At 40.2% G+C, this 144,179-nt stretch overlaps 1 protein-coding gene across 1 annotated transcript; it reads right to left on the reverse strand.

The window, feature by feature from the left end:
- Positions 1 to 25,939: 25,939 nt before the first annotated feature.
- On the reverse strand, positions 25,940 to 111,026 carry SPTLC3 (serine palmitoyltransferase long chain base subunit 3). Its single transcript, XM_059828586.1, has 12 exons — positions 110,913 to 111,026; positions 79,789 to 79,980; positions 78,025 to 78,179; positions 76,929 to 77,077; positions 64,625 to 64,749; positions 62,317 to 62,410; positions 52,218 to 52,323; positions 44,658 to 44,877; positions 42,502 to 42,628; positions 29,557 to 29,692; positions 28,452 to 28,581; positions 25,940 to 26,053 (listed from the first exon to the last, which is right to left on the reverse strand). The coding sequence occupies exons 1-12, from the start codon at positions 111,024 to 111,026 to the stop codon at positions 25,940 to 25,942; spliced, it is 1,662 nt and encodes a 553-aa protein (XP_059684569.1).
- Between the last annotated feature and the right edge of the window lie 33,153 nt (positions 111,027 to 144,179).

Here is a 144,179-nt window from a genome sequence, read left to right on the forward strand (position 1 = left end):
CGTCTGGCGGGAGCTAAGAGCAGAGCGAGGAGGTGGCCCTGGCTCAGCTGATGGGTGAAAAAGTTGTAAATCACCGTAACGGGTTGTGTGACTGAGGCTTGACTGGTCTGATCACTTCTGACAAGTCTTGTTCTATGTTCAGCAGCGTAGCAGATGAGCAGCCTTTCTGATAGTTCAAAAAATAAAGAAATAGAGATAAACAGAGCAATTCACACCTTCCACACCTATGGTTTTCAACCCTTCACTTCCCCAGGGAAAATATCACATTACTGGCTTGCAATTAGCTTTTTTTCAAGACTACTTTGGTGACTCTGGAGATCAGGAACTTAATTAAAAAAAAAAAAAAGGATCAGAAAGGCAGCTGAGTGGCTGAAGGACAGCTCTGCAGCAGGGAAGGGAAAGGAGGATTTCAGAGCAAATGGTGTAATGGTGGGTGAGATGAAGGGCTGACTGCCTCCTAAAAAAAGAGTTTAGCTGCCTCCATTGCAGGGAGGCTTTCATTTCCACAGAGAAGGTAAAGAAAATATAGCTCATTTCTTGATGGCTTCAGGTGATAAGTGTTACCTGGCTTCACTGGGGCATGGCCCGTGCAAGGCAGCTCAAACCCCTGCTAGTGCCTTGCTGCCCTGGCACGGGTGAGGATCTCCCCAGTCTAGTTACGCCTCCTGGTTAGGGGCTTCAGGGGGTTTATTTTATTGTTTTTGCTAAATCAGTTCCTCTACTTGATAGCTGATGCTCTGGATTTCCTAATATCTTTGTGTGGTGCTTTGTCAAGTTAAAATTATGCCACGTGAATGAAACATTTGTTTTTTAAAACCTGCATATTCTAATGCCTGGAATACTAGAGTGTTGAATTTACACTGAGGTTTCTCAGCTCAGTTTTGAGGCAGTGCTTTAGGAGCTAAATAGTATTAGTGATAAATGGCCTCTTCTTTTGCATAAGAGAATCTCCAGCGAATGTTTCCAGATAAATACTCCACACCATGTACTGAAGCAAGTGGAAAAATGCCACAGTCCTGTCGTTACAGAGGGACTTTGTCCAACAAAGGTGGCAGAAACGTGGAGAGCGAGGGCAGGTTTTTTCCCTGCCATTCACCTCTTTCTCTGAGGCCCATTGGTACCCCAAATCTGAGCCTGATGACAAGTGCTGCATTCCCTGCAGAGATGTCCGAATGATCTGTAACAGTCTTTTAAAACGTGTATGTTTGCTGATGTGCAGGAAAAAAGCTCTTATGGGAAGTAAATCTCTCTTCTGTAGGGATTGTGACAACATACTCAGTGAAGGCGTATCTGTTACGCAGCCATTTGGGAGGCTGTAAGGAAACAGCGGGAATAGGCTCATAGTTACTACTGTAGGTGAAGAAATCATTTAAACTAGCACGTGTCCCTTCTCTTAATGTGGTTTTTTTTTTTTTTATTAAGTTGTTGAGGTCTCAAATTCATTTGTGCTGGACTAAGGATGGTCAGTTGGATTAGATGTTCCTTCCAGCAGTATTGAAGTGCAGGCTGGTTTTTGTGCCCTCCCTTAGCGCAGCTTTTAATCTAGTGGTGCCCATGTTTGTGATACCCTGGCACCTACAGTGATAATCGTAAGAGCAAATAGTGATAGAGTCCCTGAGGAACGTCCCAGGCAGTAGTGGACAGGAATCATTTGAAATGTGCCTTTAAAGGAGGATGATATTACATCAAATAAAGGAGAAAGAAAACAGAGAATCTGGAGCCTCTCATCTAAAGTATTTAATTCTAAGAAAAAGGTTCTTTGCTACCCAAATTCAAGCATGCCGTCTGGCAAACAAATGTGCACATCGCTGGTGCTCTCAAGCGCAATTTGGATAGCAACAGCTTCACCTGCTGTCCACAGCGGGATGGTAAAAGTCTCAGCAGATCTGGATGAGATGGTCAGAGCACAGAGCCGAGCTGGAGAAAGGCGCTCGGAGAGCCTCTGCAGCAGACCTGACGCCTGGTGCGGGCCAGTGAAGATGGGGGAAAAGACACGAATGTCCCTCCTGGTCCTGCCAGAGGCAGAAGTTTTGGAGAAATTGCCCTGGTGTGCTGGAGACACAGGGCTGGGCTGGCTGGAGGCTCCCCTTCACACCGCTACAGCGGGTTTGCGGCAGTGCTCAGCACTTGCGAGGGAGGGAGAACAGTTTGAACGTGCAACACTCCGGTACACACGACGGAGGGAATCACTAAAGATCAAAGTACGTGTTTATTCAAGGCAGCTGACCAGTCTGTAGGAGATTTTCGCTCCTCCAGTACCCTGAAGACAACAGCAAGTGTGAAACAAAACGGCATGGAAAAAGCCATACCTGGAGCTCCACCTTGCTGCCTGGGACAGTTATTTGCTGCTAATCAGCAACTGAGATTTTTCTTCTCTGTTTATCACTAACATCCCAGTGCAGTGAGAATAGTCTTCAGGAGGTGTGCAACCCTACGCAAATCCTCGTGGGAGGCTTTAGAAAGACTGGTACAAAAAAGGGACAAGCACCACTGAATAACGGCACAGCCCCATCTGATCCAGCTCAGACGTTATCTTTCCATTGCGCTGGCTATAAGCATCGTTCGCTTTATGCAGTTATATCACGTAACAGTTTATACACTTCCAGTGCATTTTTTTATACATAATGTCATTCTCCTAAAACGCGGGATGTGTGGGCTTATTGTTGCTATTGAAGCTGCTGCTGGTGGTCTTTTTCTGGATAGTCCACCGGTCTGATGGAATGGCAGGGCATTCGGGCCAGCCTCTTGCAGTTTTAGTTCCAGAGTCGCCTCTTCACAAGGATAAAAACCCTGAAGCTGTTTCTAGCACTAGATCCACAAAGCAGGTGGTTGGTAAGATTATTGGCTCAAGAAAATAGAAAATTTGTGGCTGGGCCCACTATAAAAGGAAATTCTTTTAAATGATTTACAAATACATGAGCTTCAGTGCAGGCAGGATCAGTCCCTTGTGTATGAAGAGTCTTTTTACTGTATATGGAGACACTAGAGAGATCGTTTTTAAACAAGAAATAACTTGAAACAGAATGAGAAATGGCGGGGGGGGGGGGGGGGGAGGCAAATTAACCCTTTTTTGACTTCTGGCACTTAACCTCAAGTAGCTTTTTAGTAGAACCCTGGGGGAGTTCGTCTGTAAAATACTACAATTTACAAGTGGTTTAACTACAACATGTTGCTTTTCAACCACAGACAGACAGGAAAAGATCCAATTGACACCTGCTTCAGGCAACAAATGGGACACAAAAGATGCAACTCATTTCAAAGGGTCTATTTGTTTGTCTCTTGTCATGGATTAAACCAGGGGGCCAGTATTTCAGGATGGCTTCTGCTCCCATTCCAGTCATTGGAAAAGAAGTCTGTTTGTGTGAATAATGCAGAACCGGCCCTTGGCGAGGAAAGGAGTTGGTTGTTGCTGAAGTTTTACTGACAATTCTGTAGTAAGCGAGGATATAGTACTTCTGAAATGCTCGATTTGCCAGCCAGATGTTTGAAATATGAATATTCACACTTGCAGAACTTTAAACAGACCGATGAAAGTTTACTGAAAAACAATTGGGAATACAAGAATTTTTTTAAGAATGCAAAGTACCACAGTGCTTTTTAAAAATAGGGTTTCATTTATTTGATTCAAGTCTAACTCAATTTAGAAAATTCTTCCTGTCTAAAGCAATTTCTGTGTGTGTAAAAACAGAGAAAAATTGCTGAAATTATGCTTTTTAGAAATTCAAACCAAACGAAAAAAAAAAATACTACCTCATTGCCAGTAGTTTCATTAAAGGACGTAAGGAGATGCTGAAACAACCACTCCAAATCATCAATATGCTTAAACAACCCCCCTGCACACAAACTGTTACAGGGCTCCCCGAAACACGTGCGGGCCTAACAAACTCTTTGCACTTTCTGTTTTGGGCCCAGCAGCCGTGGTCCCCGGCTGCGGGTGAGGCCGGGAGCAGCTCGGCTGCAACCCAGCTCTGCCTGCCCAAAGGAAAAGAAAAAAAAAAAGCTCGACATGAACATTTTGGCAGCTCTCTTTGTTTCAAAGAGAACAGAACTTTGTCTACTGCTCGCTGTCCTTTGATTTTTCATGGATGTGGTGGTGGATGGGGTTTCCAAATCCCTGTCCCTGCCAAACAGCAAGCCAGATTTTGTCCTCAGATACCTGCCTCTAATCCCCTGGAGTTGCACAGAGTTTGGTCCGCACATAAGCTTTAGCCTGGGTATTTGATCCCTGGGGGGGCTGTGGTAGTTAGAGCCTGGACTGTTATCCGCTGTTCTGCTCTTATGATTAATCTCACAATTACTTTTTTTTACTTTAAAGCCTTCAAACTATGTGAGTATATTAAATTAGTGGGATATTTTTTAAACTGGCGTTTCTAACGCTGACATATGTAGAGGAAATAATGAAGTCAAAGAGGCTCCAAAGCAGAAGACAAACCCCAGTAGCTGCAGATGTTAACTCCCAGCCCCTTAGCTCTGAGCCCTTGCAGCCAGCAGCGCTGGCCAGCCTGCCTTGAAGACGCCCAAAACCTGTGTTTGGGAGTCTCGTCCAGGGTGGCATTTGCCACTACAGAGGACCCACAGTTTGGAGGCCACTACCATCAGATGAGGCTGCAGGAACAAGGCTGCGCAGACAGCCTATGAGCAGCCAAAACCCACAATATATTGTGTGTAGCTGAGCATCAGTTCCAACGCACACACGTAAAGAAGGTGACGGTGCGCAGGGGAGCGCTAACTCCGAATTTCCTGCTTTTTGTAAGGAGTTCCGCGCCCCCTCCAACAATGTTAAAATTCCATTAACAAATAATTTTGTGTTAAATGCTAGTTTTTAGCATGCATTTACTGAAATGCTTTAAATCTGATTTCCGCCCTTTTAACTCCCGGTGGTTCCTCGAGGCTAAAGGACACAGGGTTTTGGTATCAGTGTCACGCTTCGAATTTGAAACTGGGATACTTAAATACTGTGGTGCAACTGCCCCCTCTCTGCAGGTAGAGACGATGCAAACATAAAGTGTGTTCCAATCTGCAGGAATAAGCTATATCAGTATAAAGCCCCTCTTGCTGTTAACCTTACCTTCATCAGGGCTTTCATTAATTTAACAGTTTCAATTAAAAAAAATCATACTCCCTAACTGAAACAGATAGAAAAACCTATGTGTAAAATGGGTATGGGATATAAAAGGGCTGGAAGGCGTGGTCGTTCCTGGCTAATAATACAATTTGAGGTATTAGATCTTAAATAGATCAATTGGATGTGTGTGGAACTAAAAGCTGCCGATTGTTGGTGTGTTAGCTGACAAAAATGTTAGCAATGATTAAGGGTGCTGAGCCTGAACCCCCCCAGGAATCCCAAACAAACTTATATGATTGCCTGATAAACTAATTTAAACTGGACAGCATTTACCATCTGGGGGGAAAATGAATGTGTAAATGGTTAAATTGCCCTGTTTTGTCTCCTTCTTGTGATCATCAAGGCTGCAATATCTTTTCAAATGAGTTAAGTATGGCAGCTTTAATTCTTCCTCTAGAAAACACATGGCAATCCTCTTGGAAGCACTTAGGCGACAAACAGTTCTGGTTCACGTAGTGCAGTGGTTATATCTATAATGGCATCTACTTATTGTAGACATCAGTACCAAGTAAAATAGTTGATATGATCGTTAAAGAAATAGAGGACTTGCAAGCATAACATGAAAAGAGATATGATACCTCTCCGGTCCACTAGCATTCAACTGCTTCAGCAAAATAACAGGCAAAGCTTACACGGCCTTGCAGAAAGACTCTTCCTAGAGATTATTAAATGAACTGAACAATCATGGTTGAAAGGGCAAAATTCCACCACTGACTGGAAATGATTTAAACAGTAAAAATTTTAAAAAAGTAGAATAACACACACATATATATGTGCATGTGCATATATCTATATATAAACTGAGAAGTGATGTGCTAAATTTGGCAGGTAACACAAAACTGATAAAGCTAAGCAAAGCTGAAGGAAAATAGGAACAAACTCTATTCCAAATAGACAATGCAACAATGAAGAAAGTCAGAGTAAAAAAATGTAGCAGAAATGATGGTGCAAAAATACTCCTGTGCATTGCTTGATGCTAAGGGAACCCTACTAACCTGGGTGCCAGTGTGGACGATTGACAGCTGCTTGGGGAGAAGTGCTCAGAAGAAAAAGCTGTGAAGGATGGGGAAAAAATAATGCTGAAAATACTCTCTTGCTGTCATTTCAGTTAGTGTTTTAAGTGATAAATCTGTATCAAAACTAGAAACGAGTAGGTGAAAAATTCCACATGGCAACAAGGGTCAAGGGAACTTTCCCATGTGAGATGGGACCTAGAAGGACCAAAAGGAAGGAAGGGAGCAGACATACCAGTGGACAGAATAATGTCTGGTTGTAATGGCAGCTGGTTTACACAAAGGGAAATGACCTCTTCCGTACTATTGGACAGAGAGAATGCAGCCTCATTAAATGACATGACTTCTGAAAGCTAAAAGGAATACATTTTTTAATAAATAATGCCTAGCACTGTAGAAATGAGTAGTGGGTTTCAGACAGAAAAGTGTTGAAGCCAGAAGAATAAAGAATTTCTCCACAAATCTGAGCATTTTTATGAGACCAAAATATCTTCTGCCGATAGCATAACATCTGCAAAATGAGGGGTCTTCCATCCAGTTTTTAATGTGGACTGCTGCATTTTTTTCAGTAGCCATATAGATCCCTGCGCAGTTCCTGAGCCTGCTGACAATACATTTGCTTTTCTTAGCAGCCTGTTGCTGCCCCACAGGTTCATAAGCTAGAGGCTGAAAACCTCCTTTCTAAAGGGTTTCAACCCTTGGAGCGCAGGACACAGTCAAGACCAATTAAAAAAAAACAACTAGTGATGGGAATGGAAAGATTCTCCACTGGACTAGGGCAAGGAGAAAACATCCCTTTCATCCAGGGATTGCGTAATTATCTATTACGGGCTACAGACTTGGCTTTAAAATGGGTGACAAAACTCATATTGAATTAAACGGAAGAAGGATTTGACCCATGAGAGTTCAGACATTTTGAAGCATCTGATCTGCCAATCACTGACAAAAAGAACCTTGGAAAAACAGTTCAGTACTTAGACAATATACTTGCAATGTCTGATAAGCCTCTCTCTCCAAAAAAACCCCCACAAACCAAACAAGAAACCTGGGCTGATTCTGCCTGATTCCACGGTGTACATGTGCATTTATGAGAGAAAGTAAGTTTGCCTGTTGCTCAACTCAAAGTCCAGGCCATACAGAGAAAATAAATTCTGTGTGTAATTTGGGGGTTTCCTTAGGCTCAGGAATGTGTGTGTATATATATATTATTAAATATAAGTAGAGTGTAGGAAATCCAGAAATAATCAGCTCTCAAAAGACTGGTCCAGGCTATCACTACAAATAAAGAAACTAGGCTATGAAACCAGTTGTAGTCTGTGTTAGGCTGGCAAAGTGGATTTTAAATTAAGTTTTAGCTGGAATGAGTTTCTAAAGTTATTTTTAGCCTCAACCATGTGAGAAGCACATGGCTCCATAAATACATTCCCCTCAAGAATAAGTTAACGGGGGTGGGGTGTGTGGAAGGAAACAACCTAAACAATTCATTTAAAGTTAATAACCGAGTTAAGAATTTTATAGCTTTGTTTTTGAAACATTTGTCATTAAAGTGTGATTCACTTTTGCAATAACATGCATGCATATACCAACCACGGGACAGTAGGCTGATGGGAGGATTCAAATGGGCCCCTATTAGCCTATAGCATCCCCGGGTCCCCCCTGGAGCTGAGTGAGAGGCGAATTACTCACGAGAGCATTTTGGTGCAGCTGTGGTAGGCTCTGGCTCTGAAACGTCCCACAAAGGAAGCAGTCTTTTCCTCTGCTGATTCAGAGGGGGCTTTGGGAGAGTCAGCCCGTGCGAAACCCTCCAGGAATCATTTTGGAAAACTGTGCACAAGAAAAAAAGTAAAGAAAAGAACAGTGATGCAATAACACTCGTACATTTTCACCAAATATAAAGGGAGGGACCCACTGAATGCACTAAACATGTTTGGCCTTCCAGTGGAAGAGGGATCTGAGAAAGGACTTGTGCGACAGAAATCTAGTCTGTTTTCCCAGCTACATCAGCAGATCTTACAAAAAGGCAATAGTTCCTCTACAAACCTCCTCTCTCCTCTGGGTGAAGATGACAAAAGGCTTGTGCAATTAAACAGTATCGTTATGTCCTCAGCCTGCAAGCATTTCAGTTAGGAGATGCTCCTTGGCTTTAGGAAAAAAAACCAAGAGAGATAAATGGGGCTACGGGGCTTGTTCATTCCCTGACCCAAGAGGTCACAGGCCAGTCGCTTGGGTGCTGGGGCTCCCTGGGTCTGCCAGTTGATGAGCAAATTCAACCCTGATAGGAGAGCAGACACACAGGACTTTGCTGCTTCTGCAAGACGGAGGCATTTTGGGCATTTTGTTAAGCCGACATAGGCACCAAATTGCTGTTGCGATGGTGAATTTGGCTCCCAGTCTGGAGGGGACCCTCTGAGGGGTCTCCAGGACCATCCGTGGCCAACAGGGCCATGGAGCGAGGGCAGCTGGCCCTCCATGCTGATAAAGGGCCCAGAGGACTTAGCTGGCCCTTCCAGTTTGGGAGCATTATTATTTATTTTCGCTGTGCTGGATGGGAGGTGTAAAGGATATTCCCTCATTTTATATGACCGCTTTGTTACACTGGATTTCCTCTAGTAGATGATGCACGTAAAGGTTAAAATAAATGCAGTCGCTACGCAACCCAGAAAAGGGACTGGCTGAAATGGCAATGAATTATATTTTTTGGCATGCTGGAATCTGGGTTTCACCTCCCCACTGTATATGTCCATGTGTGTATCTCTGAGTACGGACTTGATTTTCTTAAACTCTACAGAGAAGTTTATCTTTGGTTACTTCTACTGTAGACTACTGGCTTTGCCTCTTTTCAACCTACAGATCAAAGACATTATGTAAAAACAGTGCAATTATGACTAAAATAAACACTTTAAACTCTGTTACTGTGATTTCATCCAGATTTTTTTTCTAGGTTTGTACTAGCACTCATGTGACTCAATCAGCATTGGTAGCAATAAAATACACATGATAATCCCCTGCTGATCCATCATTTGTACCCAGAAGACTTAAGCAGTGCAGCTTGTATTTTATTTCCTTTTTGTAGCCTCTGTCAAAAGTACATGCCCTTATGAAATGTACATGTGATACTTAGAAATCAAAAGAACAGCTAATTAATTACATCCCACCTCCTCATATGGAAAATGGATCTAAACTAGCATCTAAAACACAATGTGTTTGCTTTAAATAGCCAAACGCGGAGGGACCAGAGAGATCTGTGGGGAATTTTTGGCACCATATGAAGATTCTTTCAGCCCTCGAATCCCCCACCCTTGAATTCTGTGGTGGGTTAGTAAGGAAAGGATATAAAATTGTGGAATTTTTTTTAAAGGCTTTTCTCTTTGTTTTCTATTCTCCTTGGCTGCGCTCTTATATTTTAATACCGTATAATAGTAAGGAACAAGGAGGGTCATTCAAAAATATTTTTTAATCTTTATTAAAACCAGAACTGCCTTTTGCTGCCGCTGGACCACATTTACCTACAAAGTCCTATAATGGCTGAAAGGACTGCAACCATAGCTTCTACTTAGGGGTTTTGAGGGGTGCCCACACAAGTCTGAACGGCTGCTGGCAGTGGAGAATACTGGTCTCTCGCTAAGTTTTTACATGGTGCTGACCACTTCAGTATCAAGGCATTTCCCAGGGGTCCAAAATTAGATACCAACACTGCTCGTTTGCAGTGAACAAAAAAGATGCTTTGCTTAGGCCTTTTTCCACTTAGCCCCTCTTTCATTAAGGCATATTTAACTTTAATTCACCATGATGGGACAGTAAGATGAATGTGAGGGTTTTGGTGATGAGGAGGGGATTGCTCATGCATTAATAGCTATGAAGTGCCACAACAGCAAGAGATGGAGTGAATTCTTGGTCTCAGCTGTGATGTGCTTTAGTTCTCCTGCTTCCGAAAGTACACGTACATTTGAGCTTTTTATATGGCCATATACATACTTGAGCTTTCAGACTTAATTTTACGGTGTGCACCAGAAAAAGGAACTCTAAAGACCCGAAGGAGGTTTCTGGAAGGAATAAGAAGGGTATAGGGGATAGGAAGGTTTAGAACAGAAGGTTTAATAATTCAGAAGCATTAAGGCTGGCCCAGCCCATTCCAGTACGGGGGGATGAAGTGCCTATATTTGCTTTTCCTTCCTTCCGCATGCTATACAATCCCAGCACCTATTGCCATTTGCACAAATCAACAATAAAGCCTCAAATCACTGGAATTCAGGGATTTCTTCCACCTGCGGCAATTCCTATTTCTTGCCCAGTTTGTAAAGGATGTTAAGTCGTGTTCCTCCCCAGCTCCCATGCCATGGGCCAGATCTCAAACTTCTATATAAAAGAAGTGAAACTCACTGCTAATACTTATGGAGACTAATCAGATAATGCAAGTGCCTGCTTACTCACACAGGCACAGCTACTGGGAATTGAATTGCTGACATGATCTCATATACTATGTGGAATGTAACACGGAACTATTAGGAACACTAGTATGAAATAGCAGTCATACTTAAAAACAAGCAAACAAGAATTAAACAAACATAAATGTTAGAAACAAGTAATTTTAAAAGAAAGAGAATTTAAATTTGTTTACACACAAAAAGAAAAGCAATATAAAAAGAGTGGCAATTTAGCTAGTATAATGCATGAAGACATCTGCCTTCTCCATTATTATCTTTGATCTTGAAAAAAAAATCAGTCTCAGACAATTAGAAGAAAAAAATCATTAAAAAGAGTAAAATGCCATGTTAAAAAATCACATGAAATGTTCTCATTAGAGTGTTCACATCCTACCTCACACTCTTCGATTTAGTTACAATTGAAATTTTTTTTTTCCTCATAAGGAATGGGGGAAAGACAACTTCAGTAAATCCTGGGTGCCTACCAAAATAAATGGATCAACAGCATCTCATCCTGAATTATCTTGGTAAAAACATCCAGCAGAAATTACAGCAACATCACAGATATGCAGACCAAGTATCTTAGACCAGTCAAAGTATCTATTATTGCTTGTTTTTATCTTTCTCTAAAGGGAAGCTATGTTTGACCTCTAAGGAAGGTCAACAACTTAATTATTGTACTCAAGACAAAGCTACTCTGTGCACAGGAAATGAAAGCTAAAGAGAAGCACTTTGAAAAGAAAGACATTTTACTCTCTTAAATAAATGAGACCTGCAAAATTCAATATTGTTTTCATCCTGACCAAGTCTTCTGGCTGGATGCTAAGCGATGTTCATCGGGTAAAGACAGGAAATCCAGGAGCCTTCCTGCCTTTGCAACACAAGAGTTGTAGCAGGGCAAAGCAGCTTGGAAGACAGTAAAAGAAAAAAAGTCTGTACAGGGAGGGCTCTCACAGCCGTACTTTGTTAGAAAGCCAAATCCACTTGCTTGAGAAAACCAGCACCTTGAGACATTTTGACTAAAAAAACCCGACACTGGGTAGAAGAGGATAGCTCAGATCTTCTAGAAAGTTGCAATTTGAAGAACAAGGAAGAGGCAAGAGCAGCTAGGCTTTGCGACATGCCACCTTCTGAGAGATCACCTAACATTACAGTTTGTCCAAAAAGTCCAAAACAGAAAAAAGAAAAAAAGCTGCTTTGCCAGCTTGTACTTCGGTTTTTACTTCACTGCCATACATAGGAGCTATGAGAGATTTGATTAATCCCTGAGGTCCTTTCAGTAAAAATGCTGTGCTGTTATCTGGGTTTGAGCTAACTAGTGTTAATCAGGCCAGAGGAAGGACAGGCTTGTTGCTCATGGAAAGCAAGGAAAGGGTGCAGCAGGAATGTGGAGCATTACAGTTACAGAGGGAATCCAGCTTCACCAAAAAGTGCAGAAAAGGGATGCTATTCACCGGTATTGGAAAGGCATGAAACTTTAACTCGGGTGGTCTGGCAAAGGGTGTAAATCACCAGCCACAGGCCTTTCCCAGAGAGGAAAAAATGCCACTTCCAGTGAATAACGCAAAGACTGCAGCCCTGCTCTGAGGGAGGGAGTGACCACTTTACCATCAATCAGACGGATGTACAGATTACATGAGCTTGCAGCGTTCCTAGTCAGATGAACATGGGCAAGTGTGTACGTGTGTGCTACCTCTTTCGAGAGCTTAACAATACATTTTTCCAATATTTGTACCAAGGTTTGTGCCCACAGGTCGGAAGTTAGCACCTCCATAGAAATAGCCTGATTGTTACCAGTGCAGAGTGTTGCAACTTCTCCTATTGTTAACGAGAACCACCAGCAAAGTGCACTGTAACGGCCAGGCTGCTTCTGCTGTGCCCTCTGCTTATGGACTGAAGACCAAAACTCCCACCACCCATCATCGTAGCGTGGCCTATTCCCACCCTGCGGCACAGCCAAGAAGCTCCGCTCACCATCACCACTAGTTCTCTCTCTCCCCGCTCCATCCTAATCAGGCTTGGAAATACCTCCCCGGTGTTTTATGGAGGAGGGTGGGAAGTCCAAGAGGGTAAGGAAACCCCTTCTGGCCTTCTGGTTCCATACCTGTGGTATATCCCCACCTGTAGGTCTGGCTGATGCTCATTTTCGGCAGATTATGTGCTCAGTGATGACTCAACAGGATGATGTCTTCCAAGAGCACCCCAGTGGTTTACAGCTCATGTTGCATTTTCAGACGTCAGACAGAACTCAGGAGCCTGTATTAAAAATAATGCAAATGGCAAATCAGTAAGGTAGGGAACCTATGGAAAAATCAATAGCAGTCATGCAATGAGAAGCTATCTTAATCCCCACTCACAAGGAAAATTACTTTATTTCACACAGATAACCTTAATCCTGGCGTTTCTTACCATCTGAATACCTGACAAATTCTTTTTTATGTAAAATGAAGAACAATCTGAACTGCTTAATCTTGAAGCTTCTATGAGCTCCAAGAATGCAGAGTGATCTTTCCAGTCCAACATCACCATTTATCCAACAGATCTTTAGTGGTGTTTTGAACTCTCTGATTTCCACAGGACCTTGTTTCTTCACTTACAATTGGCAGAGCTGCCCTAAAACTGGACCCCTTGTCAGGTAATTGGTGTGATAACTGGCAATGTTCACAATTGCAGGATATTCACTGCAGATGATAAGGCATTTCAGAGGGAGAAGAACCAACTAAGTTTCAAGTTCAAAATCAGGTACTTTCTGCCTTTCTCCAACTATTGGGAATATGGGGAAAAATTGTCCCAAGCAGGCAAACTTTCACCGAAGTCTGCACAGTGGCTGAGAACTAAATGGTCTGGCTAACGAGAGCGACAGATTATATAGATTTAGCACAAACAGATTTTAGAATGGTTGGGATTGGATTTAATCTGTCTGCATGTACGTATTGACAAAGCCCACAGCCTGTATCTGGGCCAAAGCTTTCACAGTCACTGCTTCCAGGATGTAAACTGTCATTTGTAGTCTTTGTTCTCAAATGTGTGACCTTGCATTTCGCTGTTTTAAAACACATGTTCAGAAGAGTCTAGTTTACCAAGTGTTGCAGTTTGCCTCGCAGACTTGACCCGTCTTGTTTATTTACCACTATGGTGTATCTGCAACTTTTCCAGCAGCTAATTTATTTATTTTTTCTTTCAAATCTTTGATAACAATAATGAATAACCTGGGGGCAAGAACAAATCATTGCAGGACCTTGATAAAAATACCCTTCAGATCCTTAACTCTGGAGGAAAAAGGGTACTTAAACATTGATATCGAATTAGGAGAAATCCAGCAAATGAGACCTCTCTGGTGAATGATCTGCCTTTAAGAGACTCACCACAGATTTCCAGAAAACATACAGTAGATTCAGCTGCTTTCCCTCATTCTTATGGGGGAAAAAAAAAAAAAAAGACATAGCTAGAGTTAGAGATCCCTCTCATCTTTTTTGTTAGGGTACATCATATCTGTTTGCTTAGGATATTATTTTCCTTTCATCAGGAAGTATGGTTTTCACAGATACATGGTTTACATGGGCACAGGGTCAATCTCTGTGCATTTTCTTCCAGCCCCTACTCACAACAGAAAGAAAATTGCATAATAACAGAATAGCTTTCACCACTACTTCTAGGGCTGATCCAATATCAGCATTTCTCTTTCAAGAATAACTCCCACTCTCAACACCACAGAGGTAGGACTGGTCTTCATTCTTCACTAAACATCCAGAGAGCCAGATCCCCTGCTGGAGCACATTAGGGTAGTGGCCAATGAGCTCAGATAGAAAGAACTCATTCTGCACCATGGTTTCTTTCGGTTTTTGTGGACTCTGAAGGTTGGTTTCCCCAGATGAAGCCTGAAATGCACCTGCAGAGACAGATTCCTAAGCTTGAAAGGCAGTACCAGCTCCACATCTTTCATTTTCACACCTATTTCTTTAAACATTTATTCGGGAGGTTGAAGTTTTAAACTATTTGATGCTTTTTTGTAAATCAAGAGCACTCCTGTTTGGTGACTATTCCATGGCAATATAAAATTGACCAAAAGGTTTGGTCAACAAGTGTATGTGAGGAGAGCCAGTGGTTTAGGGAGAAATGGAAAGCTCCAGCTGTAGACTTTGTGCCTTAAAGTTTGCTATAAATAAATTTGTGCCCTGTAAAGTTCCTTCTACTCCTTATATGGCATTTCAGGACATGTCCTATATCCACTTAAGCTTTTTCATTGATGTTCCTCAAATCTGTAATGGAAAGATTGCGCTGAACACTGACACAATAGTTCAACCAGACCTCCCCGGTTCTTGATGTTTCTGCAAAGACTTCACCCGAGACAAATTTGGGAGCACTAGCTGTGATACACAGCAAGTGCAATCCACCAATTGCCAGGCAGAGATAGCGCTTTCCCTCAGGTGTGTTATTCAGATCAGGAGTAGAAACCACCTGTAATAACTGCCTGGTTCAGCTAATTTTACTGTAATCACATCCCACGCCTTCTCTGGCTTAACTGGGTGCAAGCTGTCAGCAGAAATATGCTGGCTTCCTCTTGCAGTATTAATTCTGCAAGCCTAACGGATATTATTTCAAAAAAATGGAAACCTGTCTTTTGTCTCCATTAATAACAAAGGGTGGAATTCAATGTTATCTTGATGCATTTGTTGCCAGAAGAGTTTCCTTCTAAAGTATAAAAAGCCACTGAAAACCAATGTGTTTAATTGATAAAGCACTGATATTAGAGAATTTTAAAAGCCTTTGCCATGCTGCTTCTCGTGTGGAGCAAGTGGCTAACTCTGTCCATACACACACGGGCAAATGCCTCAATTTCTGTCCGTAGCTTGTGTCTTGGGCTGCAGCAAACAAGCACTGCAATTTATACCAGACACTGGAGAATATGAGTATTTTCTTTACTACTCAGCTCCAGGAAAGGATAATTACTATAAGCAAAACCAGATGAAAATCTGAGAATATTTTATGATCCACTTTCATTAAAAAAAATCTCTATTAGCCTTAGAACAATGGGGCCAAATTCACACTTGGGGTAACATCACTGACATCAGTAGAATACTACAATTAATTTGGCCCATGGGATCTACTTGAAAATATAACATACTGTCACAAGGATGACAGCCAAATTCTGTGGAGAAAATCTTTCTATACCGACTAATTTGGCTTAAAAAAGACAGCACAGCTGTACAAGCAGTAATCCAGTGGGCTGGATCTTCAAGTGCAACTCTGCTTACATCTGCACAATAAAGCTCGGTTATAACTACCTGAGAATCTGGCCCAGTGCCTTTTCCAGACCATAAGGGAGATCACAGTATAAATATTATTCGGCACCAGAATGATGCTTATGTGACATTCAGAAAAACAAAGAGAAAGATACCGGAGGTGGAATTTAAGAGCAACCAGGTAGCCAAAGATCTAAATGAAATGCTGATATCCCTTGCTAATCCTTTCTTACCCTGTCTCCTCTCTCTCCCACCAAGCAGCCTTCTGAACCATATTAAGCTGCAGGGAGAATCAACAAGAAAAGCAGAAGGCTCTTTTGCTGTTTCTGTCGTCATTTATTTATTTTTAAACAGAAAATTCTTGTCCGTTTCAGTGATGATGTTTTAATGAATCCATCAATCACTGCAAACTCCAAACTAGAATCCTACATAAGAGAGACCTATTTGTAATACGTGACCTAAGCCCATACCTAACGAAATTAGTTCTCAGGGAGACAATGCAGGTCTTTCATTGCTGTCTCCATGGAATCGTAGATGATTAAGCTGGACAGGGCCTCGTGGGTCCTCAAATCCAATCCCCTACACCTAGCATCACTTTATCCCTGCGTTGTTCTCTTGAGTGTGTTATCTAATCCTTTGCTGACTGATTGCGACCCACCTTACAACTTCTCTTCCACGGGCAAGTTTTCATTGTGTGTTGCCTAAGCAAGATCTTGATCACCCTTATAGGTCTTCAGTTCTCCTGTATCAATGATTTTTAGGGTGTTTGGAACCATGCTATCTCCTCTTCCCTTAATTATTTTAAGTCTTTCTAACATTGCCTTTTGCTTTTCTTGATTCCTTGCTCATTTGCTCTGTACATCTCAGTGATGCAGGTTCTATTTCAAGGGCAGCCCAGCCAATGCTGCATCACACCTCTGCCACCATGTTGAGCTCCTCAGGGCACATTCATAGCCAAATCTTTGACTTTTTTCACCACTGCCATATGCAGTAAATCCCCCAACTTCACTACACCATGACTCAATTCTTTGCTTCCCTTTTTATGGCTAACAGACCCATTACGATTTGCTTTAATTACCTTTGCACCATTTCTCTCAGGTTGACCTTTCACAGTTTTCACTTTATGCCTCTGCTTTCTTACTACAGCACTGCTTTTCTTTGCTACTTGGCCTGTACCTATGGGATCTGAGCTTACTTCTTATACCCAGATTGAGAGGATTACTTCACCAGTTGCGTGGAGAGCATTCTCCCTACCAACTTCTCTTCCCCAGGACTCCCCCCAGTGATGCCACTGAGATGCAAATCCCGAAGATGATTTTTAAAATCAGATTTGACTTAGAGAAGATCCTGACTCCACGTTCAAAACTTCTGAGCTCTCCACTCTTCACTGACTGTTATTTTGGCTGCTGGTGATTTAAACTTATGTAGATGACTTAAATGCATTCAGTGTGCTACATCCATGGGCAAATCCATGGACAAATATCCCTTCTGGCTTCAGAAGCATCAAAGAAAGCAGTTGCTGCTCCCTCGTGGTCATCAGCATCATCCCTGTTCTGAAAGTTACCATCGCCTAAACTTTGCTTCTATTTACAGTCTTCTATCTACTGTCTGTCTACAGAGACGCTTTTATCTATGCTCTTGGTTAAGGCAAAGCGAACCAAAGTAATGAAGACTTACTACTGAAACGGCTTAAACCAAACCATGTCTGCAGCCATGTCTCAAACCATGTCTGCAGTGATGACTCGACAAGGCTCAGATCGGGAGATTGTTACAAACAGCAGTTTCTAAAGCAACTGGGCAATCCTGAACTCAATGATTTCCCCCTATCCTTTTCCACTTTCTTTTTTACCACTTGGTAAAGTGTTTTCACTGACTACATCTCCTGTCAGTACTGTCTGGCATGACTATGAAGCTGTTTTAAAACTTAGGTGGCCCCTTGATTTTCAAAGAACAGAAAGAGACCAGAACACTTATATTGTATACAATACAGAAATCAAAGCTTAGATGTTATCACACAGCTGACCTCCTTCTGTGCTCACCATGGATGGCATCACACAGTAAATCTGCAATTATAAAGTGAATGGCAATTTCAAAACCTTTAGAAAAAAAAATCTTCTTATATTGGGACCAGCACAGAAAGAGTACTTTGCTGCCAGTGTGCCTTTCTTCTTTTGAGGCCCATTGTCCCTTACTATATTTGCTACCAAGATATTTCTTTTCCCATCTGTTAAAACCCAGCATGAAAATCAGACAAGGCTCTTGTGCCTGTTTCTCCCTATTTTACACTTGAAATCTGGCTTTACTCACTGTTGCCGGTTTTAGTCCAGGAAGGCTAGTATCACTAGTGGCCAAATGGAGACCACCCTCAGAGAAGAATCTGCTTTAGCTGTTTGCCTCTCAGTGATCAAACATGCCCAAATTTCCTTCACAGAGCTAGTTCTGAGGAAATACATCACTTTTTATTACCTTATAATTTTCCATTGGGACTAGAAAAGTTCTGTGGAAAAACTACTGGAGCATCTGTATCTTAAAGCATTGTTCTCTGTGTTGGGAGTTGTTCTTGATCTGCTTCTACAGTATCACTTGTCCTGAACAGAAGACAATCCTTGTTTCCATCATCTTTCCTTATTTTCTTTGCCCCTCGTTCACATCTCACATTCCTAGTCATGGAAGAACAAGGCATCTCTGCTTTTTGGCTCCATAGTGTTCCTCCCTTGTTCTAAACAATCAAGGGCCCTATCTGCTGTCGTGGACACCCATGTCATACTGGTGTGGTGGGGTCTCCTCTTCTCTCCTGCTTGTCTGAAAATCAGTCTGTCTTTTCTTTCCCTCCTCATTCTCCCCTGTGGAGTCTCAATGCTGGCTGTCTCCACTGTCTTGTCATTTTGTCTTTGGGGGGTAGTTTCCCTCCCTTTCTTCTTTGCCTCTGAATTGTTTTCCTTCTCCAGTTGAACAAATTTGTTGCTCAGCTTCATCTCTTCTGCACTAGCTAATTTCATCTTCTCTCTTGCACTTGGGTAGGCTTCTCCCATGGGTATCCCTTCCCACCCTTCTGTTCTCCAAGCCTTCTTCAGAAGGTGTTGTGCTCTAGTGTTTCTTCTGCTGTCTCCTCAGGATATTCCTCAATCACATCTTCGAACTCCTGTTTGAATTTTGAGCTACCTCTGCCTGCCTCTTTAGCGCTTGCATTGTCTCCTCCATGACTGTGATCAAATTATGTTTCATACTCATGTACCTTCCATCATGTGCCACACTGCACTGATGTGCAACTGGGAGCTTCTGCAACCATCCATCATCTTTGTGAACCCTTTCCTCTTTTGTCCATTTCAAATTATTCTTCAAAAAAGCCTAACAGAGTTAGGTACCAAAATTCCACTGACACTTACTAGGTGCTAGGTGCATTGGTTTATAATACATGTTAGAGAAACAGGAGACTATCACAAGCTGTTAAGCAATAAAAATCCCTGCAACATGATCCGTTGTGGTTGGGCATTTTATTGAAATCCTGGATAGTCATTTGCAAAAAAGCTGACATACAGGGTTTGGATTTAATCTTCACATTTCCACTCAAACTGTGGCATTGTTTGAACACAACAGCTTTGGGATCCTGGCAAAAGAGTAAAACTGTCCAAGCTGTTCCACTCTGGTTTGAATTATCTCTCTTTTTATTTATTTATTTTTAGCTTTGAAGTCTGTGTACTTTAAGAATCAATGAACATCATATTAACAAGCAGACATTAATTACATTTTAACAAACTGGAAAGGCTTGGCTACAAATCTTTGAAAAGATAAATGCACATTTTAAAAAGCTTCCTAATCCAGCTGGCATCATTGTAGTAAGACACTGACAAAGCCTGCACAGAATGGAAATGTTAAAAGAATCTGTTTTCCAGAAATTTTTTCTATGATTTATAATTAGTCTTCATCATTGTACTGTCTTGTACACTAGGTCTGGTAAACAGAGTACTCGTGACTTTTACAGGATTAATGGAGAAGTTCTGAGATCTAGAAATTAAAAGATCACTCAGATAATAACAACACGTAGCTCTTTTGTAGCTCTTCTCATCAGTTCAACTTAGTGTTTTACAAATAAATCAGGATCACTATCACAGTTTTACAGAGGGATGTAAATGAGGCAAGGAACGCTAATGTGTCTCATCTGCAGTTACTTAGCAGAGCAGAGACAGATCAGGACTGGGTCTCTTGCATCCAATTTAGAGCTCTGGTCCATAGGTTAGAGTGGTTTGCTGAGCAATTTTTTAACATATGGGTATTGGAGTGTGCAGTGGAAATCAGAGAATTTGTATCAGGATGTTCTGCACACCGGGAAAAGCCAAAAGTGTAAATAGGTGGTCCAGGAACTATGAAAAATATCATGCCTCTTCTGACCACTCTGGCTGAGAGTAGCTGCATCCTTGGTGTTAGGATTTTTTGAAAAGCATCTCCCACATGAAAGTAGGATCCCCAGCAATGTGCAAAACAGTTTCTGTACAGTGCAGAGAGCCAAGTCGTCACGAGGTTTGTGTGGTCACAACAAGGGGAGAGTAGGACACACAGAGGATACTTGTGTCAGAGCAAGCTCCAGAAAACACATGGGGGAAGCTATGCTTTTGAAATGTCCCCACTGATTTCATCACTTCTGTGCTATTGCAGAACAGCTGCTGGAGAGGTCAACAGATGAGGAACGCGCTTCAGACAAGAGGCTATCTGCAGCACAGCAAAAGCCAGCCCATGCCATTTACTCACTGCAGTGCCATGGACAATATAGGGTCATACTGGACCCCAGTAGGCTTAGCTGTCCACTTTATGCTGTGCTCTGAACTGGTAAGATAGACCTGCTGCTTGTTGTGCTGTGAATGGAAACAGAGCTACCAAAGATAAGGGCAACAAACATGATGGTACTTCATACTTCACGGAATGAGAGATCAGTCCTATGCTCCAGGAACTGGAGGATACATACACCTCAGCCCATTCACGGGATGCTAGAGTCAGCTCATGTTCATAGCAAGTTCTTTGACACAATTTCAATGAGGGTGATAAAAAAGCAAGTTTCATCCATCACATCTGGCACCATTGCTCCATGTCACATATCAAAACTTCTGTCTGTTACTGCAAGTACTTGACTTACTTGTAAGAATTGATTTTCTAGACTTCCTACAGTGTCCTGCTTTCATGGGTACATCTTCTGGTTGAGCTGATTTGCCAGAAAGAAACTCATCTGCTGGAGTGACCTACAGGCCATGTCCTTCCGTATCTGCAAAGAAGAGAATAGACTGTCATGCCTGTCCTGGAGCCACATCAGTTACACCTGGCAGAGCAGCACAGGCAGTTGTCACCATACTACAGCCACTCCCAGCGGTGGCATCCCAGCAGTGATGCCCGACGAGGGCATCACAATCATCAGTGATGCTGTGCACAACCGTGTACAGAATGATCTCTCAACAATTTTCAGCATCAGCACTGTTCTCTGTAGATGGTGGCTCAAGCATTTCTGCAAACGTGGTTACCCCTGCAGCACAAGCTGTTGAACTCAGGTATACTGATAACAACTAATACTTGTTGGTCTTGGCACAGCATCTGGCAGAAGTGACTCTCTAAAAAGGACCTGTGAAATGTAATAGAGTACCAAGTATCAGGGACATCTGCTATGGCACCCTATCTACCCTGCCTTCTCTTCATAAACAAACTGGAGTAACACATGGGGTGCAGGATCTCTCTTTGCCTGCTTCGCAGTCACTGTTTTGAGATTAAAGACCAAGTTTTCCACCTAGCTGGTTAAAAAGATTTAACAACTCCTGTTACACCTGCACAAAAAAATTCTTTGCACACAACTGGACCTAGTCTAAGTCTCCAGGTCCACCACATCTCTCCAGATCCTGTGCCTCTACATTACCCTTTTCATTTGATTAGCATGTGGTACAAACAGATTTATCACTGCTCCTTTATGTCACTTGTCAGTGACATACTACATGTGTGGAAAGAAACACACTCACCTCTTAGGTAACTGCTGAGCAACCAGTCTGATTCAGACCCCAGACTCCTGTTCTGATGGTGCTGAATTATTATTTTGCGTGGTCACTTGGGGGGTGGTTTTGGGAGTGTCCTGACAGCTCTGAAGTGCTGTCTCACTAATGGATAGAGGGAGATTCTCATTATCTTGTGACTGCTCTGCAGTCAGCACAAACGCCACTGGATGTGTGAGTAAATGAGGGAAACACCCAGATACTTCTTCTGAAGGCATCTGGAGGCTCGAATGTTCAGCTACCAATATTGGAATGACATCTGCCATTTCTCAGCTGGTGGTGTGGTTTCTTTAAAACTTGATCCTGATCTGTGTTTTAATTTGAAGAACAATTAAACTTTATGCACAAATAAAAAGTAGATCATCTATTAGAGAATCTCTATAGGATTTCTAAGCAGATTTCTAAGCAGAAAGTACATAAACACATTTAGTGTAGATTGCTTTTCTTAGATCATTATTTTGTTCCCTGTCTCAGCAGGACAGGGAAATATGCGATGCACCTTCAACCAAAGACATTTGGGGAAAAAATGAAAAAAAGAAAATTGAAATCCTACCTTAAATAAATCCACTCCCATATCTTGGTCACCTGTGAAGAGCAGCGGCTGTGAAATAGTCCAGAGATATCAGCGTTCAAACCCCTCTGAAACAAACGCAGGCAGCTCACCTCACACTGACAGGTTGCTCTCATGGTTGCACTAGTTTTAAACCAACAGTATTGACTTCAAAGCAAGGTTTAACCTGATCTACACTTGCATCAGTGATAGATCAAGCCCATTCTTGGTTCAGCAGTTCAGATTTGGTTCAGCTTAGAAACTTAGCACCATCAGTAGGAAACTTTTATTTGAAAAGGAAAGATTAAAGTCTGCCGGAGCTGATGAGGATACCAGGAAAAGCAGGCAGAGTGAGGCAATGCCTAAAAAGCCAACTGTTACAGTTCAAGTCCTCTGCAGCTGCCAGTGTGCTTTCCCCTAGACCCAGAGGACAGAAACCAGCAAAACAGAGAGAACAATGTAAAGAGGCAGAAGTGGATGGGGGAACCACCTTGACAAGTTAGATAAGCTCAGGAAATGAAAGCTTTCTAAAAGATGAGGTGGGATAAAGGTACAGAAAAGGGCAAACAACTCAGATACTCTGTCAAACAGACAGCTCTTGAGTCTTCCCATAGCACGAAGGTCAATCAAGATTTTACGTGAGATAACAAGATACTGGAATTGCAGCTTGCCAACAAAAAGTTAGCGTATTCATACTTACATTTCCACTGGATTAGAATATGACAACTTGAGCCTTGACCAATTTTTATTTATTGAAGGCAGTTCTTCTTCAAAGCCTTCTAAAACAATTACAGGGAACTATAACTCCCGAGAACATGCATGCCTGAAGATGGAGTATATTCTAGGAAATATGTGATCCTTATGCTAGATGTGCTAATTCCCTAATAAGTACTCCATCATTTTTTTCCTAAGCTAGCTAAATAGAGTCTCCAAGTGCTGATCAAGTCTAAATCTATTAAAATTGATGTAAATCTGGAAAAACTCCACTGAAATTATGCTGATGGAAAAGCCGGTGCCAGACCATAACTAAGCCTCATGGGGAAAATCTAAAAGTCTGAAGTTCCTGGGAGTTTTGTTACTGTACCAGCGGAGCAGGGATTTCTCCCTAACTGTTCCCCAAACCCAGGGATAGTCAGCCTGTACTTTCTCTAATGTGTAAGGGATGGAAGAAATCAGAAGAGAGCATATAATAAATCAACTGACAGTCTCTGAAAAATAGCTGTCCTGTCTCCTTAATATGAGAGAGAGTAATGTTCTGAGGGCAGGAGGAATTCGGCTTTAGACAGAAAACATTCCCCTATAGGGGAACAAAAAGTGATCATTCTGTAGCTTAATCAGTCTCAGGCCTCTCTTTGAGGGAAATAGCGTGTTGCCTGCAACAGCACGTGTAATAACGTTTTCTGAAATATAAACTACGGCCGTATACCCCAAGATGGAAGGTCAGAAGTCAACTGAGGATCTGGCCACAGATGTTCGGCAATAGAGATCAAAACGCAATATATCAAGTTCAGTACTTTTCCTTGAGGAACAGGTTGCAGAAGTTTCTCAACCCATCTTCTTCGCAGTGAGTGCACTCACCCTGCATGTAACAAAGCTGTACATCACAAATTGCCAGGTTACTCAAAGACCAAGTTCACGTTTCCTAATTTCTCTGTCCTGTGCTTGAGTATTTTAATAGTCATACTCAGAGTTTGCTCTTACCCACAAACACAACTCCCTTGAACCTCTGCAATGTTTTTCAAGTCCGTCTACTGAAGTGAAGAATCATATGACACCATTTACTCCTCCCCCAGCCCTTGATATATGTTTCCTAAAGCCGACATTTGATATTATGGAATGTGTTGTAATCAATTCTTAAAGTTATAGCACCACTGGATTTTTATTAACTTGCACAACAACAACAACAAAAATCCAACAAAAAATGGGCCCTCATAACCAATCAGCCTTGTTATATCCTGAAAGCTGCTTTAACAAGCAGGGAGTAATATAGTGTAATTGGTACTCCGCAATTTAATTGTTCTGTTCTTAAATCTAATATTGCAGCTGTGGGTTAAGTTTACACCACAGCTTTCAAGAGAACATGAAAGTGCGGTACATCTGTGCAACAGAAAGCTAAACATCTCTCATCTGATGTGTTTACAATGACATTTGATAGCGTGGAATGGTTTGGAGTTCATTCTTAAAGCTGCAGAGCCGCTTTTCAACACTGCAAAAAAGGGAAAAAGCCTCCAATCTCCTTCAGACAACTCAGCCCACATAAACCTGACAATAATGCTGCTGCAGGCTTTGCGGGGAGACTGCCGGCTGTAACAATTCCTTCAAGTACCTTTGAGCATTTGTCACTCGAGCAGTGGAAAAGGGGACAAGGATATCTTCCCCCTCAGATGACATAATCAATTATTTGAAAAACAAGCCACTCAAAAAAGTCTGCAACTAGACAAGTAAAACAACCCCTGACACGCATAAAACAGACAAGAATAGTTCAAGCAATGTTACTGAGTGGATGACTTTAGCACATTTAGAAATGGTGGAGTTTTCAATTTAACAGGTGGCAGAACCGCTTACGGTATCTTGAACTTCACATTCTGTATAACTAACAGCTTCAGCATTATGTACTTGTTAGTGAATTTATTAAGCCCATAAGTAGTTCAAAAAACTTAGGAATGGGCCCATAAATGTCATCTGCAGTTTGTGAACTGCAAGTATCTGACTGTTTTGATCAAGGTTTTTACGGGAAAGTTAAATGGTTATTAAAATTATTTACTACTGCTACACGAAAAGGGAGCAAGCCTGCTGAAGAACTTAAGTTGCGATAAGATGTGAAAGGCTGTAGGTCAAACGCGTTAGCAGAAAAGCATTTCTGTTTGTGTCTAGCCCAAATTTTTGTACATTACAAAGCTTATAGTGTATTTAAGCGGCTGAGAAAGGGTCTGTGGAGGGGAGGAGGCATTTTCCCTTTCCCATAATCTGCTGTCAGAAACATATGATCTCATCAGGCTACTTTTCTTCTTCTCAGCATTAGCCGCCTTCTAACATTCTCTGTCCTTGGAGAAATGCATGATAGGGCAACTTCATTAAAGAGGATACTTTCTGCTCATTCCTCTGTAGCAGTCCACACCAATGTCTTGATTTATGCTCTTTAACAGATAAAAGTCAATCTCACTGATGAAGCACAGCTATATTACCATACTACGCTGGAATACATTAAGTTTTTAAACTTTATTATTTCAGTCACAATTAAGACTATCTGAAGCCTCTTCATAAAAAGGGGCCATAACAAAAGCTTGTACGTTAGCAACTTGATCAATGGATGCATTCATTCTGCATCAAAAATACCGTAAGAAGGACAGATCTCCTGGGGAGGCAAACCTGTATCAATATTTCAGTCTCTTGAATACAGAAATTTGATACAATAAAATGCAACACCCGAGCTTCCCTTCCTTTCAATTAACTGAAAAACAAAAATTGTCCTTAGAAGGGAAGAAATGCATTCTTGTTTTTTAGTTTTCGGGTTTTCCCCCCTTTCATAGCATCATAATGTTCTCTTCATGGGTGGAAAACTTAATCTTCAAGTTCAAGCCTAGTTTCTTCATACAGTTCGGGATGAGATGACTTGGAATACCGGGAATATTTCAGATGTAGAAAATCACCCAATTCATCCAGAGCATTCAAAACCTGTAAGACCATTATATTGTGTCAATTCTCTTGGAAAAGAAATGAAGTTCTAGTAACCTCTACGTTAGAGCAGAACAAGAAGATCATGAAAGCATCAATTAAAGAAAGTTTAAAGGGCAAACGGGCAAATTTTGCTTTCATTCTCCTTTAGTGAATGCCAATGCAGTCACAGATGTACAATAGCATCTACGAGAACAGAATTTCCTCCTTCAGTAGGTTATGGTTTATTAGTAAGTACATTACTTAGGCACAGAAGAAAAAAAATGACCTTTTTCTGAAAGCACAGGGAGACAGTAATCCAAATAAAAAGTTATCCTTGCTTGTGCAAAAGGGATGTGTAAAGCAATACTTCAATATTTCCCTATAGATCCCAAAGATTGGAGTTGCCACTGCATTTTCTTAGATGGGACTCAGCCCACTGTGGTGATCAGAGTCATCATAAATAGTCCAAATAGTTTAAGATATTTTTAGTGCCTTCCATTATCTTCTTGTATTAATGTCACAGGCATAATTAATAATGCATTAATATTGTAATGCAATTTGCTGAACTGTGTCCCTGGCTCTCAGTAGATTCAAAAAGTAGCGAGGGAACTCGGTATCACAGAGAAGCAGCTCAGTATTTTGCAGCATCTCACCCACATTCAAGAGCAGCCAACATTTTGGCATCAAAGAAGAAAGCAGCAATTTTGATTTTGAGCCTGTTTCTGTTAAGCCACTAAAATGAGCCACTCAAGAGCAGAAAGGAGTAATTTAGTAATGGTTTATGCACAGAGATAGCTTCAAGGTCATTAAGGAAGTTATTCTTGGGATCTTGCCCTTTCATGGATCTTTCTTCTTTTCAGTCCCAGGCTGAGATTCAAAACAAATTTTGCCAAAGGGAAAAGATTTCATTGTGCTCGTTACCTGTTGTTACCCTGGTTTTAGGCATATTCACAAAGTGTTTGTCCTAAAAACTTTCCATCTGCAAGTAATTAAATTCAGGGCATTTCCATTCCCCTGTATTGTAAGGACATTTAAAGAATGCCACAACTACTACAGCCATGATCCCACTTTCAAAGGCAAAAATACACCGTGTTCAAGAATGATGGCTGGGGAGTGTTTCAGGTCTTCACTGGTACCAGGAAGCAGCAATGAGCAGGTAGCAGGACGTGAACATGCAATGATGGCCCAAAAAAGTAATGGGCTTGACATTTGGGGCTGAGGGGAGAGGAAGAAAATCAAAGCAGCAACCTCAAGAGATTAATCTTCAGATCAACTTCATCGCCTATTACTAGTTACATAAGCCAAAATCTACACAGTCAGACAGCGAAAGCTGACAATGACCAACACAAGTACGTAGCTTGCCCTGTTCTATGCAATATTATCGTTATGGTATTATCATACCTTGTTAATAACTACTGCACCTTTAAGAGCAGCAGGAATTTTACACTGCACACATGCAAAGCAGATTTTTCGATGTTTTTTGAGAGAGGTCTACACTGGCGTGGGAGCTGGGCAGAGGTCCAGTCTCAAGCTCCACATGAATCTCAGGATGCAAACGGAGAGCCAGGGGCTCTCTGCAGGCACAGGTGCTTGTCTGCATGAAGGAGTGGCATCTTTAACTCAAATGCCTTCAATGTTCATGGGTTTTTTGCTTTGACCATCATACTTGTTCAAAGAGAGGAAAAAGAAAGCCTGAAATTCACTGTTAAGCCTCCGTGTTTCATGCCTCTAAGTCAGCTTATTCTGAGAGTGAAAGAACGTATATCAAGCCAGGCCAAAAACACCTTCGGCAAGAAAGGGAGATGGAAAATTTCAAAGAGTTTATTTTAAACACATTTCTGACTGTGTTGGAATGGAGGTTTATGAGAGAAGTCTCAACATACTCTTAACAGTATTTTTGATACCAGAGAAAGATACAGAACTGGGACAGGCCAGACAGCACCAATTAAACTTCATTAGGTTCAAATAGTGCCCAACACTGTTTGCAGTTTCAACCTGTACCCCCAAGGTTGTCCCATACACTTCTGCAATTCAGGAAACACGTGCAAATATGGAATGAAAATAAGGGTATGGAAAACTTGATTTTCAATTATTTCCATATCGTTTCAGGTTTCCTACTCTGATAGTTTTGACCTAGCATTTAACTTTTGTCTTGCAGTGCTCTTCATGTAGGTCTTTATTGGTGATGACAGATTTGGTCACTATTAGAAATAGGAGAACATAACAAGTTAACTGTCCCATAATTTATTTTAAAAAATAAAATATATAAGGCTAAAATGCCTTTAAAGATCAAGTGACAAGTCCAGAAAAACAAATGTAAAAATGAATTATTGAGAGTCAAAGTAACAGACACACAGCTTCTCCCAGCCTCCTTTGCATCTGAAGTTAATTTCAGCAGGACATCTGCTGTGCTTACCGTGTCTAACATCTCCCGTGTATGTGCAGCTGACACACAAAACCGAGCCCTGGATTCTGTGATAGGAGTAGCTGGAAACCCAACCACAACCACCCCGATATTTTTTTCTAACATGCGTCTTGCAAAAGCTCTAAGGAGAGAAGAGGAAGAAAAAAACAGAAGTAAATTATCTCCAATAAACTGACCACAGAGAGAAAACATTCAAGTATAATAAAACAATGGGTAAAATCCTGTCTTCAGTTGAAGTGGATGGTAATATTCCCATTGAATTCAATAAAAGCCAGAATTTTACCAGTAGGACTGAGATTCTTTGCTGCTTAACAGCTCATGAAGCCAAGTGGGTGTCAAATACTAGAAGTGTGATGGCAGAGAGAGCACTGTAGAATAAACATGATTCATTTACGTCAATGAAAGGCTTTGAGTACAAATCAAAATGTGTGGCATTCACAGTCCCTAAGCACAGAACAAGTTGGGCTCCTGGAAGGTATGAGAGCTGGGTTCCTGCACATCAACAGGAATAAAACAATCTGTGTGATGGTTTCTTTGCTCTCACTCTGCCAGTTTAGGAACCTTTTGTGTGGTATGTACTAGACCTATAGCACACAGCCATCCTAAGCTACTTGCAGATACTCCCTACAGCTCAGCCCTTACATTATGCTACTACTAACTTCTGGTCTGCATGTCCAAGTCAGTGCATAAGTGCTGCTTGATAGATACTGAATGGAAAGACCGTTCAAAAATCAGATGGGGGAAAAAACCTATCCATCCAAAACAATTCATACATCAAAGGCAATGTATCTCTTTTAATAATTACAAATTAAAAAAAAAAATCCAAATTTAAAATGCTATCAAAAGTATTATTCCAGAGCAAGTTAAAAAAGGATAACAGAAATTTTAAAAATTCTGAATACTGGAACAGCTCAAAATCAAGTCTAGGGCCAAATTTAAAATAGAACATAACTAAATGATGAATTCACCTAACGGTGTATGTTTCTCTTGTGAAGCATCTACCACACGTAACCACATTTTTCACAGCGTATACCAAGTAACCTATGAAGCTGGATAGTGTTTGTTTTGCCAACAGGGTTTTTTTTTCAGTACTTACCCTATCTTACCAGGCATATAAAGGAGTAAGGGGACAACAGGAGAATCATCATTGCCATAAATGATGAAGCCCATTTCATGCAGTCTTCGTCTGAAGTATCTTGTGTTTTTCCCCAGCTGGCGCACTCGTTGGAGCCCTGAAATGAGTCAGTCAGGAGAACAGTCAGTGCAAAGATCATAACTGGAGTCTAGTGACAGTCAAGAAACAGGGCTGTGGGTATCAGTTCAAAAAAGTTTCACTGAAACGTATATGTTGCTATTTGATTCAGAAGACAAACTCGGAATGAGCTAAATGCAACTACGTTGATTATTATGGCATTGTAGGACAGACGACTGACATTCCTGTACTTGTGAGGGTGAGGTGCCGTCCCACTGGCAGGAACAGTATGTCTTCTGGGGATAGATAGGTGAACAATTCCCTTTACTGCATTGCACTGCATAAAGCCTACTGAATGACACACACCTATAGAGAAGTAGTTATATGTCTCTGTGGATACAGGACTTGTAAATAGAGTATGTCCTTTCTCAACATAATTCACTATAAAGGGAAACAACCAATGTCTACAGATGTTGATACAGATGCCAGTAAATGCATATCTTTGCTCATTAACAATATTCCACAGAGGCTCTCTTATATCTTAGCTAGTTCTGTGCATACACATTTGGGTTTTTTTATTTTATTCTGTGACTGTAATAAAGCTTAAAGTAGAAAATACTGCATTTTGGGTCAGCTCAAACTGATGCTTTTGTTGCAATTTTTTAGACAGGGGAAAAGTACGTGATAAACTTTGTTGTTACACAAGGTCTGATCTTCTGCAGTTTGTTACCAACATTCAGCATAACTCCAGTTGCTCTAATATGCATCCACATATGTAATCCCTTGCTGAGTTCTGCTCAGTTTTTCTTTTCTGTCCTACCTCAATATCATCATCTGACAACAGACTTTAGTCATTCAAGACTTTCAGACACAAGTTTCATCCTCTGCATTGTCCCTGGCCTCATTCAGTCATGAATCCACTGATGTGTCCCCCAGCAAAACTGACAGGAGAGTTGAAACCAATTATTTTTAATGAAGGAAAAAGACAAAAAACAGCAGAGAAAAAATGTGCTTGAAAAGTCATCTCAGCCTTTTCTTTTGCAGTGTCACTAAGGAGGTGGTTTCTGACAAGTGCAGTTGCTTCCCCACCCATTGTATACAAAAGGGAAGAGCCACACTCAGCCTTACCCTAGGTAGGAGATATAGTATGTCCTCTCCCCACTCCACCTGTGTTATATTTCATCAGCGAGCTGATATATGCGCTGCTCTTCCTGTGCTGTAAGGTGCTGATAGGGATGGTGCCACCTACCCCGTACCCACGTGCTGCTCTTTCCCACAGCCTCCCCAGTACCAGTCCCAGCCTCACGCAGCCACACGCTGAATCAAGCCAGGTCCGTCATCTGCCTGACCTCGCCAGAAAGAAAACGGCCAAACCAATGTCAAACAGATCGATTCTCTGAACCTAATCACTGTGCAGCTGCTTGTGCCTGCCCAGCAGAGGTGGTGGGAACATGTGGTAAGACTGGGATTTAGCGGGACACATCTCAGCTACACTCTTAACTTTCATTTTCCTGCCGTTCATCAGCCCATACTTTCAATATCACTTACATTATGTCACCAGACATGAACACTGAAGCCCTTAGTACAACTAATTTCCTCTTTTCCCCTTTGCTTTTAAGGTGCCTTTGGACAGATGCATTACGTTTTTACTCTCCGTTTACTTTTTCATTTTACTTCACTTTTCATTCGCTTCATTCTTCATTTACTACTTTCTGCTGTCACCCTTCTCTGACTGGATGCCTGTTTCCTAATTTCCCGTCTTCCTCCTCGTAACCACAGTGGCCAGTTAGGCATTTGTAGCTGCTACCTACCACCTCCGGCAGATTTGTCCTCAGACCACATTCTGCCCCACCACCTTCTGTGGCTTTTCTTCCTATCCCCTCTTGGCTAAGGTGGGGATCACCACAGCTACATAAACCTCTTTTCCATTAATCATTTCTGAGCGTGCATAGGTTTGAACAAGATCTACTGCTTCATCTGTTCTGTATCTTCTCGAGTCAAGGTTCTGTCAATGTTCTGGCTGGGAAATTTATAGGGAAACTGGGACTTGCTTCACAGTGATCAGTGTTTTGCTGAACAAATTAAAAGATCTCATAAAACCAGTGCATTTGTAACTTTATGCACAAAACTGCCCACGCAGACAACCTGTTAGTTACAGTTTCAGTCATTCAGTTTAAAACATTCAGTGGAAGAGATCTGTTGGGTTAGAAAAGGCCACAAATAGTTTAACCATCTCTCTAATGCTGCTAAACCAAAAACAGCTGTGCCAGAGCAAGGAAAACAAATGAAACACAAAAGCATCCTACTACAAAGCTTTCCAGTCACTAATAAAAACAATAGTCTGTGGTATTTCCAAAAATATTTTTGGTGTAGTAGATCTCAAAGAACCAGGAGGAAATATTGAGGAGGAGGAGGAGAAACAGGGGCAGGGGAGATGCCAAGGAAAGGGACTTAGAGAAGAACCACAGAATAATGTGTCTGAAGTCTAAAGAGAGACTTTTTCCCTGGTTAGAATTTGTAAAGATGTTATTAGCACCTCCTGAATGCCCAAATTACAAAGAGGAGGGTGAGAGAGTAACCTGAACTGGGGGCTCAAAACCACTCTGCTGCTTCTTGCTATCTAAGCAGCCCCTGAGCTAGTTTCCAAACTCTCAGTCCACAGCATTTGAAACTACTAGATTTTCAATTAGGGAAAGTTTTCATAAATGCAGATGTTCTTGGCGAGTGCAGTTTAAGACTTGCTGCCTTCTCCTTTCTATTCAACTGCTTACCACAAAGCTGGAAACAAAGTGTCAGCCATGCAAGATTCCAGGCGGTGCGGTATTTATCAAACCATATGGGCATGGCCCAGAGTTGATCAGTTTGTTGTCTCTACTTATTTTAGGTACCGGAAATTTAGACTCCAAAGCAAGAGGGGGAATCCAGCAAAAGAAACATTAGAGCTGAAAGAGGAGTTTCAGGCAACCCCTCCAAGAGTCAAACACCTCTTCCCTTTCCAACCTTCCCTGGCTAAATCTATATCCTCAACCAGTTTGTGATGGGACGGATCCCCTTTCGAGACTCCCTATGGAACTCATTTCAAGCCAGCCAGTGCCGATGCAAAAGAGCCACTTTAATGTTTTAGCAACATCCCAGAATAGTAATTTCATTTGCAGGGATGCATTAAAGAGCCAAATAAAAGATCAGAGCACTCACATATATCTGGAGGGAAAAAAAGCACATTAGGAGACGATTGCTACACACACTGTATTTGTGGGTGGGTGGCTGGGAGGAACCTACTTCTTTACCAAGTGTCAACACTTTCCTTTCTCATGTTAAGTTTCGTGGTCAAAGACCACATACACACATCATACACACAGCCATCTTATATGCTGTCCTGATAAGAGTAATAAAAACCTTAAAGTTTCTAACTGTATTTCAATGCTCTTTTTCGTTCCTTTATGGGACCCTCCAAAGTCAGATAAGGAGGCAGAACTGAGCAAAATGTTTATTTTGGTCTCATTGGCCCAATTTCTTCCCCCCCACTGCAGATTAAATCAGTGTAAGAGTCATGAATTCAGTTTAGAATCAGATCTTAGTCCAAATTCACTGTGGTATGTTTAACCAAAGACACCGCATTTAAAAACTATTTTCTTTGATTCTTGAGGCTGTGATCTTGCATGCTTTACGATTTATTGAGGGAAAATCTGCAGAGTCGGCCCCTTGAGCTAAAATGATATAGCTGCATCTATTTGAGTGTAAGAATTTAACTGTAAGGCACTAATTAGAGGATCGGGTCCTTAGTAAATATTTGTTCAAAAAGTCTTAGTTTGTAAAATTCTTGAGAATTTACAGTCTATGCAAATAGCTTATAGCACAGCATGCAGGATATCCAGATAGTTATATTCCATAAAACATGTGAACCACAACACAGCATATGTTTGGGGAGAATAGCCTGGACAGGGAAAACTGACTCTTAGCTAATTAAAACTAAGCCTACTAATGCTCCAGAGTTTTCAGCTAAGGTTGAGCATGACCTTATTAAGAGCTCTACATCTTTTTATTAGCTGAATTAAGAAGGGACAGAGAGAAAACCAAACAATAAAGGATTCTCCAATTTCACAAATTATCTTCATGCTGCTTGGAACACAGTGATACACAGCCAGCTTACTGGGGTTTTGTTGAAATACAGGATTAAGTACCTGAATGGTACAACAAAGACAGATTTACTGCTTCTGCAATCCACCTACTGCTGGCAAATTTAGAGTTTACATTTGTTGCACCACTTTAAAAATATTTGGTTTACTGCAAAGTTCTAAGGTGTTGGCAATTCTGGGAAAAACGCTGATTATATTTTTATTTGACACGCATTGTTGCATATTGCCAGTTTTAGCTCATTAATTTCTGCAGGCTTTGAGAAGGCTTTATAGCTCAAAATTAATATGGTTTAGTTTAAGGAAAAATAGAAAGAGAAGGCAAGAGAGAGAGAAATGATAAACGATAGTGGCTTGCTCATAATTTCTTTGAAGCAACAAGCTTTTTAAGAGAGCCACTTGGAATAACAGACTTGGTAGATGCTTTGTCACATGCCAGGCTATGGCTTCAGACCTGCTTTCAGGGAGGAGCTGCTCTGGACTTTGACAGCAGGAAGGCATCCTGCCTACGCATCTGAGGGCCTGATCTCAGGCGGGTGTTACCTGGCACAGCTCCGTGCACTTCAGTAGAGCTTTGCTATTTATGCCAGCTGAGGACCTTATCCTGGCAGCGAAAGAGGTAGTAAAACTATCAGCTCTTTGAAACAAAAGTTTGTTTTCCTCTTCCAGGGATGTCTGCTTTTCACTCCTGCAAGATTTTAATAAGCAGAGAAGCTGGCTGCGTCCAATTCCTGCACAAACATTCTACCTTTGAACTCTTCCTGTAGGCTTCTACCCTTGGAAATTCTGACTCAGTATATTGAAAACAGGAATAAGCAACCTGTAGCCTTTCATATCAAGATCTCAGGTGTATTTTAATTGAAGGAGAGCTATTTTTCCTGAATCCGTTCCAGGAAAGATAATCCCATGCCGTACTTTTTTCTGGCACGCAGTGGACTCTTCAAGACACAAATCCACCTGCTTTAATCTTCTCCAGCTGTTGTTTCATAGGGTCTTTCTAGATAATTAGTTACACAATCAAACTTTTACATGCTGGTGTCAGTGTGTCTCTTCAATCTGTGTTCCTTGGATGGAGAACTCCATTCCCTGCTTTCCTCTACTAACAACTAGATAGTAAAAAGCAAACTTTCACAGGCTGAAAAAAAATTTGGAAAACAATAGCTCTTCCCCACTAAACTGTTGCAGATGGACAGATTTTCTTTTTTCCTCTGGTTCCATTATAAGAGTAACACACATGTACCTCCATGTGCATTAAATCACAAATAGAATGCTGTAAAACTGGGGTGCCTAAAGGAAATACGTTCTCAGATAAAAAATCTTCATTAAAAGATAACTTTGCTATGAACTGGGGAGAAGTGAAGACATTTCTTCTACAATCTAATGCCAGCTAGAAACCTAGTAATTTCAGCTTAATTCAGCTGCTAAATAAGCCCTTAAGGACTTATTTAGTCAGTCCAATTTTAACTGTGAACTGCTGCAAAACACTTTCCAGAGCAGATGAAGGGAAGAAAAAGTGGCAATTTCAGCTGAAGCAAAAAGGAGAGAAAATGTACAAATTCTGTCATTTTTACCTTATTTCTCGAATGAGTCAGCTATGCCTACCCAGCACCTTATCTATATTCAGATATATAATGTAAGCATTCAGTGGCCCGCACAAAAGTGGGGACAGAGCAGCCAGCCTTGGCTGAGCCTTATTTACTCCCAGCACAGGTGATTAATCACAAAGCACATCAGTCGCCCTGCTGAAGGCCAGCCAGCGCACAACGCGCCCCATCTGTATCACATTAGGTGTTTCTGAAATGCCAGTGATCTAAACACCGTTAGGAAAGGCACTTCTCTCCTTTGTGCTCCTCAGGCTGATAACAGCGCTGGATTCCTTGGGCAGCGGCAAGCAGCATCTGGAACGTAGGAGGGATGCTCCCGCTTTATTCCGGCAGCAATGACACCCTTAAAAGGTGACTGTGCCATGGAGCTGCATGCTGCTGTCCCTGGGGGAAGCGGAGGCTGTGAGTCACATCCAAGCCTGATCACATCCCTCCTCTGCCTGCTGTTAATACTTATTTGTGAATACAGGGGACACCTATCCATGGGTAGGGTCTGCTGGAGGACTACAGCACTGGTTTAACTTTGAATATGGAAAAAGTGACTTCATAGGAGGTAGAATTTGGTCAGTCCTCAGAGCTCTTGCAAATCACTGCAAACACTATTGCTCCAAAGCCCCTGCTTGTTCAGATCAACTGACCCTCCACGGATAGATTTGGCTTTCTTTAGGAGGTGGGCCACATGGCAGGTGGCTCCACTGGAACAGTGTCTCTCACTCATTTTGTGTAAAGATGGCAGAATTTAGCTGTTTCATCATCCACTGCTGGGAGAACATCTGTGATGTTCAGCTCAGACAAAAAATAATTGTGAGCAGCATATTATCATCATTAGCGTCTTCACTGTCATAGTGACTGGGAGCCCTAGTGATGGAGTCAGTGCTGTGCTAACAGTGAATAAATTTGCTTAAGCGCTTTAAATGTAAGCACATACTTACTGGGAATACTATCTTACTTAAAATTAAGCCAGGGTTCAAGCATTCTGCTTGATGAGGACCCGAGAGAAGCAATCATCTCGGAATGAAACGGCAAAATGAGAATTTGAGAGGGAACAGTAAAAAGCCATGCTTTAGTATGACTGATTCTGTAAGCTGTTTCGAGCAGGTTCAAGCGGTCTGCCGCTAAGTCGCTTGCAGTGTTAAAGCTTACAGCTATAGTTTCATGATCAGTTCAGTCTGGCACAGATTAATTTTGCTGCAAAAGGGATCGCTCCTCTCAGCTCCAGCTGCTCAAGTCTTGGCACTGGGATTCATGTAGCCACATGGTAGATTGGCTCAGGGAACCAGTTTGGCTGTAGGCTAACCATTTGTGGGAGGGTCGGTTATTTTTCAGCTAGATCAGTTCTCTGATTCAGTTCATTGCATGGCTGCACGAACACTAATGCTGGCATGAGGAAAAGGGGCACAAATAAGGGGATAGGCAGGGAGTGAAAGGCAAAAAGGAGGGCAAGACTGCCCTTCTTGGCACCAGTGCTGGTTTATGCCAGGTTGTAGTGACGTGAAACTAAAGTTTTTGAATTTACAGAGGACCCTGACAGGCAAAGCTAATGTTTTCAAAAGATTGCTGAGCACAGATAGCAGTGGAAAATGTTGCAAACCAAGCATTTTAAGAAGCTGGTCCTCCAGTTATACAAAAATCTAAGGCAGACGGAAATGTTTTAAAAAGGAACCTTTTAAAAACACATCTTTTTAATGCCAAGCCAAAACAGAAAGCAGCGTTCTGCAGCTTCTCGCAATCTGAATGAACTCAAATGCAAGAACTCAAAGTCTGCTAAAAACAAAAATGAAAACCAGTAGTTGTAAAAAGATAAACCAATCAGCACAAATGGCAAAGTAAATTATAATTTTAAAGAAACACTTTCTATCTAAACAACCTCAGGAATTATCTTTTAACATAACAAGGACAGTAGATTCTTGAGGATAGGGTTTTAAATTTTTCAGCATCCCATATAAACATATGAAAAATGTCTATCGCTGTTGATGAATTATTGTTTGCCATGCATTAAACAGAAAAATGATGCCTTTGCAAATGGTACAATTTGCTGTCTACACCACTGTAGTTTATTATTAGTCATCAAGAAAATCGCTTTAGATTTTCTAGCAGTCTTAACTCTGTCTGCCTAGGGGTTCTATTTTTTACCTATCAAATTAAAGTGTAAAAATATGCTTTTGGTATTCTCAGGCAGAAAGGGAAAAGAAAAAAGGTCCGAGGTCACAGCTGGAGGGGCTGTGTTGCATGCAAGTGAGCATACTTGAAAATTTGCGCAGGGTCCAAACACTCTGAGTCAACGACAGTCTCATCACGGGGATAAAACCACTAAGGCAGCTGCTGAGTTTCCTGAGGTATCTCCAATGGAGTAATGGGAAGCCCCAAGGAGAACTTATAAAGAATATCTATATTATGAATTATTAAGAGTAAATGCCATGGGAACTTCTGCTTCCCATATCTCCTAATAAATGAGGAGAGACACATTTGAGATGAAAAGGCCACAAAGGCTTAAGAGCGATAAAATGATATTTTTTTTTATAGACTATATGAACTGAACTGTGGAACTTGCTGCCTTATGACATTACTAAAGGACATACAGCTGCCAGAAGTTTGTACACTTTTGAACAACTCTATTACAGGAACTATGATAGTATCTACGACATTATGTTACCAAGAATAAATGTGTCTTGTTCTACAAGCCGTCGATTTTCAGAGAGTCCTGTAAAACATGGCATTGAAGAATGCCAGGACTTGTACTCTACCAAAAACATGATTTTACATGAAAATGGAAATACATTTGCAATTTTTGTTGTCAATCTCTGACTCTTCTGATACAAGTCACTCCAGAAACAAAGGACTTGGTCGTAGCCACCCCAGCCTACCCCTCTCTCCCAGGTAGGAACAGCTATGCCTATCAGTTTTGAGGGAGCTCCTATCTTCTTCTAATTCAGCATTTCTTGTGCTTCATTTTCTCAAGTCACAGCAGAAAACATGGCAAAACAAGGAAACTGTAATAGCTGGCTGTGGGCCCTGCAGTATCCTCCCAGTCACATTGTCATCGCATTAATGTCTCACAACTATTACAAATATTAATATGGGATATACCCATACATTTATAGATGGTTTCTGTGGGAGATACCATGTCTTCTCTGTTCCTTTTTACTTATGTCAGTGCAAGGCTTTTAAACTGAGAACTTCCCCATCCAAATCGGAGTCTCCTGCTGCAAAGGAAGGTAAGCACACATCTTGCTAGCACACTTGCACAGCAGTTTGCTGATCAGAGAAGAACAAGGAGTGTCTGAGGTACCAGCATTGCTTTGGAGGGTTGTGGGTTTGCTACTGTTTCTTGCAGACAGTTTCTTCCCCACACCAGGCCCTTTTTGTTCACAGCCTCTCCAGCCCATCTTCTCAGCATCTCGTTCTGCTCCTAGTCCCCATCCTTATCACCCACTTGTTATCTGTTCACTGTTGTGTCTCCTTTGCTTGTCAGAGTCTCTTCTCTCTTTCAGCTTCCTGGCTCACCTCCCTAAAGTGCCTGACAGTGCAGGATGGACATAGGTGCTCAGGGACCCAGCCCTCTGCCCAGGCTCCAGGTGGGGGATGCTCTGTTCAGGCCCCCCAAACTAAGCTGGAAGATGCTCCTTCACTCAGGGGATCTTGAGATTTGTCAATGTTCATTTCAAGTAGAGATTTTTTTAGAGACTTGTAACATCACCAGGCTCAGATGGTTTTTCATAGACATAGCAAATATTATAAACTTGTCTATCACAATCCAAATCTTCATCCCAAAAGCTGGAGAAACTGAAGATCTTTAGGGGAAATAGGATTTTTTTAAAAATTACCCCCCCCTTTTTTTTTTCCTAGATTATCAAACCCCTATATGTATATCTAGCCATCTTCTGAGGAAGGATTGAACTTTTTTTGTTAATATGAAAAAATTGTAGCCTGAAAGAGACATCTGCTGTGGATAATTTCCAGCTAAATAGTTGATGTTTCATAGAATTATTTTTAAAGTGCTAACCTGTTCCTTCCTTGTAATTAAGCTGTACCCTCTGTGTTCATACACATCTACTCATATCCTGTAGTCATGCATCCAGTATACTGATCCTGTCCTGGAAATGCACACCCTGATTCCTTTTCCAAACAACCATATTCTTACTAACTGAAAATAAAGGAAGAAAATATGGGAGATCAATCATTCGGATACACACTAGGATAAACACAAGCAGTATCGCTGCATTTCTGGCCTCTGGCTTTACCCACTATATAATTCCACCTGTGCTACTCCTTCCTAGATCAGCTGTTTAACAAATTAATGGAGAATAACTAGCAAGAAATTGAAGTGAGTGTAAAAGCGTGATATCTGGGAAAATACAAAAGAAGGCTGTGCAAAGTGCTAAAAAATATAGAATAAAGAGTTTTCAGAGCAGCAATGTAAATGACCAAATCAGTCTTCCTTTTCTTAGTTTTCTATTAATCTACCGAGCAGTCAGTCATGAAGTTCAGACGTAAGAACAAGCTGGGTTAATGCATTTGTCATCCCATTATTTCATACTCCTTTCAAGAAGCACCCTCTAGTTAACATGGAACTGTTTAGCAAACTCTAATTTCATTCTTTTCCAAAACATTCCCAATATTTTTTGCAAGGCTCCCTCCCCTACAAAAATGCTCTCCAGAGGACAAGCCGTCAGTGGACATCTCCTTATAAAGGATTCCCCAAATCATCCTGCGGGAAGGGAATGCCATTTGAAATAAATGGCAAAATAAACTCCTTTTATTGATTCAATGGGCTTCCAGAGATCAAAGGGTCCATACCACCCCATGGCAACTCTGGTTCACTTGAAACTTCTCTGCCAGGTGTCTCTGCCACACGGCTCATGCTCTCACAAGGATGGCTCACATGCAGGATTCACCATTTTCTATGACAGCAGACCAAAAGAACTCAGCCAAGGTCGCTGTTGTCCTTGGAAACAAAAATATCTAAGAAGAGACAGTGCTTTCTCCCTTCTGTTCTCCCCTCCTTTCAAAGCCACCACCTTCCTCTCTCTGATGCCAAAGCAGCATTGTAGTGTGGTCCAGCATAGCATTTTTTCCTGCGTTTTGGGTTGTGTTCTTTTTTTTTTTTTGTAGTCACAAGACAGCGTAATGAAGGGAGGCCCACATGAAAGAAAAACCAATAGACTAAAATAATGAGTCTGGCTCTGAAGGACAAGAAACATTTTTACACATCATAGCCAGCTTGCTAGCCTTTGTGCAATACTCTAAGTTGTGATATATGATTTATTCAGTTGTTTTTCTATTCATTTGCATTTCATATTACAAGACAAATTTTAAAAACCTGACAGAACACTAATTTATTTCATAAAGGATTTGCAGAAGACTTAATAAGCACTTATTTTGTGCAGAAATACAAACGTTGTTGTCATTAAACAACACTGCTTCTGGAAGAGAAAATGCTGCAAACTCTTAGCCCTAAGACAGTCAGACACGCACATCTTAGAAGACTCGGTCTTGAACCAAGTTCTCCTATTAGCCTGCACTGAACTGCATGCAGAATCACGCTAGCTGAAGATCATTTTTAAGAGGCTTTGAAGGTCTGGAAATGCTCTGCATGTTTAATATTTCACACGCAGCATCTACGAGAGCCTTAAGCCTGTACCTCTTGGGCAGCCCCGGTGTGAGGCCGCCCTCTGACGGCAAGCATTTCTGTAGCTAGCACGGCAGCACAGGCTGCACGCATAGTCCCCAGGGTAGAAGAAACATGTCAGAGCTGGTCTCTTATACTGAACAGGATATAGGCATCAGCATACGCAACCTTGACCTTTCAAATTTCAAGTTGGAAACAGTTGTTACGCTCTGACTTCTCTGCCAAAATGACAAAAGCATCATTTCCTCATTGTCTACACATTGCACTGGAGTTTTGCTGCGCTTTGTTATTGCACTCAGCAGAATTTGGCACTGGGACTGGATTCTCTATCCCTCCTTTTGTACACTGGGGTCTTGTAAATTCTGGCCTCGTTGAAGGGCTGCGATAAACGTCTTAACAGCCTCGTCTCTATCATGGTTTGAAACCACCCTCTAAGGGCACTGCAACAGAATAGTGCAGAGCTGTATCTTACCTGCTCTCGTATACCCTTTTTCCTTTCCATTCCCACCTTGCCCTGGTCATATCTATCAGGGAGGACTAATACAGAATCACTCTGTTAGTCCTACACAAGGTAAGAGAAAATAGCACAGCACAGTGCTGCTGGACCAGTATAAAAGAGATTGCGATTCGGAGCAGAATCTGTATCTTCAACTGCATGTTACACAATAGCGTGATTCTCAGGCATTCCTGACAAAAACTACACAAATTCAAAAACCACCAGCTTTTCTCTGAGTTGGGATTTAAGTCCTAGAACATTGAGTACGTATCAGTATCACTTTGAAACAGTAGCAGATAGATACGTCACACAGTTGTTTTGTTGCTTACTGCATAGAAAGCATGTTACACAGAGGTTTGGATGGTATCTGCGTCTGCAACTTCAGGAGAGGAATATAAATAAGCCTAATTTTTCATGAATTCACCAAGTAGTGGATCCTTTTGGGACAAAATGTACTTCAAAACTAGCTTCAGGACACCATAATTCGCGCCTGAGTGAGGTAGGAATTATTATAATAATCTTCTCATACTATTATTTAGCATACAATACCTGTTTTGAAATTCTGCACCATGCTTGAGTTGCTTGCCATTTTGAAGGTTCACACTTACAAAGAGGCTAAACTGACAGCATCTAGCCTGTAAATGAAGGTGTGTCCTTATGAACCCCTCCTACAAAGTCAGACAATCTAGCCAAAGTGCAATTCACGTACTTCTATTTGTTGCTGCAAAGCAGAGTGGGCTGGCAACTACAGAGCCAGAATTCCGGAATATTTCCATCCCTGCTGCACATGGATGAGTGTGGAAAAAGAAATAGACTTGATAGTACTTAGAACTATGAAGATTTGGAAATTAATTTTACAGTAAGAATTATTTCCTTTGCATTGCATTACCATACTACTTTGCCACTGGATGACATTTTGCGTGCGCCTGTACACAGCAGATGCTCTGGTAGTAACTGAAATAAGTAAAGTTAAAGAAGGTGGCTTACCTTGCGTGGTGCCGTCTAGTCCCATGAGACATTTCATTGCCCTGATGATTTGCTCTGCTACAGGTGGACACATAGATGTGGCGTACACAGCACTGTGAGAATGAGTTCGTAAAAAGTCCACAAGGTCCTTACACAAGCAAAACAAAGCATGAATGAGCTTTGAGCTGGCCAAACAGCAGATCTCCCTCTTAACTACCTCAGGAGTGAGAACATGCAAAAGGAAGAGGATGTTTCACCAGTTATTGGTTTGCTTTCTTGGCTGCTACCGTTAATGCATGGCCTGAAGAAACATCAGGCAGGTGCAAATACTTTACCATATAAGTGGGGCAATTACAGCTGACACAATCCTGGAATAGAATAATGTTTACTTCTGTGCTAAGACTTATAATAAAGGAGCCAAAATAATTTAAAGACCAATGAACAGCTGCACTTAAAATACTGCTCACTTCCTCTCCGGGAATGAAGCAAAGAGTACATGACACCAGTATAGTTCCTATATGCTGTATATATGCCTATATATAGTTCCTATATATGTGCTCCTAGAAAAAAGCATTGATGTACTGTAGGCATGTCTAAAGCACCAGTAACTCTGCTGAATCCGGGGACACTGTAGGAATTCAGTGCTTGATTAAGACCGTCGTTGTTATGACAGCTTATACCTCCTAGTGCAAAATATCAGAGTAACAGTTACCACACTAAAAGCTGAATGCATGTAGTGAGAAAGGGATGAGGCCTGCTTGAAAACTGCCTTTGATGAAAAATATCATGAGAAAAAAAACCCAAAGAGAGTATCACAAATAACTGCCAAAAAAGCTGTATGAGTCTATGCGGTAACTCCAATGCTGAGGATAAAGATTTACCTAACCTTATACAGGTTATGCATTGCTATATTGCAACTGTAATCCTAAGAGTTTGATCAAACAGCTGAGAAGGCTTCTGTGTTCTAGCTGAAGCAGAATAAATAGTGCCACTGTGATTTTTTGGCTGCAGAAAGAAATGTAAGTGTGCTAAGTGTGTTGGGTGAGCAGCTGCCACCAAGGCCCAGAAGCCTGAGGCAAAGCTTCGTGATATACACAGGAGTGAAAAGAGTGACCTGCTTTCGTTTAAGAAAACTTCCAAGGTTTAGATGATGAATTACTTTAGACTGGTTTTCATAGGTCTAGGCTTCCTATTATTTCTAGCTACATGAGCCACACTGTCTTTGGTAAGAGTTAAAACTTCAGATACAAATTCAGGAAGCAAAGGAAACAAAGAAAATTTATTCTTGATGTATTATAATAGCATGTTTTAAGATCTTCAGGGGCAAAACCAAAAAAGACAGTAAGAAATATACACTTTATACTTTCTTATAGCCCTTTTATTCTACTCAAACTCTACCCTTATTAATGTTATCCTGACAAACAACCATATGGGCTGTCTGAACAGGCTTCCTAGTCATTCAGCAAACTACTCAAGAAATACATTCAGCAGGGTATGAAAAGGGTAAATAATCAGCAACCACTTGATATCTCTGTCAAGCAACAAAACCGATGACATTTCACAATGGTGCTGATTATGCTTTCTCTTCTTCTACACCCCCAGTTAAAGCAAGCTCAGCTCTACGTTTTGTTAACATCTGTTGTTGACAAAAGGTTGTTTTGTTAATGTACGCAGAGCAACTAAGGACATGGATTTTACTATTGCAAAAGGCCCTCGGTAACCCTCTTTCTCCATCATCCTAAAAAATGCAACTATGACAATCCACAACTGTTTAGGAATTTTATTATCAGTGCATGAAACTGTGGCTTTAATCTCTCAATATTGCTCCACACATTGTTTACAAATGCGAAACAAAGTAACGAGCAATCTGCATGCAAATTAATGTAGTGAAGTATATTTAGCCAACCACAACATGCCTAAACATTTCCAAGACAAACAACAATCATCAGGGTGGCACAGAAATACCCAACCCAAGCAAATTACATAATATGAACATGAGACAAAAATAAGGAAGTCTGACTGTTTGATGTGCATTTGAGATCCAGACAAAAATGGTACTAACTTCAGAATAGTGCTCCTGCAAAGCAGTCTATATGAAAAGATAATGAAATATATCATACATCGCAAGAAGGTACTACCCTCCCCTTGATGTTAAAATGTTTGTGTTTTCCTTTTACCTTTTTGCCAGCTATGTATCCTCCAGCTGCACCAAAGCTCTTTGTGAACGTTCCCATTAATACGTCAACATCGTCAGGACTCATACCAAAGTATTCCACAACTCCTCGGCCCGTTGCGCCCACCGCGCCGATGCTGTGAGCTTCGTCCAAGTAGAGGTAGGCTTTGTATTTCTTCTTCAAGGAGACTATCTCTGGCAGGCGCACGATGGACCCTTCCATGCTGCAGATGGAGAGAATCATGGATGAACAACAAATCCTGTGTTCGCTTTCTCTTTCAGGTACTGCCAGAAAATATAGGCATTAATTGCCTTACTCCATGAAAGATCTTCCGGAATCTCAATTTGTATTTACAGTTCAGAGAAAAATTGCAACCCTTTCCCTTCTGCAGGTGAGTATAAAGCAGTCAAACAGTTTTAGAATTCAAACAATCAAACCCCATCAAAAAGTCTTCCAACGTCTGCGAATTTTCAATGTGCCAGAAAAGAGAAGGAAAGGTATAAAGCAAGGGGGAGATACTCACCCAAAGCAGCAAACAAATATGGTAATGAATTATAAGGAACTGCTGTAATTCAGTCTGGTCCTTGCTTACTTTATCATTGGCTACTGTGGTAATATTTGGGGGTAACAGCTCTAGAGCAAATTACCCTGGTGCAAAGTAGTTGGGTCTAACATACACAGAAGATGGGCCACCTGAAACGCACAGATGGTGCCATAACTCAAAGCAGCCCCAGTCTTCAGAGTGGACAGAATCAGGGATTAGAAAAGGGAGCTCAAATCCTCTCTTGACAATTGTTTCTCCCGATACGTACTTTTCAGGAAATGCAGCCTGCTACCTAGAACTCAAAAGGAAAAAAGTTTCCTTTCTTTCTCTTTTTCCTTTCTTACAGCCATGCAGGAAAAAGAAATATTCTGAACTTGCATTAATGGTGTATTGAGATTTGTAGAAATAAGAAGAGATGATAATTCTTTTGTGTTGTTGGTAATCATGTCAGTAAGTTAGAAGGCACAGAGGAGCTGTACAGCAAAACGAAAGTCCAGGAAGAGAAATAAGAAATGCACTCTAATCCCATAAATGTGAAGTACCAGTAGTGTTGCTGTGAAGATTATTATGTCTTGAAAACCTTTGTGAGATGGCTACAGCTATGCTTGGATACATTCTGATGCACTCAGGATTCATTTCGTAATGAGTTAAACAAGTTCTCTTACACTAGCTCTAGAGAGCAGGTCTTTAAATGCTAAATACTTCCTATCAAAAACAAAGTGAGTACGCTGTGTGCCAGGAAAACCAGTGCTCCGTGGCTAATGCCGGTGGCTAAGGTGTATCCGACTGCAAATGCTACAAGAGTTTCAGGTAAGCAGAAATGTCAAGTTTGTTCCCAAATAGCATGTACAAAAGAGCAGTGCAATCAACACAACTTCTTGGCAGTTTTTAGATCCTGGACCAGTGGCTTTCACACGTTATTTTATTGCCGCTCTAGCTGCACTGTGCAGCTGGAAGTTTGGTACCACAAAAGAGGCAGGATGTGCTTTTAGCACTTGGGAAATTTCTGACAATTTTAGTCCTTCTTCATCCTTCGGTCTCCTGAGTAAGCTTGGAAACAGCTTGGTCTCCAGTTTTGAAGGAGACCTGCCCACAGGCAAGTCTCCATTAGTTTGAAAGAACAGCACGGGGGAGCAGCCATGGACAAGTGTTGCCTGTGCAGTTCGTACTGGGAGGTTCGGAGAGCCTGTCTGTGGGCGCCTGGAGCACATTTTTGGCTGTCAGGTGACTGCTGGCAAATCTTGCCCTTCTGTCTTGCCCAGCCACAGAAGAGGCAGCTGTGGGGCTGTATATTGGCACCACGGTCTCTTGCAGCGAAGAAGGATGGGCTTGTACTGCAACCTCCTTGGAGGCTGGGCTTTCTCACGTTTCCCAAATGGCACTTGGCAGCTGGGGGAGAAGCAACTTGAACCACCACAGCTATTTTCCTAATGAATACAAGGGCAGAGCCCACAGTCCTCACCTAGCCCAGAGTCAAAGCATTAGTCAGCTAAAAATCGCACTGAGCCACCGGGTGTGCTTGGGCATGCAGCGTCGTACGTGCTGGGGATGGCAGCTTTCGGCTGCGTCCGGTCGGCATGCAGTTTGGCTGGATGGTCAGAGAGGGAGAGTGGTGCCAAGGAGCACCTCTGCAGAGGGAAGCAAATAGGCATCCCACTCTCCACTTTCCGGCAATACTTGGGCAGACCAGCTAGGCAGAGAAGGACAATAATAGTTTTTCCACATTTACATGGACATCATTAGGCTTGGTGGCTCATGGAGATTCAGATGGGAGAGACAGCACTTATCTTCAAAAAGACAAGAGTAAAAATGGTAAATTAAAAATACAGAGCTTGATTTGCTGCATATGTGTGGAACGGAAGCAAAGTTGTTGAATCTCAGAATACATAGAGCTGGTACATGGCTGTTTGCAAGATTTAACCATTAAGAGGATTTAATGAAAACTTTTCTTACTAGTATGAGGTAGGAGATTTCTCTTTGAACTCTAAGCTGTTTAGCAAAACAAAGCACTTGTATTCAGTTTCACTGTTGATTTACTGCTCTTGAAAGATGCTGGCTGATATAAATATTACAATAGCTGACAGAGATCCTAACATGGCCTTGAAGTGTCCATGGAGTAGATAAAGCGCTCCTGGTTTCGTGTACGTTTTCTGTGCTGCCATTCAAACAGGCCTCAGCTCTCCTGATGGCAGAGATGAGAGCTGTTTTGCTGCCTACTTTGTTTTTGGTCTCTCTTTTGACCCTGGGAGATGGTTTGTGATATGAACACCACTCTGTTTAGAATTGCTCCAAGATAAAGCTCACTTCTCATAACCCCTTGGGTAGCCTAAATGGAAAGTTTACTGAATCCTTCGGTAAATATTGATGTCGACTGAGTTTAAACCAGAGAGCCAGAAATGAACTGTAATCATTCTGTCTCAGTCTGGTTGCATCACTTTCACAAAACTATTGATCTGTTTCCAGATCTGCTCAAGCATGCAGGGCACATCGAAAAAGCTGGATGCAGACGAACGTAAGCTGGCTCTGCCCAGGCCAGACATTCTCGTTACGTGGTATTACATTCTGTCTTGTAGCAAAAATTATTAGCTTGGTGGCAGGGATGTAAAGCTTCTAGATTGCAGCTGACCGTCATCTCCCTTGTTCGTCGGGCAGGCGCAAAAGCTTGCTTCAGTACACACTCAGTTTGAATCTACTTCCAGATGTGAGGAGATAATCCAAAACTTTGGGATCACCGGATTTTGAAGCTTGATTCAATCCCCACCAAAGCACTGAGATTCTTCCTGATGCAACTGATGAATTGCGGAGCCAGGTGCTTTGAGATACAGGAGGTGTGCACTTGTGCTGGTCACTTTGCTTGGAATAGAGGCTTGCTCTTGACAAGGTACTGACAATTTTTGTCCAGTTTATTTTGAAACTTCTTGGGAAAAAAGTTTTCTACATCCTACTAAGGTACCACAGTTTCAATTTTTTTTCTGTCAGGAAAATTAATTTACTGATATTCAACCTATTATCTTCTTCATAATTGCATCACTCAACGTCTCTAAACATGCCCTGTAGTACCACTATCCTTTCAACATTTGAAAACTTCATCTGTTCCCCTTTCAGGCTAGTTTGTAGTTGAGAAAATCCCTCCTTTCCTGACCTGTTATGTCCAAGATGTATGCATTCCATTTTAGTGTTTACTTTAAGTATTGTTTTCTTACATAAACCTTGCACATTCATACAACAATCTCTGTTTTGTAGTTTAGAGCAATAGTTTTAAGGAAACCTTCCAACCCTGCCCTCACATACAACCCCATACACTGAAACGATAGAAATGTTAACCTTTAATGCTGGTTCCTGGCCAAAGACATTAAATGTTACCCCATTCTTTTCTGGAAGTCCAGTCACTTAATGCCAGGAAATAAAAAATAACCCTGATAAATTTCCTACAGTGTTAGCATTGAATCCTGAGGAACTTCTAATGCACATGGAAAGGCACTGGACAATATCTAACTGATCAGAGAGCTATTTTCTGAGCTGGAAGGGAAAATACCCAAATTAAATTAAAAGCAGAGGGAAAAAAAAAAAAAAAATAAGCCAATCTGTTTTGATCAGTTTCTGGTGCCCCATAACTCCTGCCCTGCGCCTTGGCCTATCTGACTCCTAGGTAAATATGTGGGCAAGAGAGCAGAAGCCTACCACAAACCATGTAAGAATACAGTAACTGATTAATCCTGAACTGGAAATGGTAGAAGCCAAGGAAAACATTAGCTGGAACTTAAATAATAGAAATATGATTTAGCAAGTCAGTTTAACTTATGCCCTGGACACTGCCAAAACTTGTTCATGCTTTTTGTACTGAAGATTGATGGCTAGATGGTCTCTCTCAGTTTGGAACGCAAATGGAATATATTTGCTCCTAGGCTAGTCCAAGTTAAGAACCAGCTTTCACTAGTAGTTACATTTACTTCTGATGATCTTTTTTTTTTCTTTTTACAATAATAGAGACATTAAAAAGCAAACAAACATACACTTCTTGCTATTTATTTGACAGGTAGCTTGAATGCTTCCCAAGTAGAGGGGCCAATTCTGCCTTCAGTTGTAACCAAGCAAAATCCGTGGCTTATGGTTTCAAACACAGGTCTGATTTCCAGAAATGCTCATGTTGGCTAACAACAATCCTTTTCAAATTTTGCCAGCTGGTAAGTCCGGGCTTATGCACAGTGTAAAAACTTTAAAATACTCCTAATGGAAACAGAAGGCAAATTTTTTTCTGTACCATCAGCTTCACCATACTAAGACTATGGTGTCCCATATAACAATATTTTTTCAAAGAAGGAAAGCTTAGTGGGTTTTTTTCATCTCTGGAAAAAGTATTTCTGTAAATATTTGCCAAGCAAAACTTGCAAGTCGAGATATTTTAACTTGGACAATAGCTCTGACCAAGTTATTTAAATTTTGTATTAGTGGTCCCTGAAGCATAACTTAAGTCCTTTAAGGGCTGGGGGGGGGGGGGGGGCAGTATTAACTATTGTAAGAAGAATATATTAACAACACTCTACCTCCTCTTAAACCTCTAGATGAATGTTAATTTGGCATCTGGCAAATCTTCAAGAAAACTAACATTAGCCATTTGGGGTTGGAAAATTTTAGTCTCTTTCAAAAATCATGGGCCAAGAAAGGGAAGAACATGCACACACAAAAAAGTAAGAGTATTTCTAATATGTCTTTCTCCAGCTTTTCTTTTGCATATGAAATGTTATTAGCTACTTACTGGATTAGACTACATGGCCTGTGAATCTGTTCCCAGCAGTGCTGTAAGGACAGATCAGCTGCATGTGTCTCGGGTTGGCAGTGATGGCAAGGATACAACACCATGGGGTGTGGTGGTATTCTCCCTCAAGTCAGAGCAGACTTGCTTTGCAACAAAACCACAATCTTCAATTTCTGATCTGCTTAGACTATGAAAACAACTAACCAACCAACCTAGCTACTGCTAGGGCTAGTTTCCAGTGAGAGACTATTAGAGAGCTGAGCTTTGTTTTTCTTTTACTTCATGCCTTTCACGAGCGTAGACACTCAGGGCATGAGTGGTCTTAACATTATTTAGCCCTTATGGGGCTGAAGGAACTTTATGGTTCCTTTTTAGTGATGTTCTCTGAGGTTTAACATGGTTTTATTTTGCATTCCAACAGAAGGTTCTTCGAACTTTTGAGAATGAAATCTCCTTTGAAAGTGAACTGCAAAACTAGAGGAAAAGAAAACTCTATATCAAATACACATCTGGAAATATAACTATAGTTATTATAATTGCAAATATCTGACAGTGGGTTTGTTCCCACTGCTCAGACTGATCTATGCTTCTGTGTCACCAGTCTACCTTCTTGCTCCCTAGTGGTCAATACCCAGGGTAAAGGATGTAAAAGTGAACGAAACTCAGCAGCTGGAGTGTTTTCTGCAGGCCATGTGACTGATGGGGATATTTGTCAGTAAAATGTTGGTGGTCCACTTAATTTCTGCATGATCAAAGTCCTTAAATCTGAGCTTTCTTTTAGTAGTGCCAAGCTATGTTTATTTGCAGTTTTGCTCTGTTTATTCTGGTTGAAAGGAGACGTTCAGCCTGCTTTGGATCAGCTGATCTGCTGCCGACCTGTTTCAGCTCTGAGTGACAGGTGTTTAGATAAGGACTGATTTGTTCTTTGCAGATGGAAAATGTTAGGTAAAAAGAAAGCACTGACAACTGTGAAGTTGTGATGACATGAGATTGTAAAAGATTCCTTATGAAAAAAGGTAATCAGCTCAACTGTGCTAGCATTTCTCAATAAAATGGCATAAACGACTGCCCATCCAGAATGGCTGTATTTCAGCAACGCATGGTATGACCCCTACATGTAAAGTTTAATGTTGCTTTCACAAACCATGTCACATCCTGTGAACGAGTGGTTCTGGTTCCCTTCTCTTTGGTGCAAGTGTCGCTACTCCCAAACCTATGCTTCTCCTACTCCTCCCACTCTCATCATCGCCACAGTAGCCTTGCCTAGATCCCTGCAAACCCTCTTACTGTCCAGAGCCCTGCTTCTTCAGCCCTTCCCTCCTCTTCATGGTCTCTACACCTCTCCCTGCTCCAGCTTCTTGCCCACCAGTGGCTCCCCCTCCATGCCGTCCACCAGCCCCATGGCTGTCTCCCCAGCAACCTTCTCCTGACTTGAGCGGTTGCCAGGATGAAGGCCAGGATGGTGAGCCTGGCTGGTGCCTGTGCTTTGCTGCTCAAGTCTAGTGATGGTTTGTCCTTCTGGTTGGGTATAAGATGCAGCACACTAGTGAACCGGAGCTATCTGACTAGGATGCCTTATAATTACATGGTATTATTGATGTTGATGTTATCTGATGGATTCTCAAAGGCACTTCTCTCATTCAAATTCCTCCAGGGACTGGGGCTACATGAAATACCACTACGTAATTCTTTGAAAGCCAGCCTTTTAATTGTTTTTCCTGTAAAAGTGTGAGTCCATTAAATCCAGCACTAATTACTAGAAAGGTGCTAATATCACTTGGCCTATGTTTAGCTTGAGTTTTTAGATTCTAACAGCTGGGTAAGAACTGGGCATGAAGAACTTAATTAGTTTTGCATAGTTGTCTTTTGATCTGCCTGTGCATAACAAACAACTCTAGAAAACTCAGCTTACTCATTTAGCAAAACTCCTCACCTATTATAGCTCCATGAATTTTATCACATCTTTGACAACATACACCAGCTGATGATCTGTCATGCTCTCACAGTACATCTCCCACTCCACTGTGATTTGCTAAATCAACATTCAGAACAATGCACAGGATCTAACTGGAACAAGTTACACGAGGGCTCAGACTGATAAAAGGGAAATCAATATATTTATAAGATCACAGTCTGCTATTGTAACCACCACTCTCATTAGGATTTCTCTCAGATACCTAAAGTCAATGTACACTTCACTCAATGTATCATTCTGTCCTCAGAAATGATAAGGAGTACTCATGTTTCAAAAACACAAACATACCTGTAAATGCCCTCCACGAGGATGATAATTTTTCTCCACGCTCTGTGGCTTCGAGGATGCCCATATATTATTGCATCCCTCAGCAACTTCTCAAGGCTCTGCATATCTTTATTGAAAAATAAGAAGGAGGAAGAAGGAAAAACATTAACAAAGATTTTTCTAAACAACTTTTGATTTTCTACTGGGCACTATTTTTTCCTATAGAGAAAAAGACAACATTAAAAAATATGTGTCCTGAAGATAAACTTCCTTTATTAGTAGGCAAGACCCAACAATTGATTTAATTTGCCTGAATGCAATCTAGTGATAAGGAGAATTACAAAAAGCTTCCAATTATGCACGTTATCTGGGAAACTCCTAAAAATTCTTGGCATACATTTTTATTTAAAGGCAAAAGGGAACCCCTTTGCTTAAGTACTGAGGCTAATTGCCAGCAGTTCTCTGTATGGGTTGCTGATACTCATGTCTCAAGGCTTCCAACAGTGAGTTTTCAGTTATTTTCCAACATCACCACGGGCTCATGAAAAACATGCGCTGCTTCAGAAAAGGTTTGGATCAGGCTGTGTGAAGCACGTCAGGATGGCAGCAAGAGAAATCTCGTCTTTCGCAAGAAGGAAAGTAAGTGAAGGATTGCTGATGAGAGAGGGAGAGACAAGTGGATACAAACACATGGCATGGATACACAAATTTGGTGCCAAAACGCTTGGCACTGGTGAGACTTAGATATAAGGAGGCCTGGAACAACGTTAGAAACTTAGCTGCTTTCTCAAGGGCTGAGTGTGGATAATCTAATAAAATTCTTGAAGGAAAGCCACTGAAGTTTCGAAAAACACGGAAGAAGCAAGAAAAAACATCACAGGAATAAGAGTCAGACCAAATGTGACTCTCAATGCAGAATTGAAATCTAACCAGCTTTCTGGTGTCTGCACATGAATGAAGACTCTCCAAAATGAATTATTCTGATACTTTTCAGGAATCTAGATTAACATTTCAAAATGTTTTCAAGGAACGTCATACAGAGACTCGTAATACTCCAAGGAACACTACAAATCAGCTCAAATTGTGAGCTGAGAAAATCAATGGCATTTTTTCATGGTATAACCCCACTTTTTCAGCAACACATCTTAATGCAGTTATTATAACCTTCTAAAATAGTACAAGGCTAATCTTTCAAATACAATTATCCCAACTGAAGAAAATACACCTTAGCTATATTAATGTTGACCTATAGCTTGGTTTCCACCTGACTGGAACCCGGCCATTTGCACAGTAACTGTCCATCATGAACAACCTGTGTCCTGGGGGATGGCCAGGTTATGACGTGAATCCTTCCACCCTGGTACCTCACTTCTTGCTGGTACCATTTACTGATCTTGGTGAAAGATAAATTTCTCAGAAACACCTGTGCCAGTCTGCACCTTACCATGTAATCTTTTGACATAGCAAGACCTTGCTATAACTTACAAAGCACAACACATGCACCAGAAGTTGCCCCTTATTTCAATGGTGCAATCATTTGCACAGCTCAATAAGCTCTGAGATGGAAATGCTATTATGAATAATGCAATGCAGACAGCACAGTTTCCACTAGATGGCACTCAAGGAAATAAAAGTTCCTTGGTGCTTTAAAAGGGGAATTTATAATCCAGCTGGTTTGCAGTACATGCGTATTTCACAGAAGAAAGCTGCTCACCTTCTCTTTTGTTTTGAGTAGATAATGTTCAGAAATCCTTTTGAGTTCTGAACATTAAAGAACTCCCCAGGATAACAGAAAGCTCACTCAGTCACTCAAAGTAAAATTTGGGCACCCCCTTTTCTGCACTGAATTATTTCTCTGCCAATGTCATTGTAATCTAAATCCTTTTGGGACCTTTGAAACCCTCCTCTGAATCACACAGGGTCTTTCAATTCAGTATTCTGTCTATGTATCAGTCCAGATTGGTTCTAGGCTTCAGGAAAGTCAGTTTGCCCAGCCCTCCAAGCTAAAAGCATGACTTGAAGATTCAGTTGTTTTAACCACATGAAAAGAAAGAAAAGGAAGAGGAAAGGATAGAGAGAAGTGAAATGTATATAACTGTTTAATAGAGCTGTTCAAAAAATACATGGATGTGAATAGCTCCTTTGCCCAAACTGGTGTGGAACGTGAGACTGCTGGTAAGGAAGAACCTCTCCAAGGGATGAGCTTTCCTGACTTTACACATGACAATCCTGCTGGTGTACAGGCTAAGGACACGTCTGTTTGCAGGAGCAGGGCTATCTCACTTTGGTTTTGATGTCTTATTCTGAAAAACATGTATGTGTGACCCTTTCTTAGGCCTGTAACAGTCAACACATAATTTGTTTAGGTGCAAATGAATTTTACTGACCTTTTTACTCTGTGCTTGTAGTGCCTCATTTGGAAAGGGGAAATCAGGAGGAAGAGAAAATCTGTTATCTTTATTCTTCCCCCCAAAAGACTGCTTCTGTTATTCAAAGTGAAGATGCAGTGCTCTCTATGTGCTTGTGTTTAGACTTCCCAGAAAGTGGGATATACTGAACGCCCTGAAAAACAACAGTGCAAACCCAGGTGGCTTTTGAATATCAAATTATTTGCCCATTAAATATAGTTAGACTGTGAAACACTGGGACACTGAGATAATGAGTTGCATGAGTCCATCCTGAATAACAAGTTACGGGGAAAATAACTGTCCTTCCTTGCTTGACCATCACCAGCCCAGGCTTTTCAGCGGTAATGGGTAACAACCGTTCACCAGCCCAGGAGGTGGTGTTAAGAATTTCACTCGATTAACTACTCAAAGCACAACCAAATCTATCCTTGTCTCAGTTTCCACCTTCTCCCTATGGCATATTGTCTAGAAATGGAAGATAAAGTTTCCTAAGAGGGGACAGTGGATCTCTTAGGGTTTTTTTGAATTTAATATAGACTTGCATAATCCTTTTTTGGGATCCTTTAGAGTTACTTCAACAGAAACACCGATGACACAAACTGCCAGTGGGTCGAAGCGAGCCTGGACCTGGGCGGGCAGCCGTGTGTCATGCTGCCTCCAGTGCAGGTGGGACTCCAGGCTCCTGGAGGGGCCCCTGCCCTCTCCCAGGCATGCTCAGTGCCTCCTCGCAGGGAGACACAGCGTCTCCACCCCTCATCCTTACATTGCAATGCTGGGGATGTCATCACCATTCCTCTGTGTAGGCTGGAAATTTCCTGTGTGATGTCAGCTGAATTCTTTTTAACTGAAATAAACAGGCTACTACTATCCTTATCGCATTCTTCTTTCCTTTTCTTTGCCACTCTTGTTTTCAGTTTCTCCCGTTTTGCACTCTCATGCAAGTTCTTGCAGACTCTGTGGCTACCCGTCCCTTCTCAGCCTCCCATGCACCACCTCTCCCCTGCCGCAGTGCATCTGCTGCAGCATCCGCCTCCCTCTCTGGCTCTCCCCGCACTGGTACCTTTCCTGGTCACTGTCCTTTCGTGGGTGACTCGAGTGACTCCAATGCTGTCCCTCCTTGCAGATCCCTAAAGCAACAAAGGGAAACCACCACAAGGGTTTTGTTGATCTAAACAGTAACTATAGGACTGTAGAAGGTGGTTTTCATTCTAGTAAAAACTAGGTCTTTGAAAAGTCCCCGACTGCTGCCACAGCTCTGAACAGCAAAAGCATCTTTAGAGTCATTTCCCTGAAACCACAGCTTTGAATTTCTTCGTTTGGAATGGGGTGGTGGGAGTGGTGATTACTGCAGCCATAGTTAACAGTCTGAGGCTCCCCTCCCTGCTCCTCAATAAATATATATCTCTGTGAAAGTAAAAAGCATTCACTCAGGAAAGCTTTCTATTCACACTTGGCAGGTCAGGCACGGCTTTCTCAAATCAGAGAGGGCAAATGCAGACACAGCATGGTGGGAACAGGATATACCAGTCTCTTCTCTGTGGCAGCGTCTGTATGTGTCACAGGGAAATACTCGCCAAACTGGATTAGGCTGTGGTCCACCTATCTGGTGCAATAATCTTGTCTCTGATAGTGGCCAGAGGCTTCAAGGAGGACAAAACCTTAGTGGGTAATGTGCCTTTCATCCTGCTCTGTAATAGCTGTTACACTGCCCTCCCTTCTTAAATTCAAGGGCCACTTCCACCTTTGGAAAAAACTAAATTAATTAAGGAACCATGCTGTACTAAGCCACTGCAAACTCTTTGGTTTTTGCAACCAAAGAGATTTTTCGCTAATTTTTACCTGTTCATTTATCTCTTTTGTTTCCCCCCTATTTTATTTGCTTGCTTGCTTAAAGGCATGCACTTACAGTTTTCCACTTCTTTTTTCTCCTCTTTCCTTCTTTTTTTTGCTAGAGAATATATTTGCACTGAAAGGTGAGGGCCTTCTGCTGCCTAAAACTTATTTCAGTGTTAACTACAACTCCCTCAGCTAGCTGTGTGTTCTCTTTAAGGTGTCCTTACGGCACCCATATTTGAACTCCAAAGTGTTAATTTGACTGAGTAGACTGAGAAATGCCAGAGTTGGATTAACATAAACTTACAACTGTTGTCCAAGCAGGAAACTATATTCTGTATGGAAACCCGAATGGCTCATACCTGCATGACACACTTCTGTCATCAACCACCTGATCTGTGAGAACCCAAAAACCCCTTTACTACTTTCACAACGCTCTGAAAAGGTGCGTAAGGAGGAGCTAGGAATGTACTACCGTGATTCCCATTTCAGATGTGGATTCAAGCACCAGATTAGAGGCCAGATTTTCATCTAACCAAGGTGCTTGGTTGTGCCTTGCAATTGCCTGCCCTCCTCATAGTATCACCTGTTCTGATTGCGTGTTGAAGTGTCCTTGCAATGAAGAGAACTGGAACTTTTTCTTCCACACAGCTTGATTTCTGTGCGTAGTCATGACATTCCCACAGACTGCTCAAGCAATTGCAAATCTAAACCTGAAAATGTGACTGCAATTGAGTTGCTTGATGCTATATGGGGAAAATGTAGTAGAATTATAAAGAATAAACAAATCTTAAGCCTTGTACAACACCTTCTTATACAGGCTGATATGAACAGAATTCACTTGGATGTAGTTAGTCAGTAGCATACTCATCTATCCACTGAATAAACAAAGATAGGCTCTGACCTGATACCAGTATAAGACCCAAAACTGCTCGACCAATACAAGGCCCAGAATTGCTGTGACAGAAAACCCTTGATAAAAATCACAAGGTGATTAATGGTTAGCTATTTGGTTTTGCTTTTCAAGTTTTATTGGAAGGGTCAAGGGATTTTGGCTAATATTTAACCAAGATAAAGGTCAGAAGTTCTGAAAAAGTGCTTTAAAATATATGATATTAATAAAAGATAGTCTTTAAAAAAAAAAAAAAAGAGGAGGTGATAAGTCAGCCTCTCCCTGGGCCAGGAAATAAAAAAATCCAAGAGTGTAGCCCCCATATAGTTGAAGGACCCCCATGCAGGTCACCTGGGGAGGGTGGGAGTGCCCAGACCTGGTAAGGGTAACATCAGACACCTTCTGGCACAAAACCAACCAAGGCCAGGCCACTACTGCCACAGAGGCAGGGAGATGTTTTAGCCTCCCACCTTCCTCCCACTACATACTAGTTTGTTGGACCATGCTGCTGGCCGCTTTTCAAGTGTAGAAATGCAGCTCTCTTCTAGCTTCCTAAACAGATCACTGCCTGGGAAGTGGTAACTTGAATGGTGCCCACACCACAGCAGGGGAGACAAAAGGCAGATGCTTTATGGGCAGGTCAGAATTATTTTAGCCCACTAAAAACACTACCTGCATAAATTCAGGGCTGCACAGGTCCTAAAATAAAAGAATAAAAAAATTAAAACCCCCCTACACCCATTCCTGAGAGCAGGGGCTCCAGGGGAGCTGAGCTTTGCTGCTAGTAGCCACAAAAACTCACAAGTCCCTGGAACAGAAAAAGTCCCTTAAAGGTCCGATACCCTGTGGCATACTGGTGTGACCTTGGCAGGGCAAAGACTAGCAATAGTGCTAATGAGAGCCCACAGGAAGGGAATGCCCTCTTCAGTAGTTTTTAGTTATAGGGCTGAAATGGAGTATTCTCCTACATTTCTCTCACACAGATGATCTGTAGGTGTGTCCCTGTGCATTTCTCTCAGCCCAGGCCTGTAAATTCCTGTCTGTTTACAAGGAAGGGATTGTTCACTGGCAGGCAGGATGCAGGGCACATTCCTATGTCCACATAAAAATGGACTTATCGGTCCACAGCATATTTTTGTTCTTTTATTCACCTTAAGACTTGAAAACCTTCTCATACACCTGTGCAATGTTTTTGTCAAAAAGGAGAAGCATCCAGATGCCTTTTAGTTTTCTTAGGAGAAGCATAGAGGTCTAACAATTTTGTCTGTTCTAGAAAAACTATTTGGAATTTTTGTGAAAAGTGTAATGCCTAGGACAGCTACCCACTTATTGAAATAGAATTTCATTAACTTTTGTAAGAATAAGGATTATATTATACATAATTAAGGTAATAGGTAGAAATTACTTCTTGGCTTACTAATGAAATAAGCATAATTATTTACTTTTGTGTAATGACAAATAGATCCAGTATTACAGATCATAATAAATAACATGAAATAAAATAACACAGTTTTACAAAATTAGCTACAGCATAGCCTTGGAAAGATGAATGTGCTTCAGTAGCAAGTTTAAAATGGCAGGTTTTACTCTCTTTTCTGTGAAATATTTTTGTCATAGAACAAAGTTTCCTATAATTTTTCTTTTAAAAATAGTTTTTGCATAACAGGGGGAAGAAAGGGAGGGGAGAGAGATTTACAATACCAAGCTTGTTAGAAAGGGAGGTTACTAGCACACACCTGTGTGTGTTTTTTTGTATAATATTCAGGAAGTAGCTGGTTCAGAAAATATACCATTACTTCACTAAATTGTTACATTAACTATTCCTCCTCGTTTGATAACCATTTATAATAACTGCAATAAACATTCACACCTCACCCTTCTCCCACTGTCTTTTCTACACATGTGCAACCAAGGAAGTTGGAGCCAAAGCAAATATGTTCTAGGCAGTTTTATCAAGGGTATTACACAGCATTTCAAAAGAGGCTGATGTAAGCAACAAGGAGCATGGAAGAAAGTCTGCTTTCTCAAGCTACATTCTAATAGCAAAAAGGTAACTTCAAAATCTGCTGCCTGATTTGAATTTATTTTTGATTCTCCTGCACAGAAAGAATGTCTCAGGCACTAGTGGTGGTACCGCTTGGCATCTCTTTTATTGTCTTTAGTGCAGGGCAATACTGGGTCAAACACTGTGTGTGTAACTTGGCACAGCTCCAAAGGAGATGAGCCAACTCGTGCCAGCACACATCTTGGCTCCGTACATACAAGTAAGAATGAAATGCACATTAAGCCCTAATCCTCTTTGGGATAGGACTCAGATTTATTCTTTGTTTCTGCACCTTGCTGGAGAATTGTTCCAGCTGCTCATCAAAGGGCACTAGCCAAGCCTTTGACACAGTAACATCCTCCAGTTGATGCCCAGGGCCAAGCTCTTTAAGGGGTCATTGATTTCTTTATATGAAATGACACACATCAATCCCTGTTCTTGGAAAGAAGAGGCGAGGGTATTGCCTTTTTGTACTAGAATACAGAGGAGGATTTTAAAAAGTAAGACAAAACACATTACTACCTGATGCTGAAATTTATTCTTGTTAATGATCTTCAAGTGGTAACTCAAGGTGCAATGCTTTCTATTCATCCACAGGGCCAATACAGCATAAGGAACCTTTCTTTTGCATCAAGCAATATGACATAGACAATGGCTTAATTCCCCTATTCATAAGCATGACAACGACAGCACTAACATACTCCGACAATTTGGGCATGCGTGTGCATGCCTGTATATATGCTATATATCCACACATTAGCAAGAATGATAGTCTGGGAGCATAAGCAACACAGCTCTGATCTAAGAAAACAAACAAGCACCTGCCTAACTGAAAAGAACCCTCCCAACCCAAGCTGCAATAACACAAGATAGTTATGTGTGTCCCTAATTTGCTGTACTGACTTGTATTACATTGCTCTGTGACAGATCGACAGAGAACAAGGCTGTCTACGTCGTTTTGGGTGAAACTGTGCATCCTACAAAGGCAGTCCTGCTGGATCACACTTTCCACTGCTATCCTCCCCCAATACACATACTATTGTCTCCAAAGCAAAAGGCACAGACATACATTTCTGCACATGCGATTTTAAAAGCTGTTGGGATGTGGAGAGAACACAAACATACGAAGCTGCTTCACATGAAGTGCTCTCTAAATGCAACTTAGCTTGAGACTCAAGGCCTACAAAATTGTGATGACAAAAGCTGACACTCAAATTCCAAACAGTATTTGCGTAAGTTTCCACAGTTTCATTTTGAAAATAAGTTAAGGTGATGCCTCAGAAATGGCATACAAGACTGACTTTGGCAAATTGGATCTCTAATCTAGAAAGCAATGAATTTTTCCAAAGCAACCTGGATGGGCTTCAACTGATGTTTGCCAAGACCCTTAAAGGGACTATCTACATTTTCCAGTGCTGGATTAGTGCTTTTTGGATAAGTCACTATTATTTTTATGTTCATACATTATTCACAAAAGAACATCAGCTCTAATTTATTGTAAGTGCAAGCAGAGGCTGATTAGGTATCAGCTTCTTGGGACAGGAATGAAATATTGGGAGATGATTAGAGACCAAATTCCTTAAAGCAAGAACGACAGCTCAAAGCAGTGCCTTCACTGCTTCCCTAGCAGTTGAAAGCAATACACTCCTCAAACTGGAACGTTCTTTGAAATGCTGTGGGAAGCAACACAAGCCAGCTGGGCTGCACGCAGCATAGATGGGTGGAGAAGCTGAGAGCATTTGGATTTGGGTAGTGAGAGGTCACCCCGCAAGATGTGATGCAAACCTGTTTGAATGGGATAAGGGACTGAACAAACTAAGGAAGAGTTGAGAAAAGACTGGTATAGCAACCATGCCTAGCATATCCAGATTTGTGGAAGTGAACCAAGTTGGGGTATGCTACAGCCTAATCTATGGATAATTACTTCTGTAAAAACATTCGGGTTCAGATGATCTTTAATTCTTGAATGATCTTCAGAAATTGCTTCTTGCCCAAATTATGAATAGATATTAATTATAACAACATATAATATTATAATTATAGTGTGCTTTTCATTCCAACAGATCCTTAGGCCTTTTACATCATATGCATAATTCATTTTTGCTTCCCTCAGGGCTGAACACAACACTTAATAAAGAGAAGGGACTGTATTAGCTGTTAACAAAGGTGATCAGACCTCTTTTCTCATTCCTCACCACTTCTCTAGCTTCTTAACCTCTGTTGCAATCACTGTCTGGTGTCAGCATTGGGGATAGAAAGGGGAATTGCAGTGAGGAATGAGGGAGAAGAACAAGCTCTTGACATCAAAGCCTATCACAATGTCTCTGACAGTGACCACAGCAGCATTAACTAAATAAAAGTTAAAAAACACGAGTATTTTAGAAGATAATTATATGGTTGCAAAGTTAATGTGTGATTTCTATACTAAAACTATACTTCAAAGAATATTTGGGATGATGCTCTTGATATAACCATATGCATCTTTGGTATAGCCCCCTGGGAACTCAGGGTAATTGTATCAAAGTAATGTCACATTAATGTAACTCTGGTTGCACTGAACCTGCTAGAAACAGAGGCAGGAAATATGGAGTATTTTTTTGCAAGTATGTTTGTACTATTTTGGCTATAGTGACAATAACAATAAAACCTTTATGACAGCACACAGTCGTTCAGCATGTCAAAAGGACAGCAACGAGATTAGGACTCTGGATCTTTAAATTAAGGTTCAACCTGATGACCCAAATCACGCACAATAGCAATTATAATATTACACTATTAATTTTTCCCCATCAGAAATTACTCATAATATTGAACAGTTAATCCTTCTGCCTGGACAAAAGTATTATCTGGGAACTGACAGCAAAGCAAGCATTGAAAGGAAGCCTTCTTGCCTTTGAGGTGTGAACAACTCTGTCTCTAAATATTTCCAACTTCAATACTCACTATTATGCTTGAAGATTCTAATAGTAGCACCTGAAAGCCTCGCACCAAGAACGAGAGAAGTGTGGTTCAACTCATCACTTAAAATGAGGCAGCCCTGTGGAGAAGAAGTACAATAAGCATCTGCATGAACTGGGAGGGTGTTGACATGCGTGCATGTATGTGTCAGCATACACGCGTGTCTAAGATATAGCATTGCACCAATTAAGCTGTAAGTATTAAACATAAACTGGATTTTCTGCCACTTTTCTGAAGGGGCCAGGACTCACTGCAAAGGCAAGCAGAAACTGTGGGATCAGATACTCAGGCATTCCCAGGTGGTGCAAAGGGGCAAAATATTTCCTGTAACTGGAAAGTAGTGAATAACCCTAGTAGAGATTGACTGGTTTATAGTAAAATCAAGTGATGTTGCTTCCTCTATCACCTGTCTACAGTCTATTTTGTGTTGCAAGGAAAATGCAGTCACCACCCCATATATAAAGACTGCATGACAATAAGGTAAGGAGGAGTAATACTGAGGCTGGCCTGACATCAGCACTTTGGGCTGCAGAAATGAGATCAGGACAGATCGATGCCTCATAAATTCCCCTTCCATTAAGATGTGAGTGGAGCCCAGGCACCAGGCAGAGTCTTTCTCTGGTAAATGCATATAGAGTTCACCTGTAGTATATTTTTCATTAATTAACTCAGCTGAAAACTCATTTTCTTTTTAGAAACTAAAATAGAAGTGCAGGAGAAGTAACTTTGTATATTACATTAACAGGAGCCAGGATTCACAGTTGAAATTCAAGCTGGAACCATAATTTAGCTCTGCTTTCTATTACACATCTTGTGCTGTGGTTTCATTACCCAACGGGCAATACAACATTAAGTAAATACTTATTTTGGAAACACAGATTATGCCTAGGTTGAGAGATACTCACACAAATCTGCCTAAAGACCGGTATGCAGACCTAACAGTGAGAGTGTATGCATCTTGACAAGAAAATGTAGCTGCTTGGCTTAGCTGCTTGGTTTAATTATAGAGGAAAATTTAGGAATAAATCTCCCCAACATAGGGCAATTATGTAATATATTATGTACATACATATCTTACATATTATATATAATACCTTATAATAAGATTACATAATATCAATATTTACCAAATTTTTATAGTTATATTTTATATAATACATATAGTAATATCTTTATTTGTGCCACTTATATCTAAATATCCCACCTCTGACAGAGGCCTGAGTCTCCACATGAGGCCAGCTAAGTGAGTGAAAATTATTTTATAGCTAAGCAAGGGACAAGTATCTTATGCTGTTACATGTGTCTGCAATTTCAAATTTCATAAATTTACCTTTCTTAATTCTCTGTATCTGTTCCCTTTGAAATTGCTGGACAACTTCTCCAGCACTGTTGCAGATTGAAGTTCATGTTCTGGGCAGCTGAAGCAATTCTCCCTGCCCAACCCTTGTGTACATGTACTTGAGAAATCTCTTGCAAAAGTTGGATTCATCTTCAATAGTGAGTGAAGAAGTGACTTCACCTCTAGGCTGGTGCTTCAGAAGAAATCTTGATCATACACCACACAGTGAGTTCATTCCATCTCCACCAAGAGGGAAATACTGTTTCACACTTGCATGAACTAAAGAGGAGCTACCCGCTTTCCCAGGTAACAGCACAATATATCTGCTTGTTATGTCAGGAGTTGTGATTGACAGGATGATGGATTTTCATGCCATTGTGTTAGGTACCCCAATTAGAGATGAAGTCCCTTCAACACCAAATAAGAACTCAACTTTTGTCATATGGTCACAACCTGAGACTTGCATTTGCTGCCAGCTTTCTTTGCAGGGCTGGCTGGAGATCTGTTCATCAGGAATGCTAAACACTGTGCTTTCTCTTTTCTGAAAGTGTTGTAAAAAATATCCTAATCATCATCTTTCACCACAGGCAGCTGGGCAATATCTCTGCAAGTAGCCCGAATACTTCATCCCACGACACCTGAGACATGGGATGCAACATTTGCTTACTTCCTAGGGAGAAGCAACTTTGTTAAGAGAAGCTAAACAAGCATATCACTCACCCTCAAATAGATAAGATATTAAGTACATGTGATAGCAACACCCAGAGCTAGAAAAAATGATGAAGGAGCATATTTACGGTCACAAGGTTATCAGCCTTATGATTCATGCATTTCTGATATCAAGCTTTGTTCCTCGATCAAGCTTTTCCACTTAATGCATGCCCAGCACACTGCAACAATTGTTAAAACAATTAATAAACGATTGTTCTTTGTGCTCCTTAAGGAAGTACTCACCTTCCCAACAAGGGCTGGAATATTCATTGAGTTAGTTGCAAAGCCCATGCCAAACACCATAGCATCTTCCACACCAAGGAACTTGGCCACAAGTTTCTCTAGTTCTACATGTTTGTCTAGGGTGCCTGCAGAAATAAGCACAGGGAATCTTAAATCTCATTAAACTGTGAAAGTGAATAATTCTAAGAACATAAAACATACAAAAGACCAGGCTAGAAGTGTGTCATTAAGCTATATGACATTAAGTCCTAATGAAGGTTCTCCATTTGTATCTTGTACATGTGGGATAATGCAAGAAAAAGCAAGGATGCAAACCAGCTGTAACTAACGCTAACAAATACTGTTGCTGTTAAGGTAGCAAAGCAGTTGCTTTGGGAAAAAGTTTCCTTTTTCCATAACATTCCTTTTGACATAGTTTATTCTGAAGAGTAACTTTTTGTCTTTTCTCCCCCTGCAATGAGGACAAAACCACCTCCTTTTTATAGGAAATGTGGGACAAACATCTTAGGTATTCTTGAGTTCTCTCTGGATGTGAAAGCAAAAACCGATGACAGCAAAATTCTTCCATTTTTTCTTGGGTGCCTATGTATGTGATTTTATATGGATAGACAAATAAAAGTGTTTTCCATCTTTTTCTACTTTGGAAGGTGAAAAGCTATGCCACTCTCCATAATTTATGATAACTCTCCTCTTTCCTCCCTCTCAACAGTCAAAAATAGATGATAAGGCAACACTAGAGAGCCTTCTTTATCACTTATTACTTATCTAATATTAGTGCCTGGAGTGTCCAAACAAATAAGGTACTTCAACTATCCAACAAAAGCAGTATCTTTCCCGCCCAACTCACAATGAAGGATGACAAAATACAAACGGCAACAAATGAAAGAGTGGTGTTAAGAGATTGAGATAACAAATAACTTTGAACAGTAATGAATCATCTCAACTTGCCAGCTCTCTAGTCTTTGGTTGCCTGGCTGTGCATTGCAGGTACCAAGGCAGAAGGAACTCTTACAGGATGATCTGTGGGGAAGAAAAGAGAGTGGCCTGTGGATTCTGACAGAGCATTTCCCCTATGAATAAGGCTGTAAGCAGGGAACAGAAGAAAAAAATTAGGGAAGTGAATATCTCACCTCACTTGCGCTGCACAAATTGATGTCACAATAATATAGGCAAAGTGAATTACAATTGATGGGAACAAGAAATCTGTGTTCACTGTGAGGGACAAAGGGTAGATGAATGGAGGAAAGAAGAAGCTTGGCTAGAGTGTTTTGGCAAGAATGATGAGTCAGAAAGATGATCTTACCTTCATCATGGAGGCAAGCTCATTAAAAAAAAATCAAATAAAAATGGCAGCAGTACAGTTTCAGCAACAGCACTAATTCAGCTGTTTACAGTGAGGTAGTGCTTTCATCATTTTTTCTTGTTAAATATCCAAAGTAAGAATGGCATTCACTTGGATGAATGCAGGCAGGTAACTCTCCAATAGCCAGGGAGATAAGGAGCAAGGATCATTTGGCTTCTGGAAAAACCTGGATTACATGGACAGTGGTGCCATGATTTTGCACAGAGCCTGCCTGGGTTCTGCTAGACCTGAGCCAACTCCAGCAGAGCTTCAAGAGTGTCTGTGCACTCATTGTATTACATGGGATGTACGTTGAGCTGGGCTGTCTCTGGATCTGTGCTCTGATAAGTTAGGTAACATGATGCAGAAAATTTGTCTCTGCAGAACCTCTAGTAGATGTGAGCTGACTCTGCATGAAGCTCTTTGAGGATGGCTACTTTTTGCATTTGTAGATCCCAAGACAGACAAGGATATGTGTTGGCTCTGCACACAACCACTGCTTAGTAGCTAAGCTCCATGAAACACAAAACCACATAGTGTTTCAGAGTTGAGCTGCTCACTGGAGATGTGTGTGAGAATCTATGTCTTTACTTGTAAGCCCAGTAGGTGTCAGGGTGTATTTCTATGGTTAGGTCAATACTTTTTTCATTTTGGGACCAGTTAGTCTTCATCCGGGTTACAGCACTCATTGACAACTGGGGTTCCAGCACCGCCAGCTGCCCTAGTGTCCCTTGCAGATGTTATTGTGTTGCTTGAGAGCTATTGGCACACAAAGAGAAGATGAAATCTGAAATGGAAGCTTGAAGCCAACCACACTATGCTCACAGCTTGAATTAGAAGGAGTTTGTGAAAGCGTGAGAAACAAGCAGTGTGTGCTTTGCAAGGCAGGCATTTTTAAGGCATGAGAAAATTGTCCCCAACTCTTCCAGGGGTAAATTTGACACTACTGGGCTGGAGTTAAATTGCTTTTTGGGGTTGCATCATGTATTTTCTGTTTTTAGAAACAAGAAAAGCCTGACTCACTACAGATTATTCTGTTCAAGCATCTACTAGATGAATCAGAAAGGAACAGCACATTTTTGACCTATTTTTACTGATTTTGTGATGGCGAAGAATGAGACTTTCTGAAAGTGACCAATTCCTACTTATTATTTACTAATCCTAACAGTGAATGCAGATGATATTGTATATCGCTATTGCCTACAAATCCTGGAATACAAATTGGAATCAATGGGGGTTCAGTTTGCAAAACCAAAACCTGAATGACAAGGATTTGCAAAATGAGCCCTAGTTTTGAATTACTGTAATTATAATGGCAATATTGTAAGTTGTAGGTGAGGTGTTGCAGAAGCAATACAATACGCATCAGTACTGACAGTGGGAGGTTTGTGACAGCAATATACATTGAGTAGAGCTGACAAAGCATATCAGCTTGCATTTTCCCAGGTTTAAAGTAAAAGGGGTATTTATTTAATAAATTATGCAATTATTTAATCATATCAGAAGATTTCTCCAGTATGGGTCAGTCCTTGGCCATCACATAAACTGCACCAAGTATATCACTTCTCTCTACTGGATGAAACAAGGGGTCAGATGTGCTCTGCTGGAATGAGGCTTGTCCACTAGCGTTCCCAGCTAGTCATAGCAACCACCCCAACAAGCATAAACAGCACTACCAGACAAATGTAAATTTGATCCAAAGGAACTTCCACTGGCAAAAGCTGCTACATCTCAAGCTACATAAGAAAGGCAGTAATTACACTGATCTTCATTAAATACAACCTTAGCAGTGTCAAGTCAGGTTATCATGGCCCTTAAAATGTCTTGTATTCTGCTGAATTCAGACCAGCACCATGATCTGGTGAATGAAAAGTGATATACTAGATATATTTTTATTAATGCACTGTATACACAGATACCTTCTGTATTTGTCCTACACACAGGCATTAGAATTTTTCTGCATACTCTACCTGCTCTGATTTTTATGCTGACTACAGCTTGGTTTGACCTGAGAAATGAGGATACAACTAAATAATGTATGCCATCTTACTGACAAAGATTTAAGACAAAAAGGAAAAGAGAAAGCTACTTGCATCTTTAAGAGACAAAATGGAATACTTTCTTTTGAAAATTATTCCTCACTGCTGAACAGTTACAGCAGGTGTTACTGTGTTTCAAGATTATATAGGTGTTATGGAAAGTAAAATCGAAGATCTTACCAAAAGTGGACTTTCACAATGTTAGCCACCTCCACAGATTCCCACACTTTTCAAAGCAAACCCCTTCCTTTTCAAAGTCTGATGACCCAGTTCCCTCCATTAACTTGCCACTGCACTCTGGGGACAGGAAACATGAAGTGTTTTGGCAGCTTTCATAGGCTTACCCATGCTCTTGGGTTGAAAGTCACTGTCAGTCTATTAGACAGAAAGCTTGAAAATGCACTTTCCGTGATCCACACAGTTCATTATTTAGCTTTGACTCTTTCAGCTTGGACAAGGTGGTTTATGCCACTGGTTAGTCTGCCCAATACAGTCTTTCAGGTTCTTATGTGCTAATGACATGTACTGGTTAAACTGCCAGCACTGGCAACAGTATCCTTTAATAGAATTTTTCGTTTGGAATTCTGAGACTCAAAGAAGACAGGAAAATATCTGATTGGTTCAAGTTAAACAAAAGCTGAAAGAGTAAACTGATATAAGCAACAAGTCATTGAAAGAAAAAGAACAAATTCCCATAAAAGCCACTTCCACGTATGAACAGCAACTGGGAATCTTAGGGATCGCTGATGTGACTCATCAAGGTGACTAAGAACCATTACTCTATGGAAATGGTGATTTGTCAGAGGTATCCTTAGGAGGATGGGGAACAGAACAAAACACCTAAACTTCCGTGCCACATTTGAAAGGTAAGGTCACAAACTCACTCTAGTAAAATATTTGTCAGAGATGAAAAAATAATATTACTGAAACACATACACACTTTTACAAAAGCAAGATAGGATGAGTTATTACTAGAAGGATGAAGAAACAGAAGTTGTAGAAAGTGTATTATTTATTTACACCATTCTACATAGTTGATGATGCAGATGGTGTACCACTGTCCTACAGAGCCCACTACAAGAGCAAAGCCTAAACTTGTAGAACGATACATATTGGCAAGAGAGAAGCAGAGAAGCACACAGTAATGTTATGTAGTTGCCTCATTTAACACTGCATGTGCATAAAAGACCCCCAAAAGAAGTAGGTTTTGAGGTAGCATTTGAAAGAAAGGAAATGCTCAAGCATTCTTAATGTTGCTACCAGCTGATAGAGCTTTCATACCACAAAGATGCTGCGGGTGTCATAGATATAACAACGTACCTGTGTAATTTACTGATCGTCAGAAAGGAGTAGATTCATTTTAACAAAACTTCCAGCTTAAATTAGATCTTCCAGTTTTATTTACTTTTTTCCTTTATAAAAACACAAGGCTAAAATTTATAGTTTAAGTCCAGCTTCTTCATGCCAAAGCCTGGATGGCAGTATCTTAAGTGTCTAAATATTTGCATGTACGTAGATAACAGTATATATTGGAGATATTTTAGGTTTTAAACAGGTCACACAACTTTTAGTTACTCCTGATGCCTTCCATTCCACCTGCCAGAAGATGTTCAGAGCTTAATCATGCTTTGCAAAGCATACTTTTGCAATGGTGAAATACCAGGAACAAACTTGACCCTTTGATCATAAGTTGGATCAGTTATTTATGAGAGGGTAGGCAAGAAGGAAAATGATGTCAGTAGGAGATGACAAAGAAGGAAAATTCCTCTTGTGAACTGTTTCCTAATTTATACCATACTCTATCAGAAAGTAGCCAAGATTATGAAATATATATATACACACACACTAACTCTCATTTATGTGGCTGTATTTCTCCTTAAGCTCCTATTTGGAAACCGTAAATTATTGAAACTTTAGTTCTTTATCTCTTTCTCCTAACTGAAAAATGGACCATTTATTTCTGTGTTTGTATAGTACGGAGTTAGAGCCCTGGCCCTAATTAAACCTTTGAAGTGGTATAAAAGAAAGAAGGGCCAAATAACTATTTTTACGTTCTTGAAATGCTGCTAGAAATTCATATTAGGCCTTAAAACCTAACAGGAGGAAGTGAAGGGGAGGGAGCTACTTTTGTATTTTGAATGTTGGCATAGGTTTTCAGATCTGCTTTTTAGAAATCAGATCACAATCAAATATAAAAAATCCTTAAACAAAGAAAAAGCCCTACAACTGAGTGCAAACTAGGCGTTAAAAGGTAATCTCCTAACCATGCCCTCCAGAATGAATCACTCTCTAAGTGTTCTGTGCAGGCTCCATCTTGTCTTTCGGTCCAAGGCATAATCACAGGAGAAGGATTTCAAAAGGCAGGAATCCTGCTTGGCTGCTTAAGTAGCACTAATGACACATTTGCTCCTGTTACTCAAGTATATCATCTCCATAAGGAATAATGGTGAGTTAGATAAATAGAGCATTGGAACTACCAGCTGCTCACGTGACACTTCCCATCCGTCACCGCCCTGGCACTAAGCCTAGGAGCATTGAGGGCATGATAATCTGCCTTATCTTAGAAAAAGTGTAACATGACTGATTTTATTATCATCTGCAATTAGCAAGCATGAAACAGTGTTAAATAATCATTTTGTGTAATTCTCCCTTAATAATTTCAAGTTACGTTGCTTAGAAAAGGTTGACTATAAACATAAGAATGACAGGATGGGCTCGGACAAAAGGATTGTGAGCCTGCCTCCAACAGCAACCAGCTCCCAATCTAGCCATTAAAATACATTGATCTGCATGGGAAAAAAGGACTTCGCATTCAAGTTGTCATTCTTTTCACTACATAGAGGGAATACATGCTACTTCAAATTTATCTAGATTCCTATTTGTTAGCATTTTTATTAAGGTAAAAAATAACACTTTTGAGAGGAAGACTGAAATAAATAAAACATAAATAAGACATAGTATAGAGATTTTTGAGGAATAGTTGACATGAAATACCCTAATGTTCCGAATACTCCAGTTACTTGAATAGCTGATTTCCAGTTACTTAAATCCTTCAACATTTAAGAATTACTGTCACAAACCCAACGTATATTCCTGGAGAACAAAACTTCCTGCTTTTTCATGTCCCAGTTGGTTTCTTGACTTATAATGAACTAGCCAAAGAAATAAAAAAATTTACTTTTTCTGTACCTGCAGGAGGCACTGCTGCTGACAAAAGCTGTTTTAGTTTAAACTACACGCATGGTCAGTTTTGTCAGATATGGCAGGTACAGATCATTGTGTCCTCCCTTGACACCTCACACGGTTAATGCAGCAACTTTTCCCCTGGCTTTGGTAAGTTTAACCTTGCCATTCTCAGATGCGCTCAGAGTGCTCTTACCATTCTAGGTGAATGGTCCTATCCTTCCTCCCAGCCTGACCCTCTGACCAAGAGCGTCCTCATTCTACATCTCCAGCTGCCTCAAAATTTTCTGAAGGATCTTACTTATGCTTAAATTTTTGCTGCCAAGATCCTTCAGGGGCTACTTCCATCCCAGGTACCACACAGAACCCAAAAGTCTTTCACCTCTAAGCAGACCATGGTATCAGTGTTTTTTTGCCTTCTGCCTACTGTCTGACAACAACCACTTTCACACATTCACCCAAGCTACTGCTCTTAGAAGACATGCCGCAAGCATACGTACAAGTCTTTCTTATTGATCTCTTTTAAGTATCTTCCCTTAAAGTCTTTAGAATCTTAGTGTCCCCAGAAACACTGAATACAGCCAGGTTACTGCTTCATTAGCTCCTTATATGCTACCTGTATCGTAAATACTGCCCAACTTTATAAAAATATGAGTATGTGCTCGTTCCTGATTTAAGCCAAATTTGTACGATGATTTGCTAGTCCACAGGTCCAGTTTTAATGATTGTACAGCAATGGCCATAGGCATATAAGTAATAATATAAATTAATACTAAACAACTAATTACCTAAAATAATGCTACACAACTAGTATTAGATGCACTGTGCCACACAAAAGGTCCATTTTGCCCATAATCCTTCGTCTAACACTGGTTTTGTATCAATGTCTGGGGAAGAATGAAAGCAGAACAAACACATATATAGTAGCATCCCAGGTTCTAACTAATTTCAGCATAAGGACATCCTGAATCATATAATAGTTTTGGTATTTCTAGTAACTATCAATGATCTCTCTGTATGTTGGGGAGTATCCCCTAGAATGCAAAGGAGTGTAAAGTTTTAGCATCTGCAGCCTTTGCAATGGGTTCCTCGGGTCTGCCAGTCTCCAGCATGAAGAGCTGCCTCCTATATTTAGATGGAAACCTCCTACCAACTTCATAAAATGCCCTGTAGATCTTGTAGCAGAAGAGACAATGAACAGCCAGCCCTGACCACTCTTCCACGCCACACATAATTCTATAATTTCCCCCTTTAGGCTCTTTTCAAGCCAGATGATGGGCATTTCTGACAGCTGAAGACAGCTAGCTCAGTAGTTCTTCACCCAGAAGCTGTCTGAGGCCTTTGATGATCCTTGTTGCCCTTCTCTGATGCTTTCCAGTTCTGCTAAATGTTTTTGACCGGAACTGCACAGAGTACTCAAGAAGACAGCAAACCACAGCTTTACACAGTAGTATACTGAGGTTCTATGGTTGGCTTTCTGTTCACTTCCTAATGATTTCTAGTATTTGATTTGCTTTCTGACCACTGAACAATAAGCTAATGCTTTCACAGAACTACCACTTATAACCCCAAGATCTTGCTCCTAAGGGGTAATAGTTACCTTGGTCTTAGAAAAAGGAAAATATTTTTCTTTCCGATTGAAAGTCCCCCAAAAGCCTCAGGAATGTGTCTGAAATGACACTGTTATGCTAAGAAAGTGATTTATTATTATTATAACTTAAAAGGAGCGTGGAATTAAAAATAGAGTGAAAAGCCTTAAATCTTTTTATGGAGGACAAATCTAAGACGACCAGCCACTGTTTTTATCAGTTTCTGATGCTTTTGTGCTTAAACAGGAACGTCTGTTCAAGCGGTATATGCATTATTGTTTTAGGGAAAGCATGAGCAGGGCTTCACAGTTCTCACTGAAGTTAATTTCTGAACTATGTTTACACATGGTCTTAAGTTACTTTTCTGAGAACATAGAATAACTGTTTTACATTTAGCAAGGTTTAGCTTCACCAAGTTTCCTTAATAAAACACATTTTTGTAAAGATATAAACAACCATGTTAAAATGTCCATATTAACTTATTCTGAGAGCAAACTACGTGGAACAACGTTCTCGTATGACAGCATTTTATACACACTCCACAGTCTGCGCAGTTATAAGAGGAGGAGTTTAGGCAGAAGACCACAAAGGACAGTTTTACCACCATGTGTTCTTTCAAACATCACTCGCGTTAATCTTATTTGTTTCTTCTTTGTTTTCTCCCTGTCTCTGAAATCTTCTCAAAGTAGCAGAATGATCCTTCTCAAAAAGAGAGACCTATCACTGCTTTGAGAGAGGTCGTGGTAAAACCCCAAACATGGCAGACACTTAAATGCACATAAGCAGAACAGTACTTTCAAAGTCAATTAGCTTGAAACTACAAATATGTTCAAGCGCTCTTTTGGATTAGGACCCCACAGGCAATTTATAGCCTTGGCTCCTACAGCTCGCTGCATTTTTTACTTCAAACCATTTTAGCTCAGCCACACAATAACAATAAAAGTTTTGAAATGTTATCTGACCAGGAACAAAACCATTCTGTTCTATTTTTCTAAGATGAAGATGGCAATTGATAATTAAAAAAGGTAAGGCCTTTCATACAGACCCTTCCCTACCTCTCTGTATTGGGTTTGCGTGGCAGAGCTTTGGTAGCAGGGGGGCTACAGGGGTGGCTTCTGTGAGAAGCTGCTAGAAGCTTCTCCTATGTCTGATAGAGCCAATGCCAGCCGACTCCAAGACGGATCTGCCACTGGCTAAGGCTGAGCTAATCAGCAACAGTGGTAGCGCCTCTGTGATAACATATTTAAGAAGGGGGGAAAAAACCGGGAAGCGGCAGCCGGAGAAGAGAGGAGTGAGAATATGTGAGAGAAACAACTCTGCAGACACCAAGGTCAGTGAAGAAGGAGGGGGAGGAGAGGCTCCAGGCGCCGGAGCAGAGATTCCCCTGCAGCCCGTGGTGAAGACCATGGTGAAGCAGGTTGTCCCCCTGCAGCCCATGGAGGTCCACGGTGGAGCAGATATCCACCTGCAGCCCGTGGAGGACCCCACGCTGGAGCAGGTGGATGCCTGAAGGAGGCTGTGGTCCTGTGGGAAGCCCATGCTGGAGCAGGCTCCTGGCAGGAGCTGTGGAGCCGTGGAGAGAGGAGCCCACGCTGGAGCAGGTTTGCTGGCAGGACTTGCGATCCCACGGGGGACCCACATTGGAGCAGTCTGTTCCTGAAGGACTGCACCCCGTGGAACGGACCCATGCTGGAGCAGTTCGTGAAGAACTGCAGCCCGTGGGAAGAACCCACGTTGGAGAAGTTCGTGGAGAACTGTCTCCTGTGGGAGGGACCCCACGCTGGAGCAGGGGAAGAGTGTGAGGAGGAAGGAGCGGCAGAAACAACGTGTGATGAACTGACCGCAACCCCCCTTCCCCGTCCCCCTGCGCTGCTCGGGGGGAGAGGTAGAAAATCGGGAGTGAAGTTGAGCCCGGGAAGAAGGGAGGGGTGGGGGGGAAGGTGTTGTTTTTTTTAAGATTTGGTTTTACTTCTCATTATCCTACTCTGATTTTGATTGGTAATAAATTAAACTAATTTCCCCAAGTCAAGTCTGTTTTGCCCATGATGGTAATTGGTGAGTGATCTCCCTATGTCCTTATCTCGACCTACGAGCCTTTTCCTCATATTTTCTCTCTCCTGTCCAGCTGAGGAAGGGGAGTGAGTGAGCAGCTGTGTGGTGATTAGTCCGGCTGGGCTTAAACCACGACACTCTCTCTTGAAAGTATATATTGAACTCGGATAGTTTTTCAAATCTGCACAACTGTGAACCAGAATAGAGCTGAAGCAGTGTACGAGGGTAAAGGAAAAAGAAAAGAGGGTATTGACAATACTAATAAGAAGCTATTTTCCTTAGGTTGTTTATACAGTCCTTGGTGGTAGACAGGCTCCAACACGGCCAGGGCCAACGAAGTAACCATTGGTCAGAATCGCTCTGTGGAGCGGCCTCTCTCTCCACTGACTACACAAGCACACGCTCTCTGTTAGCTGCCTAGGGCAAAACGCTATGACTGCTCACCTACACCATTGAAGCCAGGTCTTAAGACCCTGCTTTTCCATTTTAATAAGCCTTGATGTCCAAGCTGCTCTCTGAAATTCACTCCCTAAAAGACTGATCCTGACAAGACCTGTACAATGTTCTTTATTTGTAGCCCATTCTTGCATTGTGAATAGTCTGAATGAAGTTCATGAGAGTATCTGTTGTGAAAGCAATTAGAATGAATCTAAAACTTTGCTCAATCTGTCAAGATAACTTTGAGTACTGCACGGGAGTTCAGATGAAGAGAAAGTCCTAGAAATCTGTATACATTGGCTCTCAAAACAGACTAGATGAAGTTAACTAATAAGACTTTTAATATTTGGAGACAGAATCAATCTTTTCATAAGGGTGGGTTTTTTTTTTTTTTTGAGACTAAGTCAAAGTTATGCAAGTCTTCCATATAAAAAATTCCACAAAAGATACAGAATGAGGAACACCAGGCATATTCTTTGATCTACTGAAGACAGCTTGAAATGCTCTCAGGCAAAATAGAATCCAAGAGAAAAAGACACAAAGAAATGTTCCTTCAATACCTTAGATGACTAGTAATGGTGACCGCTTTCAAGCATGCAATTCAGGTTAAACAATATATTGCAGTCACCAGATGGGTCACCTACAAAAGGAAAGTAGGGTCAATTCGTAAACCCTCTCTAAGTGGTGTCACCAACATATTTATTATTGCCAAATCAAACCATGATGACAAGATAAGAAGCAGATGGCAAGGTTTGCATTATTTTTCGTCTGGAAATGAGACTTTAAATAAAAAAAAAAAACAAATGAAATACAATATTTTTTCCATAAGATTTCTGGAGGAAAAGAATTTGCTTTGAGCGATACAAAATGAAATTTTTCAGGTTGCTGGATTAGGAAAAAAAAAAGTCTATCAATGACTTCTCCATGCTGGGAAGACTACCTTTTTTTTCTTTTGATAGCTCCCAAGAAAGATAAAGCCTGAAGAGAAACCCCCCTTTGCATTTCTATAGCTCGAAATTGTTTTCTGTGAAATGCAGGCTGGTCACACCTTTAGGAATGCAAGGCTTTGTGTAAAAATATACAATTGAAGACAACACTACATGCAGACTACAAACCAAAAAAGCAGACAAATCATAAAGGACGTATAAGCCAAAAAAGTCAGATGGAGCCTTCCTGAATTTATTCCTTAGATGCACACTAGAAATATCTATGTTGTGCCCATTAATGTCTCATAAAACATCACAATATATTCTTAGAACATGGAATTAAAAAAAAAATATGTAAAAGCTCATTTTACTAATCAGAATACTCTGTATGTGGTAACTGATAGAAATCTGTGATGCAATTAAATTTACCCTAGAACAATTCTTGAAGTCTCAATGTTTATCTTACTTTTAAAAAATAAGGCTTTTACTTCCAACATTAAAAATCCCAGGCCACTACATGACACATTTGCTTTTACTTTTCCAAAAATCAATAACATTTTTTCTTTTAAAAAAGTCCTTATGTGATAATGAATAAAGCACAGCATTGCTTTTAATAGTGAAACAAGTAACTGTTGATGTGACTAAAATTCTCCAAGTATCCAATTCCTTCAAGATATCTGTAAGAAAAAGCATATCGTTACAGAAACTTTGGTGGTCATCTAGCTGTTTACTCACCCATTTCCTGCCTGGTACTGCAGATTCCTGTCCCGTATTTTTGTAACTCTATGGTCACAGTTTTCAAAGCATTAACTTCCGTTTCTGCAAAGCCGAGGTAGTTATAAGAACCCATATTGATTACATTCTTGATAGTCCTTCCTGTAAACCTATAATTAAAGCAGATTTTAAAGAATAGTGCAACTTTCCATCCAACCCCAAAGAAAAATAAAAGAAAAAGCCCCAAAATTTTCCCACCAAATTTTGTTCCACTGTCAAATTCCTATTTGGGAATTTACAATCCTCATACTTTAACGTTCCAAAAGGTTTTCCAGCCTTTCTCTTTTCCTGACTAAATACTGCTTCTTGCTCAGAATGTTTTCCAGGTTCCAAGCTGTAGATGGCAATATACTGGTATTAGGTGAAAGAGTGCTTTTGTGGATTTAAATAAACAAATCAGCCTAGGACTTTATTTAAGGAACAACTTATAGACACTATTTTTTCAAGCAAATTGTCAACAGCTTCCACAAAGTCATCAGTGTTCACATACACACAGAAATTAAACATGAGGAAAATGTTGTGGGGAACACTATGATACATTCTCAATAAGCTGAAATATAGTCAACCTACACATTGTCTATGTGGTGAATTTCCATATCTGTTTAGTTCAGTAACAGTTGCGATATACTGAAATCTTCAAGCTGTAAACTGCTTAAAACTCACTGGTGAAGACTCGCTATGTAAGAAAGAAGCCATATTTACGCAATGCAAGAAATTATGATTTAAATCCTAACCAAGGGATACAACAAATTTCGTCGTAATATTCTGACTAAAGGTCTGTTGTTAGAAATGAAGCGTAAGCAGTCTTACTTGTGCTGACACAGCCAAACAAAACCCATTTGTGATAGAGTTCAGTCCTTTCCATACTGCATTTCCAAACAATGTTCAGAAGAAAGGGGACGGATTGTCAGCACGGTACTGATTTCAGAAAAAAATATGCTGATGTACGTTAGTCGAGGATCTAGGTATGAGGGGCTAGATGCAACTTTCTGTGCTTTGCAGATGTATCAGGAGTATTCTTATGAAGCTGACAGCTGCAGAGTGTAGGCTGACTCACCTAAATGTCCAGTTGTAATCATCTGTAACGCGTTCCATGAGGTCAAACTGTGGCCCTGGGACACTGCAAATTGGACGATTCCAGTTATCCCGTATTCTCATATAGAGGTTTCTGGTGTAAAAGTTCTCAAAATCTTGATAAAGTGGCACAAAATCCTGGTTTGAAAACATGCACAGGGTTATGTTGCTAGGAAAATGTTTGCTTCTGTAACCAAGTCATTCCCATTAAAAAGGAAAAACTGATTCATTAGTAAACAGAGAGTTATAAAGGCCACATGTTCCTATGTCACAAACAACTCCAATCAGCAAATATCTTACATTAATTCCACTGAAATACAGTATTAGCTTTTTGGGGGGTGGGTTGTGTGGTTTTTGTTGGGTTTTTTTTTTTTTGTGTGTGTTTTGTGTGTTTTTTTTTTTAAATGGTCAACAATTTATCTTAATTCTCTGGTCCAATATTTGGAAAGTTGGAAATGGAAGAACTTGTGATTCTTTCACTTGGAGAAACCAAATGCTTCAAATTGAGCATTTTGCTATGTGTGGAGCAGATTGCAAAACTAGGATAAACAACTCATATTTCATGAAACGCTGGATACATTAGATTAGAGCTAGTCCAATGTAATTGATCCAGGCATTATTGGCCTAGACTGGACATGCAAGCAGTCAGTTAAGACAACTAGGTTTGTTGACAATTAATTTCGATCTATGGATTTTACTTGGAAATTAAATTAAAAGAAAGGTATGGAATCTAAACAAAGTTTTATATGAAACAGCAATATAGCCATATTAGACACTGGATACAATAAACTGATAAAATAACATGGCATGTAGTTACATATGTGGGAGACTGGAGAATTAAATGAACATGTAATCTGTGGTGGATGGCAAAAAGATATAACTGGCATGTCTGGAATCAAAATAGCTCAACAAATGGCCAAATAATGAAGCGAGTTGAAAAGGCTATTCCATGAGAATGCTGATAAAAAGACTGCACCATGATATTTCATTAAGTAGCACATGCATCTTTGCAAAGCCAAAACAGGAAACAACTTCGGGAATTTTATTTGTAAGAGGAACAGTTAAGATTATTCGCATTTTTCCTCCATTATGCCAGGTGTTATTGTAAACGATGGCTCAAACTGCACAGAAAAGGAGGAGGAACAAAAAAATCTAAATGAAGTTAGAAGGCAATTGAGCTTGCTGATGTGCAAGTTTCACTTAGAACTATGTGGGATGAAAAAAATTCTAAGTCGGGACTCACAAGAATTCAGGCTACATTCACTTTGTGGTGGGACAATGATTCCTGAGTGCTCTGTGACCATCAGTTCAGCAAATACAAGTCAGTGATTACAAAGGTGTTAGCACTGCCTATTGCTATGAAGAACAAAGTAAGACAGCCAGATGGGACAAAGAAAAACTGGTGTTTAAAAGATTTGGAGAGATGATATATTTAACAATAAGGCATTTCTGAGTTTTCTTTTTCTGTGGATTGACCTAATACACTGAGATTATTTTGCTGAGAATATTCTGACACTCTTAGAACAAGGTGAACATCTCTCTGGGTGAAAATTATGATTTTACATATATATAGGTACATATTCATACACGTGTTTAACTATACTCCGTTGTGTGCCATTCCTCTCATCCCTATGCAATGTTCTTCTCTAAGATGAAAGTTGTCTGCCTCGTTACTTTGCTAGGTTACTGTACATAACTTGCAAGCAGGGGAAAAGTCAGCTGTGGATAATGTCTTTTTCATACATACTTTTTGTTGTTCTCTCTCTGCAGCAATGTTACGTTTTTCTAGTCCCCAGGCTCTCATAAAATCTCGCAGGTAGCCAAATATTGTTCCCACTCCAAAACCCAGGAAAGTAAGAACAGCAACATACATCGGTGCCTGTTCAAAGTGCTCAATAAATGTTTTTTTGTAGAGAGTTCCATTTGATATGCCATTCTTCTGAAAATACAGAACAGAAACTTGTGATTAATACATTTAATCTCATCAAAGCTTAGACCTTAGACCTCAAGGCAAATCTTTTTCTCTACTACACCACAAATTAGGAAAGGCATTTAGACCTCACACTGTATCAGCTGATGCAACTTATACCTGAAGAGGAGGACCTTTAACACTGCAGTTTTTACTGACCGCTACAAGTATCTTCCATTTTCTCTTCTCTACACCAACATCCTCAATTGCAGGTGTCTTCAACACCAATCCCTTGCGTATTTTGAAACACGTGAAACTTATGAAAGATTTGCAACATATTCTTGTGTAATTGGACAATTATTTCAAAGGTGATTAAATGGAAACCATGATACTCTGCTCTTGCAAGACAGAGCTATAAAAAGGGAAGGGCAGCATTAAAAACTCACCTACACTGCGCCTGACTCTGCTTCTGGAAGTCTTGTGTAACCCATTGCAGCAACTAACCTATACACAACAAGTCCTGTCTGAAATAGGGCACCTTTACCATGATGTTCTTCAGATCTGAGGAAGTATCCAAACCAGCTATGATCCCAGACTCCTATTTCTGTTCTGATTTCATAAATGCTTTTATTCATATTTTCAGTGATCTGTTCCATACTTATAAGGGTATTGAAAAAAAAAAAGAAAAAAAGAAAAAAAAAAAAGAAAGGAGAGACACACAGACACCCTGCTTGTTGGAATTAGTGACCCTATTGTGAGCAACTCCTAGACATTTACAACCATGTGTGGACAAAATATTTTGTCTTGAAAATATTCTAGAATTTCCATTTTCCAATTAAAGAAGCCAAGTTTTTCAGTTGCAGTCTTCTCAAACTAAGTTATATTTAGTAGGCTTATCAGATTTTTCTTTGGAAGAGAGGTAACTCCCTTATTTTTGCAAAATATGATAGCATTTACACTTACTGTCTAGTAACATCCAACCTGCTAATTCAAAAATAACAAAATGTAATCCAGAAAAAACTGCCCTCTGGGGGCAGGGGGAAGACACAAGACACACATTTTTGAGCATATTATAAAGCAAGACTACCGACACATGAAGAAATACCATTAATACTTGCTGTCTGTGGGATGGATGAACTAAAACAAGTAGATTATCTATTTCTGTAATGCAGCAAGCTGAAATAGAATAATTATATTAAGAACAACTGCAAATTCACTGTGCTTGTCAGACCTAGAGTATTATTGATCTACATACTGCATTAAAATGCCTTTATCCTCAAAAGATTTTGATTTCAGTAGTAAGTTGCTGTCCAACCCTGGATTCACAAAGTTTTCTTGGGAGAGAGAGAGAAAGGAAAAAAAAAAAGGAAAAAAGGGTGTTGGGCACAAGATAGAATATAAAGATTTTGAAGGAAACCCAAAAAGGAAAAAATTGCTGGTAGGGCTGAACAGAAACACATTTAGACTTTGGAAAGACTTATTGCCCTGCAAGGGAGAAGGGATGCAGGGCTGCCTCTCACCATGTGAGGGTAGACCTTTGAAGCAATGCTACACACGCACTCCTACCTCAAGCTAATTGCTCTTTTAGGGCAACCTATTTACCATGAAAAACACTTTATGAGGATGAGGTAAATACGTGGTTCAAGTCTTATTTCACATGAGCCACAACAGCTGTGTGCACACAGCAACAAGATAAAGTAAGTATTTCATCAAGGATTAAGCTCAGTCATATTATCTTGTATTTGCCATGGGCTAAGGAGCATACTTATGGTCATCTACGGCAATTCAATTGACATTGTAGCTTGTCAAGCTGTGAGGATGTGATAATGCACTTGAGCTCAGAGGAGAGAATTAGCATGATGATTCTGTTTATCAATTTTATTAAGAAACACTTTGCTGTCATACGTCTTTTTGGTAAAGGAACAGGGAATCTCATATCAGACTCCTGCATTGCAAAACTCTTCTTCCACACTAATGCTCTTTTGTTATGGAACTCTGATTTCAGCTGCTGCTGTTTTACGCAGTCAGTATGACATATATACTTAAACATGGAACCACTGTCACCTACTATCCTTAATACAAACAGCTAGTAGTAAATGGCATCAATAGTAGTAAAGTACTAAGAATGCAGAGTCAGACTGTGACCCATATTCTCCTGTCCATGAATGATGAAAACCAAGAGTCTTCAAATAGCCCAAGGTTAGTACAAGGCTGGGAGAACAAATTCAAAAAAATACAGTGACATCTTGTCTAAAAACTAAAGTGAGGAAAACAGAGAGCATTTCATCCATCCCTAGAGTCCCACAAAAAAGTAGACAAAGAGTCTCAGGATCGGAATAACCAAACTAAATGGATTTGCTGCTTCTGGAGAGTGGTAATGTGGATGCTTTTGTGCAGCATTTAAAATCCAAGCACTGGGATACGTGTGACTGACTGAACATCACGAGAACGTTCAACAATTTCAGCCAACCTAAACGGTCAGTGGATGAATGATCAATTGCCATTTTGCATTACATTACTTCTGACTTTTTACAAGTTATTGTAAAGTTTTATTTGAGAGGAAAGAGGTGGAATTGGAGACTGTGCCTTTAAAGCACTTAGACAGTGAAGATAGATGTAACTAAGCTGTTGCTGGCACCAAAATCAAATACAGCAGGTCTCCTACAAATGCCTGAAATGATTCAAAGGTCACTAGTTACACTAGTTACACACTGGGTGCTCTGCTGAATTGTACACTCACAAGTATATTATTATCTGTAATAACACCTGTAGCAGACTACATTTTCTAGCTCCATACCTTAAATGTAGCAATTCTAAGTAGCAGATGATTAGACAAAGATTCTAAAAAAAACCAAACCAGAGAATAATGCTTTCCTCAGTATATTCTCCCAACTTCCGGCAATTGGTGGCTTTGAGATTTTGTGAGCCTGAGATTGTCTTATCACATTTAATAGTCATCAGGGGATAACTATGAATTTGCTCATCATGTTTGAACCCACAAATACTGTGGAAATGAATTGTGAATTTTGATAATTGATTTAATCTGTAAAAAAAGTATTTCCTTTTTTATTATAAAATTGCCTGATAATTTAATTTGACAAGTTACTTTGACCATTGTTGTCTGTTCAGCTTTCCTACTCAATCAATTACACAGCTCCTAATTTTCTGTACTTAAATGATTTCAGCCTCTCCAGTTGTCTCTTCCCAAGCATAAGAATCTTAATTTATTTAATTCTAGTCTAGTGCAGTGTCCTTGTCCTTACACAGATTTAAAAAATAAAAAAATTTAAAAAAATCTATATTTTAATGTTCAACTTCCTCTTCTCTCTGCAAAGTTCAGTAATACCTTTTTGAGATTCAGGGGAAGGGAATTAAAATTGCATACAACACTTGAGGGCACATTATGGGTTTATACATCTGCAAATGATGCTTTGTCTTGTTTTCTGTTGCTTTTTTAAAGATTGTTAACATTCAATTGCCTTCTTGCCACAGTTCACAGTTTCAGAAATATCTCTTGTGATTACAATCTATCCTTCCTCAGTTGCAGTAAACACCTAATATAGAGCACACTGCTACTCGTGCATTGTTAGGATCATTTCCCCCTCCAATTCATTGATTGTTTTTTATTTAGTGATCTGCAATTTTGTCTACTGTTTTATCAGCATTACACACTACCAATGAGAACTTTCTGCAATGCTTGTTGTCCAGAGATAGATTTTCACTACCCTGAAGAATTCGGTATTGTCAACATATATTGTCACCTATTTCTCCTCACCCCTTCTTCCAGACCACTGGTAAAAACGTGAGAGAGCACAGGTCCAATAAGAGATCCCTGGGGGACTCCATTCCCCGCATCTCCCTGGTCACCTTTTGAAAAATCGTATCTTATTTGTAACCACCCATTTCTCTGGCAAAAAGGCGAACTTAAGCAGCAGTCCAGAGTTATTCAGCAATTTTGTCTGGCTTCTGTCATGGTTTAATCCCAGCTGGCAACTAAGCACCACAGAGCCGCTCGCTCAGTCCCCCCAGGTGGGATGGGGGAGAGAATTGGAAGAGTAAAAGTGAGGAAACTCATGGGTTGAGATAAAGTCACTTTAATAGGTAAACCAAAAGCTGCACAGGCAAGCAAAGCAAAACAAGGAATTCATTCACCACTTCCCATGGGCAGGCAGGTGTTCAGCCATCTCCAGGAAAGCAGCGCTCCATCACACGTAACTGTTACTTGGGGAGACAAACGCCATTACTCCGAATGTCCCCCCTTCCTTCTTCTTCCCCCAGCTTTATATGCTGAGCATGACATCATATGGTACGGAACATCCCTTTGGTCAGTCGGGGTTCAGTTGTCCCGGCTGTGTCCTCTCCCAACTCCTTGTGCACCCCCAGCCTACTCGCTGGTGGGGCGGTGTGAGAAGCAGAAAAGGCCTTGACTGTGTGTAAGCACTGCTCAGCAGTAACTAAAACGTCCCTGCTTTATCAACACTGTTTCCAGCACAAATCCAAAACACAGCCCCATACTAGCTACTATGAAGAAATTTAACTCTATCCCAGACAAAACCAGCACAGCTTCCTTTAAAAATCTCGAGTAAATACCCTTTTGTGATGTGCTATTCCACATTTTATTGGCTTGTTTTAAAAATTCTGCTGGCATTCCAAATCAAAACAGTTTCTCAGTAGTCTGCCACAGAATAAGTATACTTTCCAGCCACAAATGCAAGGAATCTACTAATGCAATGTAAAGACACCCAACACAGAAAGGCTATAGGTGAAATTCAAAACAAATGGATGTTTTGTCATGGAGTTTGACAAATGTAGGATTTCATTCACTTCTCAGAAACTAAAAGCACAATCGGGATATGCAGCTTCTGTGTGTTGAGTCTCTGCTTAGCTTATTAGATCATGCTATCTTGTACTCTGCTGATACCAAAGGCCACATTGGCAGCTCAGCCTCGTAACTCTGTAGCACATAGTTATAGAGAACCCATATCAACAGATCTGGCAGTGGCCTTAAACCACAGCTGCAAATTGGTTTCCAGTAAGACACTTACAGCAAGAGAAGTCCTGGGCAAGATTTTGATGTCAAGGAAGTCAACAGGAGTGATATCAATACAGTAAAGTCAGCTTTAAGTGCAATACCTCTTAGATCCCCATATTCTGTAGTTATCCAAAGTATTTTGAAACTCTCCCTTAATGAAGAATCCCCTTCTAAATGCCTTCAGTTTTTAAAATGGAGAAATTATCACTAGCACTAACAACAAATCTAACAGTGCTATTAGAATGGGCATCAGTATAAAATACTGAATATAATGGCCACACAATCTTAATCAAAATACCTTGTTTTAATAATAATGTAAGCTAACCTCAAAGTCTATTTAAGAACACTCCTAGCAACACCTTTTTAAGGGATAGTTACAAAACATGATATTTGCATTAGCAAAGGAAAATAAAAGATAACTATGTAATAGCATGAATAATACTTAAATATTTGTTCATACTACCCTTAAAGTGAGGGGAGAAATTTTCATTGCATTTAGGTCCTGCAGCCTGTGGAACAGTGCTGCTTGGCATGAGCCTGATTTGTATCAAGGACAGAGTTAAGCATTGAACAGCACAAACACAGTGTCACAGTACTAAACCTCTGTGCTGGCCCTGAGTAATTTGCTAGTAAAGAGGTAACCACTTATCCTGGTGTAAGTTGGGAGTAAACCTGTGTGAGTGGAGTTGCGTCAAGGAAACTGAGACCCAAGAACTCATGTTTTCACGCAAGTCTGTTCTGTAGAGGCAACATAAACTCTAAAGAAATCAAGAAATCCCAATCTGCTTTTGGAAACCTCTCCTTAATTAAATATGTTCTGAGCTATTATGGCCACTTCCAATACAGCAGCAGTAGGTGCAGATAGCTATAGCCTTGAAATAAAACTACTGGGAGAATAATAAAGTCTTTGTCTTTAAATATAAGCTCCCCACTAGGAATAGAATCTGATCCAGAAGTGGATGAAACTTTATTTTACTCTCCCTCAGCTTAGGAAGAAAGTTTCATCTGTTTCTGGATCTGATTTTATCATGTTGTGGCATACAACCTATTGAAAAAGCAATGCAAGCTGACTGATCTACATAAAGCTTCCATGACAGATATGAAGAGATAGGTGTTGAAAACTGTGACCCAAGTGATAGGTGTGTTTGCTCAATATCTGCCAGATTTCAAGACAACATTGAAATCTTGAGCAAATTAGGACAGTACATTACTACAGCTGAAAACTGACAGGAGAACAGACTGATAATCACTGATGAATATCTGATTGCTTGCAGATGGTTTGGTTCTACACAGATGTTTCCTCCCTAAAATTAGAAGAAAAGTATCAGGGACAAGACCCTAATGCAGGTGATTTTAGATGTCCTAGGATGTGTGACACATGGGGATGACAGGACCTATAGAGGCCCATACCCTTCTGGAGCAGAAGCTGAAGATGGGGTACTACAGGGTCTCATTTTAGCCATGAGAAGGGTATGGTCCAGCTGAATCCCACTCAGAGCTTGCCACTGGATAGTCACAGTTTGAAGTGGCTGGTGTGCAATTCTGTTCCATATGGATCATTGTCACCAGAAGGCTGGGTCTCAAAGAATAAAACTGTCAGGTTCTATGCACCAGGTTGACTGCCATAATAATTATGTTTTCCCCAAAACACCATACCTAGGCATCCATTAGACACTGGGGGATTCTTAATGATTGTGTGTAGTCCCCAGGAAAAGAAAAAAGGAAATTGAAATCATGAAAATCAGAAGTTTCCTATAATGAATATACTATTGACACAAACTGAGGTTATTTCACAAATCTCTTCAGTTACTGGCAATGATATCCTTTACTTTAAGTATGTGGTTTCTTTTCTGTTACAACACATTTCAGATCTTACAGGCTCAAGTTTCTGAAACGTAAACCGAAAATGGCTACATGGGGAGTTCACAGCTTACTGAGCTATAGAGACGAAACTTAAATTAAAAATAGTTGTGACACTTGTATGTCTAGAAGGTGCTAAAATGAAGGTCACAGCCTCTTGCAATGTGACAAAACCACAAGAAAGTGTAATCTTCACATAACACAAACTATAAATAGCAACCAAGCCAAAAAAACTTTAGTTCTTATTGCTGTGTGTCTGCAGAATCCTTCTTTAGATTCATTATTGATTTCTACTGAAGTTTCAAGAAAAAGTATATACCTGGTTGTGAGGCAATAGATAAGGACTAAGAGTAAAATTTCCAAGACTCTCCAGAAGGTTTAGGAAATATAAGACACCTTCAGAATAACTTCCATGTGCTATTGCACTTGCCAGAGATTTAGAATTTAACAGCTCAGGAACTCTGAGAAGTTTGCTCCCTGCAAACAGTATTAACTGCTGCTTGTTCTCTTCTGCTACTTGAGGTTTGTATGAAGATTGGGTCCTTTCACCATACTTTTCACAAGCACCAGAAAATGGCTTTTGTTTTGTTAATCAACTGTCATCTAATTACTGACTAAAAATGTCAAGATCCTCTCTGTACAAATTCATGACAGCATACTACAGGCAAATACCAACAAAGGTATGAAAAGACAGGATCTTCACCTTCCCGACTGGCATGATTTTTTCAGTCAAGCACAGGTGAAGCTCCAACGTATTCACCTTATGATTATTTGATGCTGAAAGTATTTATTAAGTCCTGCAATGCCAACTATGACACTAATACTATGAAAATACAGATGTGACTGCCAAGCACATTAGAAATATAGAAAACGTTGTTAACAATGTTAACAATCTGTTAAGAAAACAATATCCTTATTATATAATCTTCAGACTAACAACTTTACTCTGATGCTAAAATGATACTTTTGGATGCAACACAGGAGGTTGGAAGGATGCAGAAGACTTACTCATAAATAACACTCAGGAAGAAAAGAAGTTGGCAAAAGTCTAGAGACAGCAGTGGCAGGGATCCAAACTAGAATAAAGATGAACTTGGAAGGCGCACATTTCATTGTCTTAGTTTTGTAAGTTTGTATGCAGATATTTATATTCATTCAAGAAGTCTCTTAGCCTGGTATGTCAGGATATGAATTTCTAGCCCCGCATACACTACAAGCAATGTGCATTCTGGCATCAATGAATGTTTATTTGCAACTATTAAGTAAACTGTCTACTGTGTGCAATTTTCACAAAACGTCTAGATCAGCACACGTTTTCATCTGGTATTAATTTAGTTCAGCAAGTAGAACTGCACACTGCAGAATGGTCACACTATAGTGTTTGTCAAAAGAAAAGCCAACATACATCTCTTTACAGTGCAGAAGCTTAGAGTCACGCACACAGACTCAGGACAAATGCTAGTAGTAAACCATGAAAATGCAATGTGATGGCGGGGACAAAAGTCTAAGAAAACACTACTTTGAACTGTAGGTTTCAGAAATTGCAATATAAACCATAACAGATACTATCTAATACCAACTAAAGCACTTAAATCAAACAGTACACGGGAGATAAAAAAAATTGCATAGTAAACTCTTCTCCCCAGTAACTTTACATCTGTACATTGCAAGCAATAGCAAGAAACCCTAGAAAGAAAAAGGAATACGTATGCCTGATACAGCTGTTACTCTGTTTGCCATTACTCCCAGAAAATTCAAAGTGGACTCAACTCAACATAAGTAGGAAGACATGAGGGCAAAGATGGAGCTTAATAATTTCAAATTATTAGAGACAAAACAATGAAGTCCACTACCCAGGGAGATACTTACAAACACCAGAAGGTATTTCCTAACCTTACAGAAATTACAGAGTAGAAAGCCAGGCATGTTGAAACAGACAAAAGAACTGGATGAAACGCCTAGGTTACAGCAATCCTGCCAGTTCATGGCGTCAAGTTGCAGCAAGTGTTTGCTATTATTACCAAAGTTTATAGTAAGCTACAAGATTCCCACTGCCTGGCCACATCAGAATATCTCCTGATCATTCAAATCCTATGGCTTTGGCTTGAAGAATGAACAAGCAAACAAAAAAGATGATGATGAAGTGGTATCACTTCAAAGATTGTTAGTTTCTGCACATCACTAGCGATGATCTACTAATACAGGAAATTTCTTCCAGAAGTGGTTTAGCATTTAGAAATTTATTCTATGTATCTCATATACATTTTTGATAAGAAACTGATATTTGTTGGGATCAAGGCTGTAACTGAATGGAAAGATACTTCAGATGATCTAACCAGACTGTTAGTGATTTTGCCCAGTATGGATTCTGAGCTAAAATCTACATGAAGCAATCACCAACTCAATTTCCCACATAGTGACTTTGCAAAGAACACCAGAAAATATTTTAACTAGCATCAAATTGCTCTCCCTGCAAAATTCCCTTGTGAAGAAAACGCTATAGGTGAACATACAGACCTTATGCACTAACTTGCATAACTGAATCATCACTGGATCCCAGAGCTCTTCCCATTATATAGTACAACAGCTTCAAACAGGGCCAGGATTTTGCACAGGTGACAAAAGAAAACAGTTTAATAATGAGACACATATCCCCTGTCAGAATGGATGTGTCCTTGGACCTTCCTGGATCACGCCAAATACATCACAAGCTTCAATCTTACTGTGTTAAAACTTCAGAAGGAGTCTCAGGCCATCATTAGTTCCCGAGATGACGGCACCAGTTTTGATGAAGACTTCTGGAAGGCATAATACATCAGGTCCCTTGTTAAAGGTTCGCAAATATAATTTACAGCATTCGCACTTCCTGACTGAAAGTTGCATTTCATTAGAATAATTTGCACATTATTCTAATTATTCTGAGAGTTATGTACAGGTTAAGTCGAAACCGTGTGCCCTCCAAGATAGTCCTGTCATTGCAAGGAGTAACGTGTTGTATTTCAGAAAAGTGATGACAGAGAAAATCATTGCCAATTCTGTTAACGCAATCAGAGTCTTAGCTGGATTTATGCTATCTCTTCCAAGGTAATTAACTACTTTTAAATGATAGTTAAATACAGATCTCTTGGCATACCATGGACGGAGAGGAAAGAGACAGATATGAAATACCATAATAAAAAAATAACCAGTTTAATGATGGGGAAAGCAGAATTTCTCAAGAACAGCTGGGAAAGAGGAAATCGGGATTTGTGTTGCTAGTTTTACAGGTAGGGGAATTAAAAACTCAGCAGGAGGAAGACCATCTGTGTAGACAAGGTCCTTCTCTGAGCTAGAATAGGACTTAAGCATCAAAAAAGAACCCTAGGGAAAAATAACCATTCAGAATGAACTCACTTATTGTATAGCACATAGGTTTTTAGGACAGAAGAATTTGAGGAAGATGAGGGAGACAGCCATCCTACAAATGTGCCAATAGTCTCACAGCACATCACAGTGGGAATAAAGTTGAGAAAATGAATAGCTTGACACCTTCAAACACAAGAGAAGCTGTCTTAAGCAAGAAGACAGGAATTGATTTAAACAATAGTTAGGCAACTTGGCAGTAGCGCCCATGGCATAATTAAAGTTAGATGGACTATACCAAAGCCAGCATCAGAACTGGCATACGGGATCAAATCAGCGCACCATTTAATTTAACAACATGATGCTGCAACCCACCTATCCTCAACTTATCTTGCGAGAATCCCAGAACGTTTACGGAGTAACCTGTATTCACCAACTTGTGCCCTAATGCAGAAAAGCTATATATTTTAATAGATGACAACCAATTACTTTAGATTTTTTTTTTTTCCACCTAAAACTCTACAGAAACAGTAAGATCCTTCTCTAGCTATTTTTTGTTTGGAAAATATCAAGAAAAGGTGGTTTCAATCTGTTACGGTTAAGTAATGCCCACCTCTATACCTATGAGGAACTCGCAGGTGGACTCCTCCAGGATCCCAGAGGTGGTACAACAGTTCTGCAAGAGGCTGTTTCTTCCCACTGATTTCAATTTCTGCCTTGCACAATTGGAAAAGGTGATCTGGGCCTTGATGACTTCTTAATGTCTATTTAACTGTAATGATATTCATTAACAATTATTAAGTTGGCTAATTCAATCTTAGAGCTCAAAAGAAAATATTTGTATTCTACTTCAATTGCTTGAAGATTAATTAAAAAAAAATCTAGAAATAATTTATTACATGATTTTATTTTTTTAGTATATCATACATTAAAATACTCTTTATAAGTAGTTCCAGTAATTATGTAAGTCATAACACTGAAGATGAGAATGGCTGGCTTTCTCTCATCTGAACCTTATGTAACTATCAGGTTTTCACAAATCACCTTTAAATAAATGCTCTCCTCAGGTTTTAGAGCAGTCTAGATATAGACAAAAAGGAAAGTCCTCACCCCACCAGGTACTAATTTTCATCAGTAGATCCACACCTAGCTAAAGGCAAACACCTAGAGGCTGTGGTTCTTGGCTGAAAAGACAAGGATTAGGAAGAAGCAGCACACCAGAAATTCAAGAGACAGAAATCAGGTGCAAGAATACTGAGGGAAAGGGGTGACTGAAGCCTGTTTTTTTTGTTCAGTGAAGAGAGACATCTTTTCCAATGCATAGCAAGAAGCAAAAAGTAAGTTGAATTAGCCTTTGGATTTGAACAATTTTAACCTGTTTTCTAAGAAAGCAATGGCTTATGCCCTCGTGTTATCCCTCTGTCTGCAAGTACCCCTCTAGTAGCTTTTGAGCTCATAGACCAATTTCAATCAAATCTGATGGAAGAATAGAGGTCTTCAAGACACGAACTTTCCTGAAAGCTTCAGGAAAATCTGACCTTGATAGTGCAAGGAGATCCAAATCCATGTGCTGAAGGGAAGACAGCAATAACTTGGCTCTTTAGCCATTCTTGGAGTGAATTACACAAGCACAAGTGTAATGATCCACAAGCCAGCATCTACATAGCCCTGAACAAGGTTCAGCACATTCTCTCTCTTGCCTATCCAGAAAGTGAGGATGTGGCAGGCAAGCTGGGATGTTCTGGGGTGGTAGAAGATGCTGGACACAAACCAAGACAAAATCAGGCTTCATTAGACCCATTGCTCATGGAAAAAACAGTTGTGGACATTTTGCAAGCCTTTGTCTTACTTCCAATATTATTTCTTCCCATATTGCTGTGGGGAAAATTAAAAAAACAATACTCAAAACATTGCTGGCACCTTGGAAGTAGTTTAAGTAGACATTAGGGTATCTTAACTCAAAGTTTTCATTTATACTGATCATAAAATGGTAGAAATCAAGGGACTTAGGAAAAGCAGGAAATGGAACAGCAGAATAACAGATTTCAGGAGAGTACAACTGTACTCAGAAATAGCAGGCAACTCTATAGGAAGCAATATTAAAGCTAAAAGGAGTTAGAAAAAACCCAGCCATCTCTTAAGACAATAATGTTAAGGGCAAAAGGACAAACCACTCCAGTGCTACTAAGCAGTACGCAGGTCTTGGCTGAAGTACTCCATCCAGCTTTGGACAATGCTTTTTGAGAAAGAAGAGATGAACCAAATGGAGAGAGCTGGGAAGAGATGCATAAAGTCTGGTCAAATAAGTTATGAGGAAAAAATGAAAGAATTTGAATTGTCTAGTCTAAAGAGAAGACAAAACCCTAATGACTGGCAGCCTAAGAGTCTTCAAACATGTAAAAGGTAACTGCAAGAGGAAGAGAATAATCTATGCTCTGGAAAGCATCAAAGTGCTTAAATCACAGCCAAGGTGATCTAAATCAGACATTAGAAGGAACTTTCTACTGATAAAAGCATTTAAACATGAAGCTAGAGCAATGGAGGTGTTTAAGATGGGTATAAACAAACCTCTGTCAGGAACATTTTGTATATAGTCAAAGCTAATATTGTCTAGCAAAAGATATCAGAAATCAGTGCTGTCAGTCTCTTAACAAAATCCCAAAACAGAGCGGCACAGATTATGGGCTAAGAGGTTCCAGAATAGTCTTCAACATATTCTAGCGTAAAACTAGCCCTAGATAAAACTGAGTCTGCTTTGTTATATAGAAATGGACTAGATGACATCTCAAAATACTTTTAAGCCTTGTTACCTATTTTTTCCCAACTGCCATATGTTCAGAAACCTCACCACGACAAGAAATGTGGAACAGAAAAGACCGTGCACTCCGAAAATAGCTGATATGCATTTTGCACAGAGTGAAATGCAAGCAGATAGAGAGAACCTCTAAACCATGGATGCTGGAAGAAGGAAGTAGATATATAGAGTTTTTGTTTAAAATTAAAATAAAATTAACGTGACTCTGGCTTTTGGCAACTGTCCGTATTTGGAGAACTTAAATCTGTTCAGCGCACTTTACAAATCAGTGCATAAAGTTCTGGCTAACAAAGACTGTATAGACTTTTTTTTTTTCTTTTGTGGCCATGCAAAACCCTCTGTTATATCTATCTTATTAACATTTTTATGTAGCAGCATTCCAGTATACCAATCCTCTGAGAGATATGATGATGTTTCTCTGACTTTTCCATTAGAATAACACTTCTGTTCACACATCCGTGCCTGTGCTCCTAAATTTGGGAAGTACCGAGATAGACCAACAGTAGTTGGCAAAGCAAAGACTAGGCAGGACCATCTAGAAGGGATGTGCTGAAGCTCTGAACAACCATACACTCTCCTGAGTTACCTGACACATTTCAGGATTGACGGAAGACGCCTATACACCAATCTTATTTCTCAAATATGACCATTGTCAACAGAACCCAAAAGAAAGGCTCACTCTCTCTCAGAAAGGAACATAGTTTTAAAGCCCATTAAAATGCAACGATTTTAAAGTACTAGTAAAACATATAGTCTCATATTTCTGAAAAAAAAGTTGTTTAAAGTTATACAAGATAAGCAAGTCACAGTAAAACTTCACGTAGAACATAAAAAAAACCTTTTTCAGAGGACCTCATGTTTCACCTCTACCCTTCCACATCTGCAAAAAAGAAGAAAACATTACAAACCTGAACATAAGATTAATGTTGTGTACTTCTATAATGGCTGCTACAAATATATTTGTGCAATAAGGCAAATAACAAGCAAGACAAAAGGTGCAGGTGTCTCTCTCGACTGCAGTGGAGAGAGGTCTCAAGTTTGTTCTGATAACTTTAGTTCATCCAGTAACTACTCTAAGAGGGTGAACTACATACTTACATCCTACCACCTAGCAAAGAAAAATATAATTTACTTCTGAGGAACGTCCGCATGTGCAAAGTAATATGACCTCACTAGTATGTCCCATGGCACAAATCAGTTGATAAAGAATTAAAAAAGCTCAGTTACAGTGGGGATAAAAAACCCCAAAACTACCTGAAGTGTCATGCACGCAAATTCCTCACAAAAATCTGTCTATGGAGACACTCCTGTAGGTAAATATTTAGATGTTTCAGACATAATGCTTCAACAGTGAATTCTGAAACAATACTAATATACTCTGATAACTCCTTGTTTTACATTCTTTCCCATTCCACAGGGAAGGAAGGTCTGCACTCCCCTCATTCTCATATAGGAAATTAATCATCCTAAACTGAATTAAGAAATTTTATGTGCCCATGATGACAGCTAGCTCCCTTATGGACTAATGGAATAACTTTAGCCTGTGGAAAAAATCAGTTGATACAAAATCAAGAATGACAAGAGGGACATGCAGAATAGCCATCGTAATTCAAGAATATCCCCCTTTGCGGACGAAATTCATACAAGATAGTATGGTTGTCTCTTCCCCACCCCCCCCTTTTTTCTTCATTTTCATGGATCAAAGATACTGCCTTAGAGCATAGCAGCTGCTGGAAGCTAAAAAGTAGAGTAAAACACTATTTGCAGCTCCTACATCTTAATTTTTTTCTGCATTCTGCTCAGGAGGAAGGAAGTGGAAGCTCTTAGAACAAAACTCAGGTAGAGCTGCCCAACAGCAGGGACTCGTGAGGCAGAATCCATGGTCTATCAGTGGGGGAATATGTCTAAGGCACTGTGAGCTCCAAAGAAAGCACAACTCAGGAAATGCAGCTACGGGCACCAGCACAAGGCCCTAGAGAAACTTCTAAAAAAGATGGATCTTGCTTCCAGAAAAACAGAACTGTCAGCTGCAAAGGCTAAACTATGTAATTAGTTTGAGTTACCTGTCTAAGTAATTGCTTGAATTATGGGAGGACCTGATGTTTCCAACGATGTCTTTTACTCTTCTCTTTAACCAGCAGTGCTTCCACTCCAGGCTGGCAGGAGTTCACACATAATGCCCTCCGCTGACAAGCTACACTCCTTATTTTGCAGTAAGTCAGTCCATGTGGCAGGTGATTTCTGCAATGCCTGAAGGCAAGCTCTTGCCTCAGTGACATGCAGGGGTTCCTGGCTCACAGCTTGTACAGGAGCTGGCAGGTTGACCAACTGCTTCCTAACGCTGAGTTTTACAAAAGCAAGATACCTTGGCAGTACCTTCCCTCTGCAAGAGGTAGTGGCTCTGAAATCAGACTCAATCAGAGCAGTGGTCTGGCTTCCCTACATCCACACAGAAAGAGATGGCAGTTCATATCCCCATCCAGTCTAGAGGCTAATCCCTGAAGTGTACTATAAGCTCTAGCTTGAAGTCAAGTTAAAAGAGAAATAAATGAGAGGTTTTTCCTTTTGGATGAAAGGAGGGTTAAGGCAGTTCAGACTAAGCTAAGTGCTCGGTATAGCCATGTGCATTGGAGCTGTTGTGTGGAAATGATATAGAAACGTACAGTGAAAGGCACCGGCTTCCCTGAGGGACCTTGAAAGGTACCAACAAAAAGTTATACGCATTTCAGAAGAGTCGGAGAAAAGCGTGCAGAGAGATTATATTCACTTCATGTCAAATACTCCAAAACTTATATTCTATGTTCAAGTAGTTTACTTACAGGTTTGCCTTACCAATTACATTGCTGCTTCATTCTCACAGAATCACTATAAGCCAAAGCATGGGAGTAAAATCCAGTATCCTCTGTTATTTGCTAATGAACAAAACAGACAAGAAGTTTTTTTTTGGAAGAAAAAAACCCCTGAACAATGGAAGAGTATCCAAAACTGGGATTCTACCATAGGCACATTGCCCCAAAAGGTAGGCTTGGCTACATCTATCCACTGTATGCCAAAATTGCTTGAGGACAGCCAAGTAGTAAGATTGAGTTCTACACCATGCCTAGAGAACTGATAACACAACTGTCAGTGCAGTAGTAAGTGAAGATATACAAGAAGGTATAGAAAATAAAAATATAATTATGCTTAAGGTTCACTTATGCCTTGACTGGAAAGGAATGTCAAATCTGTAAAGTACTCTCACTCAGGTGCACCATACCATGTAGATTATTTGCATTAAAACAGCAGATAACCTCTGGGGGAGTATATTCATGCCAAGAATGGAAAATATTTGACATGGGCATTCCTGTGTTGCCAGAGATTCTGTGGGAGCCATTCCAAAAATGTGACTGCTTAGTTTGCAAAGCAGAGCTGAATTGTTTTGAAATTCCATATATGTCCCTGTGTCTCTGTAGTGAATGAGAGCCAAGTGTTACCAACTTTTTCTTGTGTTACAAACCTCAGTAGAATAATGTGGAAGGCTTGCATTCCTACACAAAAAACTGCAGCTCTAGCCTCAATTCCTAGGATCCATCTCAGTCCCACCCAACCCTCAAATCTGCTTCTGGTATCTTAAGAGACATACTGCAGAGGAGACCACAAAATACTACAGCCCAAGTTTGGATTTGGAAAGAAAATTGTAAAATGTAAGTATATTCTTGAAGAATGTATGACAAAATGGATTAAAGCACTCTTACTAGCCAAGGTGAATAGAACAAGAGCGTTGCAAAAAGTTACAAAAACGGTTACGCTAGAATTCTCCTAATGGGAGTATGGGGAAAAGCTGGCAGTAGCAGCCATGGCAAACACTGCTGCTTTTGTTTTAACGAAACGTTCAGTCAACACGTAAGTATTTCATTTCAGAGTACTATGTGTAAGTCAATACACATGCTGGCTGTGAAATGAGTCATGTTTCTGTGGCTATCCTCTTGCCAGTCCTATTTCTTTGCTATTTGCAAAAAAAGGAAGGAAAAAAAAAAAATTCCTTCCTTTGAGATTGCAGCTGCTTACAGATCTACACCTTCCTCTCCTTGCGCCATTCCTTCCCCTCGATGCCTTGCCTTTATTCTGGCTGAGATCACCTGCCACAGACTCAACCCATCCACCTTTCACCTTCTCTTGGCTTTCCCTCTCCAGCCTCTAGCTATGCCAGCACCCCCAGTGAGCTCGGCACTCCCCTGACCTAGTTCTCACAGTGCATTATGCTCCCTCGGGCAGCTCCACCTCACTCCACCTGAGCACTACCACACTGCTGAATGCAGCTTGCTCCTCTGGACAACCAAGCAAGCCAGACTCTCCGGTTCAACCACTGCTTTATCTCACTCTCCCATTTCCACCCTGACTGGCCAATTGTCACTTGTGAGAGAGCTCCTTGTCCCTTCCATCCAACTAATACAGATTTTACTGACCTTGACTTGAAAGCAAGAAGGAGTTACAAAAGTACAACTATGATTTCCTGTCCCTGATATTGCAACTTGAATAATTAGAAATTGTGAGAGGCAGGTATGTCTTATTCACAAGTATGCTTTTCTCACAACAGATGTGAAAGTGGGACCTAAACCAAACCGTTTATTTATAATTGTAACCTGCTTGGCTTATGACATACATGGCTTTGTATCTAGCTAATGAGCAATCTGAATATGCAAAACTAACTGATGTTAGATAGATTAGATATTATATAGATTAGATACTATGCAGCTCAAGAATTAATTTTCCTATTCCAAAAGTGACCAGTATCCATAGGTTAGGACCTATTTCTGGCAGCTTTAGGGACATGCTTCCCTTCCAGTGTCTTGCATGTGTGTGCAGCTTTGATTTTTTTTTTTCCCAATTTTATTCTCTTTTCAAAACACAGAATATTTCAAAGACCTGGCAATGTTCTTACCTATACAATTGTTAAAAGAGTGTTGTCTATGAGCTCTGCTAATTCTTATGTGTTGAACAATATGGGCAGAAAAACACCCCCAAAATCACAAACTCCTGTTCAGTTTTGCAGTGATCTGCCAGAACATGTGAATAGGTAAAGCGCAGGTGTGTCTGCTTGCTTTAACCATGTCTAAATGAGGCTAATAAAGAAACAAGACTCCAGCCGTTGTTTCAAGTTAAGAAAAAAGTTCTTTGTCCAAGAGCATAGAAAGTAATAGTGGTTCACTTGCCTCTACCACGAGTTTCAAGAAATTGTGCCAGAAGATTTTCATCAGACTTGGCAACTTGGTCATCATGATCTCATAAGTAAAGCTGTTTCCTATTCCAAGAAGGTATAATTGGCAAATATGATTGCCTACACACGATCGATGCCCATCTCTGCTGAAATATGGCATTGTAAACCCCGTGCGAGTCCCGTGGAAAACGGCTGGCATTTTTGGCCACACAGCTAAGTGGGCACGTAGCGCAGCCAAGAATGCAACACACGGTGCAATGGTGACTAAATGTAAGCCTAAAGCCAGGAAGATGTACGGGGCTGGAAAAAAGGAAGATAGGAATAAGCAGCAAACAGTGAAATCTGCAAACAAATTATTGTCAGTCAACCATGGTGGTTACTTACTGAGAAGTGTCAGGGTGTGGAGGTATTTTGATTAGCTTCCCCAGCAAAACATCACTCAAACTAACAAGAAAACTAGAGAACCCTCAAACTGTCCTCTGCCAGTCTTTTAGACTACATTTTTAAGGCAGAAGCCTTTCTTGTATACCTGGTTAAAAGCTCTTTAACAGGCTTTCCACACTATTCAAGTTATTCTATGGGTAGCCCTGAAAAACACAATATTCTAATTATGATTGCCTAAATCTCAAGGAAGAAGTAGTCAAAGCTCTCTAAAATGCCTAACCATCAACCTTCAGCCCAAGCTTACAGAAACTACCTGTCACAGCGTGAGAGGTTTGCACCCATTCCATTTCTGTCTTTATGCTGATGTCTCGAAATACAGCTCCCACTAGAATGCTGTTGCTGAGTAGGTGAGATACTTCATTGGCAGGAGGTGAACTGGAATCATGCAGCCTTTGTGAAATGGGTAAACACCAGCCAGATGACAATGACAAGTTTGAAACTGCTCACCTTTGGACCAGTCTCCTCTAAAGGCGAAGAACTGATGTATGACTGAATTAGAATTGAATCTGTAAAACAATAAGTATAATATTTAACTTGAACTCAAGTTTCATCTGCAGATAGATGGGTAGAGGAGAAATGTCCCATAAGAAATGAGACCAAGATACACTTCTATCCTGACTTACTAGCAGCAGCTAGAACAGGAGTTGACAGGAGGTCAACTGCTTTACACAATACTGATAACAAATCACCGATATTTGAAAAAGTGGGAACTTTGATGAAAACCCCTGTGAATGAAGGTATATTTAATAGATACTGCTCCTATGTGTACCAAGTATTTTACAAGAAGAGGACAGAAAATAAAATCTTTATCTCAGAAAGTTTACAGACTAAATAAATTCCAGAGAAATGCAATGATAAGATATGCACCATGCAGAAATGAGTTAGAACAGAAGTAAACAGAGCACTGTGAACTCTGGCAATAATGAATTCTGGGCTTCTACGTGTGTCTCATGTTGACTGATTTTGGTGTAAAATAAAGCAATGCACTGACAGAAACTTCCTTCTTATTTGGGACGTAGACCAAATCTCCTTTTTACTGCAGATTCTCCAGTGTAGTGGAGGAATGAGTTCACACTGCAGCTTCTCTTTCAAAAGGGAACATGCAGGGCCTTTCTCCTGTGCGCAGCTGCCTACTTTAAGGAAAGAGTGGATGATATGCCTTTGTCAAATCTGACCGAAAATGGTTGACTAGTTCACAAGTTGTTAGGGAGTTGACAGATAGTATCACTAAATAAGTCTTGTTTCTATAGGAAATGAGGCCAAAACCAACCGAGATTGTACCATGCTGAAAGAACAAACTATGTAGGCGGGTTTTTCTTCCCCTCATACAACACTCCCCTTCCCCAACCACATACATTTTTTGACACCTATAAAGCGTTAAGCAGGGAATAAAAATAAGCATGCCTACCTGATGTTTTACAACTGTGCATATCAAATCAAGTTTTGTTTCCTGTAAATGTTAACATCTTCATAACAAAATCACAGGATTACAACACTTTATTTCTCATCAGGTACATACTGAAACAGCCAAAAAAGCCAAAGTCTCTGATAATAATACTGACAAAATCAAGTAAAAACATGCTTCACTTCACTTACATAAACCCAAGTAATTCTCAGCCCACATGTGAGACAAGTTTTCAAAAGGTCTCCAGTTATACTGAATCACAGATATAAAAAACTACTAATAGTACCTTATCTCTGAAAATTTTAAAGTATTTTCCACCTATTGATCAGTAAAGCTGATTTTTACCTTCTGATTTGCTGGATTTAATTATGTCGTGCCGAAAGCATAAAGAACTTCACGCCAACATTTTCAAAAGCATCAATTAATTGATACTTCGGTTTGGGGGTGAAATGGAAGCTGACAGAGCTCCATTTTTGATCTGTCATGCTTGGTAATGCCATCTTGTTCATTGCTAGCAGAGAGTCTGCTGACTTTCACTCTTGCGAAACCTCCAGAGGTGGATCTCTAATGCAAAAGCCACAGTGACTTCTTTACCAAATCAAAGAGGTGATGACAGAACTTCCTTTATATAGTAAGACAATAAAGAGAAGAGATTTCTCTTATCACAATAGAAATTTAGGAAGAGCCAAGATGCCAATGAAGTGCAGAGAAAAGCTTGTTGGAAACAGACAGGTGAACCTGTGTGCTTGGGAAGACATTGTACACTGAGGGAGACGGAAGGATCTTGTAGACATTACTTTATGCTGAAAAATGCTGCTGTAACAAGTCCTCTGCTAGGTTTCTACACTGAACACCAATGCCCAAGGGCCAGGACTTCGGGGACAACCTGCTCCGCTGTCCGTCCTTACAATAGGTGTACGAAAAAAGGACAACATCCTTGCAGCCCTTCTTGATCCTGTATATCTCTGGTTAAAGACAGTCATCTTTTGCAGAATTTTATTTCTTTAGCTTTCACTAGTGAGCAAGAGATGTGAGGAGGCCAATTAATTCCTTTTCAGGGATGCAATAAATTACGCCTCTCCTGGGACAAAATCTTTAACCCAAGGTGAAACTGAATTTTATTAAAGCTACTCCTCAGTTCCCAAAGCACATGTCTCCTGTCTCAGGACACAAACTTACTCATAATTATTTTTCCAAGTCTTACTAATGCACACAGAATACCCAACATTTCACGCCACGGCACGTTAACATACCAGTTCCAGCAATATACAACTGAAAATAAAGACAGACTACAGAATTGATAGAACATGTGCAGATTTTAAGAACAAGCAATTAGACTTAGCATATATCAACAGCATACTTGTCCCAGAATGAAAATCAAAAATGTTAACTTTTTTCTTTAAAAGGTGTAGATTTTGGCAAATGCTCATTCTTGTTTTGGAATCTGTACTTGTTCCTGCTTGGTTATGGGTAAAAATTAGATTTTAGAAACAGAGGTTCCGAGTTCAACTTGAAGAGACACTGTTAAGATATGTGTGGAAAGCCAGAAATTACTCACAGGCAAGTTCCACCCATGTGGGATTCTTCCTAGATTATTTGATGAAGTAATTTTGTATTTCTTAACCTGGGATGAAACTGGACTGTACACACACAGAAAGCAGAATCTACTTTGTAACACCCTTTATATATTCACCCACAGATGCACCAATCCAATACTTAAAGGCTTATAAAAATCTCACTATTGGTTCTTTTATAACCTAAAGCAAGCCAAAAGAAACCGAGGATGACGGCCCATAGGTGAAGGACGATTGTGATTAGAAGAGAGGAAAAGGGGTGGAGATTGCATCAAAACAGTTTGAACAGGGTTTGTTTCCTTTGTGGTCAAAACAAAACAACAACAAACCAAGAAGATTTCCCCCTTTGGGATTAACACACCCTGGTACCTGCTAGAACCCCCCAAACAATCTTACCACCCCATATACAAACAAAAAAGCTGTTTATATAACAATGATGTAAGGGAAAAATTGCACAGGAGAGCAATGCCTTATACAAAGAAGATAGGACATCAAGAGACATGCAGACACAAATTTTTGTGCCAGAGACAAAGTAAAATGTTCCCTTTGAGCATGCCTGATGTTCCCAGCTGGAAGTTCAAAAGCTCGAACTCATTAACTCACATGAATATGTTCTTAAAAAGCTGGGAAAACACATTGGTTTTTCAAATGCTTTCTTGGACCATGAAATGCCTTCAACAGAAGCTCGCTCGCTTTGAATTGTTTCATTTTTGCTGTTGGTATGTGTGTAGCACCTGAAACTTTGAGGCTGATCAGCAGGTGGCCCAAGTAGGAGATATATTTCATCAGATCATGGGGTTGGGATTCTTTCAGGGAACAGCTGACAATGAGATACAATGTGACAAGCACAGGTGGTCTTAAATTTATTTTTCAAGTTTTATTCCCTGGCCTCCGAGGTTCCCATCTAAATCACTACAGTCACTGACACATGGCTGCTAGGAGTGGGGGGAAACATCTGTATCCTGCCCTCTCCAGGCCCTGGCTTGGGTGATCTTTACAGATCTCCCCCACAACAGTGGAACAAACACCTGATCGCCCCTACCCTTACCCTCAGGAAGTGCAACCTGGGGACCACAGAGGGAGAAATGTTCCTTTCAGAAGACAAACACAAAGTTTTGTGGAGACACAAGGAATGGACAGGAGATTGAAAGACAGGGACAGACTGAGGCACTTTCTTGCAGAACAGCCCCAAGAAGCTCAAGACATACAAATGGCTGCTGTGATTCCATGTGTATGCTGACAGCTTTGCGACTGTGAGAAGATTAGCCAGGTTGAAGTCTCAGATAGCTATATGTGAGTCACAGAGAGGGATGTATGGCAGCTCTTCAGACCACAGGAATCATCAGCACTGACAGGGAAGCAGAAACTTGAACGGAAGTTCCTGAAGGAAGCAGAGTGCAGCATGATGTCAGCTGAAATGGCTACGAGTCTCAGCTCCTCATCACAAATTTGTCTTTCCATATTCCTGTTGCTAAGTGAATAAATCCTCACTTCTTGGTAGGCTGAGGGGGAAACCCAGATTTTTTTGGAAGAGGGGGAAACAACAGAGCACATGCCAAAGCTTATGCTTGGCCAAATGAATGAAGGAAAGGATACAGCTGAATAATTTCCAAAAAGACTAAGATGATCAGAAGAACAGACAAGGCTTTGCTGTATTACATCTACACTGGATGTTCTCCTAGAAATTCAGAATCCTTTGGGAGGGAGAAAGTCACCTGGCCAGAACAGGTTAAACATTACTTCGTGCTGAAGACATGGGTGCACATAGATGGTACATGCCCTGGAAATTCAGCTCTTTACCTCACAGTTTTATACTAAAGGTATCTCGCTGAATGCTCTAGCTATCTGGCTGAATTAATATATCCTAAAGTGCGAAACACTCCAGCTCCTCTTCAGTCTGGCACACAATACTGCTGGTTCCTGCTGCCTGCCCTTCTCCTTAAATGTCGTTTTTCTTCCCAATTCAACATCTATCCCACAATGACAACTCTCTCAGACAATAGTCACCAAAACTTCTGGCTTGGTTGCTTTCTAAAAGTGTTTTCTGTGGAAAAATTAGCTGCCAGGAATGGCAGAAATTCTCTGGCTGAGCCACTGGTCATTGCAGGGAAATTTAATTTCCTGTTTTGCTGGTTAATGCAACAGTCCTAGCCACAATGAAAGTTAATTTTCTTTAAAAAGAAATTAAAAAATAATAATCCATGAGAGAGTTCATATGTCTGCTGGCAGCAGAAACAGACCTGCATATCATGATAAATTAAGGGCTCTTTATGGTTGTCTAGTACCCTATAAAACAGGTTTTGAACCACCAGGGCACTCTTGCAAACAGCGAGCTGTGAGAGGCAGCATCATGTTAACCATTATTCTGGTGAAAAGTCAGGTTTTATAGAGACTGTGGGAAACTAACGGAAGATTGGCGAGGAGGATTATAAAGGCGCTCAAGTGATCTGCAGCTGAGATGTAGAAAAACACATATATTATACCAATTGTTGTTTAGCCTTGTGTGTTGGACAAGTAGAACATCTGTGTTTCGATAACATAGGCCTGTGATAGACCTCGAGGCACCCTATCGATCATGCTTGAGATTCCTGCCCTGCTGTGGAAAAGATCACAGTGGTAAACTACGTCTGTGTGAATCCCTGAAATACAGGCGACAACAGCAGGTTCGGTGATCCTCTAGCATGGACCGAGCTCTGCAGTGCCTGCGTCCCTGCTTGTGTGCCTCTGCCCGGGTGCTGCTTCAGGGATCCCCCGGTTGGTGAGGTAACGAAAATAAGTTTAGTCTTTGCATTTCATTTGTGGTTTTGCGGTTGTTCCTGCATCCTGCCTGTACCAGCTCACACAAAGACCCAGGCAGTCCCTAAGCAGCCATTATCTTATCATTCTTCCCATTGTATTCATGAACTTGCTTTTGCAATGGAACGCAGCCAGCTATGTCCCTCTCTGACATAGCAGGTAGAAAATGCGTACTACCTTACTTGCTTCTGAAAGCTAGACTGCCACTTACAGCTTGCGAAGGTAATTAATTCTCATGCTGAAGGGACATAAGTAGACAGGCAATAGTACTAGCCACTTCATGGCTTTCTTTTATTGATTACCTCTACTGAGCAAGAATAAGCTGCTTTCTAGGTAATTACCCACAGAAGCCCCACTGGGGTTCTGCATCAATTCTGTCCATTTTTAGATCACTGCAGCTGAGACTCACCAGAGAAATGCTGCCTCCTTACACTAAAGGATCACAGACTCACTTAGGCTGGATGGGGCCTCAGTTGGTCTCTGGTTGATCCTCATGTTCAAAGGCAGGTCAACACCAAATTCCCAGCAGGGTGCTCGGGGTTTTGCCCAGCTGGGTCCTGAAAGCCTCCATGATGGAAGCTCCAGAGCAACATGTCCCAGTGCTGTTATGTACATCTTGATTCCCGCCCCCCCCCCCCCCATATATGAAACCTCTCCAGCCTCCAGAGAAAGTATGAACCATTAGCCACTACCCTTTGAGCCCAATAATCCAGCCAGTTATTAACCCATATAGTAGTCTACCCATTGAGACCATAAGGTCCCAAGTAGCATATGAGGACAGTATTGCTAAAGTCAAGGTAGATGGCATCCATCATTCTCCCCTCATTCACAAATCTAGTCACTTTGTCATAGAAAACAATCAGTCAGCCAAACATCATTTATCTTTGGTACATCCATGCTTGCTATACCCAGTCACCTTCCTCTCTATGGTCCCAGAAACAACCTTTGCTAGAAATTATCTGTCTTTTGAAGAGAGGTGGAACATTTGCCTTTCTTAAGTTATCAGGGATCTTCTTTGATATCCATGACCTTTAAAAGATGATAGTGTGTGATATCACTATGACATCAACCAGCACACTTGGATGCTTCCCTTCTGGTCCCATGCACTTGTATGGGTTGACATTTCTCAAGAGATCCATGACTCAGTCTTCTTCCACTACTAGCAGTTTGACGACACAGAGGCTTGGAAGACTTTGCTGGTGAAAACTGAGGCAAAGAAAGCATGGAGTAGCTCAGCCTTCCCTGCATCTGCAGTTGCTAAGTCACCCACCCCATTCAGCAATCAGCCACATTTTCCATGTTTATTCATTTACTACTAATGTATCTGTAAAAGCTCTTCTTGCTTCCCTTGATGTCCCTTGCATATGTCAACTCCAGGTGAGCTTTGGCTTTCCTAACACCATCCCTACATGCCCCTGCAATGTTTCAAAATTCCTCTTTCATAGCCCATTCTGGCTTCTACCTCTTGTATACTGCTTTTTTTCACTGGGGCTCAACCATGGGCTATCTGGTTAGCTAAGTCAGCCTCCTGATACATTTACTTTTTTTTTCACGAGTACAAGGGTTAGCTGTTCTTGTGCTAAGAGGAGGTTGTCCTTAAAAGACCTGACATCCTAGGTATTTCAAGCAAATCAATACATGCTATTTTTGTCAGGGCTTAAAATTCCAAAATTTAATTACCTGAATTTAGAGTTTTCCAGGTGTTAACAGGGTAGTGGCTCCAGCCCTGCTGGAAACTTACTTGTTGTGCTATGTGAAAAATCTCTAGCCTTACATGTAAAGTCTCATCAACACACTTAAAGTGCTGCTGGAAGAGTCATTGACTGTTACATGTGCCTACACACCGGTCACATCTCAGTTTGCAGCAAGAAGTCTTCAACATTTCCTGCTTCCAATGCATTGAGCTCATCACATAGCAGAGTAGATGACAGAAACAAGGGTGTGGATCTGAGACCTGTGATAATTAGCTGAGAGTGCTGGTGCAAAGCAGTGAATTTCTGGGGCTTGAAACCAAGGAGAAGAGAAGACAGGAACTGAGGATGAGGAGGTCATGTCTGTGGTGCAGCTGAAGCAACAGGTGTAGTAATTGGTAGAGAACTCTGACTGGAAATCAATTCTCAGTATCTTCCTGTTGTCACTACAGCTATGAAACCCAGAAGGCTTATGGGGATTGCACTTTCCACTAATACATGCACAAAAGGCTTAGGTGCTGCAGGTGAAACAGGCTGGGGCCAACAAAGTCCCCTTTCAGTTTGGTTTTACCCAAAGCAACACCAAAAAATGAAGATATTTCAGAAAAGAATGATTCTGTTGGTAGATCATTACGGTTGCACAGCTGAGGCTGCAAACATCTGGAAAGGCTGTAGTCTGATCAGCCTTAACCCTCCCTCCTTTCTCTTCTCTGATTAATAAGCTTTATTGCATGACTCTAATTGTGGGAATTAGCTTATTTTTTCCTGCAGGACTCATTAACATTTATATTGAGTTTGCATCCAGAATGCCCCAGTTACACTAACTACTGCAAAAGCACATGAAGTAAGTACTATGTATATATGTGAGAGGACAGAGCATGAAGAAATTACAGGGGGCATTTACAACATACAAGAAAATGATTCCTATGAGAACAGTTGCATGGCATATTCCTTTCATGACTCTCTTTTTAAACAATCAGTGTTTTCTTTAAGATCTTCATTGGGGAGTAAATTACATTGTAGTGCAGAAAGGAGAGGAGGAAAAGCAGGGGAGAGAAAAGCGTGGAAGGGACTGAGATTGGCTGCTGGAGTATTGAATCAATAGCAGAGTAGAACAGTTAGGGAGAGGTCCAGATTTCACAGGACAGAGGGTAAATATAATCAGCTTCCAAATTTTAGAGCCTGTGAATGCCGGAGGCTATCACATTTTCGAGCTATCAAACAGGTGGGACAGACGTTACTGGGTTTGGTCTCATCCCAGGCTCTTTCTTGCTTTCAGAAAGAAGCTTGAAAGCCCTGGAAAAGGCTTAGTCTTGCTCACTGCAAGCTTCTTATAAGCTACTGCCATTCTCAATGCAGAACAGGAAAAAATGAATTTGCAAATAGCTTTATATTGTCTTGGAGGCTCTCTAAGGCATCCAAGAAAATGATCTATTGAAGAAATAAAATTGTTGCACGTGTACTGTAGGAAAAAAATGTTTCCACTGGACAAACGTATTTATTGTTTTAAAAATCCAATGCCCCCTACAATTGACACCCGATCAACAGCAATGTAACAGCAAAAGAAACCATCTCTAGGAAAATACCTTCTCCTGGCTACTACAGTTACATAAATAAATAGGTTAGCTATTGAACTGTGCTTTGGATAAAGGCAAGTCCAGGCTACACGTTCTAGAAGAACACAAAGCATCTGACTGTTATAAGCACTAATGAAATGGAAGACATGGCCCACGACCCACCTCCCAAGGCTTAGATCTTTCTGCGGCCCCACTTCCAATGAATGGAAGGATGCAGCATGGTTGTGGGGATGTGGTTAGGCCTGGTGTCCATTACTACATGAGAGTCTGTGCTATCAGCTAGAATTGAGTGAGTCAGACTTAAAATAATCACAGAAGCTATTCAAACAAGCAGTCCCATCCCAAAGTGGTATATCTCTTACCCAAAAACAACAGCTTCTTTTCTGGTAGGATGCTGCACTGCTTCTTTATCACTCAGCTACCTCCTTTCCTGTCCTCTGTATGCCACAGATTGCTAGAAGCAAAGAGAGCCTCCCTACTCACCCACATTTGATCATCCCTAGTTACCTTCCCCAACCCATTAAACAAAATCCTTTCTTCAGAAACCTGGGGGTTTTGCTGTATCAGAATTGCTTCTCTATTTCTATCATGCACAGACAGACACACAAAATGTTCTTACATCATTAAGTTGCAAAACACATTGTTCCTGAGCCAGTGTTTTCAAAAACAGTGTTTCCAAAGCCAGCATTTTCTGAAGCCAGTGCTTCCTGTGGGCTCCCTAGAAAAAAAAGGTTTATGGAGCTGATTTCTGCAAAGCCTGATGTTCCAGTCAGTCAGTTGTGTGCAACTATTGCTACATATTCTGGGCTTAGAAGTCTTCACTGTGCCATGCCCTCACTGCAGCCTTTGCACCACCAGTTGCCTCTCTCAAACCAGAGCACATCTCCCTCCTCCCCTCCTTGCAAAGTAACACAGCTTTAACTAATCCCAAGCATTTCAGAACTGCCACAAGTCTCAAGTGCTAGAACCAGCATCATCACTCACGTCCCCTGAATATCTTAGCATTATATTTCCCCTCCTATGTAAGGTGTTTAATGGTGAATTAATTTGCTGAATAGGCAGTAAAGTACACACATGTGTGTGTGTCAGACTGTTAGGGGAAATCGGGGAAAGGTGGAGAAAGAGCAAAAGAGGAGGAAGGGAGGAGGGTGACTGGAATCACGACAAAAACAGGTCTGGTTCCTGCACAGGCTTCCTTGTGCATCCAGCTGCCGTATTCTCTGCTCCTCAGATCCCAGCTGTAAAGTGGGAAGCACACCTCAGCAAGGTGTTGCAAATATAAACGCACTGGAAGACTGTGTGAAGTCGCACACTTACAGCAGTAAGCCATGTAAACAGATCAGGTAGGAAGGAACAGTATCTGTTTCTGTAAAATAGGATAAAGCGTAAGTACCGAACAGGGTGAGGCAGCTGGGGCGGGGAAACAGACCAGACAGGAATGGGGAGATTCCTGCCAGGAATGAGATTCCTGTTTCATACAGGACTCTTGTCTGTTATTGTTTCCTTCTTTCCCAATCTGTGTTTGAAGCAGGAAGAGAGGGGAAACGGTATGTAATTCGGAACACAGTGCTAGACCTGGACTTACCAAATCTGCCTTTGATAAGCCTCCTGAACTTTCTAAGGCTTCACTTCCTCACCACTTCCTCACCCATGGATGGTATTTACCAGTGGTTCAGTGCTTCTTTCACACGTCACACAGCAGGGTAAACCCCCTTCTCCTCCAACCATACAGTACTTGTAAGACTTCACTAACCTAGCAGGTACATCTACTAACATTTCCTTCATTTCTTTGCCACCCCTTTCAGGCCAGTCTTTATTTCGTTTTTGCTCACCTTCAGTAATATTCTACTTTATTTCTCTAGCCATGTCTTTCTTATTAAGGAGGAAACCCTAACTAATCCTCTCCTCCCCAAAACTGCTCATTTACAGCAGGTTAACAATAATCAAATGGCAAGGCTTAGTCCTTGAAATTTGCAACTCAAACTGAAAGCAAAGATTTCAGACATCATTGTGGCAAATAGCTAATATATAAAATGATGAGGAGATATATGTGATATAGAAAAGGATGCTAGATTAGGTTTCTGGAAGCAAATCCCAAGAAAGGCCTTTTCAATGATTGCATAAGCTTTTTTGCTTTCCTCATCCTACACAAGCCAATGATTGGGAAACACCCATACCAAGGGAGACACCTAAAGCCAGACAATCATTAAGCATGACACTGGGCGTGCCTTCATTAGAGTGCTAGGTGCGTGAGAGCCCCATTTATAGAAAGATATAAGATAGCAGTTTATTTGTAAAATAGGGGAGCCCTCGTCACAGTTGCTGTCTAAAGCTTTCAATAGGGATGGTCAGCTGAGCACTCAGGCTCCAAAAGCAACCTTCGCCATCCCTGTCTCACCATCACGCCGCGCTGTAAAGCCATCCTTTTTCTAGTCACTACAAGACTTTCTACTAATGATCACATCAAGATCCAGAATTAGGACGCTCCAAGACAGACAGTACGTTCACAGTCAGAACAGGTATCACAGGCAGACAACATTTAAGATTTGGGCACTTTTGGCAAAAGCATGCCTTCGGTTTTCTGGTTCATTCTTTAGGATGCTACATGCCAACAGTTCCACAAAATGTTCACATAAATGAGAAGCACTGGTTTCAAAGAGAACAGCTTAAGAAAGCAGTAAGTAAACTGACTTGGATTTTAAGCAATGCAAGGCTGGAGAGCAGGCATCAGTAAAGCGCAGGCATCAGTTAAACCAACCTTGCAGTAATGTAAACATCAAGAAAAGACAGCTTCCCCTGCCTACATTTTTTTGCTATACCTATACAGCAATAAATCACACTTTAAAAACCACTCCACACACTAAGTTGATAAAACAGCTTTCCACTAGTGATTAATACATCGCAAAGTCAACTCCACCATCGGTTAAGCTTTAGAATGAAACTACCACATTCCAGTGTGCATGTGTTTGTTGTGTTTGATAGAGGCTAGTTAGTCCATGGGACCAACAGTATGTTGCATGAGCATTCACAACTTTCACTGCAGTTCAGGATGATAGGAAAAAAAAAGCAGTCTCAGGTCCCAAGATTATAAAACTTAACACAAAAACCTAATTCATACAACCTGTTCAATGGAGACTAAGACCGCCGTAAAACTAGCTTAATAAGCAATGTTGCAACTACCTATTTGTTTTCAATATTGAGGCAACTAGGGTAAACAATTAAACCTTACCTTCATTCCTTTAGTTACTCCATTTTTCTTACAGATTCCACTTTTTAAGAGGTTATTCTGTTTCTGATGATGATGATGTAGATGTCCATTGCAGACAGCACTGGGATTAGCCATCTGTTTAAATTAGTCAGATTCTCAGTTCTTAAGGGTGTCTTGGGTCTTTCTACTGTAAAAAAGACAGTGGGACGAGCAGATAAAGTTCTTGGTTAAGGCCTGAAAGGTATCCAACTGGTCTGTCAGGATTTTCCAGGATGAGAGGAGGAACTATCTTTTGCAATATCTTAGAAACTTAAAACTGTTTCTTTCATACACCTTCAGCCCCAGCAAGCCAGAACGCGAAATACATAGCAGGAGGTGTGCTCTTAAAATCGCTGAAAAATACTGCTCATTGCTGGCTATTGTATGAACACAGCTTCTGTGAGTCAACAAGACTGCTGCAGCTATCAAGAAGTGGGTGGATTCAGAGGCGGAGACACTTAAAGATATATTACCTCTTAAATATCTCCCAGTCAGGAACATTACATTTTTTTTTCTCCTGATTACACTCAACGTAGAGCTACGTTACTCTGTTTAGAGTAGAGTAATAAAATGTTTTGACAATTTAAACAGAGTAATCCTTAAAATTACATGGTTCATCTTGCTTAGAGTATATTGACTGAAAGAAGTAGTATTTCGCTGAGTAGAACAGAACGTTTTTTTCCTTTTTTTTAAATCTCTTCTTATATAGGTAACATGATAAGACACAACATTAACCCTGCAAGGAAATGGAAAGCATTTTAGTATTAAAATGAAATTTTATCTAGAGCTAGAAACAACGTATTTGGCCCTATCCTACAGATGCATGCACAGGTGTTTACTAGAGTGAACTGTCCCTTTAAACTCAGTTTGGCCAGTTATGGGATAAATGGCATGCTATTATAATTAATGAGAAATGGACTTTTATAAAGTTGATTAATTTAGTTTTAAAACAAGTCAGGCTTTAATCACATGTGAAACTACTAAGCAGGACTAACATACATCCTTGCTTTTAAGACAAGAGTTTATCGATTGTGGAAATACTCACATATATTGTCTTTGCTGAACCAAATTCTCATGTTTCAGGTTTTGGTGGCAAAATGTAGAAGTACAAGCATCTCTGGCAGCATTTGATAGAATCCCTTCCTCCCAAAATAATTAAAATTAGTTTGGAGACAGATTAAAGGAAAACTGTATTATAATATCCATTTTGGAAAACAGTAAAGGCTGGGATATGAAAGGCTGGGAGAATAAAAATACTTGGAGTGTTTTAATTCGCAAAAATTACTATGCCATCTTGGCAATGAAATGTAAGTGATACACAGAAAAAAGCAGCATGGAACTTGAGTATGTGGAATGCAGGAGATTAGATGTTAAATGAACCACTGTGAAAATATACAGGGAAACACATTGCATTGGTTTTGAAAACTTGTCTTGCAACAAATGCATTGCTAAAATGTATTTTCTCCTTTGAAGTGATTTGCAAAGTGAGATATCTTCAATGTGTTGGAAAAGTTTTGGTCCCTACCTAAGAGAGACGTGAACTGAACTGTCTTTAAGAGACATACCTGTGCATTTTCCCGCTGCATTTCACCTCATTTCATAACACCCAGTGGTCTGCAGAGACTTCCATTAAGATCTGTAGAAACCCCCCATGATACACTATAGAGTAGCACAACTGAAAAAGCAGTCCATCTCTAACTAGGTTTGATTTTTACATCCTTGGAAAGAAGCCTTTTACTTACATATTCCAATTAATAAGACAGTAGTAGTTTTGGTTAAGAAAATATCCCCTTAACTGACTAAAGTGACACAGAAACACCAAAATGCTTTGCTTCACAATTACACCGGAATCACCATCAGAACTCAGATTTCCTAGGTTTTGTCTTTTTGGTGTTTTTCCTAGGCAAGAATGCCTCATTTCTGTATGAATCAGTCTTTTTTAGGCTTCATTAAGACATCTGTAAGGATAACTCAATTACACATTAAGTGTGACTATGTAGTGATAAGATAAATCGTTGGTCATGATAAGTGGCTAGGAGTCCATATTTTCAAGGAAAAGACTGAGATGAGGACAAGCCAGAAGTAGGCAGAAAGAATGGTCAGTAATACTTCCCTACATATCTATCACCTATGGTACTGTGATAAATGGAACAAGGTAATGTAGATCATGCTCTCTGCACCTGGCAACCCCCTCCCACCAAGAAGCATTCTTCATTTGGGAATTATTTCCTCGATTGTCACAGCAAATCAAACATCTGCAAAACATGCTGTTTGCTCAGTCAGTTACTGATCATCATGACCCTGTTGTGATAAAGGTAAGACAAGAAAACTTACCAGAGTAGCGTTCTTCCCCTTAACAGCCTCCAGCGACTCAGCTAGCACCTCTGCCAGGTACGCTCCCCAACAGACTCAGCGCCTTCCAGGGCACAAAGTGATATAATCAACATCTCATGTGTGTCTTATTCTTTTTTTTCAATTAGGTTTATGGGGGAGTGGAATCTCTGATTAGATCAGATGCTGCAAATTCTGTCTGTAGTCCCAGGCTGTAAGTCTACACTTGCTATCTATTTCAAGGCTCGTGAAATACCAGTGCCCTTATATGAAAAAAATGGTGAATTAAATATGCTATATTAATTTTAGTTTTCAATGTCTCTAACATTTAAGACCACAAACAAGTGGCACGTAAAAAAAGAGACTACATTTAAATATGAATTTAAATGGGCAGTTTGAAAAACCTCAGAGAACAGCTGTCCTTTTGGATTTCTTTTAACCATGCACTAAAAGCCAGAGCTCACAAAACAAATACCGCTAGGGGCTGAGTAAAATTCCTGCTCTGATTCCATTCAGAACAAATGATTTATAGAAAGGTTGAGACTAGCCAAACACACACAGATGATCTGTAAACAGGATGTGGTATCTCTCCTGCAGAAAAAAAATATGTTGAATTGTGCCTTCAGAACTCCATCTTACTCAAAGCCATCTGTTACTCAGGCTTCTACGTGCATATCTCTCATGCTACTGGTTAGCTGCATCTAAATCTGTTACTCAAAAAGATGAGAGTCTATGCTGCCTGGACACTGGATGGATGAAGGACTCAATAATTGTGTACTTTGCAACACCAAAACCACCAACAGCAATACCCTGTCTCTTTTTACCATTCTGGGAAGTGGGAAGAAAAAATTTACTATGCTGACTGTACAAGAACTGTGTGTATTTAACTGCAGGGGACCCCAATCCTACTAAGGCTATATGTGCACTTCATTTCAGCGGCTTGAGTACTGGTCAGAAGTAACAAAGTTACCCTTTATACCTTGGCAAGAAGATGGTGAGTTTCTAAGGTTACTAGCAGACCACACACCATGTTCTACATAGATGCTAGTAAAGTTTGTAAGACGTGGCTACAATTACTATAAATCTGTAGGAAACCCACCAATTAATTCCCAGGATCTACGGTATACTCTTTGTTTTGTCATTATCATGTTAACACCATTGGGTCTTTGCTGACTCATCTCTTGAAATCAGGATAAAAGTGTTTAAATCCTTTGTAAATGCTCTGAGATAAATTGCTGAGGAGTGCGGTGCAAAAGTGAAGTAAAATATATACAGTTAATTAGCCAAGGTTTAACAACAGAGCAAAGAGAAAAGAGAGGGGTAGGGCTCTGTCTAAGCAGTCTCTCAGTGTTTGAAGAAAATCACTTTTCTGCTATGCACTACCATTGTTACAGAGGATAGGTTAAAAGGTTGACCTCTGCTGACATACTCAAGAAATGGGAACAAAACCATCTAACCTTCCATTAGACTTTTGGCCCAGTCAGACCATTTAGTGTCATTAGAGTGGCCACAGGGTCCCCATTTATAATAGCACTACTGGTTTACCTACCAATAAAAAAAGTACACGTTGCAAGAAAGCGTGAGAGCTGATCCCCAGAAAACTGTACTGTCATAAGCCAGAAGGATTTCCACAGGATTCCTGCTCATCCCAGAGAACAGTTCATTACGGCATAGTTGTGAATGGTCTTGCAATCTAGTTGCAAGATCTTGGTATCAGTTCATGACAGGTGCAAATTTACATGACACATGAAACAATAAAGATCTACACAAAGACATCTACTAGCTTTATGCTTATTTTCACTGGACAGACACCAATGTCAAACAGGAGCTGCAAAAACTGGGAGCCTAACTCTATTGCTTTGTTAAAATAATAATATATTATATGCAGAGCATGCCCCAGTAGTGGAATACACAATTAAAAAGCTTTCTTGCTCTCCCAATCACTTCTCCTACAACAGAAGTCCACCTTATAAATTTTGTGTGCCTTTGATGACTTATTCTTTGATTAGGATCCCCGTATGTTTCGTACCTGTGGACACATGAATATGGGAGACAATTCCTGCCTCAGATATGTACGTGACTTACGATATAGCAACACCAGTGAGGCTGAAATAAATGAACAAATAGGGAGACACCATAACAGCAAAGCAACATAAGCAACAGCAAGTACCAGGTATCAGCTGGACAGTCATCTCCCTGGGTGTCTTTCCATATTCATCCAGACTTCACCAGCACTGTCTGTAGGTTAAACTTCCTAAACGTTCACATGGAAGAACCCCTAATCCACTTTTGCTTCTTTAAACCCTATCTAGCCAATACATACATAGGAATGAGTAGAAATACCACCCAACACCTGGGCGTAAAACTGCACACCAAAGCTGATGGATCCCCTCAAGTGCCCTTGCGCAACTGCCCCTTGAAGGATACACAAAATGCTTTGAAATTGGTCAGGAAATAATCCTAGAGCACCTCAGGACCCTGGCACAGGCAGATGCATGCAACCAGCATTGCAACAGAGCGGACATGGTACAACAGGCAGGGCTCCGCCAACTCTGACAGGTCCATGCATCATCTGCAGAGCCCTGGGGCTGACATGGCTGCCTTTTTTCACCTCTGCAGTCTGGGAGCTGGACAGGAGAGAATGGCACAAACAGGCTCCCCGGGGGTGAGGTAGAATGGGCTATATACTCTACTCTGAGTTACATCAGATATTAGTAGCTGGGAAGATCAACCACAGGGAAAATTTGCACATTTTACAGCTTTGCTGGGTTGCATGAAATTCTAGAAAAGAGGCTGCAACATCTGCAGAATGGGAAGGTCCTGCCAACAAGGTAGTCTTGCACCACTTAAAAATAGATTTCCTTGAATTCACTGCAAAATGCTCACACTCTGGCAGGAGAAGCACAGCCAGAGGTATGGGCACAGGTGCAAGAAGCCATGTCCAGCTGTGAAAGCTGGGCTAGCCCTAGGAACCAAGAGCCAGGGGAGCAGGCAAGGACTTGGAGGGTGCAGCCTGACATGCTTACAGCTGCTGCACCGCAGCCTGTTGTTGGACCCAACTGTTGAACAGACAAATTAGACCTATACAGTCACTTGATTGCTCATTATAGAAACCTTTCTGGGTGAAGCAAGAATACCAGTTTAGCAGTTTTATCCTGTCAGCATGTACAAATGACTACTGTGTGCTAGGAAGCAACTTTTTTTATCTCTACTTACGTAAACTTCTTTAACTTTTGCTCTACAAGTGCGTTATCGAGTCTTGATGAGTTTTCCTCAACCTTGCTCCTGTTCTAAGGGACATGGAGGTTGCCATTCTGCTGGTCCCTCCTTCGCACCTCAGACTGCAACTAAATCTTAAAAGGGATGGAGGCCTTTTTAAGGGCTAATGGATGGAGAAGTGTTGTTTCATAGCTTGAAATGTGATTCCAGGCTTTTGAACTGCATTCATTTTCCGTAAGAGACATTTTTAGAAAATTCACTCTGGTTTGTGAACGACCAGGTTGCAAGAACTTCTTAGGCATCATGGATATAGGTACCTAAGGAAAGAAAGCCTATTGTGCAAACTTGCAGTCTTTACACATGGATTCACACATTTCAGGGGTCTACAAAAGATTGAAACTTTCATTTGGTACACTATGAAGCTACAGCACTCCTTGCAACTGTCTTGCATCGAAAAAAACTTTAACTGATTTTTTTGGTTTCCCAAATGAGCCTTGAAAACTTGTTGTTGTTTAGAATAGCAACAGCCCAGATAGTTTTGTTGATTTTTAGTCACAGAAGTGGGCCATTACTAACCTACTTTCAGGCTCATACCTCAAGGAGTAGCATAATAGCATGATTCTGTAGGAAGTCACATGCACACAGGTGCATGAAGAGAGCACTTCCACAAAGAAAATATGAAATTCCACATTTTTTCAAGCAGTTGGCATTTTCTGCACACACCCCACCCCACCCCCCCCGCCCCATCTGATCCCCTGTCTTTAAAAGGAAAAAAAAAAGTCTATAAGCCCCCCAAAATCCAGCTCTGGGCAGTCCAGAACAGGTGTCACCTTTGAAACTTGATACACCTCATTAATCCTCTCCAGTTATTTCTTTGATGGGTGGCCCAAGGGAAGCTCTTGGGAAACAGCATGAAGCAGGCAGAGACTTGATCTTTTACATTTTCCATCTGAATTTCATCTGTACTGCTTTATCATCACAATCTATTTTTTCTCTCTTCCCTTCCTTTCAACAGATTTTTGTGGATAAGCTCTCAGTAATGTACAAAGAGCTTTTGGCCTTCATCCATCCTGCTTGCCCACAAAATCATCAGTGGGCTCAGAAAAAAAACCCACAAACAAACACAGAGTAGCCACTGAAAATTTTGAGAATTCATATTGGATGGCACTAATAAAAAATGTTTGCACAGGTATAAGGAAGGGAAGAGATTTCCAGTTATGATCATGGGCTAGCAGCAAAGCGGTGATATATTTGAGTATTTATTGGGAATCAAAGTTTTACTTTGATGTGAGTAAAGTCACTGAACTGGTTGGAGCATGAAAACTACAGTATGCAGGCATAAATCAATACATCCATCGAAAAGACGTGGAGAACTGGATGCCTTGCACTTGTTAGACCACCCAGGCTGGCAGTTCCATATGCTTTCCAAAATTTTCTTTCAGGCTTATAACTCCTATGAAGACAGGGGTGAATTCAGTTTAACAACTTGGTTACACTAACTATGTTCATGAAGGGATCAGAAGATGCTTTAGAAACAAATGACCCTTCTTATCTCAGAAACTGTTGGCTTAAGGGACTGAAGAGAAGTGCCAGTGAAAGAAAAGAATTTTTGACAAAACCACTGCTGAGAGAGGGATGAAGTGCTAGTAGTTTAAATGAGGATATGTTTCTACTAATTGTTCACTTTGAGGAGAAAGGAGAGAAAGTTTCCTCACACCTACATGAAAGTACATGTTTTCAAAGGGAAGCTCAAACATTGCTGACTAGGGCAGATGCTCTGTTTATGCTGCTTGCACACCCCTGGTGCAGAACGTGTTCTGAATTTGGCTTCCCACCAGCTCTATGCCTTTTGTTTCAAATTTGTTGTAGGCTCTTCAAAACAAGGCTCTCATTTTACATATCAAACATAATGGAGTTCCAATCACACCTCCAAGTGCTTGTAACACTGGAAATAATTTATCTTTTCTTGAAAAGCAGAATAAACTACAGCAAAGAATTTTGTTGTTTGGTACCAGTGCAACCAGGATGAGCTGCTGTGTGCACTAGTGAAATTAATTCAAAGCAGTCAGCACTGCATGAATTGCCAGACCATCACTGATAACCCAAGTACCCTCAATCGCAGTCGACACATCTAAAAACCCCAAACTAAACATGGTATGCATAACATTTCTCATTTCAATGTTGCATTCTATTAAACCTTCCCTGAATGCACTTAGTGTTATTGTTCTAGTGCTACAGGGAGATGTATTGAAACCTTAATGTACATTTCTCTGAGCAAAAATTGGCTAAAAGGAGATTCATGAACTAAGCGCAGCTGTTTTACTAATTTGAGTTATAAAGGACACTACTGAATGTCTGAATGCCAGATCATCTGATTGTTGGACAGCAAGATCTTTGCTTAGGTGTCTTGTTTCTGTAATTTTTGCTTTTACCTCTTTAATATGCAGCTGTTAAAAAGACAAATACAACATATTTCATGCTGCCCACAGAGGTCATTCTTTCCTCGATTAGGGTTGAAATCTCATTCTACTTTTGCATTATAATAATAAATTATTTAAGTCAATGTATGTCAGTGGAGTTACAGCAGTGTGAATAAGGTACAATTGTGGCAGACACCTTCAATTTCTAACAATTTTTTAATCCTAACTTTTGTTAACAGCATGTCAGCAACTAGCATAAGTTTTGGTGGACTTTTGAAAAACACTTTAGATTATTAAATTCAGAGATCATTTGTTACAGACTAGTAAAAGATGACAGACTGGCATATTATAACCAGACCTAAGCTTCATGTATCCGCATGCTCACATCACTTTGGATGCTGTTCTTGAACTATATAAGGAATTCAAAGGAATTTCAAATCTTCAGTTTATATTCCAGAGCCATTAATGATGAAATCTACTATTCAGGCCAGTGTTTAGATAAAATAAATAAACTATTCTTTCTTCTTTTCCTGTTTATAATCAGAAGTACATATCTTAAATATCCTAAGTCTGTATTAGCTCAGTTATGTAAATAAAGGAGGTTGTAAGTTTTGAGCAGAAAAAAACCAAAACAACACTAGGCTTCCAGGTAGCCAAGTTTCTACTAGTTAATCAGATGTATTATTTTCTGAAGGAAATCATCAGGGTTCAGGATAACTCGGTTACCGTGATTAGTAGTTTGGGGTGTCTTCGTGGCATGTGATGCTCGTTATATTGTAGGGCTGTACTTGTCTGGACCATTTAGATCTATTAAAACTTAGGGAAAGGTCCTCTGCTGTTTTGCTGTCACTACTGTTATTTTCATAGTCCCTTTTGGTTTTTTAGAGTCCATAAACTGAAAATTAAAATATAATATACTTTGTATGGTCTAAAAAGTTTGCATGTATCTACTGATTTTGGATATTTCTCTTGAGAAATGAGGCTTCTAAATCCTTCTTTCTTTCCATTTTGCTTATTTTACCATAAAACTTAAATCCTCAAACCACCTGTACTCTCTTAATACAGTCTGCCATTATCATAACCCGATCTACTGGGAATTCAGTCACTGTTGTGCTTTCTTCTGAAAATACCTACTTACTCATTTTTGGTTGTTATGTAGATTACAAAATTATTTTATAATTGTTTTCATGATTTACTGGATACAGCCAATATCAGGTATCGAAATATCATAAATTTAAAATAATAATGATTTGAGACCTTTTAAAAACTTCTGGATGCATTTGAGTCATATTTTCAAGTACTAATGCAAAATCTTTTGTTGTTATTGAAAACTGGGAATCTCTCCTGACAGAAAGTTAAGTTCTAACAGCCCCAAATCACCATAGTTAGAAACACAGGCTTTGCTGCAATATTCTCAAAGTGTTACTGTAGGGTTTGCAGGGGAGAGGGAATTTTTCTGACTTTTTCATTTCAAAGAATTCTGCTAGCTCTTGAGTGCAGAGAGAAGCTGGTACAAACGGTTTTCTAAGCTGTTCAGATGGACATACGGAACTCATGCCAGGTAATAAAAGGAAACACAGAACAAGCTACTCTGCTTGTAAGGAAAAATATCAGAAATTACCTTGTGTTCGAATCCCCAATCTTTCATATTTGGGGAACTATTCACACCCTTAGCACAAGAATTACAAGTTTACCTTTTTCCACTCACTGTACAAAACAGTCTTCTGGTAGATAACCTCAACACTGCTAGAGCAGTCAAGAGTAAAACGGGTAAACAGTTTATCACTTGTAAAGGGGGCGATCGGAGTTTATCCACATCTCACTTTCCAATCTGGATTAAACAGTTAATTTCATTCACCTTTTTATTTACCAAGCAAGTAATTTTACTCATTTTTAGTTTGTTGTTTTGCTTTGTGTTTTTTTTTTTTTTTTTTTTTAAAGTACACAACTGTGAATACTCCTATTCCTTCCAAACTACAAATATGCCCCTGACAAAAACAACGTGTTCACCAAGGCACAGAGGAAACTTCATAAAGACTCATACCAATAAATATCTTATATACCAAAAACTTATATTTGGTGTTCTATAATAACCTGTACCACAGGCCCAAGTAGAAAAAGCCCCACAAGTTTCCTTTTTTGTGGAAAAACAAAATTTGCTTTTATTTAGTTACAAATCCTGCATCTCCTTGTTCTTTCATGATGTACAATAAGACGACAGGAAAATGGTTGCAAGTCATAAGCGTATAAATACACTGTCCCCCTGGTTTCTTAAGCAATATTACCAGAACTTGTTCTCTGAGTGTATCCAGATGTCAATTAGCTGTAAGTACTCATAACGTTAGGAACTTGTTGGGATTTTTGATATATGGTACACATATCTGGTTAGGAATCTATACCCAACCCCAGGACATCTGTGGCACCTGGCACTTTAATCTCCTTACAAGGATTAAGACTTTATAAATTGCACAGCTGATACTGTTCTGTCCCTATCTTAGGATACAAAAATAAAAAATATCTGACTGGAACGACATGGTCAGACAAAACCAACAGTAATACAGAAAGTCGGACCTAGACAAAAAGAGTAACAGTACAGTAACTAAGAACCTGCTGCGAAAATCCAGCAGTAAGCACAAGTAAGCCTAGTATACCCTTTTGCTCTAGCTTCTTCCACTTAGAATTATCATGCCACTACTACATTCTTACCTAGTATTGATCGTAAAGTTGAATCTGCAATTCTTACTCGTTAAATGAAAAGCTTCATGTAGCTAGACCCAGTGAAGTCAACAGAACTACTCACCCAAGCCAAAGGCTGAAAGAACTTTAGAAGCACCAGGTAGAGGCAAAACCTCTTTCCTGGGACATTTTTCTACTGACTTCTTTCACCAGCGATGTGATCCATAGCCATGTAACCTCTACAGCTGTCCAAGGCAGATTTCAGTCTACTTTTCTGAGACCTCCTGCCAGTCAAGCTAATTTGTTTGCTGGGCTCCACAATTTGGAATGAGCCAGTGTGGTATTGTCATTGTTTCCAGTCGTTGACGTGATGAATGGAGCAGGGACAGCTCTGTGCCATCTGTTCCTTCTCTGTGTCATCACCACATCAATTCAGACAAGTCATTCTTAGCTACAAACATCTGGAACATTAAGACAACTGATACTTAACTGGAAAGACAAATCTCCTTAGTATTACTAATGAAACGGAACCAAAAGACATAGCTTTAACCTATGCTTAATGATGAAATTTCAGTCTCTGAACAGGAAATTAAGAAGTGATTTCACACAAAGCTTAAAGGTTATTGCTTATTGTTCTTGTAATGTAATTGTTTGGTGCTTCTAGAAGCATAAGATTTATACAGGCCCAGCTGAGAACTAGTAACGCTACCCAGTTAAAAAAAAAAAAAAACAACAAACCAGTAGCATTGCAAAATACCCAAAATACATTTTTTAATCCAACAACAAGTGGCTTCATTTTGCAATTCTTACTCATTCATTGAAGCACTTAATGTGATTAGACCCAGTGAGGTCAATAGCCCTACTCTTCCAAGTAGTAGTTATGCTTCAACACCTTTTTATTAGCATTACTAAACTTAGTGACATGAAACAGTGGATTATTTGCCTCCCCCATTGCCACTGAACAAACAATTTCAAGACGTGACACAGAATTAGAGTATTGTGTTAAACGTGACTCCATACATGGGCTATCCATAGTCTCATTTCCTGTTGTCATTGCCTATAGTTTTGTCATTGATAATTTCAGTTCTGTCCATCCTATCTCTTAAGGAAATACAGGTTGAGAGAGGAAAAAAAAAAAAAAAGTCTGTGTTTATTACCAGTTATTACGGTAAAGAGCTGGTAGCTAGGTTGCCTTATAAAAACTAAAAATTTTTCATTCAGTTGCCTCATGATACTTTACTATGGTTGACATTAGTTATTTTTACCCTACACCGTCAAACAGATGGAAGAAACCAAATTATTGTTCACTTTACTTACTTCCTGTAAATTTTCAAAATGTTTTCCAGATCCATTTTTTTCTATTTTCTCTTGTGCAGAATTTCTTTTGATTTTTGAGAGTTTTGCTCCATCTACGGCTTTGCAGACTTAGTTGCAATTCTGTTTTAAGCAGACTTAGCTGCAATTCTTTCTCAATTTCATGCCTCACTGAAGTCAATGGAGCTCTGAAGAGGTACCAAGGGTCAGATGGGAGGAAGAAAGGGTGAGTGACAATTTAAAAATTCACTCTAGAAATTGGTCCCAAACACAGGAAGGGCATTACAAAATTATGCCAAGAATTTTTAAAATCCACAAAGTTCTGAGACAGATGTTTTTTGAAGTTGGTTTAAGCCTTATACTTAATCACACTATATAATTTTGTTAACAAAATAAAATGTTGTTGTTTCTTACTTCGGGTTATTTGTATTTAACATTTAGTGTACAAGTCTGAAAGACTCTGCATTTGTTACAGAAGCGTTAGAAACACACTCTGGTATTCCAAAAACACTGCCATGTTTCAGGAGCTAGGACTCCAAGAGTTTAGCTCAAAGCTGGTACATATACCAGAGAATAAAATTGCCCAAAGCTTTCCCAGAGCAGCAGGGTCTATTTCAATAATGAAAATCTTGTGATTGAAACTAAACACACTCGTATTCTTACAGGAAGCTAGTTTATCTTCGGAGTCTTTTAACTGTCATGCGAAAACACTGCAAAACTAAAGCTTCTTTCCTATGGTGTTCATTCACGTTTATATTCCACGTAATCTCTGATTTTAATAGTACGCAAAGTAAGTTTGAGAGACCTCAGTAAAGAACTGGAATCAAGGCTTGCTTTTTTCCAATCTCTATAGTTCTCTTTTGAAACAAATCCCTATGTCAAACAACACAGCATATTTTATATCACTGGAGAAGGCTAGGCAAGTCAGGCCTTAAAGTACTTTTAGGCAGGCCTCATTCCACTCTCTGGCTACCTGCATTCATCCCTTAGCCTGGGAGCTGACTATTCCAGCTATATTTAGCAGCCTACTGCTTGCAGTGGATTTCAAAGCAACCTTCCCTATCCATGAGACTGTAACCCAGAATAGAGGTCTTGTGCAGCTTTTTCAATGTTGCTAAAATTTCAAGCTATTAAGTGATCAGCTACAACTTGCTCTGAGACTAGTGCATGTCCTTCAGTTCCAGTGCTTTCACTGTAGCTAACAGACATCTGAAACGGTCTTTTACCTTGAGTAGTTCTTTTCCTCACTTGCTATTCACTATGCCGGCAAACAGCAGCTGATGCCATAGATTTACTGCAGCGTTAATGTGGTTTCTTTGCATAAGACTTCCTTCTCTTCCTTTTCTTTGCTGGAAGAAAGCATGCTAAAAATAGAATAGACATGACTCAAGACTTCTGACTGGGATAGGCAAAAACTGAATACTCAGCGGGGAAGGAGAGAGCTGAGGGTGGGGAGAAGCTTAATAGACTCTGTGTTCATTGAAAACAGGTGTATAGAGGAAAGGGGTGGAGTAGGGATTGAGAACTGTCAGGAGAAACTCTGGAGATTGAGGTTTACTATCATACTTCTGTGAAAGAAATACGAGGAAAAAGGCCTTACTCCTTCTTTCCTTCCCACCACAACTGTCATGCTTCAAACTCCAACCTTTCCCTTGTCAGCTCGAGCAGCCAATTTAGCTCCTAAGATTTCTAGTCCCAGTAATGGAGAGAGCTAGCTGCCAGCTGCCCTAAATGACTGCCTCTTTCACATTATACTTAAGGCAGTCATTAAACAGATATGGCAGGAGCACTTGGTTTTGGAGGCCAGTTTCTATAGCCCTATGAACCAACTGACTTACATCAACAGAATCAGTAGAGTATGTGCTACTCCTTGCATGTAAGAATTTCAGATTTCTAGCACTGTTTTTAACCCTTTTTAAACAGTGGGAAGATTACATCTTTATCACTAGATTTCTGAGGCCAGGAGACACCACTAATCTTGAATCATTAGATTCAAGATTAGTACAATTATACTCAGACAGTTTGGTGCTCTCCTAGTCCGTAGCCTGATGCTCTATTAGAGATCTGGTTTGACTAAAGGATCTCTCAAGAAAATTTTTTGATTTAACCAGAATTCCTCAACAATGGAAACTGTAATACTTTAGCAGTATTTTCAGGATTACCCAGGTCCAGATTTTGATGTTTAAGACAAAGACACAAACACACACACAAAATCAGTAGTTCCATGTAAACCCAAAATCTACGGGGGGAAAAAAATATCCTGTGATAACTCTGCAGTGAGTCATGGCCCTCTCCCTCAGAAGACACGTGTGCCTCTACAGAGTTCTGTTGACTCTAGGCAGTCTGTCCAGATTCAGATTTACACCCGGATAGATTCAGACCAGAGTCTATCTAGGCCTAGTTTAAGATTGCTTGTATTCTTACTAGCTTAATTCATTGTGTCTTACTGAAACTTGACAAGAAAGTTAGATATCCACCCTGATGTCAACCATGAAAAGTTTCAGACCATACCCACCTTCCACATGATGCTTAGGGCAATACGTTATTTAACTTTAGGAAGCAGTATAATTAAAGATAAATCCCAGTTTTCATACAGTATAGAACAGCAAGCAAATCATCCACATATTTCCCCTTTTCCATATATGCTTAATTAGAATTATCAGTGGACTTCACAAGAACTCAAACCACTGTTCACTATCATGACCTTTTGATAACACAGAACACCTTTGCATTAAGTCTTTTTATCTAACTAGTCACTCCCAGAATACCAGACAAAGTTTTTCTTGCAAACATCCCTGCCTTCCTACAGTTACATACATGCTTTGAATATTTCCAATCAAATCAACACAGCTGTTCACCGTGTAAAGGTAAGGCTGAGAATAATTATTTATAAGATACAGTAAAATTCCTGACCATTCTTGTAACATTTCTCAAATCATGATTATTGGATGTGGTTACAGTTTGGATTCTAGTGAGTCTTCTTTCCAGGGTTGTCATGGCCTTCCTAAGACCTGACAGCATACCTCTGTCCCTCAGCATCACCTTCAATAAAATCCAAGTTGTTTTGCTGTCTTGTAATGGTACAAGATAGATAATTATTACTGAGTTAACACCAGTAAAAACCAAAGACTTTTAGGTTAATACCAGCTGATGTGGCAACAGAAGTCTGGATACCTGCTTAGTCTTTGTTCAGACCTCAGGGCATATGTGATGATGTTTGATCCTGATGGAAGGTGTATTTTATCAGATACTGGGATTTCCTAAATCATTCACCAGGACTATGAAGGTTTCCTAGTCAGTTCAAAGCTCGTACTCTTAATACGTATTTACTGGACTCACATTTGAGCTAGATACTGTTAGAGGATTCTCTTCCCACACTCAGCATTGCCAGCTGGCACAGTTTTATCAGTAGTCTAATGGCATTTAATGTTTTCTCCTGTAGCCCTAGCTCCTGGAGCAATGGGACCTTGTGATCAGCTTTATACTTTTTTTTTTTTATTAATGACAGTAGAGGAACACTTGAGTTAGTACTTTTTGTATTTTCATGTGTTCCTTGACAGGCACAAAGGCAACAGCATGGTGTCTTAATGAAAGCTGAGATTTTCAGATGATAAATGGCTGTGGGAACTAGGCTTCAAGATAAACAACCAATATAGTGAGATCCATGTTGAATGCGAAGCCTTGGCAATTCTGGTTATGCAGCATTTTGTAATATTTATTATCCTCTGAGACTGAGTTTCAGTGTTTCTTCCAATAAAACCAAGTTAATAAATTGCATTTTTAATTTTCAACTGACCTTCTACACTTGAATTTTATTTTCATAGCTTAGTTACAGATAAGAAGCAGGTCACATTACTATTTCTGCTGTCCAGGGAACTAAAATAATTTTTCATAGAATTTTTCTATGTTTCAATATTTCTTTTGTGTCAAACCCAAAGTTGTTTAGAAAGTTTTTTCCTAAACAAACACTTAAACCCATTCTAATTACCATTTTTTTTGTTTTTCTTTTCAATTTGTCTCTAGAGGGAAAAGATCCCCTAAACCGATAGACCATTTTTATAGTGGGAGACAGAAGTTCAAATTAATTCGCTGCCAGATTCGTAACAGAGATTCTCAGCCCTTTTCTGCAGCAGGGACTTAAACCACTAGATTCACTGTCTTTCTTTCACTCTCCCACACTATAGCCAAATAAAATTTTATTCATGTTCCTCTAAGGAAAATTTTTCAGTGAAACAGATGCAGAAGGATACAGATGTAAGTATGGGTTTGGGAAAGTAAGTTCAGAACTTCCTGAACCTTCTATTCCTCAGAGTTTTGTTATACTTTCCATTTTTAGCAGTTTATAGCATGTTTTGTTGAAATAAATATAGCATATTGTAACATCAGTTATAAACCCACAGAACATAGCCTTCAAAACTTTGTTTTCTTTAACTGAAGACTATTTAGATTTTTTTTTTTACAGGGCACTTCACTGTGGCCCATTAGTATTAGGCTCAAATGAGCAACTGAAATAATATGTTGCGAGGTGTAGGCTCTTTGCTGTAGCTGTCCTGGTGCCCACTCTTAGCAGGTTAAGCTTCATAACCAGTAGGATTAATGTCAAACAGCTCTCAGTGAGGCACAAGCATTAACCAAAATCTGGAAGAGCACTTGGTATAGCTATTCCACTCATTCCAGTCCTTTGGCAATTGCTGAGCAATGCTCCTAAAACTAGAACAAACATGAAGCGGAACTTTTTCTGGCATGCTATATGGCATCAAGATATTATAGCACAAGCATATATTTTGTGTTCATTAGCTTTTTTTCATTAGCTTTTTTACAGTTCCCAAGAATCTTCTAGTAAGATGTCACAGACATGAAGGCTCATTTTCGTCTTTACTCAAAAACCTGTTATGTAAAACTGGAGGAATAAAGGACTTTAAACCTGCTCAGATGAACGAGCTTGTGCTGACCTCTGATGGCTGTGAATGTGTATGATACACAGTCCTGCAATTATTTGTGCTTCCTTAGGAGCTCCAGTGCTCTAATTAAAATAATGTTGACATGACAAGAAAAAAAGCTCTTATGAGATTGAAACCAAAATAAGGGAGTCCTGGGACTATTTTTGCTTTGCACCGTCATTTTCTTTTGAAAGTGGGGTGAAAATGTGTACAAGCCAAGTGCTTGCAAAAAAAGTTATTTCCAATGGAAATTCTGTTTTTCTATCTTTCGGCTGTTTGGAAATTTCAATAAAAGGTTTTGTTAAATCACCTGTCCACCTTATTCTGTCTTTATAAATGAGATTATCTTTCTGATCAGAGGGTAGAAAACACATGAAAAAACTACTGTCAAAATTTTCATGGCTGCTGAGTTCACAATACACCACACAAAATACCCAATTCATAGCACTTCTAAGCTGGGAGGAGCACATGAACTTAAATTACTGTCAGTATGGTAGAAACTGTCCTGTGATCTTTGGAATGGGCCCACCTGGGCCACCAAAAAGGTTGGCAGGGGGAGGTGCAGGGAGAGAAGCTGCCTTCATTCTAGCAAGATTTTCTCCCAAGGTTTTGTCCCTAAGGCAAACTCTGAGAATTTCTACAGCTTTATCCAGGAGTCTTACTAGCAGCAACTTTCAGCCTCTTAAGTGGAAATATCACTTGATTAAAAAAACCCAAACCAAACAAAACAACACATGGGTCTCGCAAAGACAGCCAAAACAAGCCCCAAAAGCCTGATAAAAGTGCTTTGGGAATGAAAGAAACAAGCGTCTAGGTTCCCTATCCGCAGGAAGAAGATGCAAACCAAACATCTACTTGACTATCTCCCAAATTGTAGAAAAGAAACCCCCTACATTTTAAGTCAGCCCAAAAGAATCACATCTCACAAAAGTGCAATGGCAGAAGTGGAACACAGTGTGTATCATCAAAATTTCTTATGCCTTTTTCAACAATATACAACTAAGCTTTCAAGAAAATCAGCTGGTCACCAACATATGGTTCCTTTCTAAAAAACTGCTCTGTTAAAGTGCTATCTGCTCCCTCTGTATGTCCAGAGTCATGTTTGCTGACTCGGGTGACACGAGATATAAATTAAAAAGTGAGGCTTGATGCTCTGTGCTTAGCTTGAATGGTTGAGGAGTGAGCGGCTTTATTGCGTCTTGGTTCACCGTGTTCCATAGAGCAAGGCAGAGCTGAGGAAACACCAGGCCCCCCATCACAGCACAGGATAAGGCATGAGGATGGTCATGAGAGAAGCACTTTGTATAGGATAATTTGTTATAACTTTTACTTGTGTTACCTTGAATAGACAGAGAAGTTCATGCAGGTGTAATAGAGGTGGTGATCTGGCCTCTTGTCCTGAAGTACTTCTGGTGGCATCAAGAGCTTGTTAGACTGCTCAGAACAACAGTGAACCTCTTGAAACAGCGTACTTAAATACTGACATGTGGCCAGTGTCACTTCTGTGCTCCATCTCCACTGCATATTCAATACTCCAACACATACTAGCTGCCCCAGGAATTCTGTTTGATCCCTAAAAAAAGAGAAGATGTGAACTATATCAAAGTCTTCAATATTTATAAAACATTGTTCCTGAACATTCAACATCACAGTGTTTGCAGAGATCCAGTAATATGGCACTGGAGCCAAGTAATGGTTCATAGCTGGTTCCACCAAACTAATCCTCTGGCATAGTTGGGATTCAGTGTAGAAACTAGGACACCTCTCACTTTCTCATGTTGAGTTAAACGTGGATGTTCAGTGCACATTTCCTCCTAACAGTTGGGTTTTCATACAAGATAGCACCAGGATATTTAAAGTTAAAAGAGAAAGAAAAAAACCCTCTTGACCTCTATACCCAGCTTACAGTTCTTTGGTCTTAAAGCTAAGTCCAAAGTAATTCGAGAGAAAGATTCCCATTTTTTTTGGTGGGCACTGAATCAGGTCCTTGGAGCTCAAAAGCACAGATGGGAACATGAAAGCAGCTACAGAATTTCCATCTTGTTGGGTAGTCTGACTTTTCAAAATTTTATTTTGTTCTAACTCTGGAGAAAAATTCATAATCTTGAAATACTAAACAGACTGGTAATTCTGAAATGCCATTAATAATTTGATATTAAACCTGAAAATATAGCATTCTGTCAAAAGAAAAGGAAATGAGAAAGTCCAAAGTAAATCAGAAAATGCAAACAAATCAATTCATTGATTTTTTGGAAACATTTACAAACATATCTGTCAATGGTATAACTGGGATGGAAATAGTCCTGCAAAAAATTATTATTTTGATGAAACTAGATTTTTCCTAAGGAAATATAAAGGCAGCAGTCTTGGCACAGCAATCCTGTTACCCTAGACATTGCCAAAAGCCTATCCTGAATTACAGACGTTCAGTTCCTCTGCAGGGAAGGTGCAAGGAGGGTTTTATGCCAACAAGTTCTTGTTGATAAAGCAAGGCCATTAAGAGACTGCTTCAGTGTTTGGTTTAAATTAGAGGAGCCTCGTTACTGCACAATCTGACTGCATATGAAGACAGGGACTTTCAAGGTTGAACTTGCCAGACAGGATCTGAATCCTTCTGAAAAGCTCTTGCCAATCACAGCTAGCTGGAACCTGATACTGAATAAAGCACTTGCTTCTCTGATGTAGCAGAGACTTTAGCAGCATGCTGAAATATCAATACTTGTGAGCTTTAAATACAAGCAGGTGTGATTCTATGTAGGAAAGGACAGAGTAAAGTGGTCATGAAAGAACATGCTCTTAGCTTACACTACTTAGATTTTTGAGAGGTCGGTCATATTATGTGCTATAAATTGAGTGAGAATATACAGCTGGCTTGGTACAGCACAGCATTTGGGTGAAGTCTAAAATCAACAAGACAAAGTACTCATTTGCAGGTGGAGAAACAGAATATCATGAGTGACTCAAGTCCCAATTCCTTTTGCCAGAGAACTGTTGAAGAGTGGTGCCTGTGTGGCACCTGCAGACCTGCTGCTGCACAGACAGCAAGCATTGGTGGCTAGCAAGCCTTTGAACTATAGCCTGCTCTCACATATATACATTCCAACATCCAAAAATATACCCATTTCATTTCTTAGTTTAATTACAATGGCACGCTAGAGTGTCCTGAGAATACAGTGGGTAACATATCTATTTCTCTACATACTTTAAAAGACAGCATATATACACACACATACATATACATCATCTGTGTTGGTTTTAATTTCTGTCTTGGCTTGGATTGTGCCAGGTGGATGGTGGGTTAATGTGGAGCATCGAGATTTAAGACTAGAAATTCAAATGTATGTCTCCAGTTACTGGAGTGTCCTTAAAACTGAAAATTATTTGTACAATCTAAAAAATAAGCAAACATGTCAGGTCAAATAATTGCCTGTTCAAATGACTTTTACAGCAAAGTGTCACAAATGTGTTACAGAACCTACAATTCACAGCTCATTTTCTGGGACAATCACACAATTAGCAGAAAAATTGGCCAAGTTATCAAAAACTAGATTATGTTTGTGAGCATTATGCTAAGTCCAGCTTCTGCTCACTTGAACTTTGGTTTCTGAACTGCTACTGTTAGCATAGATTAATGCCATTGCACGAGTGGCTCTGATCAAATCTATACCTAAAACTTTTTGAAAGAAGATGCTAAACTGTGTTTTACCATTAAGTGGAGAAAACAAAGCTAAATTCACACTTAATAGAAGATTTTTCAGGTTGGTGAGGCAGTAGTAATCTATATCGGAAAGGATTGGACACTCATCAACTTCTTTACCCTCTTTAGTAGACAGAAGAATCTTGCTAGTAATATATTGTCTAGAAATACATTAGAGGATTTGAGCTGAAACACCTCAGGCACTTTGTTGACCTCAAAATCACAGTCAACCTTTGTGCTATTATAAAGTGAGACTATGTACTAGAAAGTTCTTTATAATACTACATATCTCTTCAGGGCACTTGATGCAACTGAACTGGAATGTAGGTTGTTGGGAGATATTTCAAGAGAGGAATGGGTAGACAGATGAGCTTTTAGGAAAACAGGTGAGAGATGTTTCCAAGTTAGGGAAGTAGAATACACTAAGAGATACCAGTCAATGTTAGGACCTAAAATAACCCAGTATAACTTCTGTAATAGTATAGTCAGGAAATTCTGGGTGCAGTGGGAATGGAAGAAAAAGTATTTTTTTTTTGAATTTGCAATGTTATACAGACTTTTTGCCATTACACAGTGAAATCGAGAAGTTGAGTGGCACAAGAATAGGCTCAGGATCCTGACCTATTAATTCACATTTGACAGAGAATAAAAACAATTAAATAAGAATCATGAGAAATTGAGTTTGTCTATTTAAGTGCAGGGAAGTCAGAAAATCTCAGGCTGCCACTCTGGGGTGGAAGAATAAATTGTGCAGAGATATCGAATACTGTTCCTATGTTAATTACACCTGCTTCAGTGGAGAGCAGATGAGAGCGGCCAGGAAGCCCACAGCTGGATAAGCACTTTAGAAGTAGCTAAATCTGAGCAGGTACATCTGGTAAGGAGAACAGCAGAATACCACACACCAGTGAATCAAATTGAAATATACATTTGAGTAATGAACTAGGAGAAGGAGGAAGATTGCTTGCCTATGGGAAAAGATAAATTACTTCCAAGATAGTATTGTACCATCAGCATTGTGATCTCCATACTAGTGTAACCTAGGAATGCTGCAGTTAAGACATGCATTGCTCAAGATGTGCAGTGTTTTAGCTGGGGTAATTAGCACACACAAGGTTGTGTGAGGTGTAAAACAAACAAAAAAAAAAGATAGCAATATCAGAATAGTTCAGTTTTACTGTGAGATAAATTTAGCTAAGTCAGCCTTAGGCAGTTGTATAGCACTGATCTTGTAAACTGAAGTGTCTCACCTTCACTGTGTTTTACCCCAGGAAAGCTAAGGTGTGTTAGTTACCCTGAGGTTAAAAGAAAAAAAAAAACCAACAAGCTGCTTCAGCCATAGCGAAGACAAGTAGTCAGTTTAATTTATTGTAAGGTAAGCAGAAAGGTTGCGCCTAGATAAGAATATTGCACTGGCCTTACATACTTCACCAGAGGCAAGCACCTGAAGTGTCACCTTCCCCTTCGGTATTTGTAGTGACATAATACACATTTGTTATCTTGCTCTAACAAACTCATCTGTCTCGAGCAACGAAAGCAAAATCTTCTTCTGTTTTGGTTTTGGGGTCAAAAGCAAAGCTTGGAGAAGGTTATTAACAGAATCAAACATTCGAAATTGCTGGAAAACCGTTCTGGTCTATTAAAAAAATTGGTTTGTTTTTGCTCCCAAATTTCTGAGGTTTTTTCTTTTCTTTCGGTAGAATCATAGATTCATAGAATTGTTTGGGTTGGAAAAGACCTTCAACATCATCGAGTCCAACTGTAAACCCAACACTGCCAAGTCCACCACTAAACCACGTCCCTAAGCGCCTCATCCACAGGTCTCAACCCCTCCAGTGATGGTGACTCAACCACCTCCCTGGGCAGCCTCTTCCAATGCCTGACAACCCTTTCAGTGAAGAAATTTTTCCTAATATCCAGTCTAAACCTCCCCTGGCGCAACTTGAGGCCATTTCTTCTTGTCCTATCACTTGTTACTTGGGACAAGAGACTGATATCCACCTCTCTGCAACCCCCTTTCAGGTAGTTGTAGAGAGTGATGAGGTCTCCCCTCAGCCTCCTCTTCTCCCACCTGAACAAACCCAGTTCCCTCAGCCGCTCCTCATCAGACTTGTGCTCCAGACCCCTCACCAGCTTCGTCGCCCTTCTCTGGACACACTTCAGCACCTCAATGTCCTTCTTGTAGTGAGGGGCCCAAAACTGAACACAGCATTCGAGGTGTGGCCTCACCAGTGCCGAGTACAGGGGCATGATCACTTCCCTGCTCCTGCTGGCCACACTATTTCTGATACAGGCCAGGATGCTGTTGGCCTTCTTGGCCACCTGGGCACACTGCTGGCTCATATTCAGTAAACATGATGTAGCTATTATCTTCTTCTATTGAAGCTGTTTTACCTTTCCCTTGCCTTCAACACAAACTGATACATCAATTCCCTTATCCTACTCCAAAATGCTTTCGAGAATGAAGTTATTTATGCAGAATAAAACCTGTACCTTCCACTGATGTTAGGGATCAGTCCCTCTTCCCAGGTGCTTCTGAAAGTGAATACCCCCAAAGAGCAGCAGTGAACAGTTTCGAAACAGGGTCATTTAAATTAAAGGGGAAAAAATCCAGGCTTTATAGATTAAAATGGAGGCAAGGTCATGAAATCCATATTAAATATAACAAAATCAGAACCAGACCAGACATTTTCTGCTACAATTTGCTGACTAAGCAAGAATAAAACCTTACATAGCAGAAAAGCCAGCTTCTCTTAAAAACAGCACACAGCATCTCCCCTGAAACTGTATAACCTTTTTCTCCTATCCTTTTAGAGGCCTTGTGTTCAGGTAAGAAGACTCTTTATTAGCAAGTGGGACATGAGGATTACTCTGATTCTACTAGTTGCATATACTGAGACTGGAATGCCTTTCCAACTGAATTGTTCATTGACTTTGGACTTAGACCACAAGATTTACCTCCTATACATATTGCGAAAATTTTTGCGTATCAAGGGTATATGGTCATATCAAAGAGTAATTCTAATCCTCTGCTAGGGGCTATAGAATTTATAATTAATAAATTCTGCCTATGTAATTTTAAAACTCTTAGAAAGTTACAACCTGAGTGGCAGGCATTCAGCTTGCAGTAAGATCTGTAGGGATGTTAACAAGCTGGCCTACCCCAGCTGGTACCCTTGTCCTTCCAGCTGTATCAGTTCGGTATCAGCTGAACCTTATTTAGAACATAATATTAATCTGCTGCTGATAACATATGGGATAAACGCATCACAATCAGAAGCTGTCACAGTCTAAGCCAAATTACCAAGGAAAAAAAAAACAGCACAGGAATTCAGAATATGAGACTTATGATTATCACATGGAATGCAGTGATCAAATCCTTGGTGTTCGCAAACTATTTGAATATCTCCACCAAAGCAATCGTGTCAAATATTCACAATGGATGTCTGACACAAAATACGGCAAACAAACCATTAGGGCAGATCAACCAGTACAGCCTTTTGCTCTATTATTTAGAATAACCAGTTATTTGGATACCTTTCTTATGGTTCAGACACCCTTGCCCCTCTTCCCTTTACCTTTTACAACCACTGACTGTTTTACAGTCTTGAGATATCACTGACGTACAAAAGAACATGTGACAGAACTTAGAGAAAGAAACAGAATTAGATTTACAACCATTTTAAATTACATTAGCATTAACAAGTGACCTTTTACTTTGCTCTAATTTTTAATTGAAATTCAATCTATTTGTACTCAGAGGAACATGTAGGGTGTGATTTTCAACACTGGCTCAATTTTTTCTAGCTTTAAGAGTAATTGGCCTCAGCAGGGAAAAAAAAGGAGGCAAGCCAGGGAGCTCTTGAAAATTGCACAGTTTGTGCCAGATATAAACACTGATATTTCCATTGAATTCACTGTGGTTCGGAGCTTAGGCCTGAGTAGCAGCATGCAGCTGTAATGGCTACTGACAGCAGCAATATGCAAGAGGCTTACAAAATCCCTGCCCAAACACCCAGAACCATGGTACCACATCAAGAGTTCTCCTTTGTGTTATTGTCACCTGGAAGAGAGCTAGCATGTGCTCAAGCATTATACCGAAGACTGTGGTAAGAGGGGAGCCAGTATATCCACTATTTTGTCTCTATCTACTAAAAAGATCTGAGACAGACAGCAGAGTGAAGTTACCTCCTTTGTATTGGGAACTAAGCCTGTCTAAATAGCGCCGATCTAAGAAAGGTACAATATCAGTTCAAAATAGAGATCTGGCAGAGTATCTCAGATGGGAAAGAAGATACACTGGCTCAGACCCTCAGCATGAATGGCAATGACATGCAACTAGGCTAATTTATCAAATCGTAAATCTGGATCCATAGATCTGGAACAACCAAAGACCCAATTATTGACTGTATCACTTAATGATCAATATGATGGAGAAGATTTTTAATAAAAGCCAATAATTTACAAAACATATGGATCCAAGATATCTATTCCAAACCTTACACTAAACCCAACTTTTTAAAGATATATATGATTGTGATCTTCACTAGTATGTTCTTTACAATACATACTTGAAGATGTCCTACAAGTCCAGGGACAAGCTAGTCTTCTGTTCTACACTGACTTGCATGTTGAGATCAGCTGCGCCTTTGCTCCCCCCAAGCAGTGGATCAGCACTGAATCCATAATTTTTGATGGCAGCTGGCCACATAGTCCTGCAGTATAGAATTGTTACTTGTGAAAAGATGGAGAAAACCTCTGTACAACCAGTCACATTCTGATGACAAAGCCTTGTCTGCATCCCAGATGTCTGCAGCACTCCCAGGACCCATTTTCACATGCGCACATTTCCTTCTTAGTGGAGTTATGCTCAGCCTGAATTTAGACTGTCCACAAACACCATCTGCCCTTGCAATAAGCATTGTACTTGTTCCTTTCTGGGCTACCGGCAGCGCACACTGGGACCTGGAAACAAAGCATGTCGCTGTGCAATCCAACAGATGGCTGTCTTGCATTTCTTTCCATTAACAATCATGTTTTCTATAGAGAAACAACTGTCACTGTTCTCTGGAATCTATTTCCCATAATGATTCTACATGATTTTGCAAAAAGAAGGAAAAAAAAATTCCCTAAACCCTTCCACTGTGTATACGGAGGAAATTTTAACTATGACATGACTGCAGCACTGTTTAAATATGAGACTGTTATACTAAGAATTCATTTTTTCTCATTAGGTCTCATCAATTACTATACTTTTAAATAAAACTTTTCAGTCTATCTACTCTCAGCAGAATTAAAATAATAAACGCACACAGATAATCATCATCCAGCATAACTAGGTAAGAGTACCTGGTCTACACTACCTAGGAAATCAGAAAAATGATCCAACAGTTCTACCTGGCCTTCAGAATCTATAAATCAGCAGTTATTTACAGATCTTAAGCAGACTTGGCTAAACACCACAAAAAATAGTGAATAATTTTGTCATAAGCATTGTTGTCTCATTCAGTTATTATTTGTGGTTTATTATTATTAACTGCATATGCGTATCTGCATGACAAATGTTTTTAGCCCTGAAGACGTTTATGAAGCTTAAATACTTCACAAATAAGTCAGTGAATAATTATTCATGCTGAAAAGTAATATTGCAAGTCATTATGGATTAGATGTTTTTGGTTATTTTCTCATTTTAACAGACTAAATTATCTAACTGCAGTGTAGAAACAGAAGACTTGCCTAAGCAGACAAATCAAATGCCTGAAAAAATATCAGATTCTTAAAGAAATAGTAGCAGGGGATAGTTCATAAAAAAATTTGTAATAATTTTTCTTTTTAATTGGCAAGGGTTAGAAGAATTTTTGAGCAATTAACACATTCATAGAGAACCCGATCACTTCAGGAACAGGACAAAAGGAAAAAAAAGATTAATCAGTTCAATAGTTCATCAAGAATAATTTTGAACACTTCTAGTCCATAATGGACTTAAAGATTTACAATTAATCACCATTGTCAGAGTAAAATCCCCCCTATTCTTCAGGATACAAAATAAATTAGACATTGGACAACTCCAATGTTCAACAGACATAATAAACACAACTTGAAAGAGTATTTAGTGCAGATTAGTGGACAGAAGAGCTAAAGACAAGCTGAAACATACTGCTTACAGATATTTGCATGGGTACCAGTTTTGATTCAATTTTGCCTGTATTCACATTTGCGGTTGTTTTTCCACAGAGAACATGCATATCAGACACATGCCAGCAAATATTTCTGTAGTGGTCACTTGAAAACATATCAACATTTCTTCTTCATCACTCCCTGCCCACAGAAAACTTTGTGGAAGAATCCTCCCTGTCTCATTCCAAATGCTTTAGCCAAAAGCAATAATATTTTGGATTTGCAGCCCGTTCTTGGAGCTTCACGGAATTTGCATTCCTTTATATGCTGGGGTCAAAAAATAGCATCCTTTCTCCTCTTAGCAAATACACGTAATGCAATGTGAAACATAGGCTTTAGGAAGAGAACCCAGGGAAGAAAATAAGGACATAGGACATCATGATATCGTTTTGTCATTAAAATGCTTATAGTTTTGGCCAGATTATGTGACCAAAGCTGAAAACCAGTTAGGGGTTGTAATTCCATTTTCAATTATTTATGATTTTTTACACAAACTTACTCTTTCTCAGAAAGTAGACTGTCTAGATTAGAATTCTTTTTTAAATAAGTATTTCTGGTGGCAAAAACCATAACCAATCCACATAGAAAAACAGTTTCAAATTCAGTATTCGAGATTAAAAACTAGAATCTTGACTAAAATTTTTATGGCTCAGCCTTTAAGAGAACAGAAACACTATCACATGACTAACATATCAAATCAGATAAACTATTACTTCCTCTGAACAGTTGTCAAAAGGAATCTATAGCTCAAAGTTACTCAGATAATCATTCTAAACAACAAATACATTTGGAAAAAAACCACTGCTAATTTCAAAACAGAAAGGAAAAATAAGATTTATCAAATACAATTTCTGCTGTTACTTACTTACCATAACAGACCATTCTTCAGTATGCAGTTTCTGGGCTTACAAAACTGTGCTATCAGATGAAAGAGAATGATGACAATAAACCAATATGTAAAAGGCAGTTACGTACTCTGGGGAGAGTTCACATGGTATGAATTCTTCATCTTGCCTTTTCCCTCTTTTTTGGTAGGGGATCTTTTTTGACATTGTAGAGGTCAAACATGAACTTGAGGCCAGTGGATGAGGCCAGAATCAAAGAGGCAGGTGATAATTTTGCAGAATGTCTTTGCCTGCAGTCTTTCACCAGAGTCCAATCTCCCCAAGTTGTCAAAGATTGTGAGGAAGATGATGAAGAGCATTGACCTCAACAGCCCACCAGGATGGTCAGTCACTCAGAGGAAGTCTGCTGCTTGCAGTACATTCACATGCTGGTGAACAAGAACAGGCAGAAGACCAGGGATGTGCCACTGATTGCAGTCATGCTATCCCTGACGTCCCTTTGTTCCATGCACCCTGACACTTCATCCTGTAACAACATTTGAAAACAGGAGAGTGAATAATGAGCCTCTGGGTTGAACCAGCATAGCTATTTTTATAATCTTATGCTCCCCTGAACGGAACTTGCATTTCTTCTACGAACGGACAGAAGACAGTCTTGCCTTTACTGCGATGCTTGTGTGTACTTTTTGAAAACATATACTGCACAGCAGTTTTTTCATCTGCAATAATCAATGGCCAAATATTTTTCTGTAGCACTAAAAAGAAATAAATGTCCAAGTTTTTACTGGAAAAATATCTAGCCCACATTTATATGACAGCGGAATATATTAAAAGACAGTATATTTATGAAGTGAAACAACCACAGGTAAATTGTTCCTGGTCCAGTAGTTGAAACAGCTCGTAGTCTAAGGGAAAGTTTTATGGTTTACGTAAGTCCTTGCACAGTGGGGACTCACAAAGCAAATATCAACAAAATCTCTGCTGAGAACCAATCTCCTTTCAGACTCTCAGAAACTCTTAAAATCCATGGTCTCATTATCTTGCATACAGCAGGTTTCTTTCTTGTATGACACTATTTATTTATTTATTAATCAGAAAGACTGTTTTCTAGTGCCAGGATGCTGGGAATTGTCCTGACTGCTGGTTTCTGCTGAAGCTGCATGACCTCTTCACAGACACTTATCTCCATATCTGGCTGATACAGTGATTGATAGTCAGTCTCTCATCACAAGCAGGCTATCACCCACAGATGAATGATCACTACCAGGTCTCCTTAATGTAGTACAAGGTTACCCTGGCATCTAGATGAAACTTAAGATCCCTAGCAGTGAAAAATAACTTCTGGCATTGGCTGTGGAGAAGAGTGATGTTCTGCAAGTCTTCCCTGTAGGTGCATTGAAGAAGGCACTATGGAGGGGGGCACTATATGATGTTGCCAGGACTCCTATCTTTTGCAGCCAACAAAAAGAATAAATACGAGTACTTATTCATTACTGTCTCAGTGGACACTATCAACAGCTCCTTCTAAGCAGGCTGCATTTCATATTTACAGCTAATGCAGTCATAATGGAGCTATCAAACTTTTTATTGTTACTTTAATTTGCTTTCACATCAGTTTGGCTAAAACTTGGGATTTTCCCCTGCAGTCTCCATCCTTTCTTTTACCAAATTCCCTCCTGCTTCAGAATATTTTAACTTTCTATGTTTCTGAGTTGAAGCTAGAGAGACCTGCTGATACGGCAAGTGAACAGACTAGCACTGCATTTCTAGATATGGACAGAACATTTCATGCTATGGCAAAGTCTTCAAGAGAGTGCTCCTCACTCCCAGAGCTCTTGAGTTTCTGCAGTCACTCACAGCCTGCCCAGGAACTAGCTTTCCTATTAGGAAATTCTTCACGGTTTTTGATGTTGGCAATGATATGCAGACTGCATTCCTTGACCTCCTCGTCAGGATGCAGCAGCTTCAGCAGACCATTGTCACTGGAGCTGATTTAAAATGTACGTAAATGTAAATGAGGCAATTATGATTTGTCTGCACATTTATCTCTATGCTCATTTTAGGAGTGTTGACAATGCTATGAATAGATTTTTCTCTACTTTATATGTACTTATGCTTGGCTATTTCTGATTAACTGACAAATCACAGAAATTCCATTCCTAGATACAATATGGTCTTGGAAGATTCTTATGGTGCCCATAAGCCAGCAGGTCTTCAGCAATACCTAAAAAGGTAAAGATGGCATAGGTTATTTCAGAAATTGGATAGCAAAGAGGGTCTGTGTGAAAGAGATGTCTTCTAGTGACTGTTGTCACAGGAAAGAAGTAGTTTATCTGTAGTTTATCTCTCTTTCTGTAGAAGTGCAGTGATGTTGATATAAAAAACTAACATTTACAGATTAAAAAAAAAAGAGAGAAAAATGGTATGGAAGAAAAGAAAACTCACACACGTGACAGAAAAAATTCTGTTATGTCGAGGTTGGTAGCCATAATCATCGTCATAATCTCCTTCTTCCTTTGCATTAATATTTGTCTTTTTTGACTATCATGTGCTTACTAACCCCCCAATTTGAACAGCACATAAAAAAAGCATTTGGGCCATCCCCTTCTCTGAGGAATGTCTCATAAATGGGTAGGTAAAGTGATTATTAAAACCTCACTAGAGGTTCTTTCACTTAAGGCTGTGAACAATAAGAAATTGACTGTGATTGTAGGAGGTACATGCTTCATTGCTATGACAGATTCATTATAAATGTTAATTATTCCCAGCCTTCTAGCAAAGCATGCATGTATGCAGCTGATCAGATGGGAGCCTGCTCTCCTACCATTCAGTTCACTTCCACATACACCGATTAATTTCTAAAAATATTCTCTCATGTGAACCATGGTCTCTCATGGATTTTGCTCCTGCGAATGTAGCATCTCCTTATTCCCAGACCTGCTATGATTTTATCAAGATTAACTTGGTTCATCTGGAAAAGCAACCTTCAGACTAGTGTTCAAGAAGGACAGGGAACTGCTGGAGAGGGTACAGCAAAGGGCTACGAAGATGACTAGAGGGCTGGAACATCTTTCTTGTGAGGAAAGGCTGAGGGACTTGGGTCTTTTTAGTCTGGAGAAGAGAAGACTGAGGGGAGATCTTATCAATGCTTATCAATACTGAAGAGGTGGGTGCCAGGAGGATGGGGCCAGTCTTTTTTTAGTGGTGCCCAGTGACAGGACAAGAGGCGACAGGCACAAACTTGATCATAGGAAGTTCCATCCAAACATGAGGAGGAAATTCTTCACTTTGAGGATGGCAGAACACTGGAACAGGCTGCCCAGAGATGTTGTGGAATCTCCTCTGGAGAAACTCAAAACTCGCCTGGACACATTCCTGTGCAACCTGCTCTGGGTGAACCTGCTCTGCAGGGGGGTTTGGACTAGATGATCTCCAGAGGTCCCTACCAACCCCTGTCATTCTGTGATTCTGTGAGTAGTTTCAGGGACTGCAATAGTTTTAGGTTTATTAACACTGTTGTTACTAAGCTAGACAATAAAAGGACAATGAGAGATGGTAGCACTGTGTTATTAAAATAACTTGATCTTCCCTACTCATGACCCTGGATTTTGTTGCTGAGGTCAGGATATGGACAAAAGACAAAATCATGGAAACAAAGAACAGCAACTATCTTTAAAAAATATTATGAATATCTTCCTCCATCGAGCCATTTACTGGAAAAGTTTAAGAATGAACATTCTCAGTTTCCTGACTGAGTCAGGATGTTGACAAGGAAACACAGGTCCTTGAATCTATGAGGTGCTGATTCATTTCCAGCCTAGAATGGTAGGAGTCAAAATTATCCCCATAGAAGCACTGTTCATACTAAATGAAATTACTGAGGTAAAAAAATGCTTCCAGGAGGTAGAAATGCCATGCTCCTCATCACAACTGGCACCCTTTAATCCCTTTTAGAAGGGATCTGATTAAAATTAAATCTCGAGATATCCCTAGCTGGAAGCTGAGACACATTGCTGGAGAAGCTTATGCTCTAGATCAATACAAAATTAGCAGTTTCTGGGCTTCTCATGGTTGAGTGCGTACTCTGCTTCTTATAAAGTCAGTGATGAAGTACGTATTGACTATCACAGATCAGAGCTAACTGGGCTCACAGCACTGCTCTTTAGCAAGTATCAGTCATACGTAATAAAAAACCAAAGGATAGTTTTACAGCTCAGACCTGGACTGGGACACAGATGATCTAGATTCATCTCCTAGCTCTGCCTTAAAGTTCCTGCGTGACTGAAAAAAAGTCATGCCATCCCTCTGTATCAGAGTTGCCAGATCAAAAATGGAGCAAAGTAGCCTTCCATCCCTTAACTTCTTGTCTGGGTCTAAATGGGGGTAAAGAAGATTTATCTCCTACCTTCCTAAACACCATACTTGTAGGAATATAATGTAACCATGAAGTGCTCTTGTATGCACAAGCCTAAAACTAACGAGACTAATACAAAGTAAAGTGCTGTTTGAGCTCATGCTAACAGGACAGCTATCAGGCATATTGCTCTGGGAGCCATCTCACTCTGTACAGTTGCACAGAAACCCCCAACCTGTGAAGCAGAACCAGCTGAGCTGCGAAAGCAGACAACTTGGAACACACTGATGTAGTTTTCCAAGAAACCAACTCCGGTATCTCCCCTCTATGCTGCAGCACTGACATATCCTTCGTTAAAGGCAGGACATCGTTCATCTCTCTCTCTCTGAGTACAAATGTCTTACAAGTCAATTCTGTGGTTAATACAAGCTGACAAAAGGAGTTTTATATACTGTGCAACAATACCTACTGCCACTCACTCGACGAGAAGATCCTTCAAGGGCAGCCTGCTCCTATGTGACACAACTACTGCTTTGCCAAACAGAACAGATGACTTGCAGTGGAAAAACTGTTTCCTGCTTTAAGTCCCTCAGCTAAAGCGTTAACTTCTATCTTGTGGCACATTTGAAGATTAATTGGTATCTTAGCCTGCAGTGGTCCAGCTAATTTAAACACAAACACACTCTGTGGAGAGCAGAGACCCTGAAGGAGGTGGGAGGGGAAAGCTGGTGGGCTTTGAAGGAAGTACAGCCTGCTAATATCTGCAAAAACTGAACAAGAAATAGATAAAACTAAATTAGAGATCTATTAAAAATATATTAATGGCATCTGCAAATGAAATTAAATCCAAGATAATTACTCTAATAGCAGGGTCTCTGGTGAGCATTAATGCTTAATTTTTTCTTATATTTGATGAAGGCATCTGTTAATTAAAAATATTTATACAAGGTAGAGCCTTGACAGGAATACTCGGTGCAGTCATTCTTAAGGGAGCTGCTTCTGTTAATCAGCTATTTTAGAGGAAAACGCCTCTACTCCATACAATGAAGGCAAGACTGTACTTCAATAAGTCCTATTTAAGGCCTGTGCTTTCTAAACATCCTTTGTGCCTAGAACTGGATGGAGTAGGCTGCTTTCTCCAGATGCTATAATACACTTCCCTTTCCATTGTTTAGTTAGCTTGTACTGAAAGTAAACCTTCATCTTATCCTCCCCCTCCCTTTTACGCCCCTTTTATTGTTAACCTTTTATTGAATTGTTGAACATCCAAGTACAA

This window comes from Gavia stellata, chromosome 23, assembly GCF_030936135.1.
Source record: "Gavia stellata isolate bGavSte3 chromosome 23, bGavSte3.hap2, whole genome shotgun sequence".
Classification (NCBI taxonomy): domain Eukaryota; kingdom Metazoa; phylum Chordata; class Aves; order Gaviiformes; family Gaviidae; genus Gavia; species Gavia stellata.

Coding starts and splice junctions, on each gene's coding strand:
- SPTLC3 (XM_059828586.1), bottom strand. CDS start 111,026: ATGGCTAATCCCAGTGCTGTCTGCAATGGACATCTACATCATCATCAT. Junction 44,878..52,217: donor CTCGTGGAGGGCATTTACAG/GTATGTTTGTGT, acceptor CTCCATCTGCAG/CATGGAAGGGTCCATCGTGC. Junction 26,054..28,451: donor CACGGGAGATGTTAGACACG/GTAAGCACAGCA, acceptor ATGGTCTTACAG/GTTTTGAATGCTCTGGATGA.